Source organism: Amphiura filiformis, chromosome 10 (genome assembly GCF_039555335.1).
Source record: "Amphiura filiformis chromosome 10, Afil_fr2py, whole genome shotgun sequence".
In the NCBI taxonomy this organism is placed as follows: Eukaryota; Metazoa; Echinodermata; class Ophiuroidea; order Amphilepidida; family Amphiuridae; genus Amphiura; species Amphiura filiformis.
The window spans coordinates 39,912,924-40,035,780 of NC_092637.1; the positions used below are offsets into that span (position 1 = coordinate 39,912,924).

General features: G+C 38.6%; 4 protein-coding genes across 4 annotated transcripts; 2 read left to right on the forward strand and 2 right to left on the reverse strand.

The window, feature by feature from the left end:
• The first annotated feature begins 193 nt into the window (after positions 1-193).
• Positions 194-17,094, forward strand: LOC140162840 (hyalin-like). Its single transcript, XM_072186151.1, has 11 exons — positions 194-452; positions 773-1,021; positions 1,870-2,118; positions 2,406-2,657; positions 3,758-4,009; positions 7,409-7,660; positions 8,284-8,535; positions 9,304-9,570; positions 12,150-12,392; positions 15,017-15,137; positions 16,741-17,094. The coding sequence occupies exons 1-11, from the start codon at positions 284-286 to the stop codon at positions 16,865-16,867; spliced, it is 2,433 nt and encodes an 810-aa protein (XP_072042252.1). The 5' UTR covers positions 194-283; the 3' UTR covers positions 16,868-17,094.
• A 23,532-nt stretch (positions 17,095-40,626) lies between these two features.
• LOC140162838 (ATP-dependent RNA helicase DHX58-like) lies at positions 40,627-57,511 on the reverse strand. Its single transcript, XM_072186150.1, has 7 exons — positions 57,405-57,511; positions 54,042-56,183; positions 52,697-52,879; positions 50,829-50,997; positions 50,235-50,358; positions 43,593-43,821; positions 40,627-41,201 (listed from the first exon to the last, which is right to left on the reverse strand). Exons 2-7 carry the CDS (start codon positions 56,110-56,112, stop codon positions 40,999-41,001), a joined length of 2,979 nt encoding a protein of 992 aa, XP_072042251.1. The 5' UTR covers positions 56,113-56,183; positions 57,405-57,511; the 3' UTR covers positions 40,627-40,998.
• A 154-nt stretch (positions 57,512-57,665) lies between these two features.
• Positions 57,666-80,982, reverse strand: LOC140162842 (uncharacterized). Its single transcript, XM_072186153.1, has 5 exons — positions 80,764-80,982; positions 69,640-70,085; positions 68,996-69,190; positions 67,255-67,406; positions 57,666-57,797 (listed from the first exon to the last, which is right to left on the reverse strand). Exons 2-4 carry the CDS (start codon positions 69,776-69,778, stop codon positions 67,264-67,266), a joined length of 477 nt encoding a protein of 158 aa, XP_072042254.1. The 5' UTR covers positions 69,779-70,085; positions 80,764-80,982; the 3' UTR covers positions 57,666-57,797; positions 67,255-67,263.
• Positions 80,983-81,276: 294 nt separating this feature from the next.
• LOC140162844 (uncharacterized) lies at positions 81,277-116,581 on the forward strand. The gene is made up of 17 exons (XM_072186155.1): positions 81,277-81,459; positions 89,380-89,629; positions 90,233-90,317; positions 90,665-90,826; positions 102,541-102,703; positions 103,590-103,818; positions 104,712-104,857; positions 105,636-105,877; positions 106,404-106,554; positions 107,632-107,716; positions 108,580-108,612; positions 109,403-109,675; positions 110,503-110,550; positions 111,078-111,233; positions 112,254-112,333; positions 113,026-113,199; positions 115,962-116,581. Exons 1-17 carry the CDS (start codon positions 81,368-81,370, stop codon positions 115,990-115,992), a joined length of 2,400 nt encoding a protein of 799 aa, XP_072042256.1. The 5' UTR covers positions 81,277-81,367; the 3' UTR covers positions 115,993-116,581.
• The last annotated feature ends 6,276 nt before the right edge of the window (positions 116,582-122,857 follow it).

Here is a 122,857-nt window from a genome sequence, read left to right on the forward strand (position 1 = left end):
GCGCTGGTCATCTGGTCACGTGCGCATTTATAAAAGCGCATTTATGTAACCGAAGTCCACTGATTATCCTTCTATCCCGCGGTTAGGAGCGGTCTGGGTACGTCACTGCACAGTGTGTTGTTTTTTATTCCTAACCTTTTACCAGTCTCATATTCCTACTTTTACCATGTATATACAACATGCACCAGATACCACCACAGCACCAACACACGACTTACACGTTTTCTATTGCCCGACAAACATAAACGTTACTGTTGAGACTGGGACATATGGTACCAGAGTGATGTGGTCAGAGCCTGTTGCTAATAGCGCATCTGGAAACGTATCCCTCGTGTGGCAGTCGCATGCTTCAGGAGATATTTTTGGAGTTGGTAGAACAAATGTGGCGTATAACTTCATTGATGGTTATGGTCAGGTGGCTCATTGCCGATTTTCAGTTACTGGAACGTCAGGTATAAAATTATTAAGTCATTTAAAGAATCCTTTAATTAGATTTAATTGCGTTAAGCGTGCAATATATTGGTACCCCTTCACTTTCATCTGTAAACTGCCGATAATAGAACCCGTCCGATCTACATTAATTCTTGAATTCTTGAGATCATATTTTACAGCTCCAACGCATAACCTGATAATTGTGTAAAACATAAGGTCATATTTCTACGTTTAAAAAGTAAATGTTTGATCAGGAAAGTTGGTGTAAGTATTCATTTGATATCACCCTTTACTAAGAAATCGTGATAACCAACTCTTTATTTCTTTGTTTCGTTAAAAGTGGATACAAGACCACCAGAAGTTAGTTTATGCCCAAGAAATCAAACCGCCGAAATCGAATTGGGTAACAACTCGACTACTTGTGATTGGATAGAACCAGTTGCATTCGATGTCTTGGGTGGGATTGAAACAATAAGGAGCCACACACCCGGAGCGGAATTCCCTCTTGGATTAACACGTGTATACTATCAATTTACTGACGGTTCAGGAAATAACAGCACCTGTGAATTTTACATTAATGTAATAGAAGGTAATAATCTCCTCCATAGTTTAGTGCTATATGGGTACTGTTAATACTACTAATTGATCCCTAGCCAATCATTCACCGAGTTGTCGTCTATTGGTTGATGCCGATAAAAAGAAAGGTGAGAACGTACTTTGACATTATGTATAAGCCAAATCGGCATTAGAAGTTTGCAATATAAATGCATTGTAGGACAGTTTTTGCAGTTTTGGGACACTTTGTCCTTTGACCTTTCAGAAAATTCAGAAATATTGGGTTTTTGTACTTACAAAATATAATCTAAAATGTTTTACAATAATTAAAACAAATATAAAAAATCTTAGTATTTTATATATTAATTATTTAGTATTTTTAATGATCAACATTACGACAATAATAAGAAAATTAATAATAATTACGTCAATTTTCCCGATATGTCAGAGGTCAAAGTGTCCCAAAACTGCTCTCAAAAAACCGGAAGTTAGAATGGCGATTGGGCTTATTCTCTATGTTGCCAGAAGGATAAAACCATTGCTTTCTCCATGTGCAACTGAGTACTGCGTACACTAGTGGTTCAAATGGTCATCAAGAGTCCTAAACATGCTAAAAGGGAGTCTTTCAAACCTTACTATACAATCATGTCCTTTGGCTGAGGCAATGCTTGTTATTCTTGATGTCATCCTCATGACTTTTCATACAGATCGTAGGATACAGGTAAATGTAAATATGGACAAGAATTCTTATAGATAAACTGCACTGAACATTAATAAAGACATTTGCAGTCAGTTCCGACAATAGTGAAATAACCGCCTCGGCATGTCAATAATTCTACAAACTTGTGACTTACCCTCTATTATTTTCTTATGCAATTGCAGTCGATACAACTCCACCAACCGTCCACAATTGCCCAAGTAACATCTTTGATCAACGCGAGTTAGATGGTCCATTGCCATCTGTGACCTGGGAAGATCCGACAGCTTCTGATCTTTCAGGACACGTAACTGTGACATCGTCGCACACACCGGGCATATTTTTCCAGGTCAACACGACTGTGGTTACGTACACTTTTGAAGACGCTGCTCATAATACAGCTACATGTCGATTTGAGGTCAACGTATGGGAAGGTAAACGTGGTGTGAGTGTTTTGGAAAAGGTGTGTTGCAGTGGATGTAAGGTGTGTTGGGATGTATTGGAACAGTGGGGAGTGTCTCTTTGCGTGTATTTGTATGTGTGTTGGTATACGTGTTTGTGGGTATATGACGTGTTAAGAGACTTAAAATAATTTAAAAGACTTAAAATAAAAGAATCTTTACATTTTTATGAATTCAGTGCTCGCCCTTGATTGGAAACGGATGTGGAAGGAGAGTGATGCTGGTTTTATTATATTTGTCCACCATTTTGTGATTTTCAGTGGATACCCGTCCACCAAGGATAGACAACTGCCCAGCTAATATCACCAATAGTGTCGAGCTGGGATCATCGGGTACGTCAATACAGTGGACAGAGCCTAATGCTTCAGACCCATCTAATGTGGTGAATAGGCTACTACGAACTCACAAGCCTGGCGATACATTTATTAGCGGAACTCACGTCGTGACATACTTGTATGTCGATGCATCTCGCAATATGGCCAAGTGTGAATTCGGCATACGTATCAATACAGGTAGTTTATCTTATTTATTTCTTTTATCAAAATACTTCAAAAATGAGGCACGCACGGGGGACGGAAGCCTGGAAGACTCGTCTAGACCTGCAACACTTTACATGGACTGGCAGTAAACTTCAGGACAGAATGGAGGACAAATGTGAACAGTCATTATAGTTCAAGGACACCACTGCATTTAAGTTATGTCAAGTATAAGTCTTCCAATAATCGTCTAAAGTAAATTTTTACTCCAGATAAATAAAAATGGTGTCGATACGAATCGCTACATCTTATCTGGGATGCAATTTTAATTTTCTTCCGCTTGGAATTTTGTCCGGTTCGTCACGCTAGTGGAAGTAGAACAACGAGGCAGGAGGTGTTCAAAGAACTTGTTGACGATAAATGTTTGACAAAGGCTAAAACAGTCATGAAATATCATGAATAGAAAGATAAATCGTAGATTCTGAGGGATTTTGCCTGTCCTGTGCGATGCAGCGGGTGATTTGTAATTTAGTATCGCGTCGACGCTCACTTTGTGCGTCTAATGCTGGTTTCATACTACCCTACCGCTTGCCGCTGAGCGGCGTGGCGCACGCGCATTGCAGACAAACGGACACAATAAAGGCTTGTCATTGGTTGAAACGCTCTGCCGCTTGCCGCAGCGGCAAGCGGCAGGAAAGTATGCTGGGGGCTTTATATTGTATTTTGTCATGTTTTATAGTATGGCGAAGAACCAATGAAATTGCCTTGGGTTTTAAATGTTAAAGATTATTGCATATGAGACATGGACAATTAACTTAACTTACCTTCATAATTTCTAGTATAATTTATCATGTCCAGCATTTCATATGCCTTTACACCGATGATTTCACTTGGATCTGTTTGGAGTGATCGAAGATCAAAGGCCGAGGTCAATCGGAAGCATTTGCCTTATGATGTCTTGACATTCTTGGAGCTTCATTGATCATGATTTACTCGAGTCCATGTAAACATCTCTTGAATGGTTTCCTTTTTATTTGTCATTTTCATAGGGACACAAAAATAATTGCTAAAATCTCTGTACATATCTGTGAAAACAACGAAGCATTTTCATGTTTTTTCATTATATCCTTTGACAGAGGACACGAAACCTCCTGTCATATTCCAATGCCCGTCTGATATAGAGCGCATAGCAACATCGCACACAGCAGGTACTATCGTGACTTGGTCTGAACCAACTGCTACTGATTACTCCAACTACACCTATACACAAACTCATACTCCGGGATCTATGTTCCCTATTGGCGTAACCAGGGTGAACTATGCATTTATTGATGGAAGTGTGACCAATAATAGGGCAGAATGTGTTTTTACTATCACTATTGTACCAGGTGAGATCACACTAATAATTTATATGATGATGATATTGTTTGCCTAATGCTAGTTTCATACTTTCTACCGCTTGCCGCTGAGCGGCATGACGCTGCGCCGCTTGGACTTTTCTGCAAGCGGAGCGGCACACCGCTGAGCGGCAGCGGCATGACTCTGAAAGCTACTCTTGCCGCTCAGCACCGCTCCAAAATCGTATTTTGTTCTCATACGTCAGAGCGGCACCGCTCCGAGTTGACTTGAATTTAGACTGCTGCCCTCATTCGTCAATCTTCTGGATTGACGACTGAGAAAACTACGTGGAAAAAAAGTGGCGGACTTTTGCAACCAGATTCTGGTTGCACATGAATATTAAGTAGGTTGCAAACTTTCACTGACTCTGCGCAGTTGTGTCCAAGACCGAGTTTGTTGTTTTTAGAACTTCAGTGCGTGATCTTGTCACAACGGCGCATAACATGCGCCGCTAGTCAGTCGCGCTATAGCGCATTAACCAAAGTCGCAAGTATGGTCCACCACAATTTGAACAGTAAGGTAATCAGTCGTCACTACCCCAGACAAACGAGAACCTAGACCAATGACTTTGACTCGCGTAGTGAAGCCGACACTGCTTAGCAACGAATTTGACAAGGACGCAAACAAGCAGACATGTTCGCGTCTATGGAACATGTTGCATTTGACGCGGCGATAACGGCGCAGTAATCACGCAAACGAGCGCGTCAAACATGTATGCGATATTTCTCCGCGCCTAGTAACCCCGTCAATCCGTCAATATCACCTTGGATACGGGGCTTCACCTCCCGCTGTGGTAAAGGATGGGCAGTAATAGGTCTAGGTGGTATGTCTATGGTCACTACGAAGCATAACACAGTACATGCGCAGTGTACGACTGCTGGAATAAGTCTAACTTGAATTCAACTCCCATCGGTGCTGCCGCCGCGGCAAAGCGGTGGAGTGATCGATATATCGGCTTGCCGCTGGTCACCGCTAACGTTTTTAATGAGATTGCGCAGTGAAATAAAATCATCTTTTAAGCGGCAAGCGGCAGGAAAGTATAAAACCAGCATAAGACTGTGTTTATTTGCGCTGTACTTGTTTTTCACTTCTTTCAAATGCATGCATGCATGTTGAGTATTTCATTTGTGCTAATTGAATGTCATTACTATTACAAGTAAACCAAACCTTCAAATATAATGGGTCAGTACCATTTTAAAACTTTATAAATACCTCATCCCTGGTGCGCGAGGTCCCGTGTTCAATCAGGTGGAAGCGATTTAAGGTTATATTATTACCTTGGGAAAAAACCTTAATTATGTTGATGACATCTATAGATTGAATTCAGGCTTACGATCTCCCAAATAATTGAACATTTACAGTGTAAGATAAGTAGTCGATAAGATAGCCATGACTGTACACGCACATGTATATCTTGCAGTTAGTTTCAAAAAGGTAGGGATGTAATCCCTTGATTCTCCCACTCGCAGGTGCTGTAACATAACATAACATAACATAACATAACATAACATAACATAACAGAACAGAACAGAAAACGTATGGTGCGCTGTTCCGTATGACAAGCTCGTAGCGCTTACAAAGTAAAAATAAAAACATCTTAAGGTACACAAAGTAAAAGCCTTAAATAAATAATGTTATAGAGTACAAACCTTAAATTTACATAATACAAGATATAAAATATACAGGTCAACAAAGAAAATCAGCGGAAACACATCATGGAAAAAAGATAGGTCTTAATCGACTTTTTAAAACTTGCGATGGAAGAGGATTGTCTTATTGTGATGGGAAGTTTATTTCATTCCCGTGAAGCACATAGAGTAAATGTTCTGTCGCCTGCTCTAAGGTGAGCCTTGGGGTAATCCAAACAAAGAAAATCATTGACGGATCTGAGATTACGAGTTGGATGATAAATATGGAGACAAGTGTTCAGTTAATCTGGTGCTAAGTGGTTTAGAGTCTTGTAGACGTAGAGGAGCAGTTTGTAAATAATACGCTGTTGGACAGGAAGCCAATGAAGAGCAGACAACAATGGTTGCGAATCGTGCTTGCGCGGTACATTAAAAACAAGTCGAGCTGCCCAGTTTTGAAGTACGGATATAATCACAATCTAAGGACCGGTATTATCCCGGAACATCTACGCCAATGGATGTGGATGTGGAGGAAGTGAACTGATTTAACTCTCTTCACACGGGTGTCGACTGCAGACGATATGTTTTAAAAAAATTTCAAAATTCAAAAATTTCACAAATGTAAATTTTCATGACCATATTTGGAATCAACATGAAAAATGCACTAAAATGAGTACAAACAAGCCTAGTATTGGTTCAGTAGTTCTTAAGATAGCTCTTGATATTTTGAGAAAATATTTCAAAACTTGAACTTTTTCCGTTGAAGCGCATGGCTAGCATGAAGAGCATTAATATTCACTAAATCAACACCCCAAAATGACTTAGGACAGCTTTAATATATTTTAGGCTCACTGTGTAGAATTCATTGGAAAAAAGCCTTTAAAATCAGGTAGTGCCCCCTTTAATGGTTCTACCACTTTTATGTTTGTACAAATAAATCAGCACCCTAAAAATGTGCAAGAACACCTATCAAGTATTTTAAAACTGTCTCTGTAGATTTCCAAGAAAAATTATCTTAAACAATCAGGTATAATTAAAGACAGAGATAAAAAGAATTTATCGCGTCTGACGGTTCGAGCACGGTTTGTTTACAAGTGTCGTGATGATGATTTGATGAACGCGGCGGAACAACCGGCGCCTTATTGTTAATTTTGCACCTTCAAACATGCAAACCATCTCAAAAGTTAGGTCTTGATAGTAGGAAACTTTCTTTGGCGAAGGCACCATGTCAGCAATGCCTAGAAAAGCTGCTTTTTGCCTGTAAAAGTACGTAATTTTTCGCCATTTGCTGCTATTCCTTTTCTCCGATCAGCACCAGATCGATCGATCTTCCTTTTACTCGCTATTAACCTGTGTAAACCAATGAAAGATCGTAATTTACAATGACATCAGACGCGATAAATTCTTTTTATCCCTGTCTTTAATTATAGTGCCCCTTTAATGCCACATTTAAGGACTTTCCACCACATTTATGAAATAAATATAAAAGATTTTTAATCAGTAACCCAAAATTGACTAAGAACACTTCTCAAACATTGTATAGCTCTTTGTGTAGACCTCGATGTTTTCTAGAGGCCTTTAACATCGAGGCCTTTTGGCAGGGTGGGTCCCAACTAAGTAGCGATGTGATCTAGATGAAATGGTGCTCATCCTGCGTGATATAAAAACCTAAAACATATTTGTATGGATGATGAAATCGTCTCATTATGTCGATAATATATATCAATTTATATTTTGCACATTATCTTTCGCAACGTTTAGTGAACACAACTTTTATCGAACTTACCAGTTGTCCAAAGGACATCACATACACCGTAGAATTAGGAACCGTTAACAAGGCAGTGACGTGGATAGAACCGGTCGCATATGATCCTCACGGAGATGTGACTCTCGTCTTGCAATCCCATCATTCAGGCCAGGCATTCGAAGTTGGCAAACATGCAGTGACTTACGAATTCACGAATGAAGCTGGCCATGTAGTAGTTTGTAACTTCACAGTTGTCATTGCATCAGGTAAGTTAAATCGGATTTCTGTACAAAATACATGTATTTTGCTTTATTTGCTTTATTTATTAGGTGATTAATACCGCCATTAAAACAGCTGGAATAGTTGAAACAAGCAACAAGGAAATTTTATAAACATATTTTATCAAACAATAAAAGGTATTATTTGTATTAAAAGCTTGAAAGGGTAATTTCCAGTAACTAAATAGCGCCACCAATTTTGTCATTAATAGATACATTTTATATCCGAAAAAGCTTTAAAAATACCATAAAAGTGAATGATTTTGTAAAAGAGGGGAAATTAAAGTTGAGAACAACTAAAAAGCATCTGTATACATTAGCACGATATCACTTTTAGCTGTTTAAGCCTAAAATTTAGTTATACATGATGTTTTGTTTGAAAAACTATATAATAAATGATCCCATCAAACAACCGTGCGCGCTCGACGTGTTGCACTCTTCGTCATGTTCACCGAGAGCTGGCCTGGTCCCGGGGTAGATGACATTTTTAGTTGGATTAAAACTAGTACGCCCTCAACATGCTTGCTGGACATCATTTTGATATGGCGTACTTTAAATTCAATTTCCGATGAATAATGGGGAAATTATATTTCTCTACCCATTGTTTTCAGTTGATACAACACCACCAACAGTTCTTGGTTGCCCAAGTGACATCACTACTGAGATTGAAAAGGGCACATGGGGAAAGTCAGTGACGTGGATCGAACCAACCGCTACTGATATATCTGGGAAGGTTACGCTCTTATCTAGAACACATGTCCCTGGTTCTCTGTTTTATCCTGGCCAATCTCTTGTGACGTATATCTACACAGATCCGTCGCACAATCTGGCTGCCTGCAGCTTCAACATCAACACAGTATCAGGTAAAATGAACTTTTGACATTTCATACTGTGATTAAATTTTAATCTAATACCGTATAACATGGACTTTCAATACTGCAGACCTCCACGGAAATCAACATGTCGTTTGTACCCCTTAAGCTCCCTTACTCCCGATTCCAGAATACAGCACCGTTTTTGTATTAATTTATTATTAGAATATGATGAGAATTCATACTTTTAAATCCATTTTAATGGCATACCTTGTTTACTAGTTCATGCTGCTACGCAGCACTTCATTGCTTCTTCTTCTTTCCTGAAGTTGCTGCCGGAGGCGGCGCCAGAAACTGGTCGCAGCTGTTCTGTAACAAGGTATGTCACCAAAAAATGGATTTGATAGTATGAATTGCCATCAAACAGTTATTATTGACAATCCAGATGAACCTAATATATACAACATAGCTATTTCATTATTAGAAAAATATCCTGTTTTGCCAAATGAAACATACCTAGATCCTCATCCTTTTATAGTCAGTTCTAACTGGCAATAAAATCTAATTTTAATATTTTTGCTATCCGAGGGACAATGTGCCAAAAATATTTTTGCATTAATATACATTCATATTGCTGGAAAAATAAATAAAAAAATTCTACTTGGCACAAGTCAAAGGTTTCAAAATATTGAGTATAGGCTTAGCGTTTGCTCATAATTTTAATAAAGTTATGTATTTTCATAATGGGTTATAATGAGATTAGAAAATGTGTTTTCCAAAAGTTAGAATGCATAACCTGAAATTGGTCTTTGTTCGCAGTGGACACTTCCCCGCCTCAGGTAACCTCATGTCCATACAACATCACCAATACAGTCCAAGGTAACGATACATCAGCTAAAATATATTGGAAAACACCGGAAGCTTTTGACTTATCAGGGGACGAGCTGGCTATAATCGCGTCTTATAATCCGGGAGACGAGTTTTCTGTTGGCACTACCAAAGTCGTCTATAAGTTTGCCGATTCAGCGCAGAATTCAGCAGCTTGTAGTTTCACTGTTACCATAGCAACTGTTACTATTGAAACAGGTAACTATAAAATATCAGGATATGTTGTAAAATTTGTCAGCTTATACAGCACGGAATATTTTTGAATATTTTTTTGATATTTTAGACGTATTGTTATACATTTGTGTTTATAAAGTATTGAAATTAAATTGTTTTTGGGCGGGTGCGGCGTGCCGCACCCGCCCTTTATTCCCTGACTATTGACCTACTTTTTCACATACCCAAACACCCACAGAGGTGATAGTTTACGGCGAGTTTTGTAATTATTACTTGATTTTGATATGTAAGTAATACGATAAAGTCATCATAGGCAGTAATGTGTTTGTATTAAAAGAAATAACAAAAATAGTTATTTAAGTAATAGAAATACTATTTGGAAATTGCAGCAAGATTTGCAGATGTTTTTATTTCAACAGTACCAGTTCACCAGTTTTGCTAGTTTTCCTAACCTTTGGGCTAAATTAATAGCATCGTGAAGGTCATATATATCATTTTATACTGACAGCTTTACTGTACTTTACAGCTTGTATGTACATTGTGCAGCTGATTGTGTTCAGTGTGTACATAGGCTATTTACTTTTCAAATCTTGTGACAAAGTGTGCTTGCTGATAAGGTATTATAGACAAATTATTAGAATGCATGTGCACCAGTAGAAATGGCCCAGGTTGAATAAAATAAACATATGAATGAATATCTTATTCCCTGGATTATTTTTGTTGGGACAAAACAATGATATAGTTTGACCCTTTGAAATACAGTTATGTTAATCATAATAAAGTTACAAAGTTAAAAAATAATATCGAAATATCGTAAAATCAAACTTTTGCCCTCATAAGTTGTATCAAAACAACATATTGAGGAAATTGATATGACAGATTTTTAAACTTTCCTATGGAAAGATACCCCAGCCCTGTTGTTTCACCAGAGAAGATGAGCAGAAGTCTTTCTATCTGATGATAAAAAAAACCTCTAGGTATGATTACGAAAATGTTTTAAATAACTATTATCTACAAAAGTTTTATAACAATGTTTTATATAAAATGTTAACATAAAACGTCTTCTGTTATGATGTGAAGGGTTAATATAAAAACAGGGAAAATCTGTTCCAACTGACCAGCAGGGAACCAAGGGATAAGCAATAGATAAGATTAAAATCAGGAAAATATGACACAACCTTCAATGGGGAATAACAAACGTATAAAGTTAAAAACTCTTTTAACTTTGTTTATACGTTTTGTGTTATTCCCCCATTGGAAATCGATGTTCTGTCATATTTTCCCCGTTGTTAATTGTGAAGATTTACTCATTCTTTCATTTCTACTGACAATGTTTCATTTGCCCGCCCTATTCCTTTTAAAGGAATTTTTATTAAAGAACCTTTCACCTTGTTTATTATTCTAAGTAATGGGTTGAATAATGCTTTACAATTGATTTTTTAACTTCCTACAGTCAACATAATAATACAATAAAATCGTATTGTTTTTAATATGTTAACACAAAAAATGTCTAAAATACATAGGGTTAAATATTATAAAATGTAAAACACACATTAATGTACATCATTAATGGTATGTAAATTTAAAAACTATGGAAGACATGATTTTAATATCCCACAAAGGAAGGTGTAGAATTTAAATTGAGTCTCCCATTCAGGTAATATCTATGTGGAAGATTAATGTCAGATCTTTCATAGTGTGTGTGTGTACAACTGAAATAGCCCATTATGCGGTTATTTCTACTTTTATAATTTAACAGTTTACTTCTGAAGAGTTCGTTAATTCTGATTTAATTCTTCTTCTTAGCGTGTCCACGGCACAAGATTAAATGTGTTTCAGCCAGTGCTGCACACATTTTTCAGCATTCTCATTGTAAACTGCTAAGTCAGCAGTTGTGTATGTTTGCTCCAGTTGAGGGCAACACAGTAGGTGATCCATTGTTTGTGGTTCTGTTCCACAATCGCAGGTTACATCTGTATTCTTTCGATATCCCCATTTGCTGAGGTTGAATTTACATCTTCCTACACCAGACCTTAACCTATTAAGGCATTTCCATTCAACCCAACTTGCATCTGCACCAGGTGGTAGTTCTTCGCCAACAGGAATATTCAAAGTTGATGGGTGATTAGTAGATCTCACCTCCCATTTTGCTACTCTTTTACTGTTGGCTGATGTTTTAAGTGGAGTTACACTGTTCAGGAAACTATCTCTGGACTTCAGACGACTTTCTGGGGGACATGCCCAAACAGGGATGTCTTACATCAGTGACTTGGCGCTGGCGTTCTTTCATGCTTGCTACGTTACGTCTATACCTGCTAGAGTGTACAGGCTCTCAGTTGGCGTTGCTCGTAGACATCCTGTTATCAGGCGACAGCTAGCATTCAGGGCTGTATCTACCTTCTTTGCATGAGGCGATCTCTCCTATACAGGGCATGCATACTCTGCTGTTGAGTAGCATAGAGCCAAAGCCGTTGCCTTCAGAGTGTGAGCACTTGCACCCCAGCTTGTTCCGGTGAGCTTACTCAAGATGTTGTTTCTTGTACTGACTTTCATCTTTGTCTTAATTAAACAACGCTGATTATAACTCTGCCTTTTATCAACAGATGCAATTTCCTCAGCAGAATTCAACAATTGTCCGAAGGTAATAGACTCAACACCATTAAAATCTGAGCAAGAATGCCAAGCAACGTGGGATGAACCAAAGGCGTCAGATGGTACACAATTATTATTTCAGACACACGCACCAGGAGTAACTGTTCCCAGCGGTACATCTATCATGGTAACTTACGTCTTCAAGAAGAACAGTCATCTGGCTCCGTGTACATTTACCGTGAAGTGCTCAAAAGGTTAGTGCGATTTACGTGATTGTTAATAATCTGTAATATCAAAAGCCTTATCATAATCGGAAACCAAGCAACGTTGACAATGGCCCTTCTCCTCTATAATGTTGATCATTGTTAATTTTTTGATGAACCACTTTTGTTTCATTCCGTTTTGATAATCTTTATGAAGTTTATGCGTAACCAAACTGTAATTGTAAAATTAGTAAAATTAGAAATAAATACCACACTATTTCAAGCAGGAGGATTAAACATGACAAATGACCGCACAAAAAGTTACTTCATAGGTCTGTCACACTACGACGGACTGGATCAACGTACATCACCGAATACAAACATATTTTATTCGGTGGAAAAATCACCAGTCCGGCAGAAGATTCGGTGGGATTTTGGGTCCGATTCCCGTTCGTCTCTCTATGCGTTGTGGCCGCTAATAATCCTGCAGGCGTCTTATATCCGATCGTTCAACGTCCGACAAATGACCGGATTTGGGGTCCGATTCCCGTTCGTTTCTCTATGCGTTGTGGCCGCTAATAATCCTGCAGGCGTCTTATATTCGATCGTTCAACGTCCGACAAATGACCGGATTTGGGGGTCAACGTCCGACAAATGTCCGGATTTGGGGTCCGATTCCCGTTCGTCTCTCTATGCGTTGTGGCCGCTAATAATCCTGCAGGCGTTTTATATTCAATCGTTCAACGTCCGACAAATGACCGGCGAATCCGTGGCAGAAAAGTGGGGGAGGAGAGGGTGTTTGAGAGGGTTTTTGACCCCTTAGAGGCAGTGACGTAGCAAGCACTTTTTGAGAGGGTGAACAAATTGGGGAAAGACAACTTTTAAGGGGGAAAACTTTGACGAAAATTGTCAAATATTGGCTAATAAGTACAAAAGGGCTACAAATCTGATATGGTAACTGGTAGGAATTTGATATTGCGTCCTCTACCCTTCAGAAAGTGACCCTCCCTCAATACTACTTACATGCATAGGCCTACTAAATTACGTGCAATTTAACTTTTTCTCTTCTCTCTCTCTTCAATTTTTCTCACTTTCTTTTCTTTTTCTCTCCTTTCCCCTTTTTTCTACTTGTCAGTCACTAAAGTACTGGGGAAATATGATATCCCCCATGATCGATGCACATGTTCGCCATAGGCCTACATCCGGCACAAGCGCCTGCGAAACCTTGCAAACACCTGCGGTATATAAACGAAAGAATAACGAACAAACCCAGGGTATATATACAGAACAGTACGAACACACATCGGACAACTTCCGAACATGTGTATTCGGCACACTCCGTTTCAAGTTTTGTGCATGCACAAAACTTGAAACGTACTGTCGACGGACTAAACAAACATCACCTAAACACGAAACGCATTTGGCGGATAATAGCAGGACATATGAAGAACATAACACGAACATTGACGAACACTAACGGATTTGCTAAAATACCATCCGTTTCTTATACGGAAGACCGATCCGGTGTAGTGTGACACTAACACGGTCTGGGTCAACGTACATCACCGAATGCAAAAATATGCTATCCGGTGGTGAAGGCCTCACATGAACGTATTTGCAACGAACACGGGCCGAGTGCAACGAACAAAGAACGAACATGAACGAAAGGAGAGCGAACAAACTCCGGCAATATGCAGCACCATACGGACACACATCGGATAAATACCGAACATATGTATTCGGTACACTCCGTTCAAGTTTTGTGCATACACAAAACTTGCCGACGGACTTAACGAACATCACCTAACACGAAACGCATTTGGCGGATGGTAGCAGGACATAAAAAGAACATAAAACGATCATTGACGAACAACAACGGATTTACTAAAATACCATCCGTTTCTTGTACGGAAGACCTATTCGGTGTAGTGTGACAGCTCTGTCAGAACTATTATTGCATTGACAATATTTTATGTAAGCGCATTTTGGTACTCCATTCACCCCCAAATTTAGTTAAATTTGAAATTGAAGTTTGAGGTTTAAACTATTAAACTGTATCAAAGGTATATTTTAAAACTGGTCAACAATACTCACTTTTTTTACCGTCATCAGCGGTGATAATAAATGCTGTTGGTACACTGACTGATGATTCTCCAGTGTTTCTAGATGTTATTGACAATGTCCTTTTTGTCCTTTGTGATGTAATGCCGATTGATTTGATTGATTTAAACTGTAACTTTAATAATTATACGTCACTATGTGATACAGAAAGTTTATTGGTTTCGGTCCGCTTTTGATGCTTAAGTTCTCACAATGTCACTACACGTACAATGTCACTATGTGAAACGGAGCATATCGGACTTTCAGTGTCTTTTTGTACCTTACGCCACATCATCCGTCGCGTCATTATGTGAAACGGAAAGTTTTTGGGACGTTTCTGTAGCATACGCCAAATTTGCGCAATTTCATTGACTGATGCTGCTGACTCTGTGCCTAAATAAATGTCACCAAATCCGATTTTCGCCGCATCATATTGTGGTTGATGTTGTTCATACGTCATTGAGCTTTCTTACTTGAAAAACTTGATATTTACCATGTTTTACAAAAATGACCAACATCACCCTATACGCCACTATGTGGTGCGACCGATAGTTTGTTTGTATGCTTGTTTCCAGTTGAGCTGTCTAAACAGACCCAGCAGAAAGCGGAATCCCCACTTTCTATTGCCGGGATAGTTACTGCAGCAGTTATCGGCATATGTCTGCTTATTGCTCTGCTGTTAGTGTGCTTCAGAAGGTATGCCTGATAATGTATATATTATACCAGGGAATTGTATTTACGCACTAATGACAGAAACTTTATAACATTAGGTATTTTTTTCAATTATAGAAAGCTAGAAACTAATATCGAAATAACTCCCCACCGCCATGCATGTTCGTCTACCAAGTTCAATAATGCTTCATAATTAGGAATAGTACAAGTCAAAATGTATTTAAATTTTTGCCTTTGATAGATTGCATACGATTTTTCGTTGGATTAAACAAAAACAAACAAACAAAAAGGCGCAGCGGTTTTATAGTGCACTACGCACAGACACAACGCCTATACATAAAAGGTTGTCGCTGACCACTACGACCCACACCGCGTTTACGTTCTGCGCTACGATTTATAACTACAGAGATTTGACTTCAAAATCGTAAGCGCGATATTGATTAAATTATATCGCTGTTATTCAGTCATCTTAGGGTTTTTTTTTTTTTTAAATAAAGGCACTTAATTTATTGCCTACGTGACCAGATGGGCGCTGACATTACAGCTCCTAGACAGGATGTCTGGAAAAGTGACCTTTGACACAGCGGGTGGTCTTCCTGTGTATTTCAATTGGAAACGCATTCCGCTTGTGCCAAATTTCATGTCATCACGTTGCCAGACAAGTTTATAGTTTTATACTAAAGAGTTCTGCAAAAACAATTCTGTTGAATGATGCAAAATTCAGCAACCCATTTCCTAAACGGAAGTATTTTGACAGAAAACATGTAATCTACTCACTCATACACGCAAATAGGGTGTACTTGGCTAGCGGAATATTCGTAAAGGTATGTTTTTGTTTTAAAAAATTAGACAATTTGTGAATTGAGATTGACAAAGTATCAAATGGAAATAGAAGTTTACTAGCGTCTAAAATCACGTTGAATGGCCTTGACAAGGTTCAACAAGTTCTAAGTTTCCCTCCAAAATAAAAAATAATAAATAAATAGCATAATTATTTCTTTGAGTTTTTTGACACACCTACGCAAAATTCTAAGAAAATCGGCCCTCGTTTAATGCCTGTAATCACGTCTTCAAAATAAGAGCGTGAACCAAAATGCAACATTAAATATACTTTTTACAAGCCTATTTTAATGCTCTGCATGCTATCCATGCGCCTCCATGGAAAAAAGTTCAAGTTTTGAAATATTTTCTCAAAATATCAAGAGCTATCTTAAGAACTACTGAATCAATACTAGGCTTGTTTGTACTCATTTTAATGCATTTTTCATGCTGATTCCAAATATGGTCATGAAAATTTACATTTCTGAAATTTTTGAATTTCTGAAATTTTTTTGAAACTTGTCGTCTGCAGTCGACACCCGCGTGAAGAGAGTTAAGAATTTCCTATGAGCTTACAAAATTGATCATGCTAAATTATTAATCTGCAAACTTTCCTCTTTCACATGCATTATAAACTGAGTAAATGTGATAAATATTTCTTGGCAAAAACTCATAGTAAACATGGCAGACCCCTCTGATATCTGGCCTATTTTTGCCAAAAGTGTTAATTCGGTTTAAAATGTCTTTATTTGTAATCTTAACATCTATCGATCTTTAAATCTAATTTTGACTCGTGTCATTTTTGTAGGAGGTATAGGAACATCAAGCATTTGAAATTTACAGACGATCTTGCCTCACCCACTTTTACTGAAGCCCCATTTGTTTTGGATGATAAAGGAATGACGTCACGTCCGGAAAATGACACCGGTTTGTAAGCAGTGATATCAAAAGTACTCACCGTCGAGACAACGAAATCCAGGGGGAAAGTAAAATGTAGCTAAATTGGAAACCTGGCACTACTGTTCATGCTCTCTATGTTAAAGCCTGAAGTTTATTGCGGAGTTTATGAATATATTAGATGAAAGAAGGGCAATATGTTATTCAGAATGTAAATTATTTCTAATGTGCAAATGTTTGCGTTCAATTGTCTGCATGACTCTTATTCATACAGGGTGTCCCAGAAAAAATTACCGAGTGAATAAAATTGAACGTAAGTCTAGATATAGACATCAAAATCAAAAATTTTAAAATGTAGCGAATAGCCTATTTTGTTGTGCACCACATACGAAAATACATGTATGTTATATTTTAACTTTACAAAGAACATTTGTGCCAAGAATGATAATGATCATGTGCTTACAGCTTTACGTGTGATTTTGATACCATGCAACATTAATGTTGAAGTTTTAAAAGATTTAAACTTTCCATTACAATTTCTTGGAAATATTCTGAAAACATTAATATGTGTGTGAAACTTTTAAGCCAGCTGGAATTCTTTATGAAGTAATTCTTTATGCAACATTTCTAAACATTAACGAAAAAAGATATTTACAAATACCGAGCATCATCTTACATGCAAGCTTTAATTTTCAATATCGTGCAGGTTTTCAAATTTGAACAAAACCTAATTAAATGTTTTTCAAGAAACATGTTGTTTAAAAAGAACGAAAAGGATTTCATAGAACAAAATATAAAGCCCATTGACAGCAACTACTACTGCGCATTGTGTTGAATGATCTTTCTTTCAAACTTGGAATGAAGTGAATTGGCACATGCGTTATGTAATCGCTCATTTCTTCACGATCAGTCAACCGTTTCCAGTAAAATTAGCATATAAGATGCAGAATAAGATGTGCTTCACGCTGATGTTTCGATATTTTGATTCTGATGTCACTTTTTTTGACTTACGTCCAAATTCATTTGCCCGGTAATTTTTTCTGGGACACCCTGTATATCAGGAGATACCAGTAAGTCAGAGAACTTTTGTATGATTTTATTAACATCATGTGTGTCGTAATGTTGTTCCACCAGATCTTGTCTCAGTGCGTTGCTAAATATATGCTTTGTAATGGACCCCGTGGTTCAAAAATGGCTACGTGCAGCTAGCACATACGTTAGTCATGAATGAGCGAACACATGAAGAAAGAAAATAACACTTCGTGTTACCCAAACTTGAAATAAGCCATATCGCATGGCATTTTCCACTATCGCATCGCATTTTCCTCCTCAAAATATGCCTATTGCCCCCCCCCCCCATTTTAAAAGTGATACGATATTTGTGATATAAATCTTCTAAATCTGCTCTTGAAAGTGCACCTCATGGGAAGAAATTGCATCCTAACTTAAAAAGTGAGGTGCTAAAAAGTTCTTAATTCCAGGGCTGCCCGATCATGCTGGGTTCCTTGTGCATTATTTATGAATAACGAATGGTCGAATAGACATCGTGTCAAAAAAAAGCTGGTCTGTAATGCGCATTCACATCTATTTGTGTTGATTTGTAGATGTGATAGTGTTAATCTTTGTGTGTTGAAGAGACTGTACTTCCGCGAGTGTGTGGGGTGGGGCGAGGGGGTATTTGCATTTGTGCTAGCTTTACATCCATAACAACACTACTTGCTGTACTCTCTAAATGTAAAAGAGTGAAAAGGTCACTCTGAATTGGGAGTGAATCCGATTTAGCTCTTTTTGAGCTGGATTTCACTCTGAAAGAGCCACACATATTTCTTCAATGATCCTCGCAATTTCAGTCTTCTGCAAAAGTCACTCTTTATAGAGTGAAAGTTAGCTCCTATAGTTATACCCGCATGCGAAGCATGAACGGGTATATTGCCATTCTATGGTTTCTTCTCCTTCTCCTTTTCCTCCATCAAACACAACATTCTGTCAAGGCTAGCGCTAAAACTACAAGGGTCACAGGGCCCATATGTGGTACACTTATAGGCCCTACCCCGTAGATTTATCCTTTGCCCATCTTGGCCCCAGAGGTCAAAGGTCACGGGCCCCAGGGGCCCAAATGTAAAAAATACAAAGCATGCCGTTTCTCATCAAATGTAGCAGCCTCAGGGCCATGAGTTGGTACACTGATAGCCCTAGGGGTACTCTATATATACAAGTATACATGAGCCCCATATGTCATATAATATGGGCCCCAGGGCCCCAAATGTTAAAATAAGGGGCAACAGATTGACAGGGCTAGCGCTAAAACTACAAGGGCCCCAGGGCCCATATGTGGTACACTTATGGGCCATACCCCGTAGATTTATCCTTTGCACATCTTGGCCCAAGAGGTCAAAGGTCACGGGCCCCAGGGGCCCAAATGTGAAATACAAAGCATGCTGTTTCTCATCAAATGAAGCAGCCTCAGGGCCCTGAGTTGGTACACTGATATCTCCAGGGGTACTCTATATATACAAGTTTACATGAGTCCCATATGTCATATATTATGGGCCCCAGGGTCCCAAATGTTAAAATAAGGGGCAACAGATTAACAAGGCTAGCTATAAAACTACAAGGGCACTAGGGCTCATATGTGGCACTTGTATCGGCCCTAAGTTGTAATGTGTGTCTTCTGCCCATTTTGGCCCCAAATGTTTAAGGCTAGGGGCCCCAGAGGCCCAAATGCTAAAACAAAGGGCCGGTCGTTTCTCAGCAAATAAAGTAGCTACAGGGTTTAGATTTGGTACACTAATAGGTCTTTAGCATTATATTGTTATATGTATATATGAACCCCATGTGTCACATAATATGGGCCCAGGGCCCCAAATGTTAAAGCAAAGGGCCGGCCGTTTTTCACCACACAAAGCTGCTTCAGAGCTCAGAGTTTGTACACAGACTGCATCTGAGAATTATATTGTTATATGTACATATGAGCCCCATATGTCACATAATATGGGCCCAGGGCCCCAAACGCTAAAACATAGGGCCAGCCGTTATTCAGTAAATAAAGCAGCTACAGTGCCCAGCTTGAGTCTACTGAGCACTTGAGAATTATACTTCAACATGTGTACATATGAGCCTCATAAGTCAAATATTATGGGCCAAGGCCCCAAAGGTTAAAAAGGGCCGTTTATCATCAAATAAAGCAGCTTCAGGGCTCGGAGTTTGTACACAGATTGCACCTGCGAATTATATTGTTAATAACACCCACCCCACCCCATTCACAGACAATAGCGTAATTATAATAGCATAGATGACAGAAACGTTAAGGCTGTTCTATTTAATTTACATACTCCTTCTGAAATAGCCACAAAATAGGCTGTTCCGTTTAATTTACATACTCCCTCTGAAACGGCTGTTCCATTTAATTTACATACTCCCTCTGGAACAGCTTTCCCCTAATCAAAGTGCATATTGTGAATTTCAATAGCGTATTAGGCCTATAATAATTATAGATGATGATAATTAGAAATACCATGTGGCATACCTTTGGCTGTTCCATTTAATTTACATACTCCCTCTGAAATGATCCCAAAATAGCTGTTCCATTTAATTTACATACTCCCTCTGAAATGGCTGTTCGATATAATTTACATACTCCCTCTGGAATAGCTTTCCCCTAATCAAATTGCATATTGTGAATTTCAATCTATCAAATTGCGTAGCTTCACTGTGAATTAGAGAGACTGACAACAGCAACCTAAGTCCTCAGCAAATAAGGACTGTAAGTTTGTGTAAACCGATAACATGCGGGTATAGCCGTATTTGTGTACAAATATATAGCCTTCTAGTTTCCACTCTAGTCACTCTTTCTCCGTCCCATTAGGAGCTCAGGGAGGGACAGCTCCTTTTGAGTGAAAATCGCTCTTCAGAAAGAGTGATTTAGTTCACTCTTTTTGAAGAGTGAAATAAATCACTCTCTCTTGTAAGAGTGAATTTCACTCTCGAAAGAGCTGGTTTTTCACTCTTTTACATTTAGAGAGAATGATCTTTGTTGTGATGAAGGTGATGTTCTATATAATATTATAAACGGACCGCGTGTGTTAGTAGAGAGATTGCGAAATTTACGTGAAACGTGACACGGGAACGCCAACGTGTTATACTGAAAAAATAATACAACAACATTTTAAGCCAAAATTCGAAATGCTATAGTAAAATATCATTTGGCAAACATATTTAAGTGTCTATTGTGTTAGAACGTTTATCAGCAAGTTTTGAACAAAAGGTTTTTTGAATGTTATTAAAACGTTTAATGCCCTTGACCCCCACATAACCTTTAACCCGACATTTAACGTTTTCTGTAATATATTTGTGTTTGCTGGGTAGTAATCGAACTAGGCATATTAGATTATCTATTTTCATTTTGCTTTAGAAAGTAAACAGGGTATTATTTATATGATAATGGAGTATGTTTCTTGTTATTCGAATAATATACATCAAGACTTCCTAGGCATCCAACACCAAACTCTGTTTAGATTATTTAGACAGATAGCATACACGTGTGAACATAGGCCTATACTCATTTTCCAATCGCCCGCAAAACTCAAATATCGCTAATCTGGACTGAATGCTGAGAACATTATACGCTGGCGAAGTTACGTAATAATCGGATTAACTACCATAGCAATAGGTGAAAACAATTTTTGAATATACCGCGCTGCACTGATACGTCCACGCGGTACCTCTGCATTGAACCATATCATGCCAATCACTTGCACCTGTAAGATTAATATCATTGAAAAGACCAGTATTGTATTCAATCTATGATTGCAGACATACACGGGTGATGAGTTTAACCTAATTGTAGTGCAGCGCGATATGTTCAAAATTGTTTTCACCTATTGCTATGGTAGTTAATCCGATTAATTACGTAACTTCGCCAGCGTATAGATACAGCCAGTCGCATTTGCATATCAATACCGAGGAAAGTAGTTCGATGAAAGAAGATAATCTTCTCTGGTTCGATGCACCCAAGGTGAATCAATGGGTGCTTCCTATTACCTTTAGATTATTTGTCTCAGCATAGCGCCATCATGATTGCAATTGCGTTTACACGTAGTCTTGGTTCAGACTCTATGCGGCTATCACGAACATACTAGGAACGACGAGCGTTAGGACCGACACAAACTGGCTGTGTAGGAGGCTAGTTTGGATGTGAACGGGACTATGACGTTCTACCGCAAAATGCAGAAATCCGTAACCCGTATGGCGTTTGCAGTGAACGCCTCTCCGCAATCTCTCTAGTGTGTGAGATGTGTATAAACGTGTGGTGTGTGTTACACTAACATGACTAATTGCATAATTTTACGGTATAAAACATAATCATTTTTCAAATCTGATTAATCATTGAAGTATTTTAAAAACAATCTACATGTATGTTGTAGTTCTCAATACTTTGACAACATCTTATCCGAATTATCATACAGAGTTTATGAATATGTTTATATATGTTATTCTTGGCAATCTTTGTAGTTACTGTATTTTAATGTTGATTATTGCTTTTTGTTTTTTTCTTTGAAATTTAATTTCTCTTGAAAAGCCGAAATAAAAAAAAGGTTTTTACAGTAAAATCAGAAAGTAGTTACATGTCATTTACGTTCATGTGACCGCTTTAATGATAACGTATGTACGAAGTGATGTAACAACTATATACTTCAAACCAATGTTCCTATCAATTTTATTAAAAGTTCGTTCTTTTCAAATGGTTGAGAATTTTCGTCCGCAACAATCGTAATAAAGAATAGTTTGTATTACCCTAGAATGACTCGTTACTTTGGTAACCCAGCCAAATAGGTTATTGCCCATTAAGCCCCGTTGTGTTGACATATAGTTCACTGTCTTCTCCATTAACCCATACTGGTTGACCCTTGAACATTTATACGCTTGGAGTCATAAGAAGACATAATGAGGTCTACCCATTTTCATGGATGTGTTCATTAGAGAATGAATTTGGAGAAAACCTTCTGATAATTACAAACACTCGCTGAGCAGCAAGACCTTCCCTCTAAGCTTTTAATCCGATAAGCTGGTTATCTATTTGTTTTCATGAATTAGAAGACATTCTTTGATGTATTACTGAGCTCAATCATCTGAAATTACTGGAGCGTGCGCCACCCAGGCTGGTGGCTCAGCATAGTATTTTATTAACAGAAGGATTTCTCCAAATTCGTTTCCTCGGTTGACCGCTAGGGTGATAAACGAAGTAAACGCCAAAGAACTCGTTTCGTTTCCTCACTATAAATAATCGGCAATACGTTCGCATCCGAATCGGCAAGATCGTCGGGGGACCTTTTCTCTTTGCACCCTATTTTCATACCTGAAAATATATAAAAGATGAAGAGGTGAAAAAAATCATTGTTGTCTCTAACCCAGCCTCGTTGTATGTGACCCATCAACTTTTGTGTGAATTGTACCTGGATCTCTTCCTTACCAATTGCACCAGTGTAACGATATCGATGACTCCTAATATAATTAGGAAACGAATACTATGCTGAGCCACCAGCCTGGGTGGCTCACGCTCCAGTAATTTCAGATGATTGAGCTCAGTAATACATCAAAGAATGTCTTCCAATTCCAATTCATGAAAACAAATAGATAATCAGCTTATCGGATTAAAAGCTTAGAGGGAAGGTCTTGCTGCTCAGCGAGTGTTTGTAATTATCAGAAGGTTTTCTCCAAATTCATTCTCTAATGTGAAGAAACCCGAACAATAGTAGCTAATTCATGACTGTACCATAGTTCTAAACTATTATCGCTATGGTTAATCTTTCTACGATATATGATTCTCGAGTTATTTAAGTGAAAAAAGTCTAAGGTCAAATTTTAGGCTCCACACAGATCAAAACTTAAATATACTACGATTTTAACCAACATTGTCTGAAAGTGTTATTCTTGTAAAAACAATTCAAAAAAAGAATAGTTTGTACTATCTTGGATGTTTCGAAACATAGGTTATATCGCAACATAGCTCAAGGTTAATAGAATTTAATGGACATACTATTTCTTGCTTTCCCTTGACCAGTGAACAATAAGATTTTGTTCTCCATATAGGAAAAACTAGTTTGATATTATTTCTGTCAAAACGCAGCACCATGTATATTAATTTTATAAGCTTTTTATACTTGCATCCATTCACTTGGACGACGACACTGGCTGCCACAAGCACACATATTATGAGGGAAATATAGACGAACTTCATCTTCCTGTCAAGATTCAAATGAAAACGGCAGCTGTCATTATGAAACGGTTTTTTACAACTATTATTATGCACGCGTGATACGAAGAAATTGTGACTGAGAGAGAAAGAACCGCCATCGCGGTTGATCCATCCTCCTCCTTCCGAACTATCCAGAAAAAGGATTTTATCTATAGTCTTCTTCCTCGTGGGTGAACTTAATGCTGCCAGAGTATCGATGTCTCTGAATATACTTTTTATGCTACATCAAGAAGAATGAGAGAAGCGATACATATTTGCAAGAAGGGGACAAAAGCAACGAACCGCGATGACGGCTCCGGGGGGGGGACATCAAATGTTTTTGGTGGGTATGTTCCCCTGAATTTTGAGGTGGTGTGTCTTTGGGAGCTGACGGCGTACCGGTAAAATGGGGTCTTTTGGAGCTGCGAACCGGGCTGCGAACAAGTAAGATGAGGACTTTGGAGCTGCAAGCGGCCAAAATCAAGGGTCTTTCTTGGTTTTTTGGTTGAAAAGCGCCTGAATGAGGAATGAGCAATTTGGGGGTCTTTTAGAGCTGAAATTATCAAAATCACGGGTCTTTCGGGGCTCTATTTTGGTCAAATATAGGGGGTCTTTCGGATCTGTGAAATCCAAAAAGGAGGTTTTTCCGGGGGAGCATACCCGTATGGTCATTTTTGTTAAGTGCCCCCTCCGGGGACGGCTCTTTCTCTCTCAGGACACGTATTATTATACACTGCTAAAACAAACTTTGATCCCGAAGAGTGAGATTGCGTCCAAACACCTTGGGAAATGCAGTGGACCCGATCACATGTGATCAAGCCATCAGCCTGGATGGCGAAAGCTCAAGTCGTGTGAGTGAATATTTTTTGGATTTGTCAAACAAAAATTAAATTAATCTACAATCCTACCTGTTTACGGTTGTAGGCTACTACATGACTTTACAGATCTGTTTCGTGAAGGCCTTTAGGTCCTCATTCTTCAAAAGCATGCTTCTGAAGAGTGAGGGCCTAAAAGCTCCTAAATGCGTTTACGAAACACATTTGTAAAGTCGTGTAGTACAAGCCCAAATTTATCATTTTTTAATATCCTCCTATTTTTAGATGGTTTCACCTCTATTTGAGAAGGTTTCTACGTTTGGGTCATTTCTACGTTTTTGGGTTGATCAGATATTTTAATGAGAAACAGCAGATGCTAAAAATGCAAGATGTGCTTAAAACAATTACTATTACCATCTGGGGGTGATACTTTGCTACCTGAGCTAATGGGTCATCTACCTCTGCAGCTCTGGAGGCACAACGGGTGTTTCAAATATTCATTTTCAAATGATTTCTAGAGATATACACCCGTATACATCATAGTTAATATGAAATGATTATTGGTGATTATTTATTTCTTTTGATTAATTTTCTAGATATAAATATCTTATAGAGCATTTAAAAAAAAAAAATTTTGACCAACTTTGAAATTTGAACCATTTTGGGTGAAGTTGGTCAATTTTTTTTAAATTAAAAAAATACATGGTTCCCAGATCTAGTTTTTGAAAATTAATAAAAAAATATTATTGTCTAAAAGGGGATAATAAATGGGGGTTTTAAGCCTTTTCTCCCAAACCGAGCGTTTAAAAAAATATTGACGTCACTGTACAGATGGATTCGACAAATGTTTGCATATTTTAGAAAAAACAATACATGTAAATATTATATCACACACTTGATTACGTAACAGCATTGGCATACAGGGGCGTAGCAAGCGGGGGACAGGATGGACGGAGTCCATGGGCCCCGAGGGTTCAGGGGCCCCGAGGACAAAATCGAAAATTAAATGAGGGCTGATAATGGAGAGCAGGGCCCCAAAATTGCCCTATGCATCTTTTTTTTAACCCAATAACAGCATGTTTTTTGGCGCATTCAAATAGCAAAATTCATGTTGATCTGGGGCTAAAATAGTCTGAAATTTAATATTTTCGAATGCTTTGCAGACAAATGTCCTAGTTACATCGGAACAAAATATGTTAGTCCTCCTCTATAATATACACTATATTATACGTAAACCAAAACTTGGCCACTGACTTGAGTTCGGGGCCTCCAAATTTTGGCCTGGCCCAATCCCGCCCTGGTTAAAAGGGCCCGTACTGCTCCTTGTCCATGGGCCCCTGATGCTCTTGCTACGCCCCTGCATAAAATCAATGGTGTGCATTCACTGGCTGAAAATGAGTCGTTCGTGTTAAGGGAAATAAGAAATGAGGTATTGTTGTATAAATTTCACAGAATTATTAAATTTAAGTTTTCACAGCATTTTGTAATATTTTAAGCCCTGTAAATTTTACAATTTTCATGCATTTCCTGCATGCTGTATCGGTCATCCCACCTACACATGCGCAGATTGTTGTTTAATTTGCACCAGTATCATCGATCTGAGTACCAGCTCTCACAAGTGACCAGTCATTATATTTTAATCTGTTTCATGTTTTACAGTAATGTGGCTGTCATCACATAAACACTTTTGCAATTTACACAATAACGTACACTTACCGTAATCTGGGTGTCCTCACAAAAGCACTTTTGCAATTTACACAGCAACGTATACACTTACTGTAATAGGGGTGTCCTCACATAAACACTTTTGCAATTTACACAGCAATGTAGGCCTACACTTACCGTAATCTGGGTGTCCTTCATAAACACTTTTGCAATTTACACAGCAACGTACACTTACTGTAATATGGGTGTCCTCACAAAAAAACCTTTTGCAATTTACATAGCAATGTACACTTACCGTAATATGGGTGTCCTTACATAAACACTTTTGCAATTTACATAGCAACGTATACACTTACTGTAATATGGGTGTCCTCACATAAACACTTTTGCAATTTACACAGCAAGGTACACTTACCGTAATCTGGGTGTCCTTGCATAAACACTTTTGCAATTTACACAGCAATGTACACTTACCGTAATCTGGGTGTCCTTGCATAAACACTTTTGCAATTTACACAGCAATGTACACTTACCGTAATCCGGGTGTTCTGGAATACGGACATTTCGACTGGTGCCTTCATCACAAAAAAGGAATCCCCGATAATGATGATAATGGCGCCACGATCACTAATACCTTTCGGGGCAAAAACAACATTTCTATGCCTTATGGACATGGTGTCCTCACCCAAAAAAGTTTCCTGCTATTGAAACCTAACTTTGTATACATTTTATAGACCTAATGGTGAAAAACTAATGACGGGACACGCAGTGATATTTTGTCGGCGTCCGTTTCACTTTTTTCCGGAGATGAAAATAAGACGTAAACATAAATCTCTTACACAGATGTTCTGCATCGCTCCGTAACTGCATCACTCGTGTATTCAATAATTGCAGAATTAGTAACATCGATGGCCTTTACGATAATCCGCATATATGGAATCAGTATGCCCATATTAAGACAAAATAATTGCAAAGGCCTGGCAAAGACCATCGGATGCACACGATCTATGAGGTTAATGAGCTACGTCATACCCCCCTGGAATAGTGCATTGTGGGATAGAGGGAAAAAGGTCTATACTGCACGGTGCATCGCGCTCGACGTGCAGTGGCGTACCGTGGCCACTCCTACCCCGGGGGCTGAAGGAAATTTTGCCGCCCCTTCCTCAACAGCCCGAAAAGGTTGGCCCAATTTTTTTTTTCGGTGGTTTGAAAAAGTGAAGAGAGAGAGAAAAAAAAGGGATCATAAGCGTTAGCGCTCTAAAGGCAACACATTTTGATGTATAGAACAATTTTTTCAAAATTTTTTACACTTTACAAATTTTTTCCGCCCTTCTTTATTTACTAATTCTTTTTGCCGCCCCTTCTTCTTCCGCCGCCCCTTAGTTTGCCACCCCTTCGTCTTCCGCCGCCCCTTCATTTTCGCTCGCAAACGGCTATCTTCTGATGATAGCATTGCGGGCCTAATAAAACAACAGAAAATATTTCACAAATTTAGAAAACGTCTGTTAGCAAAGTTTGTTTTGATGTTTTTTGTTTGTACGTTTGTTTGTTTATTTGTTTGTTTGTTAGTTTTTCCGCTATCTACTCAAGATAGTATTTATTTGTAAAATACAAAGAAATTGAGAAAGGTTGAATATATTTTGTTAGGCCTATCTACTGATGATAGCATTTTTAAACCTAATGAAATAATACAAAAAGAAGGAAATCATAAGACTTAGCATGAGACGAGTCAGAAAGATCATTTGGTATATTTTTGTATATTTCATGTTTGTCTTATTATAGCCCACATTATTATAGCCCACATTAATGTATTGATTTATGAAACTCATACAAACATGAATTATAGTATAAATATATCTGTATGACATTTTAAGTGTCTTTTTGTAACCAATGATTTTAAAAACCTAATGAAATAATACAAAAAAGAAGTTAATCATAAGACTTAGCATGAGACGAGTCAGAAAGATCATTTGGTATATTTTTTTCATATTTCATGTTTGTTTGTCTGTCTGTTTGTTTGTTTGTTTGGTTTTTTTTATCTATACTCAAGATACATACCATTTACGGTGCAAGTTGCAAATCACCCGTTGCGACATCCGTCATCTTCTGTGCATCATTTACGATCTGCATCATTTTCTCGCAACGCGCTCGCAAACGGCTATCTTCTGAAGATAGCATTGCGGGCTTAATAAAACAACAGAAAATATTTAAATCACAAATTTAGAAAACGTCTATTAGCAAAGTTTGTTTTGATGTTTTTTGTTTGTTTGTTTGTTTGTTTATTTGTTTGCTTGTTAGTTTTTTCAGCTATCTACTCAAGATAGTATTTATTTGTAAAATACAAAGAAATTGAGAAAGGTTAAACATATTTTGTTAGGCCTATCTACTGATGATAGCTTTTTTAAACCTAATGAAATAATACAAAAAAGAAGGGAATCATAAGACTTAGCATGAGACGAGTCAGAAAGATCATTTGGTATATTTTTTTCATATTTCATGTTTGTCTGTCTGTCTGTTTGTTTGTTTGTTTGTTTGGGTTTTTTTATCTATACTCAAGATACATACCATTTACGGTGCAAGTTGCAAATCACCCGTTGCGACATCCGTCATCTTCTGTGCATCATTTACGATCTGCATCATTTTCTCAAACGCGCTTCGCAAACGGCTATCTTCTGAAGATAGCATTGCGGGCTTAATAAAACAACAGAAAATATTTAAATCACAAATTTAGAAAACGTCTGTTAGCAAAGTTTGTGTTGATGTTTTTTGTTTGTTTGTTTGTTTGCTTATTTGTTTGCTTGTTAGTTTTTTCAGCTATCTACTCAAGATAGTATTTATTTGTAAAATACAAAGAAATTGAGAAAGGTTAAACATATTTTGTTAGGCCTATCTACTGATGATAGCATTTTTAAACCTAATGAAATAATACAGAAAAGAAGGAAATCATAAGACTTAGCATGAGACGAGTCAGAAAGGTCATTTGGTATATTTTTGTATATTTCATGTTTGTCTGTCTGTCTGTTTGTTTGTTTGTTGTTGTTTTTTATCTACTCATTTACGGTGCAATTTGCAAATCACCCGCTTCGACATCCTCCATCTTCCGTGCACACGCGCGAGCCCACTTACGACTTGCATCATTTACGATCTGCATCATTTTCGCGCAACGCGCTCGCAAACGGCTATCTTCTGAAGATAGCATTGCGGGCCTAAAAAAACAACAGAAAATATTTCACAAATTTAGAAAAAGTCTGTTAGCAAAGTTTGTTTTGATGTTTTTTGTTTGTATGTTTGTTTGTTTATTTGTTTGCTTGTTAGTTTTTGCGCTATCTACTCAAGATAGTATTTATTTGTAAAATACTAAGAAATTGAGAAAGGTTGAATATATTTTGTTAGGCCTATCTACTGATGATAGCATTTTTAAACCTAATGAAATAATACAAAAAGAAGGAAATCATAAGACTTAGCATGAGACGAGTCAGAAAGATCATTTGGTATATTTTATGTTTGTTTGTCTGTTTGTTTGTTTGTTTGGTTGGTTTTTTTTATCTTCTCAAGATACCATTTACGGTGCAATTTGCAAATCACCCGTTGCGACATCCATCATCTTCTGTGAACACGCGCGAGGCCACTTACGACTTGCACCATTTACGATCTGCATCATTTACGATCTGCATCATTTTCTCGCAACGCATCGCAAACGGCTAGCTTCTGAAGATAGCATTGCGGGCCTAATAAAACAACAGAAAACATTTCACAAATTTAGAAAACGTTTGTTAGCAAAGTTTATGTTGATGTTTTTTGTTTGCTTGTTAGTTTTTTCAGCTATCTACTCAAGAAATATTTATTTGTAAAACACAAAGAAATTGAGAAAGGCTAAATATATTTTGTAAGGCCTATCTACTGATGATAGCATTTTTAAACCTAATGAAATAATACAAAAAAGAAGGAAATCATAAGACTTATCTACTCAAGATACCATTTACGGTGCAATTTGCAAATCACCCGTTGCGACATCCATCATCTTCTGTGAACACGCGCGAGGCCACTTACGACTTGCACCATTTACGATCTGCATCATTTACGATCTGCATCATTTTCTCGCAACGCATCGCAAACGGCTATCTTCTGAAGATAGCATTGCGGGCCTAATAAAACAACAGAAAACATTTCACAAATTTAGACAACGTTTGTTAGCAAAGTTTATTTTGATGTTTTTTGTTTGTTTGTTAGTTTTTTCAGCTATCTACTCAAGATAGTATTTATTTGTAAAATACAAAGAAATTGAGAAAGGCTAAATATATTTTGTAAGTCCTATCTACTGATGATAGCATTTTTAAACCTATTGAAATAATACAAAAAAGAAGGAAATCATAAGACTTAGCATGAGACGAGTCAGAAAGATCATTTGGTATATTTTTTGTATTTCATGTTTGTTTGTCTGTCTGGTTGTTTGTTTTTGTTTTTTGTATCTACTCAAGATACCATTTACGGTGCAATTTACAAATCACCCGTTTCGACATCCTCCATCTTCCGTGAACACATGCGAGCCCACTTACGGCATGCATCATTTACGATCTGCATCATTTTTTCGCAACGCGCCCGCAAACGGCTATCTTCTGAAGATAGCATTGCGGGCCTAATAAAACAACAGAAAATATTTCACAAATTTAGAAAACGTCTGTTAGCAAAGTTTGTTTTGATGTTTTTTGTTTGTACGTTTGTTTGTTTATTTGTTTGTTTGTTAGTTTTTCCGCTATCTACTCAAGATAGTATTTATTTGTAAAATACAAAGAAATTGAGAAAGGTTGAATATATTTTGTTAGGCCTATCTACTGATGATAGCATTTTTTAAACCTAATGAAATAATACAAAAAAGACGGAAATCATAAGACTTAGCATGAGACGAGTCAGAAAGATCATTTGGTATATTTTATGTTTGTTTGCCTCTTTGTTTGTTTGTTTGGGTTTTTTTTATCTACTCAAGATACCATTTACAGTGCAATTTGCAAATCACCCGTTGCGACACCCATCATCTTCTGTGAACACGCGCGAGGCCACTTACGACTTGCACCATTTACGATCTGCATCATTTTCTCGCAACGCATCGCAAACGGCTTTCTTCTGAAGATAGCATTGCGGGCCTAATAAAACAACAAAAAATATTTCACGAATTTAGAAAACGTTTGTTAGCAAAGTTTATTTTGATGTTTTTTGTTTGCTTGTTAGTTTTTTTCAGCTATCTACTCAAGATAGTATTTATTTGTAAAATACAAAGAAATTGAGAAAGGTTAAACATATTTTGTTAGGCCTATCTACTGATGATAGCATTTTAAAACCGAATGAAATAATACAGAAAAGAAGGAAATCATAAGACTTAGCATGAGACGAGTCAAAAAGGTCATTTGGTATATTTTTGTATATTTCATGTTTGTCTTATTATAGCCCACATTATTATAGCCCACATTAATGTATTGATTTATGAAACTCATACAAACATGAATTATAGTATAAATATATCTGTATGACATTTAAAGTGTCTTTTGTAACCAATGATTTTAAAAACCTAATGAAATAATACAAAAAAAGAAGTTAATCATAAGACTTAGCATGAGACGAGTCAGAAAGATCATTTGGTATATTTTTTTTATATTTCATGTTTGTTTGTCTGTCTGTCTGTATGTTTGTTTGTTTGTTTGGTTTTTTTATCTATACTCAAGATACATACTATTTACGGTGCAATTTGCAAATCACCCGTTGCGACATCCATCATCTTCTGTGCATCATTTACGATCTGCATCATTTTCTCGCAACGCGCTCGCAAACGGCTATCTTCTGAAGATAGCATTGCGGGCCTAATAAAACAACAGAAAATATTTCACAAATATAGAAAACGTCTGTTAGCAAAGTTTGTTTTGATGTTTTTTGGTTTTTGGTTTATTTGTTTGCTTGTTAGTTTTTCCGCTATCTACTCAAGAAAGTATTTATTTGTAAAATGCAAAGAAATTGAGAAAGGTTGAATATATTTTGTGAGGCCTATCTACTGATGATAGCATTTATAAACCTAATGAAATAATAATTTGTAAAATACAAGGAAATTGAGAAAGGTTGAATATATTTTGTTATGATAGCATTTTTAAACCTAATGAAATAATACAAAAAAGAAAGAAATCGTAAGACTTAGCATGAGACGAGTCAGAAGATCATTTGGTATATTTTATTTATATTACATGTTTGTTTGTCTGTCTGTTTGGAGTTTTTTTATCTACTCAATATACCATTTACGGTGCAATTTGCAAATCACCCGTTGCGACATCCATCATCTTCTGTGAACACGCGCGAGCCCACTTACGACCTGCATCATTTACGATCTGCATCATTTTCTCGAAACGCGCTCGCAAACGGCTATCTTCTGAAGATAGCATTGCGGGCCTAATAAAACAACAGAAAATATTTCACAAATTTAGAAAACTTCTGTTAGCAAAGTTTGTTTTGATGTTTTTTGTTTGTTTGTTTATTTGTTTGCTTGTTCGTTTTTCAGCTATCTACTCAAGATAGTATTTATTTGTAAAATACAAAGAAATTGAGAAAGGTTGAATATATTTTGTTAGGCCTATCTACTGATGATAGCATTTGTAAACCTAATGAAATAATACAAAACAGAAGGAAATCATAAGACTTAGTATGAGACGAGTCAGAAAGATCATTTGGTATATTTCATGTTTGTTTGTCTGTCTGTTTGTTTTTTTGTCTACTCAAGATACTATTTACGGTGCAATTTGCAAATCACCCGTTGCGACATCCATCATCTTCTGTGAACACGCGCGAGCCCACTTACGACCTGCATCATTTACGATCTGCATCATTTTCTCCCAACGCGCTCGCAAACGGCTATCTTCTGAAGATTGCAGGCGTAATAAAACAACAGAAAATATTTCACGAATTTAGAAAACGTCTGTTAGCAAAGTTTGTTTTGGTGTTTTTTGTTTGTCTGTTGCTTTCGTTTGCTTGTTAGTTTTTCCGCTATCTACTCAAGAAAGTATTTATTTGTAAAATACAAAGAAATTGAGAAAGGTTGAATATATTTTGTTAGGCTTATCTACTGATGATAGCATTTTTAAAAGTTAGAACTTTTAAAAAGAAAGAAAGCACTTTCTTTCTTTCCTGCTTTCTTTCTTCTTTCATCCGCTCTCTTTCTTTAGTTTTTTTCCTCACTTTAGATTATTTATATGTACCTTTTACTTGTTAATTGAGTATCTTTTTACTTTTTTTAAACAAAATTCTTTATAATTGATAAGTTTTGTTTGTATATTTAATATCTTGGATGCACCATGAGATAGATGAGTGCCGCTGATGTAAAAGTGAATTCCAAATAAAAACATGAAACTTGGAACTACCCGAATAGTATACTTATACAGGGTGTCCCAGAATGATTTATACCGGGAAAGTTGTATTTTTTTAGGTATGACGGGCATTACTATTGGTAGTATTGTTTTAAATTCTAAAATTTACATATATTTAGCTGTCTTAAGAATTTTAGATTTTAGAAATTGGACGTTGCTAATAGAAGTTACAGGATATTGCGTAAAAATGGTGAATTCCAAGTTTTGAAAACCTGTAAAATTACTAACCGTTAAGCACAAAATTATTTGGAAAATGTTATGCAGTATATTAATTTTGTTGTGTCCTGTTGTTACTTCTACTAAATAGTCGATATCTATCGATTCTTTATGATGTTACGAAGCAATCCTTGTATGGAATAAAGGATTTGTTACGCTTGAGTGACCTTAAACTATTCTTTCATTGACGGCAGTTTTGAAAGACAATTATTGCAGTGTGTGATACCTCTTCAGCGATTTTGGTATATCGATGGGTGGGTTTTCAGTGGAGACCAATGCGCCCCAAAACCTGCGAACCCTGGTACATGGTGTAACTTGCGTATTGAAGGTCTGAAGTGAAGTATTGATGATAGGTATCTTTCCAGATGACCAATGTTCATTGCCTACAAGCCTATAGACGAATCTAAATTCACTCATTCCTACACCTGACTAGCAGCCTTTAGTTGGGTAGCCGTCGGCTACAATGCACTCAAAATGTGAAATGATTCGGCCTTGGCGGAAATTTTAAACTGCATTCCATCACCCGTTTTACACCTTACTACATAATAATCGAATTAGCTACACGCGGGATCTATGCATTGATGTACTTGCGAACAAAAGGACTATGTATGAATAGATGAGATGGGATTACCTGCGGAATTATCTCTATTATTATATATTATTCTATTAACCCTCCTCGTCCTTGCATCTTCTCTAGGTGTTAGGCGGCTTTTATTTGCACAATTGGACGCTCAAAACACCAGGTTGGTGCTAGCGGCTACCCAAAGATGTCCGACCAAATCCTGACCATGACTTGGCTCGTTGGATTCGTCTATAGACGAATCCAAATACACGCATTCCTACACCTGACTAGCAGCCTTTAGTTGGGTAGCCGTCGGCTACAATGTACTCAAAATGTGAAATGATTCGGCCTTGGCGGAAATTTTAAACTGCATTCCATCACCCGTTTTACACCTTCCGCGAAAACACAGGCAGACAAAAGAATAACACAATACAGTTCCCTTCGACAAAACACACAGCATAGTCTATTCGCTGTTGAAGTGACATAATAATCGGATTAACTACACGCGGTATCTAGGCATTGATGTACTTGCGAACAAAAGGACTATATGTATGAATAGATGCGACGGGATTACCTGCGGAATTATCTCCATTATATATATTATTAGCTATTATTCTATTAACCCTCCTCGTCCTTGCATCTTCTCTAGGTGTTAGGCGGCTTTTATTTGCACAATTGACGCTCAAAGCACCAGGTTGGTGCTAGCGGCTACCCAAAGATGTCCGACCAAATCCTGACCATGACTTGGCTACTTGGATTTGTCTATACAGTAGTGAGTCATTAAAATAAAAATTCTGACTGACCGACCTACCCCAAAAGGGCAAGCAAACAATTTCTTTGCCTAATACGACCACAAATGTGATCTGCTACAACGAAATGAGTATAGAGTCATATTAGTTGGAGACATCTTGGGTGGTGGAACCAGGAATTGTTTTCGGGGGCACAGTGAATTTCTGTGGTTCTGTGGGGGAAATGCAAAAAGCAGAAATTTACAAAATTTGGGGCAAACGTCTCAAAACTGGGGGGGGGGGCAAGAAATTTTTTTTTTTTGGGGCGAACCCCCCGGTAGCGCTTCCACCGCTGGCTGACCAAGTTGATGCTCTTTGTTTCCCGCCCATCTGTTCAAGCCAGAAGTAACCAGTATGTCCTTTGCGAATGGAGGCACACGAAGTAAAGAAAGACCACCAACACATAGTGCATTTCGAAAATACCAACCTGCAACATTAGGCTGGCAGTTTGTGGTAGCAGGTCACAATGAATAGACACAATATTCCTCAAGTGAATGCAAAATTTGTCGTCCGTATTCCATAGTGGCGTATAGTGGGCGCCATGAATAAACAACTTTTCGAGAAAATCGGGTTTGAAGAAATGCCAATTTAAAATCGAGTTGTGTAAATCAGACATTCATTATATTTTGTAAATGATGTCAAATTTCTGTAGTAAACTAAATAGATTTTATTGTTATATATTTTTCAAAAGAAATAAATACATACTATTGCCGGCAAACTGACAATAAAACTATACGTCACTATGGAAAAGCGAACAAAACGCAATACCCTAACCTTACGTTAACCGTCGCCACCTCGGTCGCCGTGTAATCCCTATGGCGTTACATTTTAAATCGTTAGTATTCCATAGTGGCGTATAGGTCCGATCTGCGTCGCCACTATGACATACAATGTTTTTCATTTTTGCCGATATTTCATAATTATAAAATGTGTATAAAAAGTGGCGTATGGTCGATACGCCACTATGGAATACAAAAATGTCACTTTGTAACTATATCATACATTTAATTAATTAATTACTAATTAATTAGCTAATTATGACTGATGAGACTTAGAAAAATGAAAGAGAACATCATTAAAAACATATGTGCCAATTTTCAAAAAATGACCAAAAATCACTATACGCCACTATGGAATACAGCCGACCAATTATGATTGCACAAATTTATTATTCATATTTTTAATACATTTTACACAGAATTTGATTCTGGAATATTATATTCGCATTAAAATTAAATAATCTGATAATTAAACATTCCTACAAAAGCAGCTGTGTGATGCGATCAAGAAATTCAACTATTTTTCAAATAAATGTCAATTTCCCGTAAAACAGGGTTTTATTTTGTTGCCTTATATCAATCTGTTACATTTATTAAATTGAAAAATTCAATTGAAATTGGTATCTCAGTTCCCGAGTTATGCCAGATTAGTGGCATAGTCAAGATTTTTTATGGGGGGGGGGGGCAACTTTTAAGGGGAGGGACAAGATTTGATGAAAATGGTTGAAAATCTGAAATACAGGGTGAGTCAAAAAAGTGCAATAGAGAAGAGAATCCATTTTTATTTAAGAACCGAGTTGAACCTTTTATGTTTTAAAACATTTTATACATAACATATCCATTAGAGATCATGTGTGAAAAAATCAAAGAATTAGCATTTACCGTTTTGTTTTTATGACACATTTTATAGCGATACCCTATTTTAATGTTTGCCCAAGAGACATCTAAAATTTGAATATCGGCCCACTCTGTGTAAGGTAGATTTGGAACAATTAACTACATTTGTACCATTTTCTTAACCTCATTGGCATTGAAATAGAATGGAGCATCCAAAGTGTTATTGTCCTTGGTCTTGTTTAAGGAGAAGAAACATTATTTGTTGTTATTTTCATTTTCCCTTTACTTTAAAGATGTTTATTCTCTATCAAACACATATAAATTTGTAGGCAGGTTTTTCAAATATCGAAATGAAATGCGCGCAAATTGAACTGGAGTGGATTACAAAATATACAGTAAGTGGGACATATTGAGGTTAAAAACAACTGGGGTTGGGAGTCGAGTGAGGTATGAAGGACTTTAAGTAATGTTAGAAAGTTTGTTTGAACAGAAAAAAGAAATTAAAGTACGGTAACGCAAAAATCAATCTTATTTAAGTTAAAGTCAGTTTTAGAGCTGGTGCATTTATCGTGCATTGTGTGCTCTCATTCAAAATACATGGTACCTCGTGGACAAATAATGAAACTGGGTATCGCAGCAAAAGGACTCATAAAAATTAAATGGTAGTAGCGAGTCACTTTACTTTTTCACAGAAGGTGACTATCTAGCATGCGCGTATTTTGGGGGTGCCAGCCCCCCGGGGCAAAAGCAGGGGGCAGCCAAAATGAAGGGGCGGCGGAAGAAGAAGGGGCGGCAAAAACAGGGGCGGCAAAAAGAATTAGTAAATAAAAAAGGGCGGAAAATTTGATAAAGCATAAAATTTTTTGAAAAAATGGTACTATACATCAAAATGTGCTGCTTGGAAACCCCCCTTTTTTTTTTTTTTTTTTTTTTGCTCTTCACTTTTTCAAACGACCGAGAAAAAATTGGGTCAACCTTTTTCGGCTGTTGAGGAAGGGCGGCAAAATTGAATTTTCTTCAGCCCCCTGGGGTTGGGGCGGCCACGGTACGCCACTGTCGAGTGTGGCATTTATAAAAACGTTCAATAATAGGAAAGTTCAACTTGGTTCTTACATAAATAACTATTCTTTGCTCTATTGCACTTTTTTTGACTCACCTTGTATTTCCTTTTGTTTCCTAGTTCCTACTGTTTTGGAAACTCTAACTGCTCATATCTTTTGAACTGGTTATCCAAATTCAATGGGATTTTTTGCAAAATGTAGCTTTGCAAATGCTGTTTACAATCCTATAAAAAAAACTGAAAATTGAATATGTCCAACATCAGACTGATTTTGCTTGATCACACCACATACAAATGTATGTACTCTGTAAAACTTTAGTGTTTTTCACTCATGCCGAATTATATGGAAATATTAATACAAATACTTGTAAATTACATTTTTACAGCATTAATATTTGCTCACCATTTGGAAATCCATGATTGTACATGAACTTTAGGCAGTTGATAAAGTGTACACTTGGCTCACACTATATGATAATGAGATTAGATAAACAAGGGACCAGGAACTTCATAGCTCTGTCTGCCATAGATTCAGAAGCTGATATTTGATCTTTGGGGACAATTTATCAGATAGTTGGGGGAATCTACCCAGGCAGCCACAGTGTCACCATACAATTCAACTTATACTTCCACAGTGCTGCATGTTGCTAGTGCATTTTGCTCGATACACACAAAGTTTTAAGCCAATCTTGGATTAATAATGTTCTGTTTGCAAATTATGATAAAACTAGAATTTCGCGGTTCTCGACATATGTGGTTCTCGACGCCCATCATTTTACCTGGTGCACTTTCATTTGACCCCAAAATGACCTTCACATTATTTGTCTCACTAAGATGGCCATTCCCACCAAATTTCATGAACCTGCAGCAGTCTATGGCGATTTGACTCCAGATGACCCCGAATGACCAAAATTACCTTGACATTTTTGACTGGTTTCAGTGGTTGTCCCCACAAAATTTCATGAACCTGCGACAATCTATGGCAATTTGACCTTGGATGACCTCAAAATGACCTTGACATTTTTTCTTCCTACAGTAGTCGTTCCCACCAAATTTCATGAACCTGCAACAATATATGGCGATTTGACCCCGGATGACCCCAAATGGCCTTGCGATTACGTAAATTTTGTGCTGAAAAGCAAATCAGGTCAAGAACCTCTGGCTGAGCCACTCTCCGCCAAGTTTCATCACTGTAACTCGTATAGATCTCCAAATAATCTGTGCACAAGGTTATTTTGCTTGATATGCATAAATTATGCAAATTAGGTACTTAATTACCATACTTTGCGACAAAAACCTGCTAAAATTTGGAGACCACCAATTGCCACCCCTCCACCAAATTGCATCACTATACGCCTTACCAGTTCTGAGAAATTTCACTCCCAAGCTCGGATGAACGGACACACAGACAGACGGACGGACAACCAGGAAACATATAATTCACTCGGTCGGACATCCGGGAATATTGTCCCCTTTGCACAAGCGCCCACATAGCAACCATGCAGCTCGAGAAAGGGGAACTGCAAATGCGCACGCTGGTTTTACAAGGCTATTTCCCCTTTGTGTCGTCAGCCCGACCAAGAGAATACCTCCGGCGGAGGCATAACCAGAACTATTAAAGATAGAAACATGTTTTATTATTTTCAATATGTGATATGATCAGGCAAAATCAGTCGGAAGTAAAAAATATTAATTTCAAACAAAGGAACTATTTCCTTTTGTTTCCTATTGTTGTTAACTCTTTAACTCTTTAACTGCTTATATCTTATGAACTGGTTGTCCATATTCAATGGGGTTTTCTGCAAAATGTAGCATTTGCAAATGCTGTTTACAATCCCATATAAGAAACTGAAAATTGAATATATGTCCGACTTCAGACTGATTTTGATTGATCACACCACATATATGCTGACTATCAAAATTTAAACATCCATATGATACAAATAAGGTGTATACAGTTAAGTTTGGCAACTGGCAGTGTTATTCCCACTTCAGGGACTTCATGTACAATTAATTGCCAATGGTCAACAAATTAAGCTCACTATATACACATTATATGTGGACAGTGAATTTTAAGTCACTGCCACCCCTCCACCAAATTGCATCACTATATGCCTAATTACCAGTTCCGAGAAATCAGGACATTCCTTGTATTCAGAATGAAAATTTGGTGTTTCTGTGCTCTTAGGTCCCACAATGAATACTGTGCAAAGGTGGGTTATAGAGCCTTAAAGTATGGTTATATTTTAAGATCTAAAACTGTGACTCTCATCCAACATTATACAGTTGAAATCCACAAACCCCCTATGGAAGACATGACCTTAATTAATCTCCCACACAGGGGGTGTAGATTTCAAATGGAGTCACCCTATCATCAGGTAACCCTATTTGAAATTCACACTTCCCATGTGGAAGATCCATGGTTTCCATATGTCTTCCATATTCTAGGTCTACAATTTAGTAGGGTTATTAGAAACATATTACATGTACATGTATGAGCTTTCTCCCAGTACTAAAATCTGTCACTGTTAATCCTGTAATAGGATTTGTACAATTTAATTATTGTTAAATTTTGAGTTATAAAATATAATAATAAATAATAACTATTATAAATATATATTATTAGTATTATAAATTTTGAGTCAATAATTTCATTTGAAAGTCCTCCGTTCACTCAACATCCATGAAAATACAATTTGAAAATGAAAATGATTATTAATTTTTTTGTTTTGTGGGAACAGAACACATTATTGATCATTTCCCTATCAGTTAAAAGTTGAATATTCTTTCATAATATACACTGTTGTGCATTATTATTCTGAACTATCTTCCAGAATATCAACTGGAACTTTCTGCCACTGTTTGAAGGTGTTGCGTTGGAATATTGGCGGTAAATCAAAACGAAAGCTCTTCACACTGAAACCATATCCCTTGCGATTGAAATTGTCATCTTGGAGAAAGTTGACTGCGATGCCAAGTTGCTGTCCACATGATGGATTCGCACATTTAAATACACCTAGTAAAATAAACGGAAGATGCATTAGTTATAAGGCACCAAAACCAAATTTTTTCGATCTTTCGATTGACCATTAAAGCTAGCTGCTTCGATGCTTGTTATTTTATGAACTAATAACAACTAATGAATCAGATTTAATGCTAAATTTATATTGGTCAATATCAATGCAGGCAAAAATTCATATGTTATCATAACTAACAATAGTTAATTGATTTCATAAATAATAAGGATCGTCCAAGCATCGATAGTTCGATCGAAAGATTTTCTATTGCCTAAAACAATCTGATTCCAACCTCTCTATATGCTTTTTGGATGAGAAGATAACTAGAGTATCTGGATCATAGATATAGATATCTATTAATATCTTCTGCTCTTCCCCAGCTTATCTTTTAGCTCAATTGGTAGAGCATTGGTAAACCAAACTTCAGAGGTTCAAATGAAATTCTGGATTCTTGTGTGATGAAAAGTCTGAATCCATGCAATTATTATCAAATTTGGAGCAAAATTGAATACCTGAGTGGAAGAAGGGCCCAACTCCATTTTTTTACAAAAATGAGTTAGACTCAGTATTTTATTGCCAGCAGATTGTTCTTCCTTGTGTGTGAAAGACGAGCCAAAATCCACTATCTAAATAGTCTTCCATGTCCCGGGGGGGCACTCACATAAATGGTCTGTATGCATGCGTGACCAAAAAACAAGTAAAAGGGGGTGTTTTTTTAGGCAAGGCAAGTAACGCGTGTGACGCATTTAGGGTCTAAAACAGTGATTTTAATCATGGCTTTCATGGAAGAAAGGCCCAACTCCATGGAGTTGGGCCCTTCCACACAAATATTGGGTTAAAGAGGAATTTCGTTCATCCATGAAATCTGCTTTTCACTGCAATAAACTTTCGTGCTAACATATTACATGCTTCTATACTTCTGCAATTAATGGATAATTGCCAACTTTCTGTAGCTATTTATAACACATCTGCTTAATACGGAACTGGCACTTGCATTATATTAGTGGAAGAAGGGCCCAACTCCAGTCCCTATTAAGACCTGTACCATTGCCATGGAAACATCATATATAATTTTTAATGTATGTAATATTGTATGCTCATGTATTAAAGGTCCCCTGAAGATGAAAACATTCTGCCTATAAAACTTTTCCAAATATTAAGTTTTTTCTTAATACCTTAAAAACAGTTTTGATGGAGTTGGGCCTTTCTTCCACTCAGGTATTCAATTTGTGTATGAAATTATCATAGAACAGTTGATGGTATATACCCCAAGTGGTAATACCATCATGGGAGATGATTGAGGGTACCACTTTTTTGTTTAATGTAGATGAACATATCTCAAGGCCTGAAATTTGACTGGGTTATGAGAAAATACAAGCTCTCTGCATCAGATGCCCATGCAAAATTAATCTCAGTTTTCAAGGGGTATATCAATTTTTTAACAGTGTGATAAGTAAGCAAAAGGGGCAGCATACGTATCGTAACTCTTCATAATTATTATAACATTTTGCTGTAAGCCTTTGACGCGTGCGTACTACTGTGATGTTGCAAAGTTGGAGCTAACAATGCGTATGGCATAAGTTCATTAATAAATTTCCACATGACAACAGCAGCTCGCATCAGCAGCCACACGGAGACAAGTGTGTTACAATACAATAAATATGCAATGTACGCTTAAAAATATGCTCTCGTCAAAAGTTTACAGGAAAAGATTACATACTGCGCCAATAAAGTATCCTTACACTTGGAAAAATAATCACAATTTCAAAACTGAACAATATTGGGGTAAATTTGTTTTTTTAATAGATGCACTATCTAATCCTGCACATTATGACACCACGTTGAATCCAATGTGACCTCAAGAAGTAAAGTTACAAGCAATTGAATAGACGAAGGTCCAGTTTTAAAAGTGACAAACTGGCCTATATATACAAGGCGCAAAAAGATTCCAACAAGCGCAAGAAAGAGACAACACAGTTTTTTCAATGAAGCGTTTCATAACTTTCATTTTATTTGTCAGTTTTATTTGTTTCAGTTTTCTTTTGTTCCTTTTGTTTTAAATTAAAGCCAAACGCATAAATTAGCCATTCACCACTCTCAAACCAGATTTGTGGTCTGTGGAGTTTTGAACAGGCCAGTTTGACACTTTTAAAACGGGACCTTCGTCTAATCAAATGCTTGTAACTTTACTTTTTGAAGTCACATTGGATTCAATGTGGTGTCATAATGTGCAGGATTAGATAGTGCATCTATTAAAAAAATAAATTTGCCCCAATATTGTTCAGTTTAGAAATTGTGATTATTTTTCCAAGTGTATGGATACTTTATTGGCGCAGTATACATTGTACACATGCATGTATATACACAAACATTTCCAGTTTCTGACTTACCTATAGTTTCTGAGTCTCTGTAGCGGTCAGGTTTCTCCTTAAGTACCACAATAACTTTGTCCTCTACATCTGGATCAACACAGGTGTAGTTGCATCCATTCTTTCTCATGAATGAACTATTGGTGATGTAAGTTTTGCATTCCCTACATAACATATCCGCTGCAACTGACATTTGAGCTTGTAGTTTGTTTGCTCCAGCTTCCTCTTTTAGATCTTTGTAGATAACTTCCTATACAAGACAGAATACATGTAACACCATTTCAGATGGTTTCTATATCCTGTAGCAGACCAACCAACATGGTATTTATACTATTGTCTGTTATAAACACATCCCTGCACTTTTTCCATCAACAGATGACCGATTTCCACATTATTTTCTATGCCATAAAACTTGTATGCTGGACATCACAATTGTAGTTAAAACTTCAACCTCCATTGCCAAATACGCTTCAAGAATTTTCATTTACAGAACTATAAGTAAATCACACTTTTGCATAAAGAAGCTTATATAGCTTAACTAAATCACACTTTTTCATAAAAAATGTATTCACAAATATGCACAATTTCAGTGATATTGTTCATATTGCTAAGGCAATAGAAACAAAATTAGTTTGATCTTTCGATCGACCATCGATGCTTGGTTCGATCCCTATTATTTATGAAATCAATTAATTGACTATTATTAATTGTGGTAACATGTGAATCTTTGCCTGTATTGATATTGACCAATATAAATTTAGTATTAATTCTGTGATTAATTTAGTTGTTAGGTCATTAATAACAAGCATCGAAGCAGCATCGGCGGTCGATCCAAAGATCAAACAAATTTGTTCCTGGTGCCTAACACTGATATTTGCCGCAATAAGGAGTGTGAGGGAGGCGGTCCTGTAAGAAAATATTCATGAGCGGAGCCCTTTAGAATCCTGGATCCCACCCCTGGCTGTGAATGGTTAATTATATTTACATTGACCCCCATTTTCACACCCCTCTGAAAATCCACACCAAGGGTCCATGCCCTTATTTGCTGGTGGGATTTTTGGCTCAATTTTGTGTCTAAAATATTCCAGTTATATATGTCAATGAGCCCATATGCGCCATTAGGTGAATTTGATAATGGTGCCAGACCCCTACACTGAATAAACTACACTGGGTTTCAGATTGACGCAAGCGTCCTGTTAATGAGCAACCTACGCAGATCTTTTTGTTCCTTTCAAGAGCGCCGAACTGCGCCGACCAACGTTTTGATGCGTATAATATCGGCCAATCAAATTATCGGTCTGTTGTTATGATTGTCAGACCATTAAATCAGCCAATCAGAACCCCACTTCCGTGTTTACGCTCTGCACGCTCTCAAAATGTAAACAAGTGCAGTTCTTCTCTGATGACAAAAACTTTAAGACACTGTATTTTCTTGTCAAAAGAGACCAATCTTAATTTCTCTATTCCTTGGCATGATTATGTGTGAATATAGGAGATGCAACCTAACATATCAGTTTTCTTCATATTTTGTTAAGAAAATGGTTCAAGGGTTGCCACCACACAGTGTTGACGCCCTATACGATAAATATAAATTTAATACTCCGTTGGTGAGCGACTGGCAAGTGGTATTTCACCGAACGCAAGAAAAGGAGTTCTATCTGATTGGCTAGCAATCGATCACTTAGGTCGCTCAGTAGTCAACTACTAACTCCAAATGGAGCAATGTATTCAATTCGATTGAAATCGATATTCTATTATTGACGTAGATACAGAGAGTGATAGTGTGTCAATAATGTACATTGTATTGCACCTGGATTTTACATGCATTCCTTTATATAATTATTTTCTCAAAGAGTTGAATATATCCCCTTTTTTACTGTGGATTTCAAATTTTTACATCAAAATTGCAGTTAAACATATCCACAGCAAAATACCGGTCCTCACTAATTAGTGTATTTAAGGTTACTGCCTCTTTTGAGGTTTTGAGCAAAAAAATGGGATGAATTTGCCACATTAAGTATCAAATTTGGCCCAGAAATAATCATCGGAAAAATAAAAGTTATACCTCATCTTAAAGGTAAAGGCTTATATATTATTATTTTCCTATTGTTATTTTTATAGCCTTAATCAGATTTTCACTGGAAGCCTATGACTTGGGTCCCCGCTCTCACCACTCGCTATTTTATTTTTGGACCGTTCATATCATACCATACTTCACACCGATTTCTCTACCAAATTGTAGGCATATGTCAAACATTCCACAATTACATTCTTGCTATCAAACTTTGGTATATGAACCTCCGAAATATAATTTTCAAGTTCTAGAAAACGTAAATTTTCAGTGCTCCACATTTGGTCATAAGCTTATTCATTAAAGTTCTTCTATTTTCTTTCTTGACCCATATTTTTTATTTTAAACTAGCTGCAATATATCACTGAAACCTACTTAAGCCATAGGTACAAAGTTTGTATGTCCAAACTACAGCAGTGATGAAAAATAGTAACATTTCTTGCCACCATTCTGCAAAATCACACACTTTTTCAAAAGCTTCTGTTTCAATCATTTTTGTGATTCAGGTACCTGTTTTGCCATTATGTGTCAAATCAGTTCTTAGTTTACCATCTCAATTGTACTCACCATTTATATCCCAAGCAAAATGTATACATCCTTTATATTATATCGAAATCCAGGTTCAAGAACAGGTTAAATAGACCAAATCTCAAATATCTCCAGTCATATAAAAAGCACATTGTTTTCAAAATGGTGCCCAGAATTGACCTCAAGTATTTGACCCACACAAAAGCCTCATTTACAAGTCACACTATTGACAACTAGCCATGCATACAACAGTACAGTAAGGAATTCTTTTGAAGGTTGGTGAAGAGCCTAATCTTTCAAGTCAAAGCACTTCCCACAAATCAATGCAGTCAATACATGTGTGCTGATGTGTGACAAACTAACATGTATTATAATACACTGCTATTTAGATCAAGAGGTGTCAAAAGCAGGTGAATTGTGGGATGGTGTTCAATAATGCTGAAACAGGGCTGGTGTTATGTCATTGTCTGAATATATTGATTTTTATGGATTTTCTCTACCTTGTGATATTACATATTGTGAATGAGAGGGATTTTTATGCTCAGCTGTCTTAGAAATGTATATGGCTGGGTCTGGCAATCCCAATTGCCTCACCTAGCAACTGTAAACAACATATTATGTAGGGTAAAAATGGATATATTACCATATATTAGACTTTATTTCAACACGGAAAGCCCAATTCAACAAAAGTTGTTCTTCCTTGGGGCCGTGCATAAACAAACATACATGTACAAAATAACAAATAATTACAAAAGCTTATTATCTAGACTTAAACATATTACAAACTCAAAAGTATTAATTGTCAAGTCAAAATGATACTTATGGTTACATACATACCATGCTTACAGGCATGGCTTTATCATTTTTAAAAGCACTTTTTAGGCACAAAATTTGCAAATTGAATATCTGAAGTGTTGAATACATGTATGTACTTCATAAATATGCAAAAATGTAAAACATGGACAAGTTGGATGGAAATCAAGAGTATGTATCCTTAATTTCCAGTTAGTGTATTTAAAATAAAACCTGTGATCCTGACAACAAATAAAATTTTCTTGCAATAGAAATATCATATGGGATACTGATATGGTAGGCCGCAACCGCCACTGCTACGCGTAGCTGACTTTTTGCTCCGTGGAGCCAAATTGACCAATCATGTTAGAGTTTGTCATTACTCTGAGGTAAAACTGACCAATCAGGTACAACTTACTCATTACGTGAAGCAAATTTATTCATTAAGAATTTGCCAGACGAGCTTCACGTAGTTGCAAGATATCCTCGGTCACGAAAGTTATGATTCAAAAAGTAGTTTAATTATGAAAAGTACGAACCGACTAATTATTAAGATGGACATGCACTCATAAGAAACTCATACAGTATTGTACATAACTATATAGCTAGGCAGAGTGGTGGTAAACCATGCACACAATTATGCGATCTGCAGTGTATCGCCGGGAGCTAATTTGTACATGCGCGGTGTGGCCTGTGGAATTCGACCTTCAGCAAACCAGTTCGGATTTACTTTATATACTAGTAGTAGGCCATACATACTGTAGTTACTGTCCGTTTTCCTATACACAATACTCAGTGCACTCACCATTGACGTGTGACCTCTACAAATAGTGTATGTTAGAAGTGTAAGCCATTCCTTAGTTGACGTCACTGTGTAAAAAATAACTGGCCAATATTAAAAGTATTCTCTGAAATTCTAGAAAATATAGTTTTGTAACATGTCCTAAATTTTTAGCTAATTTAGGTTTGGAAATATTGGTACTTTTGTGTTTTAGGAAGGATATGTAAACGACAGATAACACCAAAAAATATGAAGAAATTATTTCTAAACCGTGTTAAGTCTGCAAACCATTATGCTTCTCATTTTCAAGAACGCTGGTTAACAATAAGCAGACTATTGTCTCATTTCGTAAACAAAAGCCCACACAGTATTGTTACCTTGCGTTCGCTTTATAATCGCTCACCCAACTGAAACTATAATACCAGCTCATTGCTCATTGCACAGGTAAAACAGACACAAGTGCAGTGTGTATTTAACAAGATAAGATCTGATGTAACATAGTTGAGCTGTTTTCATTGAGTGCTATCTTGGTTTAATAGCTTTTAATGGGGTTTAAGTCCTTCAAAGGTCATGGTGAATTCTACTGTAGACATGACTGCATCATGATTATTTTAAAGTCAACAACATTCAACAATATGATCACCGTGATAGTATGACAGTATCAGTACCGTGGGTGTCAGTGATCCTGGCCTGACACAGTAGACAAACAAACAAACAAACAAACACGCCACACACATGACACATGCATGCAAGGTAACATTGACTATACACTAATCAAACAATGGTATTGATCCTGTACAACTGGTCGTGGTTTATTTACATTCGATTCATTTAAAATCCCCATAGTAAACATTAATTTTGGCAAGAGTTTTCTCTCTGGAACGAGGATGCATCCACTGGCTCCGCGTAATGAAAAGATCTAACATGATTGGTCAATTTAGCTCCGCGAAGCGAAAAGTAAGATACGCGTAGCAGCTCCACGTTGTGGCGGTGGTGGCCAGCCATAGATACTGATCATGCGAAAATCGTAAAAACATAGAATAGAAACAGTGTGGCAGGCTCTCAAAATCTCAAATTGTATGCTTAGCCTGAGTCGCTCGGCCTATCTCGAACAAAATCACCATGCGTAGCTGTTGAAAAACGTGAGGATTCATCGTACTATCACGGCAATTTTTGACACAAAGATATAGGGACGACGGTGTGTACCACCTACCAGCCGTCTACCAACCTGTCATCATGTCATTTGACTCTGATGTCATATCTGAGTCACATGTCCAAAATCCCGCTCCAGTCAAACACTCTTGACTAAAAAGTATTGGCGGATGATGGAAAAAAAGATTTGAGCAAGTCAGTTAGCTGTGTGACCAGTAAGCTACCTATAAACATGGTTTAAGGTCGTGTGTCTTGAGCTCGCCACCAAAAAAAGTGGCGACGTTACATTTGGCCAAAGTCGACTCAAAACAAATGATGATATCTCTGTCAAGCAAGAAGGTATTGTCATGCTTGTGGTCTCATTTTATTGCTCAATAAAATGCACTTTCAACCCTGTGAAAGAAACACTTGAACTTTTTTAATACTGACACTGTGCTTCATAGAATTCAGAATGGGCAGGGTGGCGGTAGTGGGGGATGTGGTGGTGGGGGATGTGGTACACACAAACTCTATGGGATTGGTATTTTTAGTGTGTAATCTGCTTCTGTAAAGGCTGTAAATTGGATTTGGACTCTATTTAGCATCTAAAACACTCATGGCCTTACAGCTAAACAATTCTACTAATTGTTTTTAATAATTTATGATTGGTTTAGTCTAGAAAATACAAACTTTTCCATACAAAACTTCCCATTGTCATATTAAACATTGTAGTAAGTAATACAGATGTCTTCAAAATCTAAAAGTTACTGTAAAATTTTAATTACTTATCCTATCATAGTCAAAGTATAGATTTTCTTCAGTATGGGTTAGGGGGAAAATGTTTAGGTTCAAAATATTTTGAATTGTAAAAAAATCTAACATACTTTGGGACACCCTATATTCCTATATTACCAAACAGCTGTGATTTTGGTTTCTTCCAAAGTCAGTTGGCTCTCCATATCCTCTAACCAAATGAATGTTGTTTACTTCCAGTTTATTACTGTAAGTTGGTAATAAGCAATGCATTTAGTGACCCATTTTTATCAAAATCGTTTTTATTCCACCCTGTATAACTTGCAGGTCACCCTGTGTAATGAGTTGAAATGTATATATTTGAATTGCTTATGCTTTCCAAAAATCTATACTTTTGCTAGTTTAGGGTTGCTGATTGTCGAGATAATCTAATTAGAAACCCGGTTGGTGTAAAAATTCATAATATTTGTCATGTAACGCTAAGGGTGGCGAGTTCAGGACACATGGCCTTAAGGGTATTTCCCAGATTGAGCAAATTCATAACATTTTACAGATTTTTTGGGTCTTTGTCATGCAGATCTACATTGTATGAAAGTCCTGTTCTCACCTGTTGTTTAGTGATCTGCCGAATCCTCTCTGCTTCTGAAAGCAAATTAAATTCATCCATCTCTTTCTCCATAGCAGTGACTTTTGCTCGATTACTTAGCTCTCTTCTGTCATTGATGGAGTCCCTGTACAAAAAAGCAAAGTTTTACCAAGAGAATGAGCAAACAAATGGATGAATATACTTGCTACCCTACTATGACAAAAAGGCACAACTATACAGGCAAAGTGTACAGCTTTTTTTTTGGGGGGGGGGCAGGTTAATACAGACAGATGGCGAATAGCCTTATACCGCTCAGCCATCACCCTTATTGGGTGTTCTCCATATTACATAGATGCAGTGCCAAAATATAACATGTCAGCATATCTGTCCTCTTTACACTGTGGGTGATCACATTATTAAAGGGAATTATACCAGCAAACGTGTATCATATGATTGAAGATTAAAACTTTTGATCCAAACACAAATCATCAGTCCCAGGCATCAGTCGGCATTGAAGAAGTGGATGCTGGTTGCAGGACAGCAACAATGTAAATCGTAAAAACTTTGTTAATATTCACTTTCCTGAGTTTCCTCAATAAAAGAAAATTCACTTACTCTTCTACAATCAAATAGCATTCACTCTGCTTTGCCCTGGCTCTTCCCTTCGACTGAACTGTCCCAATTTCGTTGCTAACAAAATTGTACCTGATGACAAAGTTACATGCAGGCATGTCCAGCCCCTCCTGGGCTATGTCAGTTGCCACCAGTAAGTTGCAGGAGTCATCTGAAATAATAATCTTATCTAGATTAATACATAATAAGAAAATAGACATCAAAAAACTTCATAACTTTAGAACCAAGTATGCTAGACCTTTGGTGTTTTCAGTAAATGATAGTCTATTGTATGTATAATGTAATAATTATAGTAACTCAATTTTCAAAAAATGCCTCCTTTGGCCCCCATGGATCAGATCGTGTCACATATTACCTTTATCCATCCAGCATCAGTCAATTTATAATTTATTATTGGCCCATAACCCTATGACTACTACCGGCTGATTGGTTTAAAAGAATACTATATATGATATATTGAGCCAATCAGCAACATAGTAAAGATGGGTGGTTGGGTTGAAGAGGATTGAGCTTAAATATTTAGAAGCTGCATTTTAATTAGTCACTCAGATGCATATCATGTAAAACCAATCAGAAATGCTGTAAGAAAATCACTTAGTTCTCATGTAGCGTGTTTCTATTAAGCATCCAGAATTTTTCCAGTGAAATTGTTCACCGGGTAATAGCGGAGAATGACGGCTAACGGTCAATTTCTATTGGGGGATGTTATCCGGAAAATACCAGCCGGCGTGGTCCGATCATCATACTTGCCGGTGAAAGGTCATATTTCGTGTCATTGCAAAAAGTGTGGGTTGACCTTGGTGGGACTTATTACGATCGAAAAGTTTAACTTACATGTATATATAATATATTTAATTTTCATGCTCAGCTAAGGTCGGGACGTGAGCGTGACTACAATGTACAAAATATGGTGTATACCACCGCTCTTATACCACCCCCACCGCAATCAAAACCACTCTGCAATCCCTTGTATTCCTTCAGTTGTCCACGCGAAAGTAGGATTTTCAGCCGTTACTTCTGATTTATCTTATGCCTATTTTTTCCCGAGTGAAAATTGTACGCTGTAGGCCAGCTACTTCAAAACATAGCTGATAAAATGATAAATAAATCACCTGACCGTGTCAATTTCCGCTTTCTCCCTGTATGCGCACTCTGTCGGAACGTTGTCAGTTTCTATTGGCGTTACCCGGATAATTTCTCCGCCATTATCCTAGCTACCAAAAGTAGGATAATTTCGCAGGAAAACCCTCGCCGCTATATTCGGAGAATAGCGGAGAAGGTCAGTTTCTATTGGGTACAATTAATCTCTTAGCCGGGTTTTTTCTGGATAATGGCCCCAATAGAAACACACTAATGGTGATAAAGCAGTTTATGCAGACAAAATGATTCCCTTATTATTAATTTACTGGTTAGCATGCAAACAAGGGATGCTATTTTAGTACACATTTGAATGTTTATGAGTAAAATATGGGACTGAATATTTTCATGAGGTGTAGTAATCTAGTATATGGTCTAGTCTTTGCTGAATAATAATGGAACAGTCATATTTCACCAAAATAAAATATTATTTTTATTGAATGAATAAACATGTTAATTTTTGTTTTATGTAACTCATATAAATTCCATTTTTTCAACTTCTCTTCAAAAAATAAATTGCCCTATGCTAAGAATACACAATTCAAAACTGTCCCTGCAAAATCCAACATGGCATTACTCTAAACTTTAAAAAAAACCACGGCTTTAGGTGGGTTATCTCAGAGAGCCAGAGCTACATTTTGCTATGCGATGTCAGCAAGCATAATGCCCTGTAGCCAAATTAATACAATACTTTTACAGCTTCATCCACTTACCATCCCTGAAACTGTCTAGGGATTTCTTCTGATCTTTCTCCGTCATAAAGTAGTCGCTTGATTCTCCTTTACCGACAAGTCTGACTGCACCAACTCGAGGTTTCAATCCTTGCAAGGCTTGTGCTGAGTCAATGAATTCTATTAGTGAGTTTGTTGCCAGTCGCATTCGAGTCAGAATGATGCCTGTATCAAGAAATTTAGCAATAATAAAATTGATTTGCAGATCAATTTAAGAATACACATGTAATGAATTTGAGCTACATGTAATCAGCACCATGCATGCTTACTGAGATATGCTTAGCAGAATCGTTTCAAACAGGGACCAGGAGAGTGCTTAAAAAGGCTACCCCACTCAGACAGATTACCACAGAACTGTTACTTTGATGACAGACAGAACAGAATTTACATGGAAAAATTTCACCTTTGACTATTTATGAGGAACTTGAACCAAAAGTGGAATGACATCAAAGTCAAAATGGACATTATTCATTGAAACAAATGCTTGATTTGCAATTAGACTTGTAAAACATTTCACATCACAACCACTAAAATTCACTATCCAAGTGGTTTAGCTATGATTATATAACAAATTTGTGCATGGAAAGGGGGCATGCACTTAATATAAACAGATAAAATCCACTAATTTGTTGGAGCAGGGTGCTGATTAGGCTCAATACAGTTTTCCAGTACCTTTTGCTCAATTCCAGTTGAAATCCATACACCCCCCTATGGAAGACATGAGCGTAACCTTAATCTCACACACAGGGAGTGTGGGAGATTATAAGGTCATGTTTTCCATAGGGGGTGTATGGAATTCAACTGGAACAGCCCAATATGATTTTGACCTTGTGAAACATGATTGAACTTTTAAAACTATACAAGGGGTCAAGTGCATAAAATTTATATTATGTCACCAATAAAAAAAAATCAAAATCATTTGATATTAGAAGGACATTTTTCGTATTCAATGCAATTCGATGTCTGATGTGCTCTCATGTCCCACAGAAAATACTGTGCAAATGTTGCTATCCGATTTCTTAAACATAAACCTAAAACAGGTTTGTCTCAGAAGACTTAGCTCACAGCTTTTTGAAATCTAAACTTTCAGATATTTTCAATTTGTTTTTCAATCTCATGAAATTTTTTCAAAAATATGCTAGCTACAAAGTGGCTAATATAAAATAAAAAGTAGGACAAAAATAATCCTGCATAGTACATGTACATAGCCTTTTGAGGAGAGGGGGACCAATGGCACAACAAAATACATGTATTTTCCATAGGGTGTTCCCATTTTCTTCTGAGATGAACATATTTTCAGCCTTATTTTTTAACAGTTTGTTCTTACCTTTAGATCCCGGCTTGCTTTCAAATTTCTTCTTCAGCAGCTCGGCCAGTTCTACCAATTTTGGGTTGGGCAACTTGCGCTCTTCCTGACATATTCTCTTCATCTCAACCATTTCTTCTTCAAAAAGCCTCCTACACAAGTCTTCGATATCGATCTGCTCCTGTTCCAAGTCCCTTTTCTCCATGAATGCCTCTAGATATTTGAAAGCAGTAATAGCGGTAAGATCTTCATACAGCATTAGAGCTCTGTTGTACTCATATAAGTACATAGCTGCAATATATTGCTTCCTATCACTCGTATCATTCTGACACTCCTTCATGGTCATCTCGTAAACTTGCGTACCATACTCCCCTTTGGACTCATTTCCCCACACATCTTTTTCTATTAGGAACATGATGTTTTCAAGAATATGTCCCAAGTCCCTCTGATCAGCTCTCCGACGCGAAGCGTATAGTATGGTATCATTTTCAGGTGCATTCATATATTCTGCGAGTTCTTTCTTGTGCTTGCTGACTTGCAAGACATTTTTGGCATCTAGATTACTGCAAAGAGTCACAACATTGTTAAATCCAAGTGATGCACTCAGACCAATTATATGTGGAAGGTGATTGCCAGATTTGCCAACCTTTCTTTCTTCATATTTGATCTTCTCCTTCAGGTATCTTCTCATGATCTCATTATAGGGATGCTTCTGAGTTGTATGATGACACTCATCGAAGATCATCATGGCGATATCTTGAAGTTGGATCTCTCTTTTCTGTAGTGCATTGACAACTATCTGTGCAGTTACAAACACAACACTTACTCCATCTGCAAACAGCACATCTTTTAGTAGACCTGTATCCCCAATTGTCCTGACCGCATCTCTTGGAAATCTCTCCTTAAATTCATACCTCTGTTGTTTGGTCAGATGGCGGATATTGACAATAAAAAGAGCCTTGAAGTCGCTGTTGTTGGTAACCGATTGCTGATAGAAATGGTGACAGATAGCAGCTGCTGTGAGTGTCTTACCACTGCCAGTTGGTGCGCAGATGATGTAGTTACTACCACTCATGGGAGGGGTTGCTAGCTCTGTCTGGTAGGCTCGTAGCTGCTTTACCTGTGTGCCTGTATTAGGTTGCTCATCTGATTCTTCATGTTGTGGCTTTGAGTCGGATGATGACATGGCTGAAGAGCTACTACCAGAGTCATCTGGAGAAATGGAACTACCCATTGAAGAATTTGACAAGACTGATGCTCCTCCTTTGTCATCACTGTTATCAGCTGGTAAGATGGACTCTGTACCTTCTTTGATGGTTGACATCTGATTTGGATTAGCTGTCTTGTCATCCATACTTTCATCAGGTGCATCTGTTTCCAAATCATCCTTATTATCTGAAGCCATACCACTTGTTGGATCAACATCATCAACCCCAGGACCATCCAGGGATAGGTCTGCTAATTCCTTTACTAATTTGCTACCATCAGATGACTCCTCATGTAGTGATTGATGCTCACTGTTCACCGCTGCTGTTGGTGGTGATGGTGTAGATGCTGATGCTGTAGATACTGCTGACAGTGTGGATGCTGCTGATGCTGTCAATATTTCTCCACCCAAATCGGACGAATCTGGGCCTGATTTCTCCAGTATACTCTGCAACTGGTTTTGGTCGTACTGCTCAGAATGTGATGTCAGTGACTTGAAAGGCCTGTCATTAAGATTCTCACCGGTGTTAGACGACGGCAAACTATTGTCTGCACCAATTTGACTTGGACCAACATGCTTGGTTTGATTTTGAACGCCACCAGAATTAATATCATATGCAGCATCTGCAGAGTCCCCAGTAGGTTTCTGTCTGGTCAAGGTATCCTGCTGATTGGCTGTTGTTGCGTTGACGTTAAATTTCCTTTCTTTGGGTCTCACAGACAAGTCTTGCGGACGTACTGCTTCCGTTGAAGATTTGCTACCAACTGGTGCAGATATGTCCTGCAAATGTGTCTGAGATGTTGTGGCAGTGGAAGTGTGAGGAGTGATTTGGATAGCTGGAGTATTTTCTGGTGTAATTTGCGGATTGGATGTGGCCCCCTGCATAGCTGGATCCAAAGTTGAAGGTACTCTCTGGTCTATATTAGTGCCTATCTGGAATCCCTGGGAGCCCCCAGCTGTAGGAAAGAGAGTTAGAGACAAAAAAAAAGAAATGTTAAATATCCCAAAGTTTTGTATACAGGTTAATAGTTGCACAGAATGTGGTGAGATGTATCCCTTGGTGTACGAGTATTATCACCCGGGGAGAGTATGCCCGGGGAGAGGGAGCATAGGGGCACTCCCACCTCGGAGGTGCCGCGTATGTAAGACCCCTCTTTTCAGCATCGCTGTCACCCAAATATTCCATTTCTTTCCAAAGATGCTGTGTCACCTAAAGACCCTTTATTTGTAGCTTAACAGTGTTTGCAATGTTTTTAGTATGTGTAATGTAAGTTGTAATTTAAGATGTAATTTTTAAAGTCTCTTTGTAAAGTGCCTTGATCTCTTTGATAAGGCACTTCATAAATGCTGTTTAATAATAATAATAATAACAATAATAATAATAATAATAATAATAATAATAATAATAATATTTTTCCATTTGATCTGCCACCCAAAGAACCATATTTTTCAATTTGAACATCAACTTTCACTTATCACTGATATTGTCACTTACTTTGAAATAAACAATAGTCATTTTGAAATAGAAAATCAATGATAGAGGCTTCTTTTGGCTTTCACTCAAAGACCCTATTTTAAAATGGAATGGACGGCCAATGAAAGCTTTGATGTGATGTGCTGAAATGCGACCATGTGGGTAACATTCCCTTCTTTAAAACAAGTGAATTGTTTTTAAATAGAAAGAATAAAGTTCCATTTACCATTTCAGTTACTATTGTTAGGCAATGGTATATCATGGGGGTGTTCAGTGGCAGATCTAGAGCAGTTAGAGGGGGGCAATTTGAGAAAAATGCCATAGAAAATGTGTGAAAATGGAGGCCCAATTAAAACCACTTGTCATATTCTCACCCAAAGCCTCTGATTTAGGTCCAATCATTCAGTCTTTCCCCTGATGACCCAATATTTTGCACATTTTGCTCTCACCATATGGTAAAAATCCTGTTCTCACCCAATTTCTTTATAAAATTTTGCTAACATTTGTAGAAAATATGCTTATAAAAAATCTTAAGATTTTTTTTCAGATTTTTATGATATATTAGGGTAATTTTAACCTTCAGAACCCCCCCAATGCCTGACCGACCTTTGCACTGAAATTTGCCCCCCTTGGGAAATTTTGCCTATACACCAAAGCAATTCAAGCAAGTGTGGATTTAATTGTCTGATAATATTTATAATACCTAAAGCATCCAATCCTTGTTTGTAAATGGCTTCATCAATCTTAATTGTAAGATCCAGTTTGCACTTAGCCTGAGTTTCCAGATCTTTAGTGATAAGGCACTTGGCTAACTCCTTCTGCAGTTGACCCGACTTGTAAGCTTGCCAAAATTTCTCTAGATTTTCTTTGCTATTGAAACGGATAACAAACTCTATGGATCCCTCTTGTAGTTTTATGAGTTGAGCGCCGATGGCTGACAACAATATGTACAGTTGCCAAAGCAATAGATTTTGACGTTGGAGAAGATTGCTGTTTTGATGATGTAGTGTGGATAGACATGTAAGAATATACTTGGTGACTTCTGGTTTCGCTTCATTGGTGTCTTGGTTGTTGATGTTAATATGTGTTGAAAAATCTGTAAAAAACAAAAGTAAAATATAATGCTATAGATGTCATTCCTATGTACTTTTTTTAGTCAATTTGCATAATGTGAAATGATCTGGTCCATGGGGTCCAAAGGAGGCATTTTTGAAATTTGAGTTACTGTATACAATAGGCCATCATTTCCTGAAAACACCAATGGTCTAGCATACTTGGTTCTAAAGTTATGAAGTTTTTGATGTCTATTTTCTATGTATTTTATTGTTTTTTACTCCATATTTTTACCTTTATCTCAGTTTCAAATTTGCCACCTTTGGCCCCCATGGACCAGATCGTGTCACATATTAGTCCCAAACAAAAATGTTTGGTAGACTCATAACCGGTGCGATCTTACCTTTCCGATGTTGATTAAGATACTTCTTGCATCGATCCCGAGATGCGGAAAAACCAATAGTCATTTTGTCCCACATAAATGAATAAATAACAAAAACCCGATCCCCGAGTGGACTCACCCATTCGGTGACGCCACACACGATAATCATCCCTTATCCGACTTGGGCAGCCCCTACTCGGCCAAACTTGTAGGGGCGGCCGGGTCCGGATAATCAACATCGAAAGGTAAGATCGCACCGTTATGAGTCTACCAAACATTTTTGTTTGGGACTAGACTCAGTACACCGGTCGATCTTACCGCTTCCGATGTTGATTAAGATACTTCTTGCATCAACATCTGAAAGATCGATCTAGCAAGTAACCGACGGATGGAGGTACAAGATTGGCCAGCATCTGATAAGGATCGGGAGAGTGGGTAGCATGGTAATCGCGAGGTCAAACTATTTCCCCCCCTCACGGCCGGGAAACAGAAAGACTACGTGAACAGACAAAAACCCTGAACTGAAAGTGCAGTGGTTAAGAATAGAAACACTGGTTCTTACCATGTTGGAATTCTGATTGTCCGCAAAACACCTGATACCCAACCACTATGTTATCTCCCCAGAACAGCCCTGGTGAACTTATCACCTGGTCGTTGGTTTACGTTTTTGTAGTAAACCGTGGAAAAGGACGACGGGTTCTTCCAGGACACAGCCTGACAAATCTCTTCAATGGGGACCCCCCTATGGTAGGCCCACGAAGATGAGATAGATCTGGTTGAGTGGGCCTTGGGGCGAGCGCCTCTTTTGTCGCCCGAGTCCACTAACACCTGGACCAGCCACCGTGCAGAGTCTGTTTAGCGGCTGGACCGCAAGCGGTTCTGCGTGGGTGATAAATAAGCGGTCATGAGCCCCTCTTAAGGTTTGTGTTCGGCCAAGGTAGTGCTGTAGCGCCCTCACCGGGCACCGCAACCTGTCTTCGGCTATTGACGAACCCTGCCCAATACTGGGGCGGAAGAGGGGCGAGTGTCGGAATGTACTTCGCTCATTTTTGCAAGGAAATCCGGCGAAGAAACAGCGCGCTCCGTTGTTAGTAAATACGGAGGCTGACTTCGAGACTGCGTGCAACTCCGAGCAGCGCCGTCCCGGCCAACGCCAGAAGAAAGGCCGCTTAAGAGTGACGTATTTAAGGGTCGCTTTTGACAGGGGCTCAAAAGGGGACCCTTAATATACTCCAAGACTGTGTTGAGGTCCCATGGAGGGACCACCTTCCTTCGGCGGGCGCCGCTGAACATACCGTCGAGAAGAAGACTTAGGGACCCATCTGAATTGATGGTCGACCGCTTCAAATCCCGATGAATCGAGAGAATGGCTGACTTGTAGTTGGCTATCGCTGCCTGCTGAAGTCCTGACCTGAACTTTTCTGTCAGAAAATCTGCCACTAGAGGCACAGGGGCTCTAGTGGAGATGTATTTCATCGCACCATGTAGTAGGGAGCCAAACGCTGACTATACGTGACGGAGGGTAGACTCGCCTACCCCTGGCGATGAGAGAAGCAGCTTCTGATGAAAAGCCTCCCTCCGCCGCACGTGCCCTGATAAGGGCCATGCAGCTAACTGCAGGTGCTCTAGTGGTAGACTTGGTACCTCTCCTCCGGCATCCGGAGTAGATCTGGTAACTCGGGGAGTACTCGCGGCTGTGCCGCTAGTAGATCCACCATCGGTCGAAACCACAGGTGTTTCGCCAGAACGGTGCTATCAGAATGACGCTGCAATCCTCCTCCCGATCTTGGTCACCACCCTTGCGAGCAGTGAGATCGGGGAAAGCGTAAGCAGTCATTCCTCCCCAGTCTCACGGACAGAGCGCCCACGGCGAATGCCTGTGGGTCTGCGACCCTCGAGCAGTACACCGGCAGCTGATGATTTCGATGAGATGCGAACAAATCTATCGAGGGTGGTACATCACCTCGAAGATCGCTCTGGGCGACCTGCGGAGCAAGGGACCATTCTGTAGGTCCCGACACCTTTCCTCGTGACAGATCAACCGCGAGGATGTTGGTGACTCCCGCTATGTGCATCGCTCTCAACGTAATCTGGCCTTGCACCACCCTATCAGGCGTAGTGCGTGCAGGTACAACCGTGGTGACCTGGTGCCCCCTTGTCTGTTGAGGTAGGCCACCACGGTTGTGTTGTCCGCTTGGACAACGATATGAGATCTCACGATCACCTTCTCGAAGTGCTGGAGAGTTCTCTCCACTGCCCAAAGTTCGAGAAGGTTGATATGGAACTCCGCCTCCGTGGCCGACCATAGGCCCGAGACTGAGTCCCGGATGTGGCCCCCAGCCCAGCTTTGACGCCCGGTCGTCACTACGTGGATTTGAGCGCTGGTGCAGGAAACCTGACACCTTGAGTCAAATTGGGCTGATGGGTCCACCACCAGAGTTCCTCTCGCGCGATCTCCGACATCGAACCGCGAGGGATATTGGGTGACGACTGGGCCTGTAAAAGGCTAGAAGGTGTAGTTGTATAGGCCTCATGTGAAAGCGGCAGTACGGTACGAGGTCTACCATACTGGCCATAAGGCCCAAAACCTTCATCCATGCCACAGCGGTGCCCCTCTGACTCGCCAAGAGTCGGGCACACCTCGCCATGTTCGTCACCCTCTCGGGTGAGGGCGCCCGCGATCCCTCCTTGAGGTTGATCTGGGCCCCTAAGAATAGTGGTGTCGGCGTCGGGACCAAATTGGATTTCTTGACGTTGATCAGAAATCCCAGGTCCCGCACCGTACGGACTACTAACTCCACGAGACACTGTGTCTCCAGTGGGGTGCGTCCGTAAATGGACCAATCGTCCAGGGAGCAACACATGTTGACTCCCCTGCGCGGCGGGTACGCTGCCACCGCCCTGACCAGGAGTGTAAACACTCTGGGGAGGTGGACAAGCGAATGGCAGGCATCGAAACTGGTAAGTTTGACCCTGTACCTTGAAGCGTAGAAACCTCTGATCTTGAGGTGCGATCGAACATGCAGATATCGTCCGAGAGATCTAGCGATGCCGCCCACATACCCTTGATGGGGCAGGCTAGCACCGCAGCGAGAGTCTCCATTCTGAACCTCTTGGGCCTGATGAACTCGTTCAACGGCTTGAGGTTCAGAATGGGCCTCCAGTCGCCGGTCTTCTTTGGAGCCAGAAAAAAAGTGCTCCAAAACCCCTTGGTGAAAGGGGGGTAGACCGGGACAATCGCTTGCTTCGTGAGAAGCTGAGTGACCTCTGACAGTAGTGCCCGACGCTGGGGGCCGTCTGGCGGCACTACCGTGGACCTCTGAATCGTGCAGGCGCACGAGGGGTGGCTGGTAAATTCCAGCCTGTAACCCCCACTGACCACTGACAATACCCAGGCGCCCGGTGAGATGGCATGCCATCTCTGGGCGTAATGCACAGCGGCCGCCCACAGGGGAATCCCTGTGGAAGTCCAAGGCCTGCCGGCATGGACTGTCGACCGCCGTGCCCTCAGGACCGATCTGGTTTGCCACCCTTAGAAGAACGGCTCTTCTTAGGGGCTTGCCATCGATCCAGCACTACTCTTGCGCTTCCCAGATTTTTTGGGAGGTGCTGGAGTAGCCTCGGGCTCGGTGTAGTCTGTGGTGCGCGTCCTGCTGAAGCCGGAGCTGGCGCTGAAGAACGCTTAGAAGACTTCTTCTTCTTGTGCTTCTTCTTCGCCTTACTGCCCTTCCCCTTGGTCAGGGCAGCCTCTGACTTCTTCAGAGTGCTCTCATTGGTGGCCTTCTTTGCCCGGTCCTCCACCGTGCGCAAAAGGCCTGTCCAAAGAGTAGCCCCTGTCCCACCGAGTCTGACTTCTTCATTGCTTCAGCAAAGTCGGAGCCGTAAGTTGACTGGAGGGACAGACAGGCATTCTCCGGCGGCGAGATGACATCCTATGGGCTAGGCCCATAGAACTCTCGTTGAGGTTAGCTGTTAGCACCGCTAACAGATTAACCTCATGGAAGAGTTCCGACGCGTTGCCCGTGGTCGCTCGCTACCTTCCTACCGAGGTGCTCGGCAAGCGTGGTAGCGACGCTTAGAGACTCTGATAAGCGGCGTGCTCGCTTATCGATGAGCTTTAGCTCCTCCTCCCACTGGGGGAGAACGACCCGTGCGCCTTGGCCGCCAGCGGCGGGCGCTTGGCACCGTCTGAATCCAGGTCAGAGACCCTGGCGTAGGTGTCGTAGTGCTCCTGCGAAACACGCAGTGGAAGCGTGCAAGCACGCGGCGTCGAAGCTCCAGCGAGCCTGACAGCCCTACGAAACCTACCCTTGAGGTCCGCCGGGAATGCAAGTGCGGGCGACCCTTGTGTGGACGCGCTAGCTGGGCATCCTACTGAAAAGATGCCCTGGTCCTCCTGAACGGACTCCTCCTGAGAGAAAGCCAGGCCCAAACCTTGGGCCACACGGCTCATCACCTCAGCGGTGTCCGCAGGCAGACCATTGCTAGCGAGTTCCTCACGGGAAGCGGGGAAGGATACCTGAAGCTAGCTGCACAGCCTCATCAGACTGTGAGTCGCTACTGGTTTCATCTTCCGACTCCTTTCCCTCGCCTTCAGACTCTGACTCACTCTCTGATGAGGAAGAGATCTGACGACGGGCATCTGAAGGTGGACAGGAAGGTGTCGCCACCGTGTGGCTAGCCAACTGAACACCAGCAGAAGAGGGAGTACTCCGCTAGACCCGAGATGCTAGCTATAGCACCCGGGATCCGCGACGCTCTCGCTGCTGTCGCTTCTAGCCATAGCAGCGTGCGGCCTACCCTGAGCTGTATCAGGGTTAGCCACTCGCCGCCCAGGCTGGGTAACAACTGGTGGTACTGCTTGCCCACCGCTAGGCGGCACTTGCCACGGTGCTAGACCGTGGAAGAAACCACCCTGCGGCGGATACCACGGGGCATACCCTGTCGGTAGCTGACCCTGAAAGGATCCGCCACCAGGGAAACCCCATGGAACGGCAGTACCAGTACCGCCTCCCCTGTTGCCACAGAGACTGTGGTAACCAGGACGAGTACTGCGGTACCTGCGTGGTTGTAGCGTAGGTGCCCGGTAGGGCTCCTCGGCCGCGCATCCACTGTACCCATGCCTCACAGCGTTCCCCCGCTAGAGGATCAAGCCGTGTGTATGGGTACCCCGCTATACTGGCTGTCCCTTGGCTAAAAGGAGCTTGCCTAGTATCACGGGTAGCTGAGCGTGTATACCCTCGATCAGTCACCTCGCTACCTGAATAGGCAGTATCAATCAATGGAGCCATGCTCCGCTGAATAGATAGTGATCGATCATAAGAGGGTAATTGACCCATTGACTGTAATGGATCACCCACGCTCTGCTGGCTCTCGAGGACATAAGTGGGTTGTTGATCAGCCAGGCTGTTCAAACTACCTACCCTAACCTCTTGAGCCTCGCCCAAGGTCGCTGTGTGTGGCGGACCACTCACGGCAGCTATGGGCGCGTGCATAGTGGCTACCACTGAAGTCGAGCCGTAGCTCGTCTCGGTAGCTGCCACCGTTTGCACTTGGGTCGCTGTCCCGTGAGAGACTGCGAGCCCAACCCCGGTATAGCCGCTAGCCAGTCCCGGAGGACAGCCGGCAGCCATTCCAAGGCCCAGGGCATCACTCGGCGGTCCCGCCATGGAACGCTGCCGTGTGACAACCCCAGTTGGTTCTGCTAAGACTACACCAGCGTTAGCCCCGGTATCGTCTCTGCTAAACCCATGCACGCCATTCGACCCTTGCGGGAACGAAAGCGTGCTGCGTGCCGTGGATCAACCCAGGCAAGCCCGGGTTCCACTGGCACGCTGCGTTACAGACCGCCGAGGCAAGCCCGAGGTCCGTTTGCACGCCAGTATGCTAGGATTCAACCCAGGCAAGCCCGGGTACCCTTGGCATACTGTCCGTCGCCGGCTACTTCGCGGGTGCTAGACCCGCTTTCGTTCGCCAGCAATAGACGGGTGTCCACCTGCAAGAAACTCGCTAGAGATCTCACTGGTAGACTGGTACTCGCCTGTTAGGGCAAGTACCGCCCTGCTGCCTGCTACTAGCTTAGACGTTAAGTCAGTGCTTTCGCTGGCTGCTAGGCCTTCGGGCTCGCTAGCAGTCCCCGGAGGGTCCGCCTGCTTGCCCGGGACCGGAGCCCCAGAGGTTACCTTAGCGTGGCCCTTGCCGGCGTCGCGCTAGTACCTACCATATCAGTCTTACCTGTAGGCTTCTGTTTCTTAGTCTTCGTCTTCTGTCTGTGTCGAAGACCCAAACGAGCGCTACTTTCTAAATCCTCAAGTGGATGTCCGATAAGCCTATGCAAAAGGAAGCACACTTATTTGATTTAGAGCAATCCCTGTGGGTGTAGCAGAGTGGATGCGGGTCCCACTCTGCCACAAGGGAAGGGCATGATTGACAAGGCCTGGACATTGTAGTAATCGGGGAGCGTACAGCACTACCCCCCGAACACAAGCTCAAGCCCAATAAACAGACCCACACGCACAGTGGCTGTCGCTGATGTAGTGGTATGATATAAAAATATATGTACAAAGGGATGAAAAACTGAAAACCTTTTGGTATAGATTTGTCAGGCTGGTCCTTCGAAACCCACCGAACTCTTAGCAGTAACTCGTCATCAGACGCGTACTGAAAGATATAACGATAGAGCACACCATAAACATAGCGATAATCACTCACCATACATGTATACACAGTACTGTACAAACATCTATTGTAACTTACTAGTCTGCTATAGTTGTTTTACGTGAGAACAAAAATAAAATGGCGTCCTAAGGCGGCCATTTTGAAAACGTGTGTCCCGTGATACTGAACGGAAACACTCATACAAGCTAAGTTTTTGGATCGTTTTTGTCACTTTTCTAGTCGAAAAATGTCGTCAAAACTATCTCCCTAGCGTACTATACTGGTTGGTTTTTACCTCAGATGTAACAAACAAACTGTATATCTCGTCCTTTGGTTCGTAATGATACTTAGCGTTGGTAAAGAAAAATCCACACGTCTATCTCATCTAGAAACCAAGGAGGATAAGGGATGATTATCGTAGTGTGACGTCACCGAATGGGTGAGTCCACTCGGGGATCGGGGTTTTTGTTATTTATTCATTTATGTGGGACAAAATGACTATTGGTTTTTCCGCATCTCGGGATCGATGCAAGAAGTATCTTAATCAACATCGGAAACGGTAAGATCGACCGGTGTACTGAGTCGCAGTTAACATATTAATAGGCACTTTCAAGATTTGAGAAATAATTAACTATTCCAGTTGAAATCCATACACCCCCTGTGAAAGATGTTACAGTAATCTTACACAGATACAGGGAGTGTGACTGATTTCAAATGAGGTTACCTGAATGGGGTGACTCCATTTGAAATATCCACTCCCTGTGAGGGAGATTATGGTTATTTAAAGGAATTAGGGAGTGTGTGAATTTCAACTTGAATAGCCCATTTTAGCACTTCTCATTCATTAATACCTCAGACTGAGATTGTTAAAGCTTAGCCTTGATCAAGGCTTCCTCCTTACTTTTTCTCTATTCCGAGCTCTTCTTAGGACCCATGGTGGAAGTATCATATACTGGACTCCCTCAGATTTTTAGTCAGGTCAGAATTTTTGTGTGGCACTGGCAACATTAGCTTAGGGAGGAAGTATACCTTGTGGGCATGGTGTACATTTTGCTCAAACACTACCCCTGCAGTGCACAGTCCCGGTCCCCGCGCTCCATGCATCCGCGGGTATTCATGCTTGTCGGTGAACTTTAAAAACACCCCCTTTTGCATCTCATTTCGCGAAGTTTTTAGGGGAAAAACACCCCTTTTTTTAGCGATTTCGCAAATTATTTGCCCTTCGACAATACCCCTAGCTATTTTCGCTAAAACGCAAACAATATTTCTAATATACCCTTTTCTGGCAGAAATGCGTAGGCTGCTCGATGAAAACACCCCTTATTTTCAATTTCGCGAACACATGGTTTGAAAAAACACCCCTTTTTTGTGTGTTTCACGAATCGCATTTCTTCATCTGAAAACACCCCTTATTTTCGCGAAATTTTCGACGAGCATGAATACCCGTGGATGCACGGAGTGTGGGGGCCGGGTGCACATTATGCCAGGGGTAAAGTGTGATAAGAAAGTCCACTATCTAGCAATTCAAATGTCAAATAGATTTTCACAAAGTTATAATGGTAAATAATTATTTTGAAAGAATAAATAACTTCAAATTTTGGAAAGAAATAGACATTTTTGGAAGATGTGGCAAAGCTTCCATGAATTTTACATTCACTAACTATGGACGCCAAAGGACTTGAAGCAAGTCTAGTTAAAGCTTCTTTATCGAAATTGGTCTGCATCCAACTCAACTTTATAAATCCACAGGTGCTAGAAGTCTGAGAGAGAACCAAATATGCAGTTCATTACATTCCTTTGTACTGGATATTTATCAATTTTTTTTTTTTTTGCTGGCTCTTTGTTGTGGTTTGTGTGAAACTTTAAAAAAACAACAGAACTTTGCTATTTCATTGATAATTTCCATTTTGGTATTGAAGATTTGTTTGTTTATTTCTTCTTTACCTTGGTCCATTTATCAAAGGGAAATTTGTGACATGATCAAGGGGAATGAGTCACATGTCGGCCCTGGTCGAAAATAAGTTTTACATGTGTTTCTAAAGAGCACATTAAGAGCTTTCAGAAACTGAAAACCCTGTGTTGATACGACTTTTCTTTGCAAAGTTATGTCAATTTATCAATCGCTGAAAACAGTATAAAACAAAAGAATTTTAACACTTCCTTTGCCAATATCTCAAAATCAATATTAGCGACATCCGACTCATTCCCCTTGATTGTGTCACATTTCAGCATCTCTCTGTTCTTTCATACGGCCCAGCATATCTATTCCCTGGCTTCTTGAGAGACACCCTTCTAAAATTCACCACATGACGTAAAAGGCTAATTGCCACCATTCACAGGATTCACCATTTTACCATGGAGACTACCTGCATGCCCTTGAAGAAATTATAGGCCTACACAGTCTCTATCAACATGGTTGTAACTGAAATGCTATAACTGAAATAACATAACATACACTTACCCCATGATCTTACATCAGGTGCTTTGTCCTTCTGATGAATGACAACCTGATTATTTCCTCCTTACATGCCATAGGCTGGTCTTTCATCTCTGTATTTGCTGATCCTTTTGCACTCTCAGATACGTCCTCAAAGGAATGGTAACCTAGTGAATCTATCCAAATATAGAAACAATTGTAAGAAACAAATCAACAATTGTTTGTAAGAAGCAAATCAACACCCGATGTTCAGTAGTAGAGTAGTCTGACGAATAGGACCTGTTTTTTTTCTCAGTTACCAACTATCACTGCTCAGGCTCTGATTGCTCAAGAAAGATTGACCGCGAAAGTCCACTAACCGCCCCACCCGACGGGCAGCGCGGTCACTGGACTTTCGCGATTCGTCTTTCTTGCGCCATAGATATGAGATAGTGGTCGCATAGTCTGAGCTGAACATTGTCTGGTAAATAAGGAAAAAAGGTCCTACACGTCGGACTATAGTAGAGCAAGGTTCAAGCCCGGGGTTCAATATTTTGGACTCCTCGAGACAACACACACAGCTAGAGGTCTCCCCCCAGCAGCGGATTAAAAATGGCAGAAGAACTAATAGAATGATCAAAATCTGTGGAATCAGTGATTTTGCCTATTTTGGTCCATCTAAGGCAGAGGCCATCTGTTATCTGTAACTTAACACCATCCACATCCACCCCCTCAATATTGGCCTTTGTCCTCTTGCAACATTTTATTTGTTTTATGCAAAATTTGGGGTCATCGGGCGAGAGACGGCCGGAATGTTTGGACCTAAATAAGGGTGCATTGGGTGAGAGTATGATCATTTTTACAATATGTATGTTTTCATGCTTTCCACAAGGGAAAATCCATACCCAAGAATTGAGAAACCTGTGCTAGCTTCTGAATTTGCCATTCTGATAAATGCAGATCTCGACAATCACTCCACAATCTCTATCACTGGCACCATATATTGGACAACTCAGTGAAATATGATTGATGAAAACATTCAGAAAGCCTGCTGAACCCTGGAAACCCGGCAACATACTGAACAAGTGTACATTGTGGCATATAGTGGTCTGTCATACAAGTACATGGCTCATCATGGTTGTCCTCCATGATTTTTGGACACGAGGACTAGTGCTTATTTCAAACACTGGAAAAGAATAATAAGGTGTACTAAACATCTCAAAAAAATAATTACCCCCCCCCCTTTAAATAATGACCATTATTCAAAAACAGGCTATTGTGTTACAAATCTGTAAAATGCGTTGGAAGCAGAATTTATTTCTGCGTAAATTTGACACCTCATTTGTAGCAATTGTCTAAATATTGACGTCATAGCGTACATTTTAAATTTTAAATTGATCAATGTAACCCAACATTTGAAGTTGCAGTAAGATATATTGATTTGTATTCAGTATAATGGAAGAAAATCTGTGTAATATGATATCTCAGTGTTTTTGTATTGTTGCAAGTGCAACTTTCCAATCTGGACCTCGCTATATTTAATTGACTGGTGTTTTATTGTTTTCTGGACTATCGTATCAAATGAGGTGTCAAAATGCGCAGAAATACATTCTGCTTCCAATGCATTTTACAGATTTGTAATTCAACAGCCGTTTTTGAATAATGGCCATTATTTAAGGAGGGGGGGGGGGGTAATTACTTTTTTTTAGATGTTTTATGTGTGATTTCACTCACTTCACACAATTATGCATTGTGGGACAACTTGATTTTCTATTTATTTTCCTACCTGGTGATCCATTTGCAGTTGCTGTAGAATTTGCCGCCCCTGCTGGACTACCAGCTGAAGTATTCTGTGACAGATCCATTTTAGCAAAGTTTGGTTCAGCAACTGATGTTGATGTAACAGGTGGTTCAAATTGATTACTTCTTGGTGGAGACAAAGGAGTCTGTTGACTTCCTGGAGATTCTGGACTAGTTGGTCCTGCAAGAGGTATTAAGAACATGGATGACTGGGAACAAATTACAAAACGCAATGTACTTTTCCTTAGCTTTAAATTTCCCCTTCAAAAACATCGCAATAATATCAAAATCTATGTGCGTAAATTAAAAAAGACATACACATGACTTGTACAGAACTGAAACTTATGGTCTTTATCATAAAAAGAGGAAACAAGCTGAAAATGCTAAAAATGCTTTTAAAACAGCGTAAAATTGGGGTAAAATGGCTCAAATTGGGCTAAAAATAAAAGAAAATGTGTAAATTTCAGGAATAAAAAAAAGAGGAAATCAGCTGAAAAAAGTTTCAGGTCTATGGATAAGGTTTAGGGTTAGGAGTTTAGAGTTAGGGTTATGATTAGTGTACGAATTTAGGGTTAGGGTGGTGCCACATATTCTACAATAATTACCGCTGAAATTGTCCATGTATCTTACCATTTGTTTGGCTTCTCATAGCATCCTCCAGTTCCTTCACAAGATCCTTTCTGTTCACATCATTAAGCAGTTCAACTAGCTCCTCATAGTCATCAGGTGATAGTTTGCCATGCGTTTCCAATCGCAAAAAGAAGTCCATACCAGTCTTTACTCTTTCTACCTCTTGCCAACAAGGAAGCCATCCAAACCAACAACCACATTCATCATTTCTTGGAGATTATCATCTCTTAACTGGTTGCTTATTCGCTGGAGTAGCTTTCGGAAGTTGCGTTTTTTGCGCACCTCATCTGCCATATTGCTCATGTAATGGTAGGGCCTATAAGGAAATTAATGCAGTCAAATCTGAGTGATGAATAGTTGCATGTGGTATTCATGTGACAGTGTGCTACTGGTTAATTGAGGGTCTATTTCTTCCTCTAGCTCTGGCATTATCCACAATTTGCTTTCTGGAATAAAAGATATATAGGTCAAGTACAGAATGTCCCAAAAAAATGGTTACTGGGTATGTAGAAAACATTTTTAGTTTGAGCCCGGAATTTAAAAATGTCAAAATACAAATTTTTAAAGAAAAAATACAAATTTTTTAATCAAGTGCTCTATAAAAGAAAATCAAAATAAACAGTGACATTCAATTTAGAGTTATTAAAAAGTCATTGCATATGTGTGACGTGTCATGTCAAAAGGAGACACTTTTGGGCAGGATCCTAAATTGAGAAATAGACAAAAATCTACCCAGGGTGATTTTTTCACAATTTGATTTTTTTGCGAATTTGTGATGTTATTTATGTTTAAAATATTGCCTGATAGTATCAAACCGGAATATAACTGGCATCTTATATTTTTTGAGACATTTTTGAAGGTAATTCCTACTCTCAACAGTGTCAATAATATTTTTAAAGGCCGATATCTCAATTTCTAATTTTATAATACCATATAACTTACGGACTCAATATCTTTGCTTTGGAATGTCCGATTTCTTTGGGGAAAACGGTGTTGTGGAGCAAAATATCTCTATATTTAAGATATGTAAAAACCTCAAAATTGATAACCTGCCTGCCCTTTTGACATGACACGTTACAAATATCAAATAAATCCAACATAAATAATGTTTCAGAGATGCAATTTTTTTTTCAAAACGCAACAAGCCGCGGTGCGTTCCCTGTGCGCTTCACCCTGACAGTGTATCTCACGCGGAGCCTCACAACAAAACATGATCGAAAACATGGCCGGCCGGGAATTTCATACAGCTTGACGAACAATTATTCCTCTTTTGCGCTGAAGTCACGGTTCGATTTAGAGGGGTTTTACATGCACAAATGCATGTAACTTTGGCTCTGTGCATGTAGAATTTTGCCTGTGCATGCAAAATTTTGTGTTATTTGGCCCATTTTGAGGGAAAAATCGGAGTTGTGCATGTACATTTTATTTTCTAAATCGAACCCTGGCTGAAGTTGTATCTTCATTACGACTACGAGCTGCGCAAATTGCAAGAATCAAGATGATGATGTTTGAAAACAAGTTGATTGCTGTCCACTGCCACTTTTGATACAAAACGGCAATTTAAAACATGTTCATTTTTGTGCATGTTTTCAATTTTTCATTAAAGCTAACAGAATCATTATAGAAAATAAAGGTAAGATTTTGGTCTTATCGTGTACCGTACCAGGTACAGCTCCTTTTCCTCTAGGAGCCATTTTTTCATTTTTTTAAATTTCCATCAAGAAACAAAAATATTCCGTACACTAGTATTGCCTAAATATGACGCAAACTGTCAAATTTCAACCATTTTTATCGAATAACGAGGTCTAGAAAACTGATCGCCCGTCAAAAAAGGAGGTCTAGGGAACTGATTGGCCGATCAAAAAAGGGGGGTCTTGGGAACTGATCAGCCGCCAATGGGGGTCTCGAGAACTGATCCAGGGTAATTTTCAATTTTTTTTGGTTTTTTTGCCACAGATTTTCGAAAGAATAAATTTCGATTCTTGTCAAAAATTGTGCATCGAATTAAGTATATCAGGATGAAAAATAAATTAAATTTATCTCAACATCTGGATCTGGATCATTCCAAGCAGAATGTCTGCATCACACTTGAATCCAGATTAGGGACCAATCGGGCCAGAGCCAAAAATGGTCATCACTCAACCTAAAATTTAGAAATTGTTACAGGAGTGAATTTCTCCTCTGGTTTAATAGACCACTTACCAAAGATTATGAATCGGCAAAAAAAAATTAAAATTTGCCCGTCAATTTTGGAATACAAGCAATAAAATACACACATAGCGCCCTCTCGGTGTGGCGGGACGGAATTGTTAAATTTGATGTTACTGCATATTTAAAAAAGATAGGATTTTTTTGTTTATGGTATTATAAAGGTCTTCTGTATACATGTAGACAATTTCAGCACTAAAAAAAATGTCAGTGGACTTTGCAAAAATAAAGAAATAAATTAAAATATGTGTACAATTCCGTCCACATTTTCAGGTGATTTTTTACGTTCGGAAGGGACGAAAAAAAATTTTAGTCAAAACTTTCCAAAATATCAACTATTATGGTAATAAACATTCCTGAGTACATAAAAATTGAATTCATCAACTTTGCTAGACTCAGAGCCATTTTAACTTCTTCTATTTCAGGCCTTTTGTGGTAGGATGCCAGCAATAATGCTATTTTCAGGGTCTTTGGTGTAAAACACGGCGCCGCCACATTTTGAGGTGATTTTTTTAAGTTCAGGAATCTATGAAAAATTTCTTTCTCAGTCAATATTTTGCAATAATTTTTCATTGGAAGTGAAAGAAAAACAATTTTGTCAGTTTTAAAGTGAATCAATTGCTTTTTTTTGATTTTGACATGGTGGACAAAATTCCGTCCCGCCACATTCCGTCCCGCCACATTGACATGATTTTAAAAATTAATGAACGATTACTATAAAGAAGCCGGTGAATTTTATAATTCCTCCCATAACAAAAGAAGGATAGTTGAAGTTAATACCAATGTTAGAAACAAATATTTTATCCCAGTACTTTTGATAAAAATTCAACAAATGTACTGTGTTCACAAATACATGAAGTTTATCATTCCGTCCCGCCACATCAGTGAATTTGCGTTACCGTGGCAACGTGTTGATTCTTAAGACTATTTTTTTTGTGTGTGAATGTAGTCTGTAACTTACTTGTTTATATTAAGAACATAAAGAATCCATAAAATAAACAGGGACAGAGCTACAATTTAAAAGGCCTATCAAAATTCCGTCCCGCCACAAACGGGAATTTTGGCTCTGGCCCAATCGTTATTTACGGCAGGGTGGGGAATGGGCGTTTTGGAAAAAATATATCGACAACAAATTTCGTGTTCCCCCCTCCGGTCCGCTCAAAATTTCCGCGTTCCCCCTTGTTTTCCCAATTTCTCCATTAAAACTTCACAATCCTCCCTCCTAGCTCCTGGTTCAACTAAAATTTCAGGTTCCCCCCCTCTCAAGGGGGGGTAGGTGTGCCACCGCCAGTTTCAACTCGAGGTCTAGGGAACTGATCGCCCGTCAAAAAAGGAGGTCTAGGGAACAGATTGACCGATCAAAAAAGGGCGGTCAAGGGAACTGATCAGCCGCCAATGGGGGTCTCGAGAACTGATCCAGGGTAATTTTCAATTTTTTTGGTTTTTTGCCACAGATTTTCGAAAGAATAAATTTCGATTCTTGTCAAAAATTGTGCATCGAATTAAGTATATCAGGATGAAAAATAAATTAAATTTATCTCAACATCTGGATCTGGATCATTCCAAGCAGAATGTCTGCATCACACTTGAATCCAGATTAGGGACCAATCGTTATTTACGGCAGGGTGGGGAATGGGCGTTTTGGAAAAAATATATCGACAACAAATTTCGTGTTCCCCCCTCCGGTCCGCTCAAAATTTCCGCGTTCCCCCTTGTTTTCCCAATTTCTCCATTAAAACTTCACAATCCTCCCTCCTAGCTCCTGGTTCAACTAAAAATTTCAGGTTCCCCCCTCTCAAGGGGGGGGGGGGGTAGGGGTGTGCCACCGCCAGTTTCGAACTCGAGGTCTAGGGAACTGATCGCCCGTCAAAAAAGGAGGTCTAGGGAACTGATTGGCCGATCAAAAAGGGGGTCTTGGGAACTGATCAGCCGCCAATGGGGGTCTCGAGAACTGATCCAGGGTAATTTTCAATTTTTGTGGTTTTTTGCCACAGATTTTCGAAAGAATAAATTTCGATTCTTGTCAAAAATTGTGCATCGAATTAAGTATATCAGGATGAAAAATAAATTAAATTTATCTCAACATCTGGATCTGGATCATTCCAAGCAGAATGTCTGCATCACACTTGAATCCAGATTAGGGACCAATCGTTATTTACGGCAGGGTGGGGAATGGGCGTTTTGGAAAAAATATATCGACAACAAATTTCGTGTTCCCCCCTCCCGTCCGCTCAAAATTTCCGCGTTCCCCCTTGTTTTCCCAATTTCTCCATTAAAACTTCACAATCCTCCCTCCTAGCTCCTGGTTCAACTAAAATTTCAGGTTCCCCCTCTCAAGACCCCAAAAATGTTGTGTTCCCCTAAATTTTCCCATTACCCCCTGCCATAAATAACGATCGCTCCCTTAGTAGGCCTACAGGGATCTATTCTATACGATGATTATTTTTGGGTGGATCATCTAGAAAGGATAAAATTCAAATTGAGAAAATATTCTAGGTATGATTTGTACTATAAAATCCAGATCATAAAAAATGCCAAATAGCCCTACTTTCTCATACTGAATAATTATAGCAGTAGGCCTACTACAAGCAAACCTGAGAATTAAGATGAGCAAACCCATCTATACTGTTTTTCCTTCTCAATATTTCCGCGAAGCAATACATGATTAGGCCTACTTTTATGTGAATGAATGGAGCCATGAATGGCAAGTGTGCAGAATTCGGCAGTCTTTCCACCAGGCTGATAGATCGAAAATCACTTCTAAATTCACTATTCGGGCCAGCCAATGAAGTGTACATAAACTGCTCCAAAAAAGAAACTTACCAGGTAAGAAATTTGTCTGTCAAATTCAAACGACAAATTGTGTTACACTAAATGGGATATGAGTGGAAGCAGTGTTAATTTACGCAATTTTGACACCTCATTTGTTGCAAACGGATGAGTATTTTTGAAGTTATGCTTATTTAACCGAACCTATCCACTGGAATGAAAGTTGCACTCATACCACTTGAGATGGTTGGCAGTATACTATATACAGGTGTAATCAGTGCTCTCCTCTTCTTCTTTGCATGACTAACTTTCCTATTGCTTCTTGTGAGGATGAAGAATGATCAAAGTTCTGAACATCCTTTCATGTGTCTGTTTATTGTGTGAATTCATTGGGGCGGACCTGCAACTTTCAAATTTGATAGTAGGCTTGTTCAAATGAGCATAACTTCAAAAGTTTTGATCTGTTTGCGACAAATGAGGTGTCAAACTCAGCGTAAATGTACACCGCTTCCACTCATATGCTATTCAGTATAATACGATTTGTCGTTTGAACTTGACAGACGAATTTCTTACCTGGTAAGTTACTTTTTGGGACCAGTTTATTTGAGGTACTACAGTCATAATATTTACTTCCAGTTTTATTCCCAATGATGGTCTCAATTCATCAAAATGTTCATGTCACCATCAGCGAAAAGTCCGATGATTTTCAATGTCATGACCACACACACAGCTCGCTCGGTCGAGTGATGTTTACATTTTGAAAACAATCACAAACTGGCCCAGTGTTGCCTAAAGAGGAGCCCAAAATTCACCTTATTCTTACAATGTGTTAAATGGGGAAGAAAATGATGGAAAATCCCCATTGAAGGTAGACTGGCCCCCAGTCTCGGTTCGGTTCCATCTCTGGATAATGTAACAATAAATAATTACATAATGCCCTATGAAAAAAAATGCGAAAGTCCTCTACCCCCCCCCCCCCACCCCCTTATTTTCTTCAAAGACAAAAACCCATTCCTCTTCATCCACAAATCGACGCCACTAATTACACCCACCACAGTCAACCATGCAGCAATATAGAAATATACTCGTATTATAAGTGAACGCGAAAGTCCATTGAGCGCTGATTCCGAGACTGGTCCAATCTGTTAGAGATCTCACTTCCAAATATTCGTTCAACGAAGCACGGTGATTCCGATGTCAATTACGAAAGCCCCGCCCCAGTTTCAATTCAAATATGGTAGCACAAAGCTATGCAGCGGGATGTGACGCAAGATCGGATGGGACACTTGTCAACAACTGAGAGGTATTGAGCTCAAGTGGCACGCGTCTGACAGACCCACGGTACGCGCAATAATAAAAGGCAACCACTCGACTCGGACTTAGGCCTATTGTCCATATTATGTATATTATCGCGTGCGGTTTGCAAATGTTTGCACATGCATTATTTAGCTAGGAAGCCTTTTCAAATATCCCCGCTGCCAAGCTGCGTTGATTGGTCGGATACAATATCGTTGTTTAGTCGCTTACACAAACGTTAATGTAGTGAAAACATGGACGTGGTATATAGAAAGATTGCGTGACTCCAAATCCGTAAAAGTGAACTCCCAGCATTTTGTGGGAACTGGAAGTCAAATTGCTTACAGACTGGGAGGGTCCATGTATTGGGTTGATTTTTAATGCTATGTAATCTACATTACCAGTCGTTCTCCATGGACCCGAGGGAGGGTCTACATTGAAGGAAGCTTTTGGGCTTGCAAAAAAGTAGCTTTTGGGCTTGTAAACGTAGCACGGAAAACATGCCAATGAGAGCTGAGATGATGAATTCTGTGAGTCTAGCGAATGGCTAGAAAAAAAATCGGGTCATCAAGAGCGGCAATCAATGAATTCAGGGGTCTAGGGAACGGCCAGCGGCTCTGAAAAAGGGGGTCGTCGTCGCGGCACATACCCGTATAGCTGGGAAATGTGAGTGCCCCCCCCCGGGCATGCACTGTGTATGTCACATTTTTCATGGAATAACACGCTAGCGTGACATGCCCTTGACTTTGTGTCAGCTGCCTAGCGACACTGTGCCCCGAAGGCCGTGATTGGTTGGTTCGGAATGTTGTTTACCGTCGATCGCATTACGGTAAGCTTGAGTGGCAAGCACTGTGCGCTCGACACAATTTACTATTGCGTACAAATTGTACACTCACGATCGAGAATCTATTATTTTAGCTATATAGCGTACATTTTTGGCAATTTTGGGTCACAATCACGGTTTTTGATTATTTTCTCCAAAATTGAGCATTTTTAAATTAATCTGATGTCACCACTGGATTCATAAGGTAATACAGGTGTACTTTTATACATTTTATAGATCAACAATTTAGAAGTTAAAATGCTAAAATGTTTTCCATAATTCCATGGTTCAGACCAACCTTAAAGCCTTAATGTACCGTACAATCTTTTTTAAATTTTTAGATTTTTCTTTTTTTCTTCCAAAATGATAATGCAATCATGAAAGTTCCCAATACATTTGGACGTGAAAAACATTGAGCATTTGCAAAGAAACAACATCATAAACTTCACCTAGATCACTCGAAATATCTCGCACTTTTTGGATTTAAGGACAGTAAGTGCAGCCTCAGAGTTAGTCTCTCCTACGCAGCCAGTTTGGAAAATTATGATAATATGTCGGACCAACAGAAAATCATCCCGTTTTACTATGATACCGTATACAAATAGGGCAAATTTGACAGTTTGCTCACAGAATAGTTGGAACATGTGTAAGTATTACAAATATGCCAAAAAAATTGGTTTTGAAAAAATATATTCTGAAAAAAGATCGTACATTAAGCATTAAGGCTTTAAAGGAAGTGTCCAGCAATCACAACATTATGTCTTAGGCCCCTAACAGTCAATTTTGAGTTTCCCGTCACATAATTTCTGAAAACAAGTGAGGTAACTTTTTCATTATTCATTATTTGTCTGCCTTTTATTATATGACCAACATGCATGTAAAATGTGTTGTTATTTGCCGCTCACTCACTTGAAGATGGATGTTTAGCCCAAATGAGATTCAAAAGTATATATTACAAAGAGTCTGCAAGGTTGACAGCAAAATGTAAATTTAGATTTTTCCACAAAAAATCACAATAATGAATTCAAGTGAGGGTCAGAAAATGAAGTGAGGGCGGGTGACGGGAAACTCAAAATCGACTTTCCTTGGCCTTATATGTTAGAAAAATACCAGTAATTGATCAATGATTTTTTAGAAAAAATTATTGATTTAAATTGAGCAACCCAACCCTGTCCAATATGCGTGTCCAAAGTCACCCCACTGCACTGTCCAAAGTCACCCCACTTTACGGTTATGTTGTGATTGCCGGACACTTCCTCTACTCTGAAGTACAAAGACGGGGGGGGGGTTCAAAGTACCGACGCGGACGCACAGATTGTGCTGACTTTGAAGGCACGCATACCTGCAGCAGAGACGCCGCACTATGCACTGTTAACGAGCTGTATACTATACGCCCACATTGTCACTTTGTCGACTGTTTCATTCATTGATTCATCTTTATTTCATTCAAATATAAAATATAACAGCACAACAATTAAACACATACATTGAATGAGGAGGTTCTCGGAAGGCCGGATGGCCTGTATTAAGAATCCCCTGTCCTAACAAAAAAGTTTCAAAATAACAACAACAACAAAATATACCGCAAAAATGTCAAAAACACTCCCCCCCCATTTACCCTAACAAAAACCAAAAGAGCTTGTTTTGTGATGCAATAAATTACAGAGATAAATTCAATACTACATTAAGGGATCTAAAATGAGCGTTTATTGCGTTTCGACAGTATTTTTTGTGGGACATGAGAGCACCTCGGACCTATCGAATTGTATTCTGAATACGAAGCATGTCTTTCTGATATCAAATAATTTTCATTTTTTGAAAATCACAATATAATACAAATTTTATGACAAATTATAAAAATTTGATATTTTTCAAATTTTGATATATAACAGTCCTCGAAGTAAATTATATAAATCTAATGATATATTCTTAAAGTGTATGTAGCAGGGAGGAAAAGCCGACGGTCAATTGAAAATTTTGACCTTTCATATTGAAGGTATGGATTTTTTTCCCAAAAAGACCTAATTTGTTTTGGTGTTTTGGGAAAAAAAATCCATCTCTTCAATACGAAAGGTCAAAATTTTCAATTAATCGTCGGCTTTTCATCCCACCTACATACACTTTAAGTATAAATCATCAGATTTATAAAGTTTACTTCAAGTACTGTTAAATATCAAAAAATATCAATTTTTAATGATTTGCCATAAAATGTGTATTAAATTGCGAATTTCAAAAAATCAAAATTATTGATATCAGAATGACATTCTTCGTATTCAGAATGCAATCGATATGTCTGATGTGCCCTGATGTCCCAAAATAAATACTGTCCAAACGTTCATACCCCAGCCCTTAACTATATTACAGATAATACGATACACAATTAAATTTAAACTGTCTGTGTACTTCAGAGTGGACAAACTTTACACACAGCTTCTTCAGTTCTTGTACTTCTTGTTCTTGCCTATTAACTCCTTTGCTTGAAATTTGAATTTTATAATACGGTACTCCATTATTTATCCAAAAATAAATAAAAATTCATTAGCACATGATCCAAATTGGCACACCCAAACTGAGATGGCACTTCAGTCAGTGCAAACTTAAATAGAGCTGTAATCAGTGTTCGAAATAAGTACTTAATATCCTCTTGTCCTCTTGTCCAAAAATCACTGGGGACAACCATATAAGCCCTTTCGCAATTACAACTGCGCATGTGCAGAAACAAAGTCGCCAAATAAATATAGCGATAAACACAACGAGGCTACTGTACATTTTCAATGGGGTGAACTTTGACGTTTCCGTAAAAACGTTTTGTACTGGAATTTCGCTGACAGTTTGGTCTTCACAGGAAATTTATATTTGTATTTCACAGGAAATATTAACATATGTAGGAATGAATAAAAAATGTTTTACAAAAATATGTTTTTGAAGGAAGTGCAAAGTTCGCCGCCATTGGAAATGCACTGCAGCCTCCTCGTGTTTATCTCCAAAAAATCGGCAAATATTACCCACAATGCATCATGATTCTGAAATTGCGAACTGGCTTATTGAGCTATGTACTTATCCCAAGGATTCTCGAGTACTAATATACTATAGGATAAGCCAGTCGTTTGCGCAAATGAAGTCAGTCATTCAGCCTGTGGGGATGATACATGTGATGGCCTAGCTGTACCCTTATGCGTGTAGGAGTGTATTTTCTGTGGAAGAGATGATCATGTTTACGTCATCGTTTCAAAAAAAAAAAAAATTAAATGGCGAAAAACGGCGAACATTTGGTCGAATCTTTCCATTACTATCATATCGTGAAAAACCAAACAGCTGAGGAGTTAGCTCAATATGCTAGGAAAATATTCTCTTCGATGACCCCATGACGAGACTGGTTAAATAAGCTGTATTTTTGCTGGAAAGGGTCCGGATAATTGGCAGTCGATGAGCGCCATCTTGGAAAATAGCTCGAAATAGACTTCCTCGACAGTCGTTCAAGATTAGAACTGAGATCTGGAACTAAATTAACCAATCAAATCTTGCGCACTCAAATGACCTAGCAACTGTCAATCAAATAAAGGATAAGTCCTTTTAAGTAATAAAGCAGTCTTGCGCATGATAGCCGTTCACAAGTACGTAAGATTTAGGCTGCGCACTCAAATGCATAGCAACCGGCATAGCAACCGTCAATCACTGTCACTCAAACTGCCGGCGAAGTGACTTCACTTTTTATACAGGGATTGAATACGAGTGTCACGGCCCTGCTTATCCCCTGGCCTGGTCCGGACAATCACTATATTTTACCTCCAAAGTATGACACATTATGGGGACAACCAAAATGTATTGAGGACAAGCAGAATTTATGCTTTAGTTATCCCCGGGATAACCTCCAGATTTTCCTTATTTTGGACACTGGCTGTAATGTAGCTGTTTTGCCCATTTTTTTAAAAGTTAGCTAGACTTGTGATAGCTCCTCACTCATGCATCATGCACTCACTTGAAAAACATGAAAAATGACGGCCTGATTTTACATGATTTAAGCTTACCTTTATGACACATTCCTACATCAGTCATGCCACATGATGATAGTTGACCTTTATGGTGGTATCTTTTAATATTTTCAATATTTTCCCCGCTCCCTTGCAGTAGTAGATAAGCGAAAAAGCTTCCCAAATTTTCGCCAAAAATTCCCGAGTTATTTTCCTACCAATGTTGCAAAGCTCGGGGAATTCCCCCTGAATGTGCGCGTTGTTGGTTTTGGCTTTTTATCAACTATAGAAATCAAAGGGGAAATTAATTTTGGTATCATCAAAAACTTTTTGCCCTCATTAATTCAATAAATATACTTCCGGGTCAAAAGCCTAAAGTATTTAATAAAGTACTTACATGCTATATAAAATTAACATTTTGAGATTATATCAAATAAAAAATTATATTATTGCTAAGAATAATTATATTTTGTAGTACAAATGTCTTTAATATCTTTAAATAATTTTTATTTTGTTTGCAAATTTCAATAAGATTTTGCACGCATGCGCATAAATGACGGAAGAGGAGCGTCCATGTTGGAATTTTGAAAGAAATGTGCGTGATTTGTTACCACAAAGTAAAGCGCGAAACCTTCGGTGATCGCACTATAGAAGTTAGCAAATGGTTTCCAAAATCAGCAGTGTCTTCAGGTCTCTAGTAGGCTCCGACGGACCCACTAATCGCACGGGGCCGCGAAAACGAGCCCTCGAAAGGTTAGTATTTTTGTTGGGCTTTTTGTATTCGTACGCGCAAAGGTGAAGAATTCAGCAACCTTACAATAAATTAGCTTGGAAGTGAATTTCATTTTTCTCGTTTATTTTATACAGCGGGAAGGGTTTCTGTTTCTGAAAGAGACTAACATTTTTTTGAAGGTCGTCCTTACCTAGTTATACAGCTGTATGTAAAATGTACTCTTTGTTCAAATAACAACAATCATGTAGGTAACCTAGTCCTAGGCAAACCTTAGTTAACACATTTACTAGTCAGCGAATTCGCCGAGATTGGGGCCCCAACACAATGCATATAAATTTGAATTTTTTTCGATAATAGGTGGGTGAAGGAAACCTACATAAATATGTTTTCTATACTTCACTTGACCCAAATATATGATTTTTTATGGTGATAATCAAGTCGCATACATGGAATTTTAGAGGATTTTGATAGCAGTTCCATTAAAAAAGCTGCTATCGTCATGAGACTAAGATCTAGAAACACCCCCGAAATGCCGTTTTGGGGAATTTTGCTAGCTGAATCTTTTTTATGAAAGTCAATCTTCTTCTTCTTCTTCTTCTTTCTGGATACTCTCCAACATTCCACAAGGAATCACACGAAGAGGGTGTGAGTGCGCAAATGCTGTGCTGCTACTTAGTCTCTGATATTATTTATTGTGTCTTGGTTCTTGTAGTATTCTGAAGTGCTTGATTTGAATTGGTTAGGTTCTTCAATTGAATGGAAGTCAGGTGGAAGTGAGTTCCAGTCCACGACGGTGCGAGGTACAAAAGAGTTCTTGAAACTATTGGTTCTGGCGTGGTATGGTATGTAAGTATTGGTGGTAGAGCGTCTTGTGAAGCGGCTGGCGGGCGCAGGTAGTCCGACACTGGTAGGGCCAGGTGACCCCTATGGCTTTGTGTAGTACGTTGACCCTAGCGATCTTCCTCCGTGTGCTTAACATGTCCCAGCCAAGATCTCTTATCAGACCAGATGCACTAGTGGTTTGTTGATAGTCATTACAAACCATGCGGGCCGCTCTTCTCTGGATTTTACCAATCTCATGTATGTGTTCATTTGTAAAAGGGTCCCACACACTAGCGCAATATTCCACAGTTGGCCTGACAAGAGCAGTATATGCAGTTGCTTTAGTTTCCTTGTTACAAGAACTTAGGTTCCTTTTTATGAAACCCAGTGTCTTGTTTGCAGATGCAGTAATTTTAGATATATGAGAGTCCCATTTGAGATCTTGAGAAATTTCCACTCCAAGGTATGAGTGGGAAGTTGTTTCTTCAAGAACTGAGTTGCCCAAACTATATTTTGTCATGATGGGTGACCTAGAGCCAGTAATTCTAAGGAGGAAGCATTTCTGGGCATTAAAATTCATGAGCCACTTGCTTTCCCATTCAAGATGTAACTTTGCTACGGAAAGTGCTATGAAAAAAAGGTTTTCAGTTTTGGCTTAGTTTACTCAAGGGCTTTAATTTGATATATATAAAATGATGCAATTTGATGGCAAATTTGAATTCACCTAGGCTACCTAAATCATGTCAAAAACATGAAAACAAAAGTCAGCTCAAGTGTCGAGTCAGTACGGGTGCACTAGCCCTAGAACTCTGGTCATAGTATCTGTTTTTACTTCTACTAGGGCCAGAGGCACTTACATTGAAAAATTTGTTGGAGATGCTTGAACGATCCAGTACAAAAAATGACAGCATTTCAATGACAATGCTTGATTGAGGTTACCCTGTGTAAAGATAGTCACTTGTGCTGAGCATGAAATTGGTCACTTATCGCTCACTGTTCAAAATGTGACATCTACACCAATTACAGTCCCCGAAACTGTCTACTTTTTAGCCGACCTCAATTCCGAAACATTTAGTGATAGTTAAAAATGCGATCCCCAACCCTTTGGTTACCTTTGGACGAATTTTTCAAATCTCCATGAGTCTCCGTGTCTGAAATTCCCGGTACAAACATCGAAAATGTCGCAATTCTCAGTTCTCGGTGATGATACTATATCCGCATCGCTGTTTTCATACATGAATATGCATATCTCTGACCCCTGTAAGGTCAAAAAGCGTGGCGTTGATTTCAACCAATCCGATCCACCGTTTAATAAGCAGCTTGATACTGACATCATATCTGAGGTGACCAGGAGGCAGGAGCTACCATTTTGGTAAACTGAACTCGACTCGTGCGTTCTTTTGGTTCACATAAATCAAACAAAATTTTCAATAACGGGTAATAGTATGATTTCAATTTTTTTATTAATGAAGTTACTTGTAGTTTTGAGGAATGACAAAGTTGTTTTTGGAAACTTAGATGTTTGTTTCAACTGATGATGTAGGATCGCAAGGTGAGTGAATTCGTGAAGAGATTTGCTTGTTTGAGTGATAGTAGGATACAGGATGTAGGCTAGTCCTCTGTGTTTGACCGGCTCCGACGTCTCAATTCACAACGTCTCAATTCGTACCTGCTTACCAGACAGCAATACTGCGTATTGCTGTATGGAACCAGATATAGATTGAGGTCACTAATTTGATAAAACAATCACAAAATCGCCGGTCATTTCTAAAGATGCATTTATACTCAATCGCTTTAGGAGAAACCTGAATCGCACGCGGTCATGTGTCATATGGTGGGGCACATTTGCGTTACAACTACCGGTACTGATTTTGATCATTTGTCCTCCTTTTCACTTAAATTGTTACATCTCTAAAACTATACATCTCACATCAACAAAACTACATTTTTGGAAAGCTTATGTTCCAAGGAATCCAACTATGCAAAAATGAAGTTGGTATACAGGGTGCGTAAGAAAATATATAGGGTGATATCATGAAAAAAATTAATGTTACTAGTGAATTCATAATTTATTGCATTTGCTACTGATATGGAATATCTCAAATGCTCATGTTTTTTATACTGGGTACCAATTTCGTGACATCTATATGAATTTTTCAAGCAAATCATATGCTTTTACAGGTTTGGTGCTATAACTCCATAAGTTTACACTAGAACCCAATAAAAGTATACATTCTGAGAGCATATACTCAGATGATTTCAGAAACGATACAATGAGAGTCATTATACAGGGTGACTCATAATAATACATGGTGTTAAACAAACAAAATTAGGTCAAAAATATTAATTCAGTTATGGGGGTCACACCTGAACATACATTGATAATGTAATGTTTTGACACATGTTTGATATCTAACTTAATTGCCCACCTAGCTATACAGAACTTTTACCGGTCAAGTACTTCGATTATGTAGATAGGCCTACAGGGTGGTCAAAATTATATCAATATTTATGTGAATTTCTTCAAAACACCCCTTATCTGGCACTGGAGATGCAAATTTTCATGCTTGAGGTGTGTAACTAGATGTAAAATAAGCTCAACAATCCAATTTTGAAAGGTAAAAGAAAATTTGACAAAGCGGTTTCGTAAAAAATGACTTTTCGGATCAAATTTGAGCATGAGGGCGCTCTTTTAGATTTGTCGCAAACTTTCTCTGTTTTAATAAATATTAGTTTACCAAAGTAACAAGGATCACAACCAAGGTCTGCTTACAAAATTTGAGGCTTTTATCATGTTTCGTTCAACCGTAGCACGGTCAATATTCCCTACATGAAATCCCTATTTAAATACACACAGGTCAATGAACTTTATTCATGTAGCAACAAGTAATTAGTAATTTTCAATTGTCCAATTAACAAATTCTGAGGCAGTGAATGCTAAAAGTGGTATCACTTGGCTTATATCAAGTACAGAAAAAAGTAGAAACCCATCAATAATGTTTGTTGAGACAATGTGTACTAAATCACCATTGTACAGCATTGTCCTGTCCTTTTCTCTTCTGAGTCATTCCATATCAACTCACCTAATTTTCAGAAAAGGTTGGCTGGTCACCCTCTCAGATTTTCTTTAAAATCACTTATATCATAGACCTATGGGTCAAATGAACACATTTCAAACGGAGTCTCAACAGTTGCTGTTTATTTAATTATTTATCACAAGCTGACAATATTCAGTTTTTAATGTTTTAAGTTTATTTTCTCATAAATAATCTATGTTTCCTTTATTAGTATTATTGTTACGATGAATAAAAGCAATTTTAAAGACAAAATTGTATTATTTGTGGTAGCGCGTGTTTTAGCTTTTACATCATCAACAACACGTTTTAAAATTAAAGAAACCCGGAAGTAAAAGTACAAAAATTTGCGAATGTTTTTGCAGCTGTTTCTGACCACGTTTCCGACCAAAACTGACACAGAAATGAGAAAAATTATCATAGCGACTGGAGATGGAATATCATGGCAAAAATGCACTTTTATTTTATTTTAACAATCAACATTTGATGAAGTGTAGACCCGGGGTACGGGTACGTGTGTAGCAACAAGGGATTGCCGTTCTGACCATGAAATTCCGCGGCGTTTCCCAGTATGATTGATCGTGAATTTCAGATGGACGCACAAAAATATGTCTGGACGCAAGTTTTTTCAACCTTGTCAGCAAACTTGCGTCACACATGACGCACATTTTTAAATCCTTAACGGAACCCTGTACTTATGTATCATGTAGGCCTATACGTATAACATAATAATCACTACTCGGATAATTAGAATAATATAATTAATTACCGTAATTAATAAATAAATCATTAATTAAGAAAATATAGATTTACGCACCCACCTGGCTAGGGTTCGGTTTTAGCCAGCAAAGTGGGAAAAACTCATATAGTCAGTCAAATATTAAAAAGTAATACAGAAAGCTCATGAATAAACAGTAACACACAACTTTCAATGAATCATTCAGCATATTTTTTGTCTTTAAAATAAAAAAGTTTTGAATTTGACAAGCTGCATTTTAGAAAAATGCACCAGTGACAGTGAGCAATGAAAACCCATGCCTTTTATAATTTCTTATAAATGTTACTTGTAATTACAAAATCTGGCCTTGATACACTCAAGAAAGTAACTCTAGCATTGCCACCATGGAGTGATATTGCCACTACAGTGATATCAATTTGTGTGTTTGTTGCACTTGTATGATTGATACTACATTGTAGCAACATTTTTGAGTGTTTGTATTAAAATAAATGTCAAGTGAGGTAAATTGTCAGACATTTTTCCTTTATTTTATTTGATATTGTAGCATCAAAATGGTTTTGACCAGTTTTGACTACTTTTTAGCGGTCAAAACTAGGCGGTTTAAACCTGGTTTTAACCACGGGGTTAAACCGGGGCGGTTTTAACCGGCCAACCCTGCTTAGGGTGTAGGCCTATAATTCTCAAGATACAACAATTGAAAGCCAAAACGCATGTCGTGACTGAAAATCTTGGCATTTGTGTGTAAGTGAATAGGAAAAAATTGAGGTTCTTGTGACTTGCAGTTCTCAGTGAATACTTGTTAAAACACGATTAGATAAAATTAATAGCTGAATATGAATAATGAATGATCAAGCTTTCATTTGAGGGATGATTTGCAAGTATAGCACACAATTTGGCAATGATAATTTAAAATTCAAAAGGATGCCATGTCTCCCATAGAGAATGCACATACATGTACTCCACTACCGCTTAATCCACTACCGCTTATCCACCAGGTTTATCTTCGTTAACATTTTGGTATTTTTTACTAATTAAACAAATTGGCATTCCAAATTGAGAAACATATTTGAAAATTAGAATAATCAGGCTGCACAATGAGCCCAAACTTGATGCAATTGGACCAAGAATCTATAGCCCTGTGACAACAAGTTAAATCTGAAAGAGGAGAGAAAAATGTAACGTCACCAGGTATTTTATGGTCCCACCATAAGACACATGACCACGCATGGTGGTCAGTGTACTAAATCGCTGTCGTATTTGCCTGCTGAGCATGCGCATGATTCGCTGTTTTTCAAAAGCGACACGTAGGCCTATATTGGCACCCTCTGTCGGTCAACGTTCTCTAAAATTGCACACATAACTTGTGTAGTTAGCGACAATGATTCAGTCTGATGATGAGTAACCCGTGGGTATAAACACAGCTTTACACAATGACTAATTTACATAGGCACAAAAGACCGTGTTCATGTAACCCGGTACCGTTACTCAGCCAAACATGGCAGAGTAGGTCCCGGATCTTTTGTACATGTTCCTATCTCCTCAACGTTATACCTTTCCAACAAGGAAAGAGATACGAAAAGCGAACGTCTAGGGCGCACAGACTTTTTACCGGACTTTCTTACATTAGAGGATGTCCGGTCATTGAAGGAAGTCCCATTATAACGTGAAAACTACCATGAGAGGACATAATCGAAGTATGCATTCGGTAGTGTGTAATGACATGAATGAGTCTTTGGATTCATGAATGAAATTTAGCAGCAGACTCAGAGTTTCCGGTGTTTTCCGAATTATGCAAATACGCAACCTTTTTACGTCTGAATATTAATAATAAGCATCATGGCGCCCACTGAAAGAAAACACGATGTGAGTACGATATTTTGAAAATGTATGCAGTGGAATGTGGTTAAAAAGTGACTTTTATTATAAATTTTGTTTGGAGTCAGGAAATTAACTGTGTACACCGGTAGTAAAATTTGACTCCTCAGTTGTTGGAAATTCTTTTTTGGAACAAATAAAATATATTTTGTTTTTTAAAATAAGTCAAATAAAAATTTGTTTATATTTTAATACGTTGCTAAAAACGTATTTCAATGGAAAACAAGAAATAGCAAAATATCAGTAACATCCCATTTTACCATAACCCCCACCATGGTTGACTTAGGGGGGTTCTTTTCACGCTGAACATGATGGCGCTATTCACAACATGCGATACTCAATCGTTTAGCCCGCCCCGAAGAGCATGACAAAATCATATTGTCTTGTTATGACAGGATTACCCGATATTGCAGGACAGCAAAGTCTGGGAAAGTAAAGGAATTCCTGTTATTGCGGGACAAGTATAAAGAACATACTGGAAGTGAAAAGAATTGTCTTTCGAATTCGTTGACGAATTCACGAATGACGAAGAATATTGCAAACAATTCAGGATTGAAGGTAGAACCGCCACACATGCATGCATGCGTGATAACCACCAAGTACCGGCGGTGTTTGCACAGTATAGAGCAGAAGCAGAAGCATGAATCGAGGAAGAACCGCCATGCCCGAGAAAAACGTAAATTTCCCGAGAAGCCCAATACCAAGCACTGCAGTCTAGCCCGAGGTCCCCAGGAACTCACACCTCCGTCACTACGATTTCCACTGTCCTCCGTACAAAGGTCTGAGATTTCTACCTTAAACCTTTCCAGGGTACACATAAAATATTTACCACTTTTTCTCACAAATACCACTTCCTACCATTCCTCACGCGAAGATGAGACTTAAGGGTAGAGAAAGGTGAATTCAAATTTGCCATCAAACCACATCATTTTATTTATCAAATTACAGCCCTAAACCCTTGAGTAAAGAAAGCCAAAACTGAAATTCTGAAAACCGTTTTGTCATAGCACTTTCCGTAACAAAGTTACATCCTGTCAAAGATTGACTTTCACAAAATGATTCAGCTAACAAAATATCAGCATTTCGGTGGTGTTTCTAGATTTTAAAGTAGTGATAGTCTCATGATGATCGGCAGCTTTTCTATGTGGAACTGCTATCAAATCCCTCTAAAATTCCATGTGCGATTGTCTCATCGCCAAAAACAATCGTATATTTGGGTCAAGTGAAGTATAGACAACATTTATTATGAAAGCATTAAGATCGGTTTGTTAGATCGGTGAAAGTAACAAATTTGTACAGATTCAGATTCAGATTCAGATCAGATTTATTAAAATCTGTCCCTTTCAGAACCTCCGGATCTGATCGGCTCTATGTAGATTGTAGAATATGACTATATGACGCTATGTGATTATATATTTTCATATTAACAGGGATCCTGACAATGTAGACTATGACGTACTGGAAAGTCCGCAAGTGAAGAGAGCCAAGAGCAGTCATCAAGATCTCAACTATTCACGCAGTAGCAGCATCAGCATCAGTAGCCCAACAGTAGCCTTCGGTAAGGTGGCATCGTGGATCAAGGGCAAGACATCGTCCTTTGCAGAGTCGTACATTTTCAGACAACCAGGAGGAGAGGGTAATACTGAAAATGCGTCTGGCAGGCATAGAAGCCAGCAAGATGTGAGTGCTAATTGCTTATATTTTCCCCAAAACTTTGATTTTAAAGAAAAACTTAAATTATTGAGGGATGTGTCATACTATGGTGGTTTCAGATCAGAAAAGTATCTGACGTGACGGTATTTGAAGCTAAGCAAGCCTGTTTGTCATTTGTACCCTACAACTCTGATATTGAAAAAAAAAACAAGCCTGACAAACCTTGCAATTACATTTTTGTAAGTCATTGTTTACCATTGAATTAATTCAGGCTTTGAGTTTTGAGGAGTGTGAGTACTGTCACACTCCTCTGCACTCCTTAAATGATCATAAGGAGTGCGATTTAATTTAAAGCACTCCTTTATCTTTTTAAAAGTTTACATCACATTTTAAGCATAATCACACTCTCATTCACAAAATAGCACTCCTCAATTTTTTTAAACTCAAAGTCTGAATTATGTGATTATAACTTGTATTTGTTAATGTACATGCAAAATATGTAAAAAAATAAAAAGTAAACCAACCAACTGACCCTGATTTTGGGGCTTTACGGGCAATACAAACTTTTTCAAGCCTAATGTGCATGTATCCGTTTTAAAGTGTTATGTTATTGTTGATTTCATTTCACAGGCGTTAACTCGTAGACCCATACATGAACAGGAGCAGGGAATGTCATTCTTCAACATGTCAGCTAGAAATAGGACAGTAAATGAAGGTATGATCATTATGCATTATGTACTATTCCAGGGATCTATATAACCCAAGACAATTTGTGTTGCATGTCGTAAAAATTACAATTTTGATTCCAAATGGGGCAGATTTGTAACTTGTATTCACTTCAAAATCTATTCAAGGTATACTTATGTGTACAAAACCAATGCATAGATAATGTAGTGAACACAACTTGAAATCCACACATGCCCTATGGAAGGCAGTGAGGATTTGGCGCTTCGCACTCGTGATGTGCGCAACTCACACATTAAGTAATTTCACAGAAAATTTCCATCACAATTTGTCATCACCTGCTTTCATATTTCTTTTTTCATGGTACCATCATTTCAGACCAAAGACCAAATCATCCACAACACTCAGATCCCAGAAGAACTAGTCACCATGGCAGCAGCCACATGAAAGGTAATCAGCAGAGTGTACAGCAACAGCTGAGAAGTAATCAGCAAAGGCAGCAGCAGAGGAAAGGCAATTATAATAGCGGGTTACCTCCAGGTGAGTAGTGTGAACTGTGAAAGTAATGGGCCGTTCCATTTGAAATGCACACCCGTGTGGACGATAATGTCAATGCAAAGGCAGCAACAGAGGAAAGGCAATTATAATAGTGGGTTACCTCCAGGTGAGTAGGGTGAAAGTAATGGGATGTTCCTTTTGAAATACACCCCCCCCCCCATCATCATCCCCCCCCCCCATGAAAGATGATGTTACTTCTATGTCACTTCCAGTTGTACAATGTCATCAGTGCAGGTGGAATGTTGAGTGTGTTTATGTCAAGGCTCTAAATAATGGACTGGAGACCAGGGGCCGGGCAACTATTTGTAAAAAAAATGCCCCTGGTTCATAGGCTTTTGGTAGGAACCAGGGGCAATTTCTCATGAACCAGGGGCCATCAAACTGCAATATATATATTTTTACTTGACTCCCATATGTTACCTGCTACCACAAAATAAGTGTGAAGTCGTAAGTTGGTAGTTTCGAGTCGTCATGGCTGCAGAGTTGATGCTCTTTATTTGCCTCGCACCTGTATAAGCCAATATTGAAACGGAGAGCCAAAATGCGATTTCAGATTTTTGGCCTGTTTTTAAGCTTACCTCCTGTGTGTTTGTCTATTGCAGAAATACGAAAATTTAGCTCTTGTCAAATTCATATTTAAAGAAAAGTCACGATGCTCACGTGTTCGTGGTAGTTTTTGATTGTTATTATGAATATAAAAATGATTGCATGGCTCTGCACAAGGTATATTTTTGTAAATATTTGGATTTGTTTACCTGCCGATCGTCTGTTGTCGCCGTGGGTTGAAAATACGGCAGAGAAAATTTTGTCATAAAGTGCGTGCGAAATTGGCCTCAAATTTCACTATTTCCGCTAGTATTGTACTGAGATCTTATAATATTGTGTAAATAATTTTGTCAGGAAAACAATAAGGTATTACATACCGTCTATGAATAAATATTCAGGACAAAATTCAGGTTTTTCATGTGTTGTTTCAAAGAATTTTAGATTTGTCATTTTGAAACTTCCCGGCCATCAGTCGTCTGGAGACGTAAACAAGTTTTTCCTAAAGATTGTAAATTTCCTTAAAAACGACTTTTCTTGATCAAACTTTGGATTATTTAAGATGTAATTATTTAAGGATGTAGAATTTTAAGATATTTTTGAGTATTTTTATGTTTTACATGGTCAAAAAGGGGGTCATCAGTTTGATTCCTGATTTAAAAAACACTAGCAGTTCTAGTTATTAATTTCGTCATGCTCAAAATCTTTTCGAAAGTGAGCGCCTGACGCGGAGTGACTGCGCGATATCCATAGTAACGGAGCTTACGCTTTGAACGCAGCCGCCAAAGGTTCCATGAACGCGTTCAGGAGAGTATAATGGGCAATTCCAAGCAAAAGTGGACATGACTCAAAAAAATAAAATTGCCTCTTTGTATTTCTTTTAACTTTCATAAAAATAAGAAATTGAAATACAAAACACTATCCACCACATAATAATGACCCCTTAAAAACTGTAGCACGAGTTACCAGTAGCACGAGTTACCGATGTAGCACGAGTTACCATAGCCCACTTCCCCACTGTACCAGCAAAGGTAATGCAAAATACCACTTGGCAGCAATAGAGGTATCTCCCAACTGCATGAATATGCATTTATGTAACCATGGTAACAACTTTCTAGCAGTAGTGTAGCCAGTGGGGGGGGGCAGGTGGGGCAGACTTTCCCCTGGCAAACTAGAATTACGCGGTTCGTAATTAAGGTGGCACTCACTCAAAAGTGTGTAAATAACAATGTTTTGTAAATACAAATGATATGCAATATGCAAATAAGCTCATTAATATTCATAAATATGCAAATAACATGACAAACATCAGGTCACAATATCCAATCACCAAACCAAGTTTGAAGTTGATTGGTTATTAATGCATTTAAGCTGCAATTAATGAGCTGGATTAATGAAATGTAGGCAAAATATGCAAATAAGCTCATTAATATTCATAAATATGCAAATAACATAACACAGAACTATACAGCACATCAAGCCACCAAATCCTATCACCATACCTATCTATCTATCTGGCATAGTATACCAAGTATGTAGATGATCGATTATTGCGTTGAAGCTGCACAGTGGATTACCGGTACCGGGTAATCAATTTGCTTCCGCCCGAGCAGCCGAACAAAGAAACAAACAAAGAAACAACCAGGCAAACACACATGTGTGGGGGCCCAAAATTAAAGATAAAAGTGCCCTTCTGACAGAAAAATGAAAGTAAATATATGGAAGGCAAAGATAGAGAAAAGGTTCAAGGAGCCAGTTCCACCTGATCAAGCGCCAAAATAGTGTAAATATACCAAATTTTTACCAAAATAAAGTCCCTTTTTTGAAGCTTGAAGACTTTTAAAAACTTGTACAGTCTCTCTAAAAAATGCTCTTGTATATATCCCATTACTAATACCTGGTCAAAATGATACAACCAAAATTTTAGTCCCCCCCCCCCCAAATCTAGCCCAAGAAATATAGACACTGGAAATCCTGAGACTAGCTAACAGTTACAGTGACATTTCAAGTTGATACTGAGATTTGTATGATTGATAAAAAATTTGTTCATGTTGTTGAGTATGATGGGTCTCATTTTCCAGGTGAAGTGATTGAAATTGTGCAAACTGTATTCAGTAATGCACCAAGCAGGAAATCACAGGAAATGATCTCAACCAAAAGATGACCAAACATTCTATACCGGTACCTCAGAAAGCAATTTTTAAATATAAAGAAACTTACAGAGCCGATAATTGTAAAGAACCACGAACATTACAAGTTTTGTGAACTAATATAGGGTGAAATAACCTATCAATCTATCAATTGTTGACTGTTCAATTTAACTGTTGAAATTTAAGCCCTACAATGTATGAAATATCCAAACAGGATGGAGCAAGGGATTAAGTACATGTAATGCTGGGATGTAATGTGTGTGGTACATTGTACATTGTATGCTGATACATGCACTGTATTGGTGTTATTTGTACAGAAATTGGGTTATTTTGGAGGTTATCATGGTTATATCAAAGTATACTTTGGTTATATGTACATAGATTGGGTTATTTGATCATATACCAGTCATTGAGGAATTTTTATCAAGAAACTTTGACATTTAAACGAACATTAACCATTTTGTATATGGCCGGACAAACTGTAGCACGAGTTACCGTAGCACGAGTTACCATGTTTTTTGCCAGTCAATGTAAAACTATGAGGGACAAACATTTTTAAGTTATACCAAGATAAACCTTAGCATAGCAGTTACTTATCATATAATCAATTAGGCTTTTATGTTTTTTGTTTTAGGACACGATCAAAATAAAAATGAGTGATTTTTTAGCATGTCCTCTGCTCGTAAGTACGAGTTACCGTTTTCGCAGCTGTCCCATACGCACAAAAGTTGATATATTCATTTAGCAATACTATGAGGATCTAGCCTTGAATGTTGGGTATTAAAATACAAAAAATACAGATTCCAATCAAATGATTTTAAAAAGCTGGAGCACAAAGTATGTAAAAGGATGCCATAAAGTGTAGCACGAGTTACCGTGGAATTGCCCATAAAGGCCGTGCACGACGCAAATTAATCAGATTGCTTGGTGGACAATAGTCCACCCAAACCTTCACTCAGTTTGAAGGTAAGCACTGCCAACCAAAGCAAATACGCCCTACTCTGGAGCTCAGATTGAGCTAGGGGCAGCTTGGCTACCACAATAGTGGCAACACCGGGTGGTTATGCACTCCGGTGTTTTGGCCTAGCGCCTATGCCTATTGTGCAACTTGCCGCACACATGCACAAGTCCAATGGAAAGTTATGCACTGTATTTTGTGTGCATTCATTGTTGCATGGCCAGTTCGTATAGGTGTACAGACATGGATACTATACTCTGTAGTCGGCCTACTAGGCCTTGGCCTAGCCTATGACTATGTCATGTGATGAGAGATTCTTGATTAAATTGTATTTTTATGCTTCTCGATTATTCAAGCAGATAGTATGTACTGTTCGGCAGCATTTATTGGTAATTTATTTGGATTTAAAAGAAAGAAATAAGGAAATATCGTCATGATCGTCAACAGAGATTGTGTATTTACCAATGTTTTACTTGTATTTATGAAATGTGATATGTGATACGACAAATATGAAAGCAAAATAACAATACAAGATATAACAAAAGAAGCAAATATAAAACAGAATTGTCAAGTCTCATTTTACCTGTTACTTCTCCATTCATGCATCACTGATTCCACATATCTTGGGAGAATTCTAGTCTTTGATACTACGCTACCACTTGTATATTTAGAAGGCTAGTCTTCTCCATCAGTCGTTTACAAAAGTATTATGGGCAAGCTCGGTCCCGTTACAACTGGTGTCTGGCGGTAGGATAATTCAAAATTTTAACAGATTTTGGCTCACGATTTATTATGGCAGCGACTGAACATAGTGTTGATACTTCTCCAACCGATACCAGCTCAGAAATATTAGCTGGTGATGAATGTAATGTTCATGAAAGTGATGAGTCAGTGAGAAGTAGGCCTAAACTTTCTAGCAATGACACTCAGCCTGGAGTAAATATAAAGCCTCAAACTTACGATGGGACCACTTCCTGGTCAGACTATTTGATACAATTCGAAATTGTTGCTGAATGGAATAAATGGAATGATTATACCAAAGCCATTTGCTTAGCAACTAGTCTAAGAGGTGTTGCTCAGAGTGTACTGGGATATTTGGATCCGACTGAACGGCGTGATTACCACTCACTTGTGGCCTGTTTGAACCTGAGGTTTGGAACCGAAAATCAGGAAGAGCTATTCTGGGTGAAACTCAATAACAGAGTAAGGCACCCAAAAGAGTCATTGCCTGACCTAGCTCACAACATCAGGAAGTTAGTCAAGCTAGCTTTACCAACAATACCAAGTCCTTTCTCACAGGAGATAGCAAAGAAATACTTCATAAGTGCTATCAGAGAAAGCGAGTTGCGGTTAAACATTCTGCGTGCAAAACCTGCTACTTTTGATGATGCAATCAAGTTTGCAGTGGAAACAGAAGCTGTTTACAAAGCTGAGAAGTACAGAAAGCATCAATATGATGTATCTGCAGATGGTGCAGATGGAATTGCTGAAGGGCAATTTATAGACGTGGAAAAGAAGACTGGGCGATCATCCAGAAAGAACCGGAAGTCTCCCTCATCACAAATGCGAGCCAGGAGAAGGTTAGCTTTCTTAAAGATCCAGAAAAGGTTAACCAGGCCGCATGCTCCCTTAATTGGGAAAGACTGTGATGATCTACCCTGCCAAATGGCATGCTCAAGCAGTTTCAAGAAGAAAGGGAGAAAGACACGAAAGTCTCCATCATCTAGAAGACGAGCCAGGAGACGATTAGCTGTAAGGAGACAGTTAACTGGTGGTCAGGACACTCCCTTGATAAATGGGGAAGACTGCCAACCAGCAGGTACCCCGAGTGGTAATCAGACGGTATTAGTTGACAGTATAGGCGTAGGTGAATGGAATTCATCTGGTCAATACGCCGACACTCTAAGAAAGTTGTCATCTCAGATGAGTCTTTGGAAGAAGTCAGCTATGCTACTTGATGACGGTCATGATGGTATAGGCCTAGGCACACGATCAGGCATATGCACCAACTCATTGGCACCAGGAGACTTGCCATCATCAGAATGAGTCTGGAAGAGTGACCAGTTATCATGCACACAGGCAGTGATAATGTCTGATTGTAGGCCTATACATGTATAATTTGTAAATAGCTTTACGAGGAAGATTCAAGGGGACAGAAGTTATCGTGTTTATGGGATAATGAGATGCGGAAAAGCCCTTGCCGTATAAAATAGTCATTGATCCTTGTGGTGTATGAAGTCCGGAAAAGGGCTCACCGACGTCTTGCACTGCATACTGATAACTCCTTGCCGCTAAAATATGAAATTACTGTTTTATGAAGTTGAAGTCAGGTATAGGCCTTGCCGACATCATCATCATATAAACGTGTTTTATAGCGGATTGTCTACTCTACCTGTAGACCCTGTATATAAAATTGTTTTCATTATTGTTATTATGTAATTATAATAACTTAACTTTGGGAGGGACAGCCTCGAATAAAAAGAACTTCATAAATGAAATTTTATTTCAGCCAAAACGTGATTAGAAGTTTGATATGACTTTACTGACTGCAGCGGTATTGACATGACAATCTTTTGATCAAGTTTTGTCTCTGTGAAATTCTTGTTCTTTTAAAAAAGCAATATTCTGGATTTCTTAATTTTAAAGTGAAAGACACCTCACTTTATTTCGACACAACTATTCTTACAATCATTTGGAATGATGGATATGGGGACATCACCATGAAAAATATGGACAGTGTTGACTGTCGGGCACTCATGTTGTTTTACATGAGATTTCATGCCTTAATTCTGAATTGAATGTCAGATATTGCAGATTACGAAGACAGATGAAGAAAAACAAAATGGAGACGGAGATAGCTACAGTTAAATAACAGACATCGACTTTAAGCCTACAATAATGGTTGCTTCGTTGAATAGCCATTAGATCTGTACGTGCTATCTACTGAAGATAGCTAAGTTCGTCGTATACAGCATGTGCTCTAAAGAAGATTAACAAATGAAAATCAACTAGATCTCATCATCTGTTTTCTTACTGATACTGTTGAGGCATCACCACGGGCCGGTTATGCAGATCTTGTGATTTTGGAACTCTGGTTGGTGCGACGGTGACTCACTGATTGCAGTCATGATGTTTTCAGAGCAATGTCAGGCTATGTAGGCGCATTGGTAACAGAAAATCCAGTTTCGCTCTTGGGTGGATTGCCAACTGAGAAAGTCTAGAAGGACTTAATAGAACTCAGGTGCAAGAGTGAATGGCAAAAGTGATATTTGACTAGTCAATGGTTATTCTTTACCAGGTCAAATGTTTTATTGGATGATGTATGGTTTCTTTTCCAGGGGTAGAAATAAGGGACCATTTCCTGATAGCCATCCGGGCTATCAAGCCATTTTTTCTGATAGCCCTGAAGGAAATTCAATAGCCCTGAAAAAAGACATTGTTTTTGCACAATTCAAACCAATCGTTTGTTCAAATATTCAGTTATTAGTGAGTAACCCTTACCCCCATAATCAGGGGTAGCACTAGGTTTTTCTCAGAACCCTGAACCCCTGAAAGTTAAAAATATGCGCTCAAATCCTAAAATGAAGGGTTCTTAATCTCGAATCTGTCAAGTATTGAATGTACCGTTTGAATTAATTGGTATCAGATTTTGTGATTTTGGTTACTTACAATGTGTTACCGGTATAGATTCAAGTTAAAGCCCGGCAAAAAATGTGATCTCGCTTCTCACGCCATGATTCTCGCCTGTAACCAACTACCTCGCTTTTTAAGAAAGTTCCCAAGCAGTTTACTTACTATAAAAGTGTTCTTTATGCCATAAAAGTTCGCCGAATTCCACAAAATGCAGTAAACTTCGGCAAAGTGCAGAATTCAACACCATTGGCACCACATGGAACCCATGAAAAACACAAAAAAAAATGACATTTCATTGCAAATGAGTTCAAGTTTAGGCCAAATATTATGATATTTATTGAATTACTGGAGTATGATGACTATAAAACATAATTCAAGGGCAACTTTTTGTCATTTTTTTTCTTCTACGCCGATCATTGTGTCGTATTTCACCGATGTCATATCTCTACACACCACCCACAAAGCATTTCTTTCCGATCCCTAGAATTAGAAAATTTTCCAACTCATGTACGTGTCATCATTCAGCACTGCAATAACTTAGCAGCAGTGGTTCTAGACAATATCGCAATCTGTGTAATTATGCGTGAGTGTATTTTATTTCTATTTTTAAATTATGTTACAATGCTACGGTGACTTCACTTCAACAAATGTCGTTACATTGCATTTTATGTTACATAATTTCTGGACAGGCCGTAAATATTGGAGATCGAAGCTTTTATGTTTCTTTCACATGTTTTCATTTTTCTGCGCGCATGAAAACCCCTGTAGCCCGACGGGCTACATGGAGATAAAACCCAATAGCCCGACAGAAAACCTAATAGCCATGGCTATCGGGCTATCGCTTATTTCGACCCCTGTTTTCACCTTGCATAATTGATGTAAGGGCGGCGCAGTCAACATTTCCTCTCATGATCGACGGTGAACCAATCTGGCAGTTTCTCATGAGAGTTGCGAAGAGGTATGATAATGTAGATTCTCAGATGTTGAAGATATCGAACTGAAGACAAGGTCCATCGGAAGAAAGGGCGCTGAGGAATATAGAACTTTTATAATATCTGAACTTAAATAAATTGATCGTTAATTGTTGGAAAAATTTAAAATGTTGAACTGATGTTTTGTGTAACTTGATGCAGAGACAGACTTCTGTTCGTTAGCTCGAAAGTCAAGATTAAAACTGGTATTGTGCATTTGAAAATGAAATTGATGGAAATGTGCACCAAGGTGAATTAAATGGTTCTTGTAAATTAATATTTTATTGGTGAAGAAGAGTATGCATAAAAAACCAGATGTTTAAATAATTTATGCTAGAGATACTGTGAAAGATTTGTATAAAACTTATAAACACAATACTATAATTTGCACGTGAAATAGAGTTGTATATAAAATCAAGTTGCTTTTATAATGTATAGTTGTAAATCTGCCGAATAGCCAATCAAATTTTGGAAAACTTTTTGAGGTCACGAGGTCACGACAATGTTATTGTCAGCCTGTCACCAAATAATGGTTGAGTGAATTTACCGTTCTTGTTACTGCTAAAGTTTTGTCAAGGAAATGCTCTGATTTTTTTTAATTGTAATTAAGTTAAATAATTATACATGTTGGAACATGTACATGAACGGTTACATGTTACATTTCGGGACGAAATAGTCTCGAAGAGGGGGTAGTGAAACGGAGAGCCAAAATGCGATTTCAGATTTTTGGCCTGTTTTTAAGCTTACCTCCTGTGTGTTTGTCTATTGCAGAAATACGAAAATTTAGCTCTTGTCAAATTCATATTTAAAGAAAAGTCACGATGCTCACGTGTTCGTGGTAGTTTTTGATTGTTATTATGAATATAAAAATGATTGCATGGCTCTGCACAAGGTATATTTTTGTAAATATTTGGATTTGTTTACCTGCCGATCGTCTGTTGTCGCCGTGGGTTGAAAATACGGCAGAGAAAATTTTGTCATAAAGTGTGGCGAAATTGGCCTCAAATTTCACTATTTCCGCTAGTATTGTACTGAGATCTTATAATATTGTGTAAATAATTTTGTCAGGAAAACAATAAGGTATTACATACCGTCTATGAATAAATATTCAGGACAAAATTCAGGTTTTTCATGTGTTGTTTCAAAGAATTTTAGATTTGTCATTTTGAAACTTCCCGGCCATCAGTCGTCTGGAGACGTAAACAAGTTTTTCCTAAAGATTGTAAATTTCCTTAAAAACGACTTTTCTTGATCAAACTTTGGATTATTTAAGATGTAATTATTTAAGGGATCCAAAATGAGCGTTTATTGCGTTTCGACAGTATTTTTTGTGGGACATGAGAGCACCTCAGACTTATCGAATTGCATTCTGAATACGAAGCATGTCTTTCTGATATCAAATAATTTTCATTTAAAAAAAAACCCAATATAATACAAATTTTATGACAAATTATAGAAATTTGATATTTTTCAAATTTTTGATATATAACAGTCCTCGAAGTAAATTATATAAATCTAATGATATATTCTTAAAGTGTATGTAGCAGGGAGGAAAAGCCGACGGTCAATTGAAAATTTTGACCTTTCATATTGAAGATATGGATTTTTTTCCCAAAAAGACCTAATTTTTTTTTTGGTGTTTTGGGAAAAAATCCATATCTTCAATACTGAAAGGTCAACATTTTCAATTGATCGTCGGCTTTTCATCCCACCTACATACACTTTAAGTATAAATCATCAGATTTATTAAGTTTACTTCAAGTACTGTTAAATATCAAAATATCAATTTTAATGATTTGCCATAAAATGTGTATTAAATTGCTAATTTCAAAAATCAAAATTATTTGATATCAGAATGACATTCTTCGTATTCAGAATGCAATTCGATATGTCTGATGTGCTCTAATGTCCCAAAATAAATACTGTCCAAACGCTCATACCCCACCCCTTAAGGATGTAGAATTTTAAGATATTTTTGAGTATTTTTATGTTTTACATGGTCAAAAAGGGGGTCATCAGTTTGATTCCTGATTTAAAAACACTAGCAGTTCTAGTTATTAATTTCGTCATGCTCAAAATCTTTTCGAAAGTGAGCGCCTGACGCGGAGTGACTGCGCGATATCCATAGTAACGGAGCTTACGCTTTGAACGCAGCCGCCAAAGGTTCCATGAACGCGTTCAGGAGAGTATATAAAGGCCGTGCACGACGCAAATTAATCAGATTGCTTGGTGGACAATAGTCCACCCAAACCTTCACTCAGTTTGAAGGTAAGCACTGCCAACCAAAGCAAATACGCCCTACTCTGGATTGAGCTAGGGGCAGCTTGGCTACCACAGTAGTGGCAACACCGGGTGGTTATGCACTCCGGTGTTTTGGCCTAGCGCCTATGCCTATTGTGCAACTTGCCGCACACATGCACAAGTCCAATGGAAAGTTATGCACTGTATTTTGTGTGCATTCATTGTTGCATGGCAAGTTCGTATAGGTGTACAGACATGGATACTATACTCTGTAGTCGGCCTACTAGGCCTTGGCCTAGCCTATGACTATGTCATGTGATGAGAGATTCTTGATTAAATTGTATTTTTATGCTTCTCGATTATTCAAGCAGATAGTATGTACTGTTCGGCAGCATTTATTGGTAATTTATTTGGATTTAAAAGAAAGAAATAAGGAAATATCGTCATGATCGTCAACAGAGATTGTGTATTTACCAATGTTTTACTTGTATTTATGAAATGTGATATGTGATACGACAAATATGAAAGCAAAATAACAATACAAGATATAACAAAAGAAGCAAATATAAAACAGAATTGTCAAGTCTCATTTTTACCTGTTACTTCTCCATTCATGCATCACTGATTCCACATATCTTAGGGAGAATTCTAGTCTTTGATACTACGCTACCACTTGTATATTTAGAAGGCTAGTCTTCTCCATCAGTCGTTTACAAAAGTATTATGGGCAAGCTCGGTCCCGTTACAATATGTGTCCTTTGTGATACCCATTATGCTCCCATTCACAAAGAACATACAGACATACTATTGGTTTGAACAGGTGTATGTGAAACGGAGAACACCAAAATTGTTGGTTTATGATAAATTCCAGCTGACAATTGTAGACAATTTAGGCCAGTGAGCATCATAGAATAATTACCTGTATTGCATTTTTTTTTTTGCTTTTAAAGGTAGAAGCCAAAAAGTGGTACCACTTTTTGGCTTTAAAAGCATATAAGCTACATTGATACCGATGCCACCAATAGAACGAGGAGATTTGCCCCTTCATTTTGCATACCACTTTGTCCAATTTTGTTCTCATTTCTTCACAAAATGCAAAAAAATGCAATGGGTGTAGTACCAATGTACTTGAAACCTTGTTTCTCTTTCCCTCAAGAGCCCATTAATCTAACGCACTGTACAAATCTTCAATTCCTACAGGAGCAAGGTCTAAATACAAAGATCCCACACCTGATGTCATTCTAGTAAACGGCAACGGGCACGGCGATGATAATGATGATGACGACGTGCAAGAAATTCAACATCAATTCAGGGTTCCCATGGAGATGGAAAGGAATAAAACTACCCAGAGACAACATTCTAGGTAAGGTGTCCACTTCACATCATTAACATGGCGGAAAAAATTGTTAAATTTTCACATTCTCTAATGTAACTTGTAAGTGCAAACGTGGTGGGTGTAAATATCGTCAGAGGGTTGGCAACCCCTCTGTTGCCACTTGTTTACCCAAACAAATGAATTCAATCCTAACAGGCTTCAATTAAGCTACTAAAAGTATGCTGCAGAAGCCAGCCCCGTCATCAGAAGAGACTAGAACTGGGCATATTGCCATAAACATACGGCAGTTCAGTTCAGTTTCACAACTTTGCCACAACTTGCTATTTATCAGTCAAAGAAGTGAAGCTCAGGCAAACTCGCACTAAAAAAATGGAGAGAAAAAAATCGGAACCGTTCGAATTCGAACCAGCACGCACTCACAATTTCATGTTGGAGTTCACATCCACCACACGCCACAAGAACTCATGGGGGATCTGCCGGGGGAATTAAACTTGTAATGATTTTATTCTCTTGTAAATGTTCAAATAAATTTTCTCATGTGTCAAAAATATATGTGACGCGATCTGGTCCATGGAGGCCAAAGGCAGCAAATTTGAAATTGAGATAAAGGCAAAAATATGGAGTAAACAAACAATGAAATACATAAGAAAATAGACAACATAAGTCTCCATAACTTTAGAACCAAGTGTGCTAGGCCTTTGGTGTTTTCAGTATATAATGTTTGTATACGGTAATAATTACAGTAACTCAATTTTCAAAAATGCCTCCTTTGGCCTCCGTGTCACATATGTTCTCATGTATCCCTTGTGATCCTCACATTTTATTATTTAATGTCTTGCATTGACTGATATCCTGCTACGACACATCAGATAGGCTGCCACCCTCTTTATAATTTACAATTAATCAATTTCAGCACCCAGCAAGCCGTGTACAGAAGCCACGTCCCAAGGAGCACACAAACTGCAGTGCCCAGCAGTAAGCCAACATACAGAACACACAACCATCCTGATGTATCTAGAAGCTATCAACCTGTAGCAGAGAAACTTTTCCCTCAGCAGAGGAAAGTGTCGCCAGGGAGAGGTCAGAGACAGAGGTCAAATAGTAGTAGGTCAAATAGCAGTAGGGTGTCAACAGCTAATGAGGTAAGTCCCAATACATGTAATTAAAGACAGATAAAAAGTATTTATTGCGTCTGACATCATCTGTCAATCAAACTCGAGCACGGTTTGTTTACAAGTGTCGTGATGATGACTTGCTGAACGCGGCGGTATAACCGATCGCCTTATTGTTATTGTTATGTATGAAATTCAAAGGGAGATGCCTATGTGTTCCTTCCATTTGAAATTTGTACTCCCCCTGTGGAAGATATTTCCAACATCTGCCACAGGGGTAGTGTACATTTTAAATGGAAAGGCCCTATTCATACTTGTTTATCTCGCCCATTGACAGTGTATGTACGTTTTACCAGGTTGAATCAGCTTGAATCTTTCTCAGAGGGTGTATGAAATTCAAAGGGAGCTGCCTAATGTGTTCATTCCATTTGAAATTTATACTCCACCTGTGGAAGATATTTCCAACATCTGCAACAGAGGTAGTGTACATTTTAAATGGAATAGCCCACACCTATTTGTCTCGCCCATTGACAGTGTACATACGTCTTACCAGGTTGAATCAGCTTGAAGCTTTCTCAGAGGGTGTATGAAATTCAAAGGGAGCTGCCTAATGTGTTCCTTCCATTTGAAATTTATACTCCCCCTGTGGAAGATATTTCCAACATCTGCCACAGGGGTAGTGTACATTTTAAATGGAAAGGCCCTATTTATACTTGTTTATCTCGCCCATTGACAGTGTATACGTCTTACTTGGATCAATCACGTTGAATCTTTCTCCGAGGGTATATGAAATTCAAAAGGAGCTGCCTAATGTGTTCATTCCATTTGAAATTTATACTCCCCCTGTGGAACATCTCCCACATATAGTGTACATTTTAAATGAAATAACCCGATTCACACTTGTTTGTCTCGCCCATTTACAGTGTATACGTCTGACTGAGAAGCAGCGCTACCAAGACCTACTTCAACAATTCACTTCCAACAAGAAATACAAGATACCATTGTCAACCAGCGTCTCATCACATGCAAGCAGTAGTGTATTAGAATCGTCTAGAATAGAGCAGAAACAGTAAGTTTGATTTTAAAAGGTTGGAACCATGCAGAGACATGCTTGGGTCCTGATGGGGCCAGGTTCAAACAAAATGCTCAGGTATGCATGGCTCGAAATTTCCCACAATTAATAGCATGTTTTTATATACAAAAGGACATAATTTCTCTCCAAATACTAGAATTTCCCTCTAGACACCAACATTTCCTGGGAATGAGCTTCCCAAATTCCCCACTTTTTCGAGCCAGGCAGGGTTGTTTGGGTCTTGATGGGGCCAGGTTCAAACATTGGCCTCAGGGGATGGTTTCAAACATTGGCCCCAGGGGCCAGGTTCAAACATTGGCCCCAGGGGATAGTTGCAAACATTGGCCAGGCTCTTTCCAGGTTAATAGCCTATATAAGCATGCTGGCCTATAATACAGATTTGCTTAATGGCGCACATGGAAGCCCTGATATAGTCAGCAAGAGAACGTCCATTGATTGTAACATGTTGCAGCGTTTTTATCTGCATAATTTAAGGGGCAGCTTTTTTTGTTGCTTTGTGCACTAGCTCACCCAACTTCAAATCGCTCCCAGTTCAGCACAAGGCAACTCAATTGCAAGTTGCTCAACTTGCAGAGTTGCCAAACTGTGGATCACTGCAGAGTTGCCAAACTCACGATTTGGTAGCCCAATTGGGTGACTTTGGAAGATTTCCTTGTGACTTTCCTTTGAAAGCCAATGGTTGTGAGGTAAATTGGGTGGCTTATCAGTGATTTCTAGTTTAAGAATATTTGTTTGTTTGTTTTGTGTTTAACAGTCCACCACCTCAGCAGCAGCAGCAGCAGTTCACAACGGACATCGGCAGTCTTGTGCGTAAACCGATAGTGCACCACCACGAACCAAACGTGCCATCTGGCTCACGTATCCTTCCTCATCAATACAACACCAAGAGAGAGATCCGGGAAGCTGCGCGCCTCCGACTCCATGTGCCTGTGTCAGAGTTGAGTCCCAAGGGAACGCCCGGGGTTAGACCGTCAGCGATGACACCAGCTCAGCCAGGTAAACAAAATTATGTAGCTAGGAGATTTTTTTTTTTTAAAGCAAGAGGATTTTGTAAAAATGGTCAAGGCTGATAGATCTGGGAGGCTGCTTGTCATACACTCATGTCGGCATTATTAAATCCAGTGGAAAAGCCTGGGAATAGAGCATCGGTGATGATACCAGGTATGTCAAGGGTATATATCAACTGAGAAGGGGCAAAAGTTAATTCACAAGGAAAATCAGGAAGGCCATTCAGATCAGTTAAAAAGGAAATAAAGCACTCAACTGTAGTGAAGAAGACTTTATAATTTCTGTAGATCACGTACAATGACTCCCTGCTGAAAGCAAATATCTATTCCGAGGAGCAAGAATGCAGTCACAATCAAGTTTTGCTGGAGAAGCAGAGGACTGTCGCATCAAAGATCAAGCCATCAGATAAAATGAGGACAGTTGAATAATCAAACTGTTAATTCTACTTTGTAATGTATCTTTTTTTTTTACTTTGTAATGATATTTTATGATTTACATCTTTTTTATTTGTCAGATTTTTCCGCTGGCAGCAGGCCAGAATCCCCCGTCATCACCGCCATCAAGCATACACCGCGTAGTGAATCGAGAGGCGTGTCACCGATGACGGTGTTTGAGAGAAGTCTAAGGGAGTCGCCCTATGCACTGGAAGATTGGGTCAAAAACATGTAAGTGGTCATGTTGGCCTTCTTGATACAATTATTATGCTTTTGTAATGTTGAATTGATTCTCCACACATTAAACTGTGGGCATCTACTGATTTGTGAAGCACATACGTAAACAAAATATCTTGGGCTGTGTGCAGAGTTGATTAGGTAGATTTCACTGGCATTATAGACACCTCATAAGCAGAAGTTCATTCTTGAGTCTATTCATACACTGAGGCATTTTTTCACATTAAATTGAATTTTTGAAACGTCATACTTATCTATTACATCCAAGAAATAAACATCTCAAAAAAAGTAACTAACCTTCCTTAAATAATGGCCATTATTCAAAAACGGGCTATTGTATTGCAAATCTGTAAAATGCGTTGGAAGCAGAATTTATTTCTGCGCATTTTGACACCTCATGTGATACGATAGCCCAGAAAACAATAAAACACCGGTCAATTTAATGTAGTGAGGTCCAGATTTGGAAGTTGCACTTACATACAAATTTTTACAATACAAAAACACTCGGATATCATTACACAGATTTCCTACCATTACACTGAATGCAAAATCAATACAATTTACTGCAACTTTCAAATCTTGGGTTACATTGATTTAGTTGTATGCTGTGACGTCAATATTAAGTCAATTGATACAAATGAGGTGTCAAAATGTGCACAAATAAATTCTACTTCCAACGCATTTTACAGATTTGTAATACAATCGCCCGTATTTGATTGATTGTCATTATTTAAGGGGGGTCAGTTACATTTTTTGAGATGTTTATATATTGAATATATTGAACTGTGAATGTGGAATTCCATTTCTAATAAAATGGCAGAGAGCTTTTGTGTCTTATTATTTTTTTTCTCCAGCACCCTGTTATCTGGAAGGTTTGAATGACTGCTCTTACAAGTGAAAAGTTAACGAAGAAACAAATCTTCTGTGGGAATTATCCACTTTCTTTAACCAGTTGAGCCTTGTGCCCTATATGGAGTATGGTTCTGCCTTCAGACTGAATTTAATACCTGGTTGGCATTCAATCATTTCACTACTTATTATGTAACATGTCTGCTATCTTTCTTTTAACAGGAAGGACAAGTTTGAATCCAATCAAAGACTAAAAACCAGACAGGTTGAAGAGCAGGAGCTTAGAGTCAAATTACATGAAGAAAGGGTGAGTGTAGAATAACACCAAAGAGACTAGACCAAAAGAGTACCAACTCACAATTGCCCTGTGTGTAACACTGTGTTAAATCCACCAATTTGTTGCTCATGGATGGCAAATAGTTTAGGCAAAAAAAAAAAGGTTTGTCTCAAAGCTCACGAGTGGTTTGAAAACAAATGCGAAATGCGATTTTTTTTTTTTTTTTTTTTTTTTTATTCCCGACATTTTTTACGTTATTTTGAGGGAATTTCGCGAATTTTTCTGGAAAAATAAAAAAAAATAAAAAATTGAAATAAAAAATTTCCGCATTTCTTTTTTGTCAAATCGTGTGATTTGAGACAAACCTTCTTTTTTTTTTTTTTTTGCCTTATTGTGGGCATTTTTCGGCAAGAGTTCAAAATTAAAAGATAAATTTGCATTTGTAAGCTTGAGTGCTACAAAGAGTTGCGCACTTGGCTCATATTTTTGGTACATGTTACACACAGAATGCAAACATTGATGCACTTTTATTGAAGTTTGCTTCAAAAATAAATGAATGAATGAATGCTGAGCGCATAGGGAAATAACTTTTTTCAGATTCACAGATTCATGTGCCCCTCCAAAGATTGAAAGTCCAAATTTGCCTGCTTTTGAGATTTGTCTGGGAAATATCATGGAAGAACTGTGGGAATTGTGTTTTTGTGAAAAGCCGAGAACCCTGAGTGACTACACTTGATTAATAAACCATGTTGAAGAGCTCTTTCTAGAGAGTGCAGTGTGGCGGGGGTGTTGTGTGTAGGGATGATCATGTTTTAAAATATTTAAGTAATACTCAAATTAAAAAAACCAAAACAGTTTTGCTAACATTGTTTTGTACAATTTATTTTTTGCAGAGATTAAGAGATCAATCCAAACTTATAGACAGGGTAAGTACAGTGTTCATTGGAACAAGGGATGGCTTCAAACACCCAACCGCTGGTTGGCTGGCGGGACCCTGGCAGTATTGTTCTGAACAATAGAAACCAGGCTCAACTGCCGGTGTCCGCTGTCAACCGACAGTTGGGATTTGAAGCCATCCATAAGTTAAGTCATCAAAAATCACGATTGATAACCACCTTCTTGCATTGAAATAATTTGAAATAATGATGGTATTATCAAGTCTGGATGTGACGTCCTTCGTAAAACAGAATGTGTTGAATAATAAACCATCTTTATTTAAGAATGATTAAATGTAAAGATGGTATTATGTTCAACACATTGTGTTCATCTCAAAATGTCCAGTTGAACTGGATTGCCTTCTTAGATTAGCATTACGAAAATGGCAAAAACAACCAAATTCCAAAAAGAAAAAAATTATAACAAAAATTTTAATAGATTACGAAATCATTTCATCACCAAAAACACTTTTTTGCCAATTTTGCCCCTTGTGGATCTGGTAAAAATTTGAATGAACACAGCTGTCAACAGCTGTACGCGATCTGACCGCGATTGTATATCACAGCACAACACGAACGCATGACCTTATTTGGATACAATAATGAAAATACTAACCAATCATGAGCGAGTTGGCATGGTTTAATTCACTTCCCTGTTACGCATGGGCGTTCATCACATAGTGTACACGGAGAATCATCACGCTGTTGACAGCTGTTCATTCAAATGAAATTTGTACTGTAGGGTCCTCATTTCACGACTGCATCCTTTTGTCTCTCACAGATACGAGAACAGATGACCATCTCTGAGAAAGTGGAGGCCGTCATCGACGACCCGATCTTCATCGAAGATGAAGAGGAAGAAGACATCGAGGAGATTGAGGAGCTGGAGGAAGAGGAGGAGGAACTGGTAGAGTTAACGCCGGAGATGGAGGATGAGATTGATGCTGCCCTCGTACCGCACCCACCAAATGAAACCTTACTAGAAGGGTTTAAATTATTGATTACTAGACACGATATACAGACCTTGAATGGCCTTAATTGGCTTAATGATGAGGTATGTGTTTGTTTTTTGTTCATTAATGTAGAGCCATAAGTTTCCCATATCACAGACAAATTTCACAGAATCAGAGGTAGAATACGAAAAACAGGATTTCATGTAGTTGGAAAAATAAAATTGAAATAATTTTTTTTTCAAATGTGTGTCTGTTGTTGTTTTCAATAAAAGAAACGTGTATCACTTGCCTTTCGGAATATAGGAGGTTGAAATTAACAACTAGACACCCAGACTCAAGTTACCACTGAAACAGTGCATTTGCAACTTCCAAAATAACCAACGGGCAGATATGTCATATGTGACGTGTCATGTCAAAAGCAGACACTTTTGGGCAGAATCGCAAATGGAGAAATAGCCAAAAATCTGCCCGGGGGAGATTTTTTCACAATTTGGGTTTGTTGCGAATTTGTGATGTTATTAATGTTTAGAATATTGTCTGATAGTTTCAAACCAGAATATAACTGGCATCTTGTATTTTTTGAGACATTTTTCTTGGTAATTCCTACTCTCAATATTGTCAATAATATTTTTAAAGGCCGATATCTCAATTTCCAATTTTATAATACCATAACTTACGAACTCAATATCTTCGCTTAGGAATGTCTGATTTCATTGGGGAAAACGACATTGTGGAGCAAAATATCTCTATATTTAAGATATGTAAAAACCTCAAAATTGATAACCTGCCCAAAAGTGTCTGCTTTTGACATGACACATCACATATGATATGAGATATAGCCTACAACTATTTACCTCTCCTGTCAACTGTTTTAATCACCATTACTACTCCACTAAGTCATGCATTTTATATTCATTGTTATTTTCAGGTCATCAATTTCTATATGCAACTCATTATGGCTAGAAGCCAAGAAGATGTAAGTTCATTTAAACAAGTTAAATAATTATGTTGCCTAATGAAGCAAGCTGATTGTGGTATAGAAGTTGTACGAAAAGGAAAAACAAAATATGAGTCATTGCTGGGATCAAACTCAGTCCTGAAGTGTGGGAGTATGGCAGTGCAAATAGGCAGTTTTTGTGGGAGGCAATTTTCAGCAATTTCTGAAATAACTTTTGAATCAAGTTTGATGCATTTATTATTGTATAACCTTTGTGATTTTTCTGTGGTGTCAGTTAATTTTTGAGCCAAATTATGCATGTGTAAATAACATATCTTGCATTATAAGATTTATCAGACCACAGTAGGCAGGTCAAACTTGACATCAAATAGGTGTCCGCTGGAGGCGACCCACGAAAAAAATATGTACAAGGGTCACTGTGTACCCTTAAATATAATTAATGAAAACTTGCCCAATTTATAGTGTGCACATGTTAAATTTCTTGTTTTAAATTTCTTTTATAATAGTTTTGGGAAATTACTAATTTATCATTGTTTGTTTTGCAGGGGTTCCCTAATGTACATTGTTTCAACACGTTCTTCTACCCCAAACTTCTGAAAGGCGGACAGCCCTCGCTACGACGTTGGACAAAACGAGTCGACATCTTTGCCAAAGATCTTATATGTGTACCAGTACATTTAGGAATGCATTGGTGTATGTCAGTAAGTATGACTACGAGTTGTGTGATCATAAAAGGGAGTGGGGTAGTTGGAAAACCCATGGTTGTCATTGCTAAAGATTTTATACGAGTACATTTGGGAATTAATTGGTGCATGTCAGTGTGACAACTGGGTGGGGTTGGGGGTGAGAAATTAGTTTTTTGAAGACTAAGCTTCTGAAAGACTGACAGCCCTCACTAAGATCTTATTTGTGTGTCAGTTTATTTAGAAATGCATTAGTGTTTGTCAGTAAGTATGGCAGGATCATATAGACAAATCCAACGAGCCAAGTCATGGTCAGGATTTGGTCGGCCATCTTTGGGTAGCCGCTAGCACCAACCTGGTGTTTTGAGTGCCCCATTGTGCAAACAAAAGCCGCCTAACACCTAGAGAAGATGCAAGGAATAGGAGGGTTAATAGAATAATATATACAATAGAGATAAATCCGCAGGTAATCCCGTCACATCTATTCATATATACATAGTCCTTTTGTTCGCAAGTACATCCATTTGTAGCGTTTGATATGGTGTAGTTAATCCGATTATTATGTCACTTCAACAGCGAATAGACCATGTAGAAGCTGTGTGTTTTGCGAAGGAACTATAGGGCCTATTGTGTTGTAAACTTGAATCATTCTTTTGTCTACCTGTGTTTTCATGGAAGGTGTAAAAGCGGGTGATGGAATGCAGTTTAAAATTTCCGCCAAGGCCAATCATTTCACATTTTGGGTGCATTGTAGCCGACGGCTACCCAACTAAAGGCTGCTAGTCAGGTGTAGGAATGCGTGGATTTGGATTCGTCTATAGGGAAGTGGGGTTGTTGGACAAAATAAGTTGATGTTTTTGCTAAAAAATCTTATATGTGTACCAGTACATTAATAAATGTATTGGTGTATATCAGTAAGTATGGCAACTAGGAGATAGAGGAATAAGTTTTATTGTAGAAATGGTAGCATTGATATAACTTAATATGAACTTTTAAGCAATAACAATTTTAAAATGTTTAAATTGTTCTTTCTTTCAGATTGTAGATTTTCGTTCAAAGTCCATCACATACTATGACTCAATGGGGAGTCACAATAGGAGGTGCTTAGAGGCTTTAAGGTAAGTCACTAGGCCACAAATACACACAATGAACAAAGACACACAACTCAACTCTGGTTTAAACCCATGGACACTACTGGTCAAACTGTCGATCTCTAAGAAATAATCTGATTGGTTACAAAGAGGGTTATATCATGTATTCAGCCAATCGGAGATACGGTAAGAATAGTCAGTAGGGCTGTAGAGGATTAAGCTTGAAATTGCTGTGAGATCTAATAGCTCTGTTTTGATTGGTTACTGAGATGATTCTATCATGTAGTTAGCCAACCAGGGGCTTTGTTAGAAAGGCAGTAGTGCCAATGGGGTTAATTGGTAATTATTACACAGGGTTCCTACATGTACATGAGTCTGGAAAAGTCATGGAATTTTGAAAATTGTCAATATCAATGTATTTTCCCCTCGTCATCTATTTGGGTACAGCGGTGCAGCGGTAAATGCTTTGTCCCATAATAGTGACATAGCTTGTGTTTGTGTAGTTGGGTCTCTGCAGTGCAATCATGTTGTGCACTTGGTCCTTGCTTGTCTCACCCCACCCAGGTGTAATAGGGAGCTGTGTAGGTATAATTATAAGAGAGGAGCTGTGCTATATGATTGCGCCTGTGTTGATATGAAATGACCGATGTATCTCAGTGGCAGTGGAATAAATATTGGAAGAGTGCTGTTAAATTGGCAACATTTATTATTTCTTTCAGAGATTATCTAAGAGCAGAACATCAGGACAAGAAAGGTTCACCGTACGAAATGAACGGATGGTCGTATACAACAGCCAAAGATATCCCCCAGCAGCTTAACGGTAGTGATTGCGGTATGTTTGCCTCCAAATTTGCGAATATATCACAAGGGGCGCAGAGATTACATTTACTCAGGTAAGGAACTTGATGAAATAGTTCAAAAACAGACTGGGCTATTCCATTTAAAATCCACACTACCCCTGTGGAAGATTTAGCTAAAGTCTTCCAAAGAGGGAGTGTGATTTTTGAATAGAATAGACGATTGGGTAACTTCCATTTGAAATACTCACTCCAGTTGTGGAAGATATAGGAACAGCTATAAAACAGGGGGAGTATGGGTTTCAAAATGATTAACCCTGACCAGTTACATTTGAAAAACTTATTACTATACCTCATAAATATTTATTAGGTAATCCAGACATCTTATTGGTTAATAGCGCTAGCGTCCGAGTACTGATATTTTGACTACTTCCCGCGCATGTGCAATTACTGCACGCGGGAAGTAGTAAAACTTCCGCACCCTACTACCACACGGTGTCTTGACCCCGCACGTCACCGTTCCTTCAGACGTAGCATTATGCTACACACGCCGATTCTGCAGATGCGTTTATCGTGAAAATGGCGTTTGCTGCAGTTACTTTGCCGAGACTACCGATGGATAATAACACACGAATTTGACGTTTTATGAAACAAAATGTTATTTATGGGAAGTTCAAAAGAAAATTTGAATAATATAGGTCAAAATGTAAATATTGATTGAACAGAAATCCTGCAATAAAATCAGGTAAGCAAAATATTAAGCTTATTTACCATGCCGGCCGGCACGTTGACTAGCATGACTAGTGTGTGTTTTGACTTTTGTTTACGATTTTACCGTGATAGTGAAGATATTTATGAGGTATAGTAAAACAAATACAACATGTTTCATTTAGGGGAAGTAGTCAAAACTACTGGTCCCTCGGTGTTGGATGATTTGACTACTTCCCTCCGCTGGCGCCGGGAAGTAGTCAAATCATCCAACACCTCGGGACAGTAGGTTTGACTACTTCCCCTCAAAACATGTTGTATTTGTATACTCCCTCTGTGGAAGATATTTCCAACATCTTCCACAGGGGTAGTGTACATTTCAAGTGTGAAAAAGTTTGAAAAGCTGTAACTTCTGCATGCAACATTTCAGGCATAGCCCTTCATTGTTTGACCTGTGCCATTAAAAGTAATTTTAAAAGCAGTGTTAACATTAAAAAAGAGCATGGAGCAGTGCTCTGATATGAGAAATGCGGGCAGCACTGAGGATGCCTGTGCACACACAATGGGCTAGTCCAGTTGAAATCCAGACATGACCTTAATCTCCTGCACAGGGGGTATAGATTTCAAATGGATGGGAGTTACAAATTCAGGTAACCCTGTTTGAAATTCACACTCCCTGTGTGGGAAATTTGGTTCATGTCTTCTATAGGGGGTGTATGGATATAAACAGGAATATCCCAATGGGAGCAGCCCGCATTACTCATATCAGCACACGCTCCCTGCTCCAGGGAAGTCCACTTATTTTGGAAAACAATGCAAAATTCATTGTCTTTGAGGGGTTTACGGCTCCATATGAGGGTGTGGGATGTATTCACCTATTCATTTTAGATAACCAAATACATAGTCGTAGTAATTTATAGTTATCAAATAATAATAATAAGTTGGGATTTCAAATGCTGTATGCTGGACCTGAGACTAGCTTCTCAGGCATTGACCAACCTCAAGGGATTACAAAGCCACATGCAGAGATGCCCCTTTTCCAGAATTTCATTTTTCTCAAAAAATATTTTCATCTAGCATCTATAGTGCAATGAATATATTGCACCGCAAACACTTTCGATCATGGGTTTGACCTGCTCCCTATAGCACTTATTGTATTTCAGGTACTTCCTTTCCTCAAAATCAATATTTCCGACTTGCGACTGATTTTGCTTGATCACATCACATATTATCACTACCATGTTACGTTTTTGTGTCAGTTCCTGAGAACTGACACCTTCTAATACAGGTTTGACGATCATGTGACAAATCGAATCTGTGACGTCAATATTGATTTAGGGATTCAATCATGTTTCACCGTTGTTCATCACCGTTTAACAACGATGCGACCGCGTCGTCTGCGTGGTTTACTTGCGAAGTAAACCATGCAGACGCGCCGGACGCGAGTTAAAAGAAGCTAAATATCGTATAATTCACGATTATTTTACGAGGAATGTCAGTTAATCATTGCCACTCAGCCTTACAAAACTTCGATGATTTCTCTTTTGATAGGCCCCTATCAGCAATAAAACTACAGAATAAAACGGCAATGTTTAGCCGCTACCTGAAAAATACTGAATTCAACTTGTAAGCTGGCATACGCACAAAGGTTCCAGGCATGACGAATTTTACGCGCTCTCGCGTAACGCGTAGTCTCGCTCGCGTTCGCGTATACGCGACAGTAAAAGTGTGGGTTCATCACGGTTTAACAACGGTTGGCTCCTGTACAAAGGTATAGGAAGAGTTGTTGAAACCGATATCAATTAGGCTGTTCCAGTTAAATTACATACCCATTGGCCATTGGCTGTTCCATTTAATTTACATACTTCCTCTGAAATAATGGCCCCAAAATAGCTGTTCCATTTAATTTACATACTCCAGCTGAAATGGCTGTTCCATTTAATTCACATACTCCCTCTGGAATAGATTTCCAGTATTCAAATTGCATATTTTAAATAATATTTCAATCTATCAAATTGCATAGCTTCACTGTGAATAAGAGAGAATTTTCTTTACTTTTTTTAAAACTTTTTTTTTAAAGAAATTTTATTAATTTTTTTATTTTTTCCACTGTTTTGATTTTATCCTGTCTGTTTTCTTTGTCTCCACAGCATGACATGCCATACTTTAGAAGAAGAATGATATATGAAATTCTCCATATGAAGTTACTATAGCACATGTGATCATGTGGGCGGTAAGAACATTTGCTATACCTGGCTGCCCATGCAACTTAAGAAACTTTGTAGATGTTGGTCCTTGGGCCAGATCCGGCAAGATGTTGGTCCTTGGGCCAGATTCGATATGCAGGGACCTGCTGCCGAGCCCGGGAATCCAAGGAAATACATCTTGAGAGGTGACAGGCTACAGTTGGTACCAGACAAGGCTGTATTAAGAAGGCACTATAGGACCAGGAGCCATCTTTGGGATACGGAGCTCATTTTAGCTCCTGGTCCTGGCATACTTGATACAAGGCTTGGTACCAGAGAAGATTGGCACTGGAGCATACACAGCGTTAACACAGTAGTGGGGTTCTGATTGGCTAATTAATCAATCGCATTACAATCATAAGAACAGTCCGGTAATCTGATGGCTGATAGCGCGTCATGAAGGGAACACAAAGCCCAGCGTATGGCTCATTGATTGGGTGCTCACGTCGATCGGAGTAAGGGAGTGATGATCTGATCAGAAAGTCATTGTGAAGCATGAACCAGAGATGTAAGACTTACGGAAATTTCCGAATTCGAACTGGGGCTTCCCCAAAAAAAATTCGGAAGTGTAAAAAAAAAAAGATTTTTTTTATTTTTTTTTTACATTTTCGGAATTGGATGATGATAATTTGTCATAAAAAGAGCAAAAAAAATGTGATGGACCCCCATTGCACGCCTCGCCTTTGGCTCGGCTGCTCGCCTTCGGCCTGCATGATTTTCAGGAAGTGGATCATTACCTCACTTACATCTCTGATGAACTCTCATACCCAGCTGCTCATGCAGGAAAAAACCCAGGAAAAACTACCAATTGGACCTAAGTGACATGTAGCTGCAGATTATCAGAAGTGGTGTGAAGGGTGTGTTGACAAATCTGGTAATAATACTGTAAATGGCTTGTGCAAGAGGTTGTTTGTGGAAGAGATTAACTGTACAATTTCAGTCTCCCACATATTGGAATGTTTTATGCATACTGCGGAAACATGGCATGTTGCCTCAGGGGATCGACGCTAAGTCAGGTACCGCATGAGCAAACTCAAAAATAGTGCAAACAGCGCGAGCGTACACAAAAAAAACTTCGCGCGTAAAGTAAGCGATGTCGCCAGGTCTGTACGCTGTACCAAGGCGTCAGCTGAATTCTAGTACGCTTAGAGGGCACAGGCATGGAAAATTCCAATCTGTGTATTAATAATCTAAGGTTTTATGTGTGGTGTTTCTTGAAGAGGAGCAGCCTCTTGTTGTAAACTTGAGTGTTAAAGGATGCTTTAATATATCAGATATTCCTCTACATTGTGGAGGTCTTTCTCCAAAATACACCCATAGCAGTGATGTAGAGGGCTTGTGTAAGAGGTTACTGTAGGCAAATAAGTAGCTACAGTAGTCAAGGCAAAATATTTGAGAACTGGGTGAAGAGGTTACATTGACCTAGATGACCTTGAATAATTCCCATAAGACCAGTGCTCACTTTGAGACTTTTGGTGCGATTTTAGCACAGTGAAAATGGGCTATCCCAGTTGAAATCATCCATACACCCCCTATGGAAGACATGACCTTAATCTTCCACAAAGGGAGTGTGAATTTCAAATAGGGTTACCTGAATGAGGTGTGTCAATTTTTGAAATCTACGCCCCCTGGTGTGGCAGATTAATGTCATGTCTTCCATAGGGGGCATATAGATTTCAACAGGAATAGCCTGTTTGCAGCTTTTCATGTAATGCCATCATTGCTGCAAGTCTTGTGTAGCAGTTTGCATGATTTTGGACAACCTTTGCTGAATAGCCAACTAAATCAAAAGATCAAACTCAAATGGACTACAGAGGTTATCTGTGTTCTATAAATTGCATATCCTATCAGTGACTGCTATACATTGTTTAGGACTTTCAAAAGAAGTACCTGCATGTGCAACCATGACTGCTTCAAAATAGCCCGCCAAAGTAAGCCAGGTAACTCCGAGGTCGTGCATTGAATTGGTTTGAATGAGGAGTACTACGGGAATCAGCGCCTTTTGTTAGAAGTCACACATGTGTAAAATGGATAACCTCTATTCCAGTTGAAATCCATCTTGAAATCCTTACACCCCCTATGGAAGACATGACCTTTCTCCCACACAGGAAGTGTGAATTTCAAATTGAGTTACCTAAATGGTTGACTCCATTTGAAATCTACACCCTGTCTGGAAGATTGGGTATACTTCCCTAGGTATATGTATTTGAAATGGAATAGGCGAAATGCAGTTTCTGTTAAAGCTGAGGATGATCGGTTGGTTAAAACTTGATACTTAATAACAAAATTTACTTCTTGGTTCAAAGATATTTTCATGTTTAGTTGCGCACTTGATAAAAGATTTAAATTGATTTATTTTTTTCCAAATGGACAGTAAATAATTAGTGTTATTTTGTGAGTTCTATTGATGTTTACACTTTATTTTGTCATTGCAAACAAAGAAATGAAAAAAATTTAATATATTTTTGTTTAAGAAATTTGCCTGCGTAAGTACTGTGCATATGAATAGTTGTGGCATGTATCAAGTGGAAGCTGTCATTGTTGGGTTGTTGTTTCATGGAAGGAAGGGAATTGAATTTGTATACAACATGTTTGCATACCATATTTCCTCTAATAAATGCCCACCCCCCAGAATATTGTCCATGAAAAAGTGACGGAAATGCAGAAATTTTGATGCTATATCAAACTGGTCACATGGACAAAACTTCTTGTAAACTTCCATCCAGTTCAGTGCCAAATTATAATAGAATTTCCATTTAAAGAACCTAATAAATCACATTTTTGCATGACGATGCACAAATGTTCCTATGATCAAAGTGATTACGTCGGCAACCATTTTGAACCAGGAAGTGAGCCTATCTATACAGTTTAACTTACATGTTTTTTTCATTGGAAATTAGCCCCAAATAAATGCCCCTCTTTCAAAAAAATTGCATGCCCCTGACCTGGGCATTTATTGCAGGAACTACGGTATGAGTAAATATTATATTCATAATGAACAGTACACAAAATTGGGTTGGGGTAAGTATACGATTACTGGTGCAATTATAGGTCTTCTTTAATGAAATGGGACATAGAGAGTGTAATCTTTCCCTGGTGAATTTGAAGCTTATCGATGCTGTTAAAATGGTACGATTACCGAATAGGGTGCAACTTGCTAGACTTGAGTCCAGTCCTCGTTTACGGAGTTTAGGGTTGGGGTGGGATAGTCATGTAATAAGACTAGTAGAGTTGCACCCTATTCGGCAATCGCTCCGTTAAAACTTGCAATGAGCTTAATGATGGGCTATTCCAGTTGAGATACATATATGCCACCCACATGAAAGTCATGATTTTAATCTTCCATACAAGGAGTGTGAATGGGGTAAGTTGAATGGGTGACTCCATTTTGAAATCTACACCCCGTGTATGCAAGATTAAGGGTCATGTCTGTAATGGATTTCATCACGAATGGCCCAATTAGATGCAATAATGTGGGAAAACATAGAGCTACACCTGAATTTTATGTGAGCAACTAACGACAGTAATCAATTTCCTTAGTCTCTAAAACTTCCCCAAGTAGAGGGATTCACAGCTTCCCGATAATTTTCAAAAAATTTTGTACCCCATTGCATCCATTTAATTGTCACTTGTGATAAAGAATACCAATTCCCAAGTTGACGATCATATAAATTGCATTATATTTTACAAATTTAGTTACATATTCTTCTTGCACTAGAAAAAGTAAAACGATAAGAACCAACAATTTTGGATGTCATTAATTTGTGGTTGAAAGACTGAAGTGTAGAAACTGGACGGAACTGGATTTCATCCCCAATACTGTAAAAGTAGAAATTTTCGTAAGGTTTTTATTTTCGCGAATTTCGCGAGTGGACATAAAAGGGCTATTCCAGTTGAAAGTCATACACCCCATATGGAAGACATGACATTAATTTGTCACACAGGGGGTGTGTATTTCAAATGGAGTCACCCATTCAGGTAACCCAATTGAAATTCACACTCCCTGTGTGGAAGATTAAGGTCATGTCTTCCATGGGGGGTGTATGGATTTCACCTGGAATAGTCCAAAAACTGTGATACATGTACTGTAAAAGTAGAAATTTTTGTGAGGTTTTTATTTTCGCAAATTTCGTGAGTGGACATAAAATCGCGAAAATAAAAACTCGCGAAAATAACCTTTTGCATTAGGTTTCTATTGTATCAATATCAAAACCGCGAAATTTAATTCTCGCACAATTGACAAAATCTCGAAAATATCTTCTCGCAAAAATATTGACTTTTACAGTACATGTAGATGAATAGCAGAGTGCCAGTAGCAGTACCAGGAAGGGGTTTTTTTCAGGGAGGGAGGGGAGTGGAAAGCAATTTTTAGGGTAGGTGAAAAATTGCATTTTGTTAAAAACTTTTTTTGGGGTGGGGGCAGAAGCTCCGCTTTGGGTAATGGGGGAATACATCCTCACCCCATGGTGCAGCCACTGAATAAGATGTAATATTTTGCAGGAAACCTTTGACGAGCATGTACTACCATGATGTTGCAAAGTCAGCGCTAACAACGCATACGGCGCAAAGTTCATTCATAGATTTCCAGTCAGCAACAGCAGATCGCCTCAGCAGCCAATCAGAGACAAGTGCGTTTCAATGTAGTAAATACGCGATGTGTGCTAAAATACGCTGTCGTCAAAGGTTTACTGCAAAATATTATAGGCCAGAGTGATTATTGAATTATTTTTATACAAGGTGTTATTATAGGTGTTAGTCTTTGCATTTAATGCATTAATTATGATATTTTTCTCCCGAGATTAAAGAAAATACTAGTATTTAAAAAAATTTGTAACTGCCTATAAACATAATTATTGAAATATTTAGTGTCTACATTTTGTGAAGTTTGGATCTGGCGTACAACATTTTTGTAGAGTCCATCAGTTATTTGCCCTCCACAAGCGATAAACTAAAATGGGGGATTTACCATTACATTGATGAGGCAGTGCTCATTGCACAAGTCTGTATACATGGTAAGGGGCCCTACTAAATTGATTAATTTAAGGGCCCATACCTTTTTACTAGTGTGCAGCCTTCCCCATGCAGCCACAGCTCTCATTGAATGAGGGATTCCTAGCTGAGCTGGGCAAAGCTGCGCACTTGTAAACTCCTCAACAAAAGTTTGGAAAGTTTTTTCAAGCATCTATCTCAAATTATTTGTGACATTCATATCGTGTTGCATATTAATGGATAGCTACAATACTCCCCTTTACAATGACACCCCATTTGAAACAATAACATTTTTCACGGCTGAGTACACGCCTTGTGAATGTAGTGTGTCTCAAACAGAATTTGCCAAATTGACCATTATTCTGTTCTCAAACAACGCTAGCCACTAACCTCAATAGCGGGTGGAAAAGCCACAGGCAGCCACAATAGTCAGGCACCTTCTCCTCATGCTGCTCACCGACCTAGCATTCCATTCTTCAACAAGGACTTGTCGCAGGTCATGCAATGTGGTTGCATATGGGCTTCTCTGGCACGTACAGTACGATCAAGCTGGTCCCACATGTGTTCAATCGGGTTGAGGTCTGGCCCCCGGGTCTGGCCTGATGGCAGGCCATTTGGCTCTACTCCCATATTCTGCAGGTAGTCGTTGACTACGGGCAAGCGGTGTCATCTTGGGAGGATTGCATTAGGTCCCAGATTGTGAAGATATGGGATAAGCAGCTTGCTGCACAGAATAATGCTCAATTTGGCAAATTCTGTTTGAGACATCACTACATTCACAAGGCGTGTACTCAGCCGTGAAAAATGTTATTGTTTCAAATGAGGTGTCATTGTAAAGGGGAGTATTGTAGCTATTCATTGATATGCAACACGATATGAATATGTCACAAATAATTTGAGATACAGATGCTTGAAAAAACTTTCCAAACTTTTGTTGAGGAGTTTATTTAGGTATGGAATGAACTCTTCGCAAGCAGAAAATCCCATTGTATGTTACAACTCATTGTAAGCTAATTCTATGTCACCAAGAGACGGATCTAAAGTCTGCACAAAAAGTAACGCAGCTGTTATAAATACGCCTTCAGAACTAATAATTGTTTTCACAATATTTCAACATAGAGAGAAGGTTGATTTATTTACACGCATTTTGATACCCATTTGTCAAATGTCGTTCAACATTAACAACGCAGTAGTGCTTTTAAAGAAAAATACTTGAATTTAAAAGTTGCAGTTTACAGCGATCAATGGTTATTATGCCAGCACTGTAGCACGTAAATCACGCCATTATCTTCGCGCTTACTTCAAATCAATACAAATAGCTGCAACTTTTTAATACGGGTATCTTTGTTTCAAAACACTGCTGTGTTGTTTTAACATTGATCAAAACTTGACAAATTTGGTATCAAAATGTGTGTAAATAAATTATCCTTCTTTTTATGTTAAAATATTGTGAAAATAATTATTAGTTCTGAAGCTTTTATAACAGCTGCGTTACTTCTTGTGCAGACTTTATATGCATGACGTGAGTGAGGATGTTCAATAAGAATCCATCGTAAAGTTCTGCATGAGGAGTACTCGTAATTTTACGATGTGATACTTACGATGGGTTTAAGCTGCGAATCAAAATTAGACTCGGCAAATTGTTGTGATCCAAGGATGCATTATAAAGAGAGTTCCATGATACACAAAAATGGTAGAAAGTACTACATGAATAATTATAATTATAAAAGCACACAATACTTGCTCTTCTAGTTGAAATCCATACACCCCCTATGGAAGACATGATCTTAATCTTCCATACGGAGTGTAAA

What these genes read in the sequence shown, in the direction of transcription:
- LOC140162842 (XM_072186153.1), bottom strand. Translation starts at nt 69,778, where the DNA reads ATGGACTTCTTTTTGCGATTGGAAACGCATGGCAAACTATCACCTGAT. An exon ending in TATGAGAAGCCAAACAAATG is followed by an intron (nt 69,191 to 69,639) that starts GTAAGATACATG and finishes TACCTCTTGCAG; the next exon opens with GACCAACTAGTCCAGAATCT. An exon ending in AACTGCAAATGGATCACCAG is followed by an intron (nt 67,407 to 68,995) that starts GTAGGAAAATAA and finishes ATATTTGGATAG; the next exon opens with ATTCACTAGGTTACCATTCC.
- LOC140162838 (XM_072186150.1), bottom strand. Translation starts at nt 56,112, where the DNA reads ATGCAGGGGGCCACATCCAATCCGCAAATTACACCAGAAAATACTCCA. An exon ending in CCTAGACAGTTTCAGGGATG is followed by an intron (nt 50,998 to 52,696) that starts GTAAGTGGATGA and finishes TTATTATTTCAG; the next exon opens with ATGACTCCTGCAACTTACTG. An exon ending in TGCTATTTGATTGTAGAAGA is followed by an intron (nt 50,359 to 50,828) that starts GTAAGTGAATTT and finishes TTTTTTGTACAG; the next exon opens with GGACTCCATCAATGACAGAA.
- LOC140162844 (XM_072186155.1), top strand. Translation starts at nt 81,368, where the DNA reads ATGGTTTCCAAAATCAGCAGTGTCTTCAGGTCTCTAGTAGGCTCCGAC. An exon ending in ACCCAGAGACAACATTCTAG is followed by an intron (nt 102,704 to 103,589) that starts GTAAGGTGTCCA and finishes AATCAATTTCAG; the next exon opens with CACCCAGCAAGCCGTGTACA. An exon ending in AATCCAAACTTATAGACAGG is followed by an intron (nt 108,613 to 109,402) that starts GTAAGTACAGTG and finishes TGTCTCTCACAG; the next exon opens with ATACGAGAACAGATGACCAT.
- LOC140162840 (XM_072186151.1), top strand. Translation starts at nt 284, where the DNA reads ATGTGGTCAGAGCCTGTTGCTAATAGCGCATCTGGAAACGTATCCCTC. An exon ending in TTCAGTTACTGGAACGTCAG is followed by an intron (nt 453 to 772) that starts GTATAAAATTAT and finishes TTTCGTTAAAAG; the next exon opens with TGGATACAAGACCACCAGAA. An exon ending in CGGCATACGTATCAATACAG is followed by an intron (nt 2,658 to 3,757) that starts GTAGTTTATCTT and finishes ATCCTTTGACAG; the next exon opens with AGGACACGAAACCTCCTGTC.